This window comes from Python bivittatus, unplaced genomic scaffold (genome assembly GCF_059951505.1).
Source record: "Python bivittatus isolate LINGU-HERP-01145 unplaced genomic scaffold, Pbiv_v1 ctg000980_np1212, whole genome shotgun sequence".
Taxonomy (NCBI): domain Eukaryota; kingdom Metazoa; phylum Chordata; class Lepidosauria; order Squamata; family Pythonidae; genus Python; species Python bivittatus.
Window position 1 is genome coordinate 62,789,014 of NW_028277125.1, and position 144,179 is coordinate 62,933,192.

General features: G+C 37.3%; 2 long non-coding RNA genes across 2 annotated transcripts; one reads left to right on the forward strand and one right to left on the reverse strand.

Moving 5' to 3' along the window:
• Positions 1-19,238: 19,238 nt before the first annotated feature.
• On the forward strand, positions 19,239-80,425 carry LOC112541088 (uncharacterized). Its single transcript, XR_003085123.2, has 5 exons — positions 19,239-19,694; positions 69,214-69,273; positions 74,951-75,122; positions 79,958-80,010; positions 80,136-80,425. It is a non-coding gene; the product is annotated as an uncharacterized LOC112541088 (long non-coding RNA).
• On the reverse strand, positions 33,114-45,148 carry LOC112541089 (uncharacterized). The gene is made up of 3 exons (XR_003085124.2): positions 45,015-45,148; positions 41,543-41,660; positions 33,114-38,393 (listed from the first exon to the last, which is right to left on the reverse strand). It is a non-coding gene; the product is annotated as an uncharacterized LOC112541089 (long non-coding RNA).
• Positions 80,426-144,179: the final 63,754 nt, after the last annotated feature.

Sequence of the window (144,179 nt, forward strand, 5' to 3'; positions counted from 1 at the left end):
TGCCTGCCTGCCTGCAATGGATAATTTCCACAAACCTTTGCCAATGTACATGCCTCACCGCAAATACTCAATTAGCCTTGGAGTATTGAAATGCAACACACTGAAGCAGATTTTTCCTCCAAACAAAAGAAATTCAGGGCCTATATTTATTTAATCTCAGGCATAAACACACAACTGAGGTACAATCCATTGCCATATTGTTTTGGTACTAAAACATATTTTCAAGTCAAAAACCTGAATGACAACTGGAAGCCCTCTAGGTTTCCAGGGCCTCTTATTTGTAGAAATTTGCTTGCCTAAAATAATGAATAATGAACCCATTACCTCCCTGACTATGGCCTGCAGTGTACAAAGAGATATTAGGAGCAATTTGTACTCAACATGCAGGTCTGTTCCATCTAAAATGTTATCAATGAGCTTGTCAAGCCAAGGCCTAGCCTTCTTTGTTATTTTCATCTGCTCTCCCTCTCAGATCTCTCTGCTTGTGCCTGTAACCTCTGAAGACTAGCAACAGGATGTCTTACACCTGTTTTGCCTAATGCTGGGACTTGGAGTCCTGCGCAATATTCTGTAGGCATTGGCTGGCTTGCTGCTTTGCTCAACATATATGTCAGAATGTCAGATGATTGTTGTTGCATCTGCAGCTGTTGCATAAGAACAGTGCCAGGGGCACAACTTTCCTGCGGTGAGCTTTAATTTGCTCTACCCTCCCGGAAGAATTCCCTTACTTCACCTTGCTGAGGCTGTGACAGCTGTATAGGAATGGAGCCCATGTACAGCGGAAGCCAATTGTACAAGGAAAGAAAGCCAGGCTAAAACCTAGGCTTTAGGTCATATAAACATAGCCATCATAAATAAAAGGTCAGTTTCCATATATATAGACATGACTGGGGATAGGTTCTTATCCTCTCCCCACTCCATAAACTGGTCTGAAATTGGGGTAGAAAATGATAAAGGATTCATATCTGCAAGTAGGTCAATTGCTGATTCATTTGGAAACTATGCCAGAAGAATTCCTTGAAGTCTAAATAAGATATAACCTGTCAAGATATTCATGGGGGACATAAGTAAGTTTTATGACTGGTTCCAGAATTAGGTTGACAATCAAAACAGATGTAGAGTGTGATGGCAACTGGACTGCCAAAGGCAAAACAACAGCACAACATTCTCTTGTCATCTTTCACATAGGAGGGTGCTTGTAACTCATGAATAGAAGTAGACAATAGCAGAACTATTCATTTTAAGCTTTATTAGCATAGAACATACACGTGTGATTTATATTTTTCACGGAAATGAATGGGAATCCTGCATTCACAAATGATCCAAATATGCTTCTGAGCATATTCAGATTCCTGGATCAGGCATCAGATTAGCAAATGCTTGAAAGATGTAAGGTAAGAGGTATTTTCTCCAATGGAAAAGAAGACCGAAAGGAAATTTTAGAAGTACAGCTTGACTGCATATATTGCTTAATGGTGCTTTTCCTCATCATTGGAAGGACAATCCTTTGCAAAGGGACATTGAGAGATAACTTATTTACTTATTGTGTTTTTATACTGCTGGATTCAACAAAATGGGTCCTGGCACTTCACTGCATAAACACCTAAAAACAGAGTAAAAACATAAAAATCAACAGAGATATAAACAGTTGTAAAATGGTAAGTGTAATCGGGACCATTCGTTCCCCAAAGGCCCACCAGAACAACTCTGTCTTTAACAGTTTGCAGAAGGCCAAGAAGGAGGGAGTGAATCTAAAGAAGGAAAGTATTCATAATATGGAAGCTACCTCATAGAAACATTGAAGGGAGCCCTGGCCTCCTTCATCTCTCCTACGTGGGAGACTATTAAGAGATGTCAGTGAAAGATCCCGTAGAGAGTAAGGAAGATGAACTTGACAGAAATATGCAGAAACTATTATCTAGGCAAAAGAGGCTAAAACCTTTTTGAAGTCCAGAACAATGAGATAATATTCAGAAGCAGCTCAAGCAGATGCCTCCCTAATTCACTGAACTATAAGGAGGAGGAGGAAGTACAGCAGGATTCTGTTATTAAAGCTAATCTCAATAAAAGTAATTTTAGCCTTCCTGTGGAGTTGATTTCCTAGTCTGATCTACTTAGTGGGGCTGACAGTTTGCACTGAATGAATTTAATGGACTGCCTCTGTAGAGGAGGTGATCCTCTGTGTACTTCAGGAGCAAGCCATATAGGGCTTTATAGGTCAAGATCAGTACTTTGAACTGTACCTAGCAGCTTATTAGTAACCAATGCAGTGGCCATAAATTAAGTGTTACTTGACAATAGCAGCTTTGATTCGCTAATATAATGGACGTATTTTACACCAATTTAAGTTTCTGGCTGGTCTTGAGAGAAATCCCCATGTAGAACACATTGCAGTAATCTAAATGGGTGGTGATAAGAACATGAGTTACTTTGGCAAGGCCCCCATCCCACTCAGATAGGGCCACAATAGGCATGTCAGCAGAAGCTGGGTGAAAGCCCCTCAACCACAATCTCCACCTGCCTATCAAGGTCCTCCATGAGACTAGGAAGAGCCCAGGTTCCCTCAGGTTTTGGAATCAGGATGTTAGTGAAGCCTGATATGTGCATTATATTTTTATGCTGTTATAGAAATTTTAAGTGAGCCTCAACTATTTTTTTAATTGTGAACTTTTTGCTTTTGTTGTTTTATATTGTGTTTATTTGTGTTTATGTTACCCACCAAAGGATATTTGTTTAAGATGGGCAGCTGTACTTCCTGCATCCAAGGCTTTCCATCTTTAGCTCTGAATGGGGTAACGCTCCCTCACACAGAGTTGATGTGCAATTTGGTGGTCACTTTGGACTGTAATGGATAAAAAGGATGGTCTTGAAGGACAGAAGGAAGAGCCACTACCAAGGCATAATCAGATAAACAAAACCAAAGCCCAGGCCAAGAAAGTAATTGGTGAAACATCTCAGACAGCACCCTCCAATTGTCATGGAGGTAAAGGAGGGAGGAAAGATAGCATGTTCAGACTTTCAAGGTTCTGTTACTATAGCTATTCTAATAAAAGTAGCTTAGATCTGCACAGTGTCTGTTTCAGTGTGGTTCACCTGATATGGCTGACATGGATTCATGGCTCCGGCTTGAAAAGCAGATGACAGCTGTGGCCAGGAGGTTTGCATAGGTTCATCTTGGGCACCAGTTGTGCCTGTTTCTGGATTGGGAAAACCTATTCACAGTAACTCATACCTTAGTCACCTCCTGTTTGGAATGCATTCCAAACAGGACTGTTCCTGAAGAGCATCCAGAAGCTGTAACTTGTCCAGAATACAGCAGCCGGGGCAGTTTTGAATGTTTCACAATATGTTTATCCTATGTGAGCTGCACTGGCTTCTAATGAGCTTCTGAGTGCTGCTTATCACTCATAAAGTTCTGCATGGCACAGGGACAGGTTGCTTGCGGGACTGCCTTTTCCAGTTGTTTCTGCTTGACCTACACAAATGACAGGGTGGGCATGTTCCAGGTCCCTTCTATCAAGCAATGCCATCCGTGGGACCCAGGAGTCATCCCTTCTCTGTCACAGCCCTTGCCCTGTGGAACAGCACTTCCCTGAAGAGCTAGATGGCCCTGACCTTGCTGGTGTTTTGCAGGGCATTAAAAATCTGGTTGTTCCCTGAGGCATTTGAATCAGGATGTTAAGCAAGCCCTGCCAGTTGGTTTGTCTGGCTATTGTCTTGTTACTGATCATAAATATGGATTTTTATTAATGGTTTTCTGTTGCTTATTTTTTTATTAATTGAGTTGTTGTGTCTTCTTGGTTTTAATTTATTAACTGCCTGGAATCAGTGTTGTGAGATGGGTGGCCACATACATTGCTTAAATACATACATACGTACATAAAAAATAAAATAATAAATGTCTCACTTCTTCTTCAGGAGGCATCTGGGGAATTGGTTTGTAGCTTAGATGAGTTAAAAGAGAATTATCTGATGTGACTATATTCAGATGCCTCTAGTTTTATATTTTATACCTAAAATGTGAAAATATATACTGAGTCCAAGAGTAACTAAATAAGTCCACCACTTTCTTTCAAAACTGTATGCAAAGCTGAAACTATCAACAATATTTAATGAAAAAGTAAATGGAGGCTAGGCCTGATTAAGTCCTTTAAAACAATATACCATTTGAGATTCTGAGTACCTGTAACAATCTCATATACTGTAGCAGTATCTGAGACTTAATGTTATCCAGATGCTATTGGAGTAATTCCTATTCCTTTTGGCCATCTCTAACTCATGATTGTGGAGTCTAGTAACAACTTTAGAGTCTGATGTTTACCATGCATGCATTAAATAAGGTGAGGTCTTACTATATTTCCAGACTGAGAAGTATCACTCTATCCTAGGAGATCATAAGAATGCCATAACTGATGTCCCCATGACTGACGGCATAACTGTTCACTAGTGTGACCCTATTTCCTGTTAAATCTGTTGGGTGCATTGCTTCCTGCTAGGATTTGCATTGTTACATTCAAATAGCAATCTTTAATCTATACTATATCTCAAAAAGTACTAGGACACAACTTTCCAAGTTTAAAAGCAATCTAACTTGTGGCAAATGGCATACTTTGAAAAAGGAGATACTTCACCTACAGGATATTTACACTGTTCTCTGGAATTGGGATTATACGCCGAGAACAAACTGTGACTGTATCACTAGAAATGCTACTATGGATTCCTCTGCATTTGCCCCAGGAACAGCTAAATTGCTCCCTAGGAGAAAGTAAAATGCTTCTAATGGTATTTAATTTTTAGCTATGTTTTGACATGAATGTAATGGAAGAAAGCAAAAGTCTTGCTGATAATTTGTTTTGTCTGCATATTCCATTCTGAAACGTTGCACATAGATTGGTGTATCATGTAAAAGACATACACTGTAATACAGTTACTCTGTGGATGACAGAGCTCATACGATGAAAGCCATTGCTCTAAATCCCCAATGATACAGGGCAAAATGAGCAACTTTAATGCTTTCTAACTGCAATACACATAAGTGCATTTTGGGATAGTATGTTTTTAAGCTCTGTCTTAAAAAAATAGTTAGTAGAAGTGCCAGAATGATTCTTATTTTGTCCCTGCACCTTTCCATGGAGTCTACACACAGTTAAGAATTTTGCCCATCAAGAAGAATGGAATATCTGATATTCTTTACATTGATACAATTTAGACATGGCTTTTATTTGAAGGGATGATTTTTTTTTTATTGAAAGGGTGCAGATCCCTTAGTGAATAGATGTATTAATGCCTCTTGCTTCTGGTGTTTATATGTGCCACTTCTAATAATTGTCACTATTGACCTACATGAGAAAATCTTGACATGTTTATGGACAATACTATAAGGCTAAAGTGTATGTTGTTTTTCTTTGAAATGGGAGACCCTGTAGAATACTGTTATTTACTAAGCATCTTGGCTCCTCACTCGTGAATACTTAGGACCAACAAATAAATGAATAAGAGTAAAAAAAGAAATGACATGAAAAAATGTGCATGTGTGCACATTCCAAAATGTGTACGATCTGGCCCTTCTGAAGGAATATCAAGTCAGTGGCTTCTGCTATTGTCCAACTTCACTAGAGAAAGGAACTCCCATTACAGTAGGCTCTTTTGTTCATGAAATGGCATTTTGTTCTGCAGGGTAGACCCATTTACCCTGCCTTGCAACGGTTCACCTAAAAGGGGTTGTTAATGATGGACTGCTGAATGCAAGAGATGACGGGAACTCCATATGCTTATTATCACAATATGAAGTTTATGGATAACAAATGTTTCCTTCTATCCACTCTTAATTGTAAAATAATGAACTAGTTATTTCACACATTTAAAGATTGTCACTGTGGGAGTGCTGTATTTCAGGAAGAACCATTTATAGTGAAAAGCCATCTTGTTCCAACATGGAAGCTAAATGGAATGCATATGTAATATAAACCAAATCTAAATAATGTCATGTGTAACTATGTGCAACTAAGCAACCTATCATATATACTTTAACAGTCTCCAACATACAGGTTAAAGAGTGTCAAACCCCCATACTGTAGCAGAGTCTGATAACAACAAAGTTCAATATCATTTTGCATAATTATTTAAGCATAAAGAAGAATCTCATTACATTTACAGACCAAAGCATAGGAAATACAGATTTTAAGGTGACTAGTTTAAAACGAGATGTTTACTTTGTAGTATAAATATAAGGTGAACACTCCCCTTGATGCATCCTCTTCGCAGAATAAACTGCAGTAAGCCTTATCCACCTATTGTCCCAATATATTTTCTATTTTTTTTTTTAACTTTCACATCACACAACCTAAATGTTGACCACATAGAGTAATATTTAGCAATATTTGCATTGCAATGTTAGAGTGTCATTTCACAAATGAAAAGTGAGCACATGCTTATAATCCAAGCGTGTAGGTCCAGAGCTGCTCTATTTTTCCAACATCAAACAATTATAGTTATTGCTACTGCTATACATGATCTTTGGTGTTATTTGAGAATGTCAATAATAATGCTGATTGGGCTGATCTAACAGACACTGTTTATTTGATTTGTCAGAAAAACTTCTGTTAAAAGTCTTTCAGCAAAAGAATGGAATAGAAGAGGTCCTGTTATGATCAATACATAACAGAAAGCACAAACAGGAGTAAATAATAAATTCTTGCAAGGGAAGGATGTTCACAATGAAATCCTCTAAAACTCTGTGTCGGGATTAGTGTCTTTTAACCTGTTTATATTTTATCTAACATTATGGACAGAGGCATCTGTAGGGGGAGGCAAGAAGGGCAAATAACAAAACAAGCCTCCTTTTGTACATACATTGAAAACTTGTGTCAAAGCAACAGAGTTTGTGTTGCAATGGTATGACACTTGTTTTGTCCTGTTGATGAAAGCAGGTATCCACAGTCACTCAAAGGCTTGATGCAGTTGCTTCAACACCCTCTTCAGATCTTCTATGTATTGCCACTTTGCTTTACCAGCTGTCCGGGTGGAAGTGTCTTCTGGAAATGCATGCTCATGTCAGAATACTCAGGAAGGCCTTGAAACTTATGCATTCAGAGGGGTACTTCATTTGCTAGTGGAACACCTGAAAGGAACTGCAGCTCTTACAAATTGTCAAGATGTATTTAAAAAAAAGAATATACTGAAGTACTTTAAAACTGGAGAATGGCATTAAATGGAACATCTGCTTAGCAAGGTTAGAGACCAGTTTGGTGCAGTGGTTAAAGGCATGAGGCTAAAAACCAGGACACTGTGCGTTATAGTCCTGCCTTAGATGTGACTTAGACATGATATTCTGATTGTTACTGACATTTTGATATTAATAGTTTTATTTATTGTATCTCTTAAGATGTTTTTCAGCGTTGGGTCTTTCAGCTGAGAAAAAGATGCAGTGCATAAGAAAACATTTATAAAATTATGTATGGTGCACAGAATATGGGCAAGGAGACTCCCCCCCCCCCAATAGTACTGCAGTCAGGTTCATTCTTTGAAGCGGATGGCAAGAAATTAAGAAAAGTAGAATTTGCTGCAAGAAAATATAATAACAATCATGAAGTTGAGCAACTTTAAAAAGGGGTTTTAAAAATTCATGGAAAATAAGGCTAGCAATGCAATGTATATTCAAGTATTGGAGTCAGGAAACCTTTCAGAATTGAATGCTGAGGTATACAAGGGGAAAGTGCTTTGTGCTAGCATCCATTCTGTTGGTTTCCCACTGAAACCTGGCTTGCCACTATGGGCCTTTATTCTAATTCAGTGGACTCCTCTTGCATTCTTGGAAAAGTTCTCCAGGGTAACAACCACCCCCAATTTCCCAGCATTTGACTGCCACCTGGATTGCCTCAAATGCTGATTCTAGAAAGCCACTAGGTGCAGGGAAGATGTGCTGAGTAGAAGCTGGCTTTCAAGCCCTCCAACTAGGGGGCTTATTGGGGGAAATCCTATCTAGAACATCTTGCTTGGCACCTCTGACAAGCAGCCACAGGCCGAACCCGGGCCATTGCTATTCCTTGTTTCCTTTTTTCTTTTTGGACCATCTCCCAGTTTTAAGTCAGGGAGTATGTTAAGAGTAGCAACAACTGTTAAGGACATTTAAGTGTCTTTATTGTTTTTGTCCATTACTATCATTTTTCTCAGATCTGACCATTTTGTAGCAAAAATTTCTGTCAAGTCAAGAGTAATTGTCCTAAGTGCCCTACTTAACCAAAGATATGCCAAGCTGTTGCCAATAACTAATAGTATATCAGGACTACTTGATAAGGGTTATCTGCTTTTGAGATTCTCTAAGCTGTCTGCATAGCATGTTCTCCCTCACCATTCCCTAGAGGGTAATGTGGGCTAACAGTAATGTGTTTGAATCATGTGTCACCTTGAATGATGATATATTAAAATCAGTACCTCTGGAAGGAGAAACATTGTCACCAGATGTTGAAGAATTCCAATATGTGATATCTATAATACATATATAACATGTATTATACTTGTATTATTGTATATTTGCAAAGTGTTATATTATACTTTTCAAGAAGAGTGCTTCTATATAAGTTGAACAATCATCAATTCTACCAGGTTCTATATTCACCAGGATCTATCTGTGAAAGGTATTGCAGTCTAGTACCATTGGTGACCCCCAAAATGCTGCCCTTTTATTTTCTATGAATTGTCATACAATTTAGTGAAAGAAATTGTTTTAGACATTCTTTCAAAGGAGAAGAGAATTTTGGTGATATTGTCATGGATGAAGACCAACACTTACATAGTTGCAAGAAAGATGTCCTGTCTTTCTCAGCAGTATCATGCCAGCAGTCAGCTCTTCGCAGTGTGCAGCTTTCCTGGCTTCTCATGCATTAGCTAAATCCTGAGAGAAGACAAAAGGGAACTTCTCCCCTTTTTTTCCAGTTCAGGAAGTATGAGCAACCATGGATTAATGAAAAGATGTTTGAACAAAAACAACAACACAAAAACACAAAACAAAAGAGAAAGAAAGAAAGAAAGAAAGAAAGAAAGAAAGAAAGAAAGAAAGAAAGAAAGAAAGAAAGAAAGAAAGAAAGAAAGCTTATCAAAGCACACTCTAAGCCAGCATCTATCACTTTCAACAGGTAACTTAAAAATACCCCAAGGAAATCTCAGTTAACAGTTAACTTAAAAATGCCCTGAAGAAATTTGAAAGAATCCCTCATGCACCCTGAAAAGATGATGGGTAAACAGAAGCTTGTTCCATAGGGAAGGATGTTTGAGAAGTAACGAATTAGTACCTGTGCAGCATTATTGTGAGCAGAGACTTTTGTATTCTACTAGACAACTTGTGACCCATTGGGTCATTGTTTCAGAGATATTTTCTTACCTAAACAGAGAAACAGAATGACCAAGGCAAAAAAGCAATGGGAGTGTGAACGACTTATGACTTGCTGCTGACTTCCCCACTGACTTTGCTTGTGGGAAGCTGGCAGGAGTGTTGGAAAATTTCCTCCCTCCCTCCATTTCCACATGTAATATAGGTTTGTGCCATTTGCCCTCCCTTCACAACCCTCAGAAGACCCCAGTAAAGCCTCGTCCTCCTCAGCTGACCTGCAGAATTGCCTGCCTCTTTGCTAGGGGGAGGTGAAACAAAGGGAGCCACAGACTGTGAGGAAAACTGCACCCCCGCTCCCCATTCTGGTGTGTCCCCAAAGGCCCCCTCCCCCTCTGTTGACCACCAGCTCCCCCCAGCTAGCCCTACCTCACCAGCAGTCATCCAAGTCACTCCCTCATGCTTCCCTCAATGCCCACCATCTTTAAGAGATTTCAAATTTCTGCCGCTCCAAAGTAGCCAACCGCTGCTCGCCCGTTGGGCCTTGCCACCAGCTAATTAGGCACAGGGGACAGAAGGAGGTGGGGAAAAAGGTCATGGATACACCCATGACGATCATGTGACCTAGGTTGACTGTGGTGGCATAGCAGCACAGCAGTGCTGAAGTGGCCACAGATTTCCCAAGTTTCAATCCCATGGGAGTAATGGGTCCTGGATTTTGAACGCATTCCGTAAGTTAGCCCATTTGAAGTACCTTGGTTCAAAAATTGTTGCCCTGCAATGCACCATTTCACCCAGTTGAAGGTTACGGATGCAAGAGTTTTAATAGTATATAGATAACCAAACAATTGTCCTGTACAGATCAGAAGGATTCAAGGTACCCTCATGGAATTTCAGCATAGGAGTTGAAGTTCAGCATAGGAAAAAATATGTTCATTGTGCTACTATTCTCATCTCAGCATCTATATCAATTAAAAACTGTATGGACTTGACACCAGTTTACTTTCTTCCTCTCTTCTGGATCCATCACATCAAGCACTAGATTCCAGAAAATTATGGATCCAAGACTGTCATTGTGCAAACCACTGTGACTTAAAACATTGGACTCCTCTAGCTAAACAGTTCTATGCGACCTTTTCCATATCCTGCACATTTAGTTCCAGATGGCCTTTCAGACTTTGCTGAACTACAGCTCCCAGCTTTCTTCACTACTGGCCATGCAAATTTGGAGTTACAGATAAACAATATCTCACAGGTTTCAGATATTCCATGCATCTTCTTTACTGAAAAGTTGGAAAATTTCCTAGCTAAAGTTTTGATAGATGGTGGATTTTTCCCTTTAAATTTTTTGTTTACTAGGGACCGCTTTCATACTGATTTTTTGCAGTTACTGTGCTATATTATGGGCTTGACCATTTCAGAATGCCTTGCTGTTTTGACTACAGAGTGATAGGTTACATTTTTCTACATCTACTGTTCTGTTCTTCAGCCAAGGTATTTATTTACTCTAGCTCTTATACAGTTTTCCTTTAGGTCCCTAAATGCTTTTTGCCACCTCACGCATAGCTCTTACAGAAATAAAAAATAAACCCATTCAGTTCCCCAGAACTTTGAACTTTAACATGAAAACAGATTTTCTTGTAATATATATTGTTTTGGGGAATAAAATACTCATCAAAATTGACCAGTAACATGACAAAATCATCTTTATGATTTTCATCTATAAAAGCAAAGGTCTGTAGAAGTGGCCAGCTTTATTTACCATAGCAAAGATAAGAATTCTAACCTATACTTTTCTAGTCTGCTTATGGAGCTTAATTGAAATGCATAAATGAAGGAACCATCTTTCTAATTTAGGCATTCAGAAGGTTGGTTGAAACTTTCTGGAGTTAGACATTGAGCTATAGAAAGCAAGTGTTTGATGGATTATGGCTTAGCCATCAACCACCATGTCAAAATGACTCTAACCAAAAAGAAAAGAAGTCCAGTTGCCATGACACAATCTCCAGACAATTCTACCCGGATGACTGAGAATCTTCATAAACATATTTCAGAGAAAAAATGAAAATGGATGTTCTCTAGAACCGTTTTTGCAAAGCATAGCCTCAAAGAGTTAGCTGAACTGCCTCAACTTGGTCATAGTGTCATTCGTGGTTGGAATAACATTATAATCATTGACTCTCCATGACATACTTACAAACTATGAAATATTTTCACAGATCATCACTTCTTAGGTGGGGTGGCTGAGTATTAGCTGTTTCTTGTGTGTGTTCTGTGGAACAAGATTTAAGGTTTGACTTAATCCATTTGCTGTCCAATTTGTGGATCAAGAAAAAAGGAATGTCCATTTTCCATCTACATTGGACAGCCTTTCTTGGAATTACTTTTTGTTAGAAAGATGAGATATAAATTAAAAAAACAAATTAATAAATTGGAATATATATTTAGGCACACCTCAGATTTCTCACACCATAGCTTGGAGGCCAGCTTTGAAAGCTGCCTCTTCTATTTCACAAGTTTGAACTCCTCTGTTAATTGATGATTTACAAAATGTGACTTAAAAAGACACAAACACTAACACACCTCAGCCTGGTTGACAACACAGGTTCAAATCTTCATGAGTTTTTAAAGTTGCCAAAATGTGTAGAAAGATAATTGCCACTCTACAGCTGCCTTTCCAATGTCTAATTTGTATGCCTAAGACATTCTTGATAGTGCAGTTAATGCACCCATTTAGAAACATAAATTATCTATGATACTAAAGGAAATACATGGTAGAGTGTTATGATGATGTGCATAATGCCTGTGCCCTTGAGACTGGGAATACTTGTGAGAACAGTACTTACTGCCACCATAACATATAGCAAAACTCTCTTGATTACATCAAAGTATATTCAGTTACTGCCATCATTCTTTGGGTGGCCAAACATTTTGATAAATATGTATGGGGGAAAAAAGAACCATGTATCTGAACTTACCTGGCCTTTTCATTAATATTTAGTTTTGTGAACCTCCTATCAGAAGGTACCAGATTGTTGTCTATTAAATGATATTATGAAACACTAAAGCTTGGACTTCTATCATCCTTTATTGACAAACATGACTCTCAATACTTCAACAACTTAATTAGTGACACTAGAAGACTGCATAGTACTAAATATTATGGCTATTTCCTTTGCAACTCTTTAAATATAACTGGCAGCTCTATAAATCTACCATGAGAGATAGAGTCAAAATTTAGCTATTCTTCAGTTTATTACAAGGAGATTGCAACTGAGATAAACAAAAGCATTATCTTCTAATCCCATAAAGAATGTTTTATGCAACGGGAAACACAAATTGTAAAAATGACAGTTGTGATAAACAGGGATTCTCCACAGAGATATTCACCCTCCTTGCCAAAACAATTCAGAAATCAACAAGTTAGAGTGAGCCAGCAAGACTGATTTGTATCCCAAATACCTAATACTGCATCTGTAAAGATCCAGGCAGTTATCCTGGATTTTAGTGAAGTAGGTCTAGAATAATTTGTTCTGTTTTTGGTTTGCTTTATATGAAACTGTCCCAGCTCAACCTTTATGCAAAGTAGAGTTCATTTTGTATGTTCTAGGTTTTAAGTATAACAGCTACATCCAAAATGACATTGTGTCCAATCAATCAATCAATCAATCAATCAATCAATCAATCAGATGCATCAACTTCATGAAAAAGTGTGGACCAAAATGTCCCTCGTTAGAGAAATGTGTATGAAAATGTACACAAAATTTTGAGCAGGCTTTTAAAAAACATTAATATGAGGACAGAGATATTCTGTCCCTCACTTAAAAAAAAAAAAAAAGACTCAACAGAGGTCTGTAGACACAGCTTTTCTGTTTGCCTAATCACCTTTCTGAGTATAATTACAAGAGGAGGAGACACATATTTGGGACATGATCATACAAAATTCTTCACCAAAACAAAGATTGCTTCAAATAATGCCGTAAGGTTGGCAGTTCCAATTGAGCCCTACCAAAATACTGTAGGTGTGCTTGTATGTTTAAGAATTTTTCAAGTTCTGCTGTCTTCAATTATAGTAGGTATTTCTGTGTATGGGGGAAAAAAATCAGGTGAACCAATTTACAAGAAGTTACTATTCGCTTGAGCAAGAATGCTTTTACAAAACTCAGCTGTGGAATATCACATGAATGAATGGTTCTCTGCAAAAGACAAAACTTAGTTTTTAAAATTAATACCATGATTCTTGGAGCTGTCTACAAACATGTTCATTCTTCACTACATTTCATTTTACTTAGCTTAAGCCAAGGTTATATCTAGGGCTTCAGTTGCTTATCATGTATTCAGATGAACAAGGAGAACCATGGCTGGTGTAGAGTCACCTGTTCCAGAAGGAAATATTTTGAAATAGGTGGAATCTAGGCCAATCAATTAACCATGTCAGTTTGTGTGCAACTTTGGGATTCAGTGTAGTCCATGATGTCAGACTAAAAAAAAATAACAATACAAGTTTTTTATGTGTCTCAAATCTTATCCGTTATAAAAAAAGATAGAAATCTTGTTTTATGCCAGGAGACCAGCCTTTCTTTTCTCAATGACTTTAGCTTTGGATGATGAGAAGTGGGTAGAGGAGAGAGAATGTAAAAACTAAGGATGTGTGAGGCCTTATGTTATCCCAAGGTATGAGTCGAGGGCCCACGATATAACCACATTAATGAAACTACAGGTAGTCCTTGAGTTACGACCATTCATTCAGTGACTGTTCAAAGTTATGACAGTGCAGAAAAAGAAGACTTACAATGTCTTTGAAGTTGTGGCTGTCCCAGCACCCCTGGGATCATGTGATTGCAATCTGGATGCTTGACAACCTATTTCCCACATGCATGCATGTACCCTAAGCCCTCTTCCCTTGGCTTCCTTGCACTTGCACACATGCACCCCGCACCCTCTTTCCGTGGCCTCCCTGTGATTGCATGCAACTCATGCCCTCATTCCCTGGCCTTTCTGAGCTCATGTTGCACTGAGCTGCCTTCCCCAACTTGTGTGCAGCCTGTGCTGGGCCTCCCATGGCCTTCCCCACCCCCCTTGTGGCACCCTTGCACACCTTACCTGGGAGTCCCTCCACTTCCCACTTAACAACTCATGCTTCTTCGGTTACAACGACAGCTAGGACTGCCTGGATTGCCATCACTAAATGATGCAGTCACGTGATGTCATGCTTCACAATTGCATCACTTAGCAATGGCAATCCTGGTCCCAATTGCAGTCATAACTCGAAAATTACCTGTAAGCAGGTTTGCCAGTTTTATGATGACAGAAAAGCAATGGTACAGTTGTCTAATTTTAGACTCTAGACTTAATGCATTTATGAAGGAGCTAGGCTTTTGGACATAGGTTCAAAGGTCCCAAAATTCAGCATGACTCAAGTCTTTAAAAAAACCCAGAAAATCTGTCTTGTTGTGTCCTGCTCCTTTCTTCCCTTACAGGTCAAATAAAGAAAAGGTGTAGTTTTGCCTTGTAACACATCCAGATTACTTTAAAAGTTAAATGAAAGAGGGAAGAAGAGGAGCAATTAAATTGGCTGCTAAAGAAATGGAGGTGGTATGGGGACAGAAAGCATGGTGACAGAAATAATGTTCAGTTTGGAAAAGGCTTGCTGCTACTTTCCTTCATGTATTCTCTGAATTCTACAGTGCTGAATGGTGTATCTCAAGGCTGACCTTGTTGTTCTTGTAAACTGTAATTTGCCACCAGAGAGGCTTTTGGTATGAGGCTGGTCCACACTTCCAGGTCAAGGCAACCCTGCAAGACAGAGACAGGGACTTTTGTCCCAAGTGCCTGCCAGATGTGAAAAAGACTGGGATTAAGGGACACACCAATTGGTCTTCTTGTTTTCCTTGCTTTTTACATCCAATACACTATTATATGTCTTATCCTTGCTAGTATTCCAGAAAGCCATGAAGACCTGCTCTTTAGAGGATCTATGGAGGGGGAGTGGCAGATTGATTATTCTCCCAAAGAAGGGCTTTATGGATTAGTGGGGGTGAGTAACTGATATTATTATGTTATATTTTATGTTTGTGCTTTTAACCATGATTACCATATTGAGGTTTTGTAGGCTGCTCAGAGTTGATGGAATGGGGCAGTGTAGAAGACTGTGTAAGTAAATAAGTAAATAAAGGACATTATATGCTTCTAGCATCACTCTTGCAAATACCCAATCATGCATATTCATATAAACAATGGAGTGTTCTTTCTCATCCTTTCTATGTCCTTTCCTTGTGGCAGAATGGTGAAATTAGGCAACAGGCATGTCCAAAGCTCTTTCAACATTTTATTATACTTTTACATACATTTATACATTTTCTACTTAAGCAAGCAAAATTACATAAGTGATAATATCACTTCACAAGCAGTGTAAAGATTAAGAATACAGGTAATCTGCAGGTTAAGAACTCCGGGTTTAAGGATGACTCATAGTTAATAATGGAGTCTATTGTAGCAAAATTCAAGTTAAATACACAATGATTTGAATTAAATACACAATACTACTTATACAGTGTTATACAATAATACTATTCCTGCTTACATACAAATTCGACTTAAGGACAGATCTTGAGAATGGAACTCATTCTTAAATTGAGGACTACCTGTATAACATACAAGTCATACTAAAGTAGAAGTGTTGAAATATTATCAAGATACCAGCAAATATTTTAAAGCCAGTCCAATTTTTCACCCTTTGAGGTGGGATATCATGGAACAGCAAATAGAAAAAAAAATTGAGAAGTTGGACGTTTGGATAACACAGGAAAAATGGAGAATCCTCTCGACTACAGTCCAAACTATGTTTACACCCCTTTAGGCCCAGGTTGTGGGTGGTACTCTTTGGTTCTTGTGCATTGACTGATCCTTTTCAGTTTGGCCTCCCCCTCAGAGTTGGGGTATTTGTCCCAGCCATCCAATTCTCAATGTAGGGCTTGGTTCAGACCTTTGTGTATCTTTTACCCACTCCCTGTATTCCAAGAACAAGCTGTATTCCTAGATGTCATCTCCACATCCACTTCCAGGACATCTTCAGCCATTATTTCAGGAAAGAGTATAAGCAACCAGCTTACAACCCTTGTTTCCCAGAGTGATGATGGATCAGAGTGATGGTTCAAGGAGTTATAAAAACAGATTACACTAGTTTCTCTTTGCACCAAACTAATTTTTCTACAAAAGAACATGTTAAAACAGTACAGGCTTTTAAAGGCACTTGTTTTTAAATCCATGGGACATCATAACACACATACACCCATACTCAACCCTTCAATGAAGCAAAGAATACAGGCTCTCATGAAGTGTTCAGAAAAACCTTTCTGCTATTCTTCACTAAAGTTCACAGGAAATGGGCTAATAGAAGCACTGCCAAAGACCATTTCTTTCTTTAATGGGTTGATATTTGGGTTTGAGAAAAGGGTATGTAATGAGCCGTACTCCTCCATTCTCAGTTCACTACAGGGGATTTGGTAAGAAAATATTCTAAAAACTGGCAATCGCTACTGTATATGTGAACACAGTGTGCTGTTAAATGGTTTCATATTTACAGAAGATCTTTTCAACAAAATGATTCAGAAGAAAATTATCACTAGGAAAGATAAACCAAGGAAAACTAATTCAGAAGAATGAAGATTTGGAAGGAAGTTGTACTGTATTATTCCTAAATTGGGGGGGGGGGGGAATGGACAATTTAGGTCAGACACGTTTCTTGGTCATATGCCAGGATTTGCTGCACTAAGCTTGAGAAGGTAGACTGAATTGCACTATATATTGGTTAGAATGAAAATCTGATGCTTTAATTTTAATCCCAAATCTGAAAAAGATCCAAGTGATTTTTAATTCTTTTCAAGAAAAAGCAGCAGGGGACGAAATAGAGATATTGGGGCAAAGGGGTAGTATGGTTTGCAAGTTCTCAGAGGGCAGGCCTGAAGAACAATTTCACATTATTTATTTCATACTTTTTCAGATAATTAGATATGGAAAGAGAATGGTAGAAGGGAAAAGGAGGCATGATATAGCATGAAACTGCTTACCCAATTGTGATAAAGCTTGCATATGCCTTCTATACTGATATAGCACCTGGTAATATGCTGCAGATATGAAATAGCTGCTTCATTTTAATGACCTCAAATAGGAGTTTCTTTGTACTGAATTCATAGATTGGGCTTTGATTCAGCAAGTACTAACTGGGCAAGTAAGCAAGACCTAGAAGCACATGTTAAAAGTCCTCTCCAAAGTAGCAGTTTTCTATGGCTGGATGGTAGCACCCATACATTGGTAAGGAGATCTGACTAAACAATATGGAGTTTTAAAATTTTGGCTTGAGAACTTAGGATCCTCCAGATATCACTGAATCCAGAAGCCCTAGCCAGCATGGTCAATATTAAGGTATGGGAGTTATAATACAACAATACCTGGATGATGCAGGTTTACCGTCCCTCTTGTATATATTGGATCTTAGAATTTAGTGCTTCTGTAACCTCAAACAAATAACACAATGAGAAAGGGGAGGTTTAGATGCCTCTTCCCTAATCATCTTCAAAAATGAACTCAGAATACAAAAGCACTTTATTCAGAGATGAACATACAGCCTCTAAGTTATACTTCTACATCATAATACTGTATGTATGTTAGAAACTCAAACACTGGCTATGTAGCACCACATGTCTAGAAAACAGTATTTTCTAGGTTGTCTAGCACATAGATACTAATATTCAAGGCAGAAGACTGAGACAATGAAACACATGGTAAAAGGCGACAATCCTTGGCTTTCTGATTTTTCTGATGCTACTGTGCTGTTATCAAGCCAAGTTCATGGAAGGTAACATTTGGAGTAGTAAAGATCTTTAAAATAGCCAGAAATTCCAATGCACTTTTAATAATGTCAAGAGTAATGCTGGTGGGTGTTTAAATATTTGATTCAGAATTAGCCTTAGTGAAACCCACCCATTTTAAAAAAATATCTTTGGGAAAATGTAACGATTTTTACAGAGCACAGTTCCAAACTGAATCTGGGGGAGGGGGAGGCAGAAAGGGGATTTCCATCACTAATCTCCCATTGTGGGGAGATGGGCGGTTGAAAAATGTAATAAATGAAATAAATAAATAAATAAATAATTTTAAACCAAGAAAATGAGAAATTAGACTGTTTTTTCCCCTTCTAATTGGTGAAGAAGACTGAATTTGTCCGATACTGGGCTGCTAAAGACCATTGTAAAATCAAACTTAATTGTATTAGTTACACAAAACAATTGATAGAATCAACAGATTACTAAATGCATCTCTTCTGATAAGATTTATTAGGATAAATATCCAGGATTGACCAGAGATATCAGTTTTGGAACAATCTTGAGAGGAGTTGAGACTTTAGGAAGTTGAGAATAATCATGGATTTTTATTATTGACTCTATGATACAACAGCAATTGTTGTATACATATTTCTGCCAATGGGAATGGACTCCAGGTTTACCTCTGTGGTTGATGGTGTTAGAAATATTTTGTCTTGAAGGTTCTAGAAGCACAACTAGGCTAACATCCACCTTGCTCAGGAGGATGTGCGAGAGTTGTTTTCCAAGGACTGGACATACCACAATGTAGCAAATCTGTACAAAATGCTTTATTGCAGCATGCGCATTCTCCAACAACAGACTATTGCTCTCCACCCATCTAGGACTTGCGAGGTGATGTTGCCATGTAAATATGTCTTTAATACTCAGTCCTTTATTACTTAGTTCAAACAAAAGTCTATAACTCTGTAAAGTGGCATACAACCTTTGCCTCCTTCCAAATGTTCTTACTGTAGTTGGGATGAGGAGCTGCTTCAGTGTGGTGGTTCTTCTTCTAGTTGCTACTGAGCTCCTGGCAAAGCTCCAGGCAGGATTCCCACCAGGATATGCTCACCATACCTTGTGGTCCTGGCAGTTGAATGATAGTCCTCTTGCCCGCTTGTAATAGCTGCCAATCTTCAGATGTCACTGCTGCTTCCCCATCTGTATGCTCTTTGCATATCACCTTTCCTCCTACATACAGTATACCCCTCCCCACTCTGTCTTAGTATTTGTTTTTATAAGCTAAGAGCTTGGGCAGGGGAGGCTACCTCTAGACTTTGGCCCGTCCTTGAAAACGCCAGGGTGTGGCTAAATTATTACAGGCCATTGGAACATGGGCTTGGAAGCTTGTGAGTAAAGTTTGAGTTAATGAATGTACAGTATGAGGGAAATGGGGTGAGAAGCGTTTCTGCCTGGCTGCAGCTACTTTTCCCAACTTCACTCCCTCACAGGATGCACCAAGGAGAAAAGTGATACAGCTCTTTGAACCGTGCAAAGTAGAGACGGTAGACAAAACTTAATTAACTTCAGAGTTTGTTTTTAAGAAATAATGAATTATTACTGCATTGAATATATACTTTTTAAAAACTGGCTACAGTGAAGTGGCTTTCTTTGAAGATGCTTGCCAATATTTACCAATTTTATCGACAGTTAGCAATTATAGGGAAAAATTATAACCAAACCCCATATTTTGCCATTATGATGAAATCCTCCTGAATCACTTGAACTGTCTAAATGAAGGAATAGGTTTTTTTGTTTTTGTTTTTGTTTTGCTACCTTACTGGAAACCTACAGACTCTCCTAATCTCAGGGTTGATTTCATGAATATTCAGCTTATAAAAGTTATGTCAGACAGATATGGGTACACAGGAAACAACAGGACTGCAAATGATGTAATGACTAACTTTTTGGTGAAGGATGTTTCTTGAGTACTTCAAAATGTACCTGAATGAGAAATATGCAAGCATGAGACTGCAAGATTCTTACTTAAAAACTCATTTTTTTCAAATGTTAATTCTCTTTAAATAATGTAATGCTTTCTTACAAACATATTGACCCTCAGTAACCTTTTCCGTGGCTTAGTTTAATAAGGCTCCACTCTTGCCTGTGCATAGTAGAGTTTTTCTTTTCATGCCATTGGAAATAATGTATTTCAGAAGGGAAGATAGGATGGCTACTACGTACACTATTGCCAAAAAAGAGGCAATGGATCATTCTAAAAGAGGTCACATGTAACTGCAGTCAAATCACACTATTATCCATTTTCTACATATAAATACATACTGGAAATAATTGCTGTGTCAGAAATAAAGCATAGCAGGGAAGTCTATCAGAAGATGAAGTGTATAATTTCTTAGTCTGAGGTCTAGTTTTCAACTGTTGATAGATAACTGCTAAACCCCTGTTCTCCCTTCATATGACTCTATTTTTGAACTGGATGTGGACTGGCGAACCTCATATATATACTCATTCATTTGAAATATTTTTGTCTCATTTTTCTGCTTAAAAAGCACTTGAAGTAGCTTTTTGATAGCTATTCAAATAGAATACTGCCACCCAAGAAACAGTCTTTTTTAGAAGAAAAGCATGTTCTGTTAGGTCAACTGATCTCATTTTCCTATTGCAATTACTATATTTTACATTACTGATTTTTCTTTGCATCTTTTAGCCTGCAGCATAATCATATGTTTACTTAGAAACAAGTAATGTTCAGTGGGATTTATTGTCACAGAAACAAATAGGTTTGCAGTGTTTGTAGTTTTTTTTTTTTTCAAACCAAAGTAATGTGTGATTTGCATGAAAAAAAAAATTAACTGAACTTTATTAGGTGACATACTTACAGTTTAATTCCACTCCTCAGCATTGCAAAATCTGAAATCTGTGCGTGAGCCATGGTAAGCTTAAAACAAGGATGGAGAAGCTCAGTCTTAGTCTTTGCTTCAGAAACAGAGTATCATTGTTCAACTGCAACTTATGCTTCTTTTACTTTTGCTGCATAAGACAACCTATTGAATGGAACTAGGGTGAGTTTACTGAAAAGATGAATGAGTGAAAATTTTTGTTTCCAAGGAAGGGGATGTTTTGTTTTGTTTTAAGCAAAACCTTACAACACAATCTGTTACCAATGATCCCCCTTTCATTTTATAACACTTTTGCTTGATCCCCCTTTCATTTTATAACACTTTATTTAAAAATAGCACTGTATATTTCAAGTCACATCTCATTCAGATTTTCAACATTCCTGAAAGTTGACCCATAACTCTACTTTGGGTCAAGGTGAAGAGGCAGTGATAATGAGGAATAAAAAGAATCAGGGGAATGAGATTTTAATGAAAGGGAACTGTGGAAAATGAGTTTTGAATCCATAACATCCAAAATTCAAGTGATGAAAGCTGCTGAGAATTCCAGCATAATCAGTTGAGGCATCCTTTCCCCAACCACTCCCTGGCCTATGTTATCTGTCATGGCAACCATGACTGCTTCCATCTCAACATTACCTCTGCAATTCAATTAGAATGGATGCATATAATCTGTACCATCTAAAGAAACCTGGAAGTTGGTGTAGTGGTTGGCACTGGGCTAGAAACTGGGAAACTGTGAGTTCTAGTCCCGCCTTGGGCATAAAGCCAGCTGGGTGACCTTGGGCCAGTCACTTTCTCTAAGCTCTAGGAAGGAGGCGATGTCAAACCACTTCTGAAAAATCTTGCCAAGAAAACTGCAGAGAATAGTCTAGGTAGTAGCCAGGAGTCAACACTGACCTGGAAGAAGAAAAATTGAGTTAAAGTTGCTCTGAACTGATTCAGTTCAATAGTACTTTAGATGATGATATTGAAGTCCATCCATTCAGTTATTTCATATAAATTTCTCTTTACAGGTCTGCTAAATAAATTTGACATACAGGTAGTTCTCACTTAACGACCACAATAGGGACTGTAAAATTGGTCGTTAAGCAGGGTGGTTAATAGAGTCACCATGTGACTAGACTCAATTTTATGACCATTTTTATGATGGTTGTGAAGTGAATCACCATGGTCATTAAGCGAATCACATGATCGTTAAGTGAATCCAGCTTCCCCAATGGAGTTTTTTGCTGGAATTCATTTAACGACCACATGATTCGCTTAACAACCGCAGTTATTTGCTTAAAGACCATCATAAAAAGCTCATAAATTGTGATCATGTGACCATGGGGAGTGGTGCAACAGTTTGTGATGGACGTAAGTGTGAGTACAGGCTGTAAAGCACTTTTTCTGAGGCTGTCATAACTTTGAACCATCCTTAAATGAACGGTCATTAAGCAAGGACTACCTGTACTTCTTTTATAAGAGATTTGGAAATGTGAAACCTTATGGCGTGATGCTACATTTCCTTTTCAGTATAGGCTGTGCATGGTCAGGAGAATACTCAAGTCCAAGGTATCTTCAGTACCTTAATTTCAGCCAAATTATGCCAAAGCATTTCTCTGCCTGTTAGGTATGGTACCTTGACTATGGCCATTAAGTTGGAATTAGTATACCAAGGTTTACTGTTAACCAATCTTTATTTAACATGGTATAGATCATTAAATAAACTCAGTGATAGCTGGAACATGTTTTAAGACTACTTCCTGGATTTGTTGCTAAGATTTCTATTATTCTAAACTGACTGGTTTAAGGGGACTCTAAAAGGAAACTAAATTTCTGTGGTGGTAGAGGTGCTAGCATTATTGATTATATGTTACTATCCCAAAGCCTATTTAACAGGATTACTGAATTTAAGATTGATTTTTCATCCTGATAGTGATCATTCCCCTGAGAGTAAAATTGGACTATAATGCTTCAGTCTGCAGATCATACCCAATTTTATGGATGAAATTATTTCAGATAGGAATTCCCAAATAAGAGGATCTGGTGAGTTTGAGAGAGCTTCTGCCCATTTTTTTAGTCTTCCTATAATCTCTCAACAGTCCATTGAAGATGCAAAGGATGTATGGGGATCACCATGCATTGTCCAACAAATGATCCATATCGTCTGGGTCTCATAACAGATAAATTAACAGTCAAACTTTCTAGATCCACATTTATATGTAAGACATGTTTAAATCATGTTTGTGTTAAAGCTAAGGCCAAATTAAATTCAACAGGCCTTTAGGAATAATACTGGGTATTGTTTATGGGACATTGCATTTGCTTTGAAGAATCAGTGAAAGATGTTGTTAAAACAGGAAACCAGAAGCTCAGATGGGTACCTGGAAGAAGTTTGTGAAAGTTATAAAAGACAGAAACTCCACCGAATGTTGGCATCTTATGTCCCATTCTTTTTCTACAGATCCTTTAGTGGGAAGGATGGCTAATCTCACCAATGAGTGAGTAGAATGGGTAGAACATTTTTGGACTCTTTATAGTGATGCCAACCCCCAGTTAAGTTGTTTGAGCCACCTGATGATTATTTACCTGATTTGTTTCCTGTGTCAATTTCTGAGCTATTTAAACTCATAGCACAGAATAACAGAGCTATAGGGTAAGGAAAGATCCCATTCCCAGCCAAATGTCTAAAAATCAACTTTGATGCATGGAACTGTGCACTAGGCATTTTATTTCCCTATGTGAACCACTCCTTTTAAATGCCAAAAGACTAATCAATAACTGTCCCAAATTTTAAGGAGAGAAAGTGGGTCCAGCTAATTTCTACCCATTTAGCCCTTTGAGCAAGTTATATACAAGACACCTCTGTGGAAAATATTGATTAATCAATCCTAGACAATAACTTGAAAGTAGAGCAAACTTGCTTTAGAACCAGATCATCAAAGTATGGTCCTGTAGTATTCAGGAAGTATTCCGGGTACTTTTTTATGCTAACTTCATTGAGTTGAATATGTCATTTGATTGAATAGCTAGGGAGGGACTACAGGCATAATTGTCACCATAGATTGCTGATTACTTTGATTAATCATTAGGTTACATAAAAATATCTTCATGATCCAATATTTACTCAGAAAGGAGTCAAACAAGGTTGCATACTTGCTTCCCTTCTGTTCAAATTCTATATTAAATCTATTACTCAAGCCTTTTCAAACATTGAATTGCATCCTCCACTGGCTAACAAAGCTATGTCCATTTTTTTGTACCCTAATAATGCAGCTATTTATCTTTGGCTAACTGCCTTAACTAGCAGTTAATTGCAGTAGTGAAAAATTAAGTATTATTAATTCCCAAACCAATGCAATTCTGTTTACTGAAAGGTGCACTAACTACAATCATAATTGGAAGATTAATGACATCCATAATGAAGAAGTGAAGGATTTCCAGTCTCTTGGAATCAACTTCAAGTCATCTGCAGCATGGAAGAAGCAAGCAAAAGATACTACTGTACAAACTCAAAAGTCCTTTTACACTATAACTCAGTGTTTCTCAACCTCAACAACTTTAAGATGTGTGGACTTCAATTCCCAGAATTCCCCAGCCATGTCATCTTAATGGCCATACATCTTAAAGTTGCTGAGGTTGAGAAACACTGCTATAAACTGATTTGCTAGCTGCAGAAGCAATCATTTTGTCCCTGCTTCGGCTAAATTATTTAAGGCCAAGGTGCTAAGTCTTTTACTCCATGGTGCACAGCTTTGTATGGATAAGGATTTAGAAGGAACATAAATTAAATATATAACAGCAATGCTGCATGTTCCCCAGTATATGCTTAATGCCCTTTGGCATCTGAAATCTGGTCTTTCTTCTGTTGAGGCTTGCATGAGAATATGTCGATTAAAGTACTGACTAAAATAAAATGATTTGGAAGATTTAATTCTAATCTCCGGTTGGCTACTGCTTAGATTTTGAAATGTTCAATGTTTTTCTTTTCTTGCTTTCATTTATTTGAAGCTATTATATATTATATATATATATAATTATATTATATATTATATATTGTTTTTGATCTCTGACTATAAATATATAAGCACACCCATGTCCATATGCTGCCATTCATTAGATTTAATATTTTCTGTTTCCTTTTGGACTAGGGGATGTTGAAATCCCCATTGGCTCTCAGATACAATTCCCAGAAAGCATTGTGATGAGCCTCATGTATTTGGCCCCATTGCTATGCAAATATTGGGCATATTAGCAATTGGGCCAGAATTCTCAGATAGCACCTTGTTCCAAGCAATGCCTGTGACAACTTGTAAATCTTGAGCTGCTTCTGAATGGAGCCAAGAAGCATTTGACTATACCTTGTTCCAAGAATTCAATGACTGCCAGATTTTCATGCTTCAAATACATGTTCATATATGAAGCTACTCAGGATATCCACAGAATGGCAGTAGGAAACTATTACCTGGGAGAATGGTATGTTAAGAGTTCAGATCTGAAATTTAACATGGAACAAGAAAAAGGAAAGGATTAAAGGCTCTTCAGCATAAAGGTATGCAGGAATTCTCAGGAATGAACTGAAAATTATTTTAGGAGAGCAAGAAAGAAAATCACCCACTTAGAGGTTGGCAAAACACCAGAAGAAAAGTTCAGACTGACATTGCTTGGTTTTATTAATTCATCCATAATTAGGCCTTAGCTTAGATACAAATCAGCTTGTGCCATATGGGCTAATATACAGCTGAAAGTTACCCCCCATGCAGGTTCCAGTCTGTCACATTGGGAGGAGATTAGCATAAAACAAAAACAACACTCTCTTACAGTGGCATTATTTGTAATATCATTGTTAAAGTATATGTATAAGTACTTCCATATATGTACAGGATAAGTACCTCCAATAGAAAACAATATACATAGCTCAGGGCTGAACTGTGGTTCCCTGAATCTTTGATGCTCTCTGAGCTTGGTTGTTTGCTTGCAGACATTTCATTACCTGGCTGGGTAACATCATCAATGCTATTGTGGGGTTTGCTCCCTGTTTATATACAGTAGCCTGCCCTGCCAGTGTTGGTGGGGGTGTGGTTTTCTCTTTGGTAGTTCCAAAAAGACCAGAACACATCTCCAGCAGCCTACACCTAGATAAACAGGGATTAACACCAGACAAACAAGCAAGCTACTGTATATAAACAGGGAGCAAACCCCACACTCACTAGCATTGATGATGTTACCTAGCCAGGTAATGAAACATCTGTAAGCAAACAACCAAGCTCAGAGAGCACCAAGGACTCCATAAGTACCTCCATTATAATTCATTATCTTTAATATTTTATTAACATAAAATTATGTTAACATTTTATTAACATATTTTAGTAACATAAAAGTCATGGGCACAATGAATTCTTCCATGAATTTAGGAAGAGGGAGAGAGAGAAAGAACCAGACGTATTAAAAGAGACAAATGACACTACAGAATAGACAGAGGAAAGTGGAGGTGAAGAGAATCCAAACTGTTCCTGCTTGGATGAATCTGCAAGCTAATTGGCTACTTGGCTCAACTTTGGTAAAAATAAAAATATGAAAGGATATGAATTATTAACGGTTGTCACTTAGTTTCTATTACATATTACCTTTCATGTAACCTTTTGAAATGGGCCTGTCCATAAGAAAAAGCAGTGGGAAAATAAAAGTGCTAGAGAAAATATGTGGATGACCTGAAAGCAGTAATCTCATAACATCTATGTTATTGACAGTGCGGTAAAAAAAGAAAGTAAGTTGTGCAGAAATTCTTAAATTCTAAGTGCCTGAAGGACACAAACGATGCCAATGACTATTTTTAGTAGAGTTGGTACAGAATTCACCATCTAAGCATGATCATAATTAGACTATGTTTTATTTCAGTGATAGACAGTTTACCATAGTGGTTAAAGTACTAGGCTAGAAACCAGGAGACTGAGTTCTAGTCCCACCTTAGACATGAACCCAGCTGGGTGACCATGAGCCAGTCACTCTCTCTCAGCCCTAGGAAGCAGATAATGGCAAACTACTTCTGAAAAAGTTGCCAAGAAAACCCCAGGGACTAGTCCAGGCAGCTACCGGGAGTCAAAACTGATTCAAAGGTACACACAAACACAAAAATCAAGTTTCAAAGTGATATTCAAATTACACTAAGATACAAAACTTAAACAGGTAGAACTCCGTGTTTGTCAAGCTATTCACATTCTTCTCATCTTATTTTTTTTCTCTCTTTGGAAGAGTTAAAGAAATGAAATGTTTTTTTAAAAACACTGATTAATAAATTTAAATATCTATTTCCTGTTCCTATATATTTCCTATTTAGACTTCTGAACTCCGAGGCATCCACAAGAGGGATCAAAAAGTCAAAATGGTGGGTGCAACTGAGCAGTGAAAGGCCCTCCCGTGTTTTACTTGTGACATATGCATGACACATGTAAAAAGGTTTGGGGCTTTGATGCAGTGGCAGCCTTCATCTTGATTTTTTTGGATGGCCCCTGTGGATGCCTCCATTTCAGATCTTTATGTTAGTTACAAGGAAACATATCAGAGAAGGTACACTTTAACTGAAAATGGCTGGTTCATGAGCTGAATGGGCATCAGCAATATCTTTCATTAATGGCTGGCATACCTTAATTCTGCTATCAATCAATCAATAACTGATCAGTCCTTGAACACTGCAGTAACAAAATAGTTTCCCCCAAGACCTGAACATCTAGTGCTAACTTGAGAACTTCTAGAAAATCTTGATGCCACCAGGAAGCTTTATAGATATGGGAAGAAGGTGCTCATATAGGAAGACCCACGGCAGAGTGGCCTATGCTAAGGGCTGCTCAGATATGCAACTGACCCTGAATTGTACATGTCTGTACTGAGCAGTTTGGGTGCCATCTTGTTTATCTATATGGTATTGTGTTTTGACTCTTTTCTATTTGATTTTGTGAGCCACTCAGAGTCATTCTGGAGTTTGGTGGCACCTAAATCTGAATAATAAATTGGCAGAAAGGATTATTGTTTTTGCTATTTTCATTCTGTAACAGTAGCAAAACTTCCCAGCTGCAAAAATCCACTGAGGTGCCCCCAAAGGACAGCCTTATGATTAATACTGGCCAGTTAAAATGGCTTTAGAGCAGTCAATTGATGAATGCATTTCCTAATAAGAATGACTGACATTTGCTGCCTGAGTTTAAGTTGGTTTGATTTTTGTTTTGGAGCAGAATATTTAGTACTTTTAATATATTTTCCAAATTTCCCTTTGGCATTTTATTTCTTATCTCTCCCCCCCACCCCCAGATGGGATAAATTTTGCAATGCAGAGCACAGATGAATTAAATTTCTCTCTTGCTATCTCCTTGTCATTGATGTGACTCTATGGTTTTTCAAATGCTATCTGGCTAGAAGATGCCAAATGTCCTGCCATTTAATAACTAGTAGCCTACAGAGCTCTTTTCAAATGCCATTGCTCTGAGCATCTGTTGTTATTAAGTAAGACAATCCCATTTTGTGCAGAACTTCAATTCTGCTCTTCACATCACTTATCGAGCAGGAATAATATGCAGTTTGTGTATAACACAATTGCTGCTCAAAACATCAAGCCAATGACTGTTGTTTTAGGATCTTGATTTATTATAGGTTGTAAAAATAAATAAACTTTGGCCTTTATCACCCCCCAATAAATGTTATGGAAGTACCCTGGAAACAGCAGAGTGGTGGCAATTAAAGCCATTTAACGTTATAATAATTAAAAATGCAACACTCTGGTGCACACAGCACTGGCCCACATAAAAAAGCCACATTGACAATCCCTAATAATTACACTGTTCTAAAAGGCAAAATAAATAAGTTAGGAAGGTATTTTGTAAGTTTAACACTAGCAACCTGTTGAATTTTTGGTTAGTTTGTTTTTCATCATTTTATAAGATTTTGTGTTCTGCAAAAGGTTAGTTAATATGTGTGAAGGAATGTCTTGCAATGTTACCATTTTGTGTTCCAACATAAACTTATACCTAATGTTAACAACAAAAGGATCAGCAGGATCTAAGCCTGATATTTCCTTCCCTACATCTGAGAATTAAGGACATTTGAACAATTTGCCACTGCAGAACTTAGAAAATGATTTAGGCTGTCATGAATAAGCAGCATAAAACAAAGTATCTATGCACATAGAGGTAGATGTGAACTCACAAGACATTGAAACACCAATATTTGTATACACAATTTACAAGCCCAAATTCATCAATGAATATGCACAAATTTGGGGAAATATACACAAAAAATCTATAACAAAGACAGATTCAAATATGGCAGATTAAAAGTACTTGCACAAATGATGTACGCAAAGAGAAATGCTGTAATCCAAAATGGGTACAACAGAGAAATGTGCACAAAAATTTATATGAATTTTGCAGTTTATGTTTTGCATTATTTTAAAAGAGAATATTAGTCAATATGAAAAAGACAGAATGTTATTAGGCTACTGTTAGTCATTTCACATAAAATAAAATTCTTGTCAGTCATTCTCTACTGATATAGAAGTGATGTAGCAAGAATAGGGTTTATGTAATTTTATCCTGTTGTCGCATAGATGCCTCCATGACCAAAGATGCATTCTAGTGTAATGTCATTCACTTACACCATTTTTCCAACCTATTAAAGGCTGATGTAGAAAAATGCTGTATTTTTCTACCATTAGCTTCAGCAGAGCCAGAAAGAGGGCTGGAATTAAAATCAAGAACATTTGGAGGGACATCAGTTGTATTCTTGTGTCCTATGGCACCTAGGAAAAGGGGATACTCTGGAAAATGATCGTATTTCTGTAGTTTAGAACATACTTCACTTAAAGAAGTTATAAAGTTCTATATCTATAATCTTGAATGAAGATAGTAAACGACTAATGGTTGTGTCAAATAATTACATTACAACAGACTTAAGGGTCTAACTTTTTAATGAAACAATCCTTCACCAAAATATTAAATTATGGATTGCTGTACTTCAGTCTGATTTATGCCAAGTCAAACTATTGGTCAATTTAGCTCAGCTACATCAACAATAGCATTCCCAGTCAAGACAGTTTTCACCCAATGTCCACAACAGAACCTTCTGTGTCTCACTGGGACAATCTTCTGATAAAACAAACTATATAACCTACTGATTCACTGGAATACTGGAATCATCCAGTATTAACTGGAAGTTTGAATATTTTTCCACAGAGTAAAAATGCTGTTTTGCTCTTTTATGCCTTTGTAACCATTTGCTATTTATCTATAAACCCCTTAAATGTTTCAGAAAATTCACCTCAAGTTTTAATAGTTTGATTTTGTTCCATTGGACATAAGTCAGAAGGTATTCCCTCAAGTCCCGTTTATGAGCTTCCTGAAAGACTTCCGGTTAACCTCTGAAGGAAACAGGATGCTTGAATGGACAACATGGGGTCTGATCCAATATGTCTGATTTTACATTTTTACCTTCAAGTGATCCCTGTCTTATTTCCCAACCGACCATATCCTATTATTTATAGTATTTATTCTTTATTTTACTCATTCACTTGTTGCTAAAAGAAAAAAAAAAGGTAGCAAAACATATTTGGTTTGGTTGCAACACAATTCCTTTATGCTTCAATAGTATTGTTTTAAACAATAGGGTATGGTGGAGAGGGGAACACAATGCTAAGATGAACTTTTTCAGTCCTGCTTTTGATTATCATAATTGGACAGAATGGTTTGCCCTGCAGATCTTCTATAATTTCCCACTGAAATAGGAGTGGCTGTACTTTAGTTCTCTCCTGTCCCTCTCTGTTCTTCTTCACCTCCAAGCATTTTTTTCCCTCATGAATAAACAAAAGCTAGACCAACATAATGATGTTCACGTAGGGGCAGCCATGCCATTAGGCTGCAGAGCAGGGCAAGAGGAGAGACGCAGGATGCTCCCATCGCCTGTTTCTAAAGACCAATTCCCTTTGGCCCTTTCACTTGTCACCTAGCCATTCCGTTAAGTGACCCGAACAGTTTCCATCTCAGTTGGTTATTCAATGCATGGAACTTTTAAAAACTAGTGCCTAATTTTTATAAGCCACTCTGTGAACATTTTTGTCTAAAAGCAAGCAACACGCACACACACACACACACACACACACACACCAGGGAAAGAAATTAGCTTGTAAAATTTTTACCAGCTTTTCTTCAGTCAGATGAAAAAGATTTGTACTTTAGGGTTTTTGTTTTGTTTTTTGTTTTTCCTCAAAGAAGGAGAACATTTTTGCAAACTTCTCATGAGTGCAGTGATCTTTTTTGCAGGTATTTAGTAATGAGGTGGCCCAGGGGAAGGCACGAATGCCCCAACTTTCACTGTACAATCCTCCCTTCGGTGGAGGGTAGCCTCCTTGACTTCCCACATTTCCATTACATTGCAAGGAAATCACGCCTCCTGTTGGACTTTCACACTAGCAGTTCTACTGCGAAGGGGAACCCCTTCTTTGAAAAACGTTTCATCCCATTTCCCAGTCTATAAACTTGATGAGCAACTTTGAAAGGCCATGTGTGTTGAACTCAACTACCTTTTCAGTAGGTTAATTTTTTTCTTTGGTGATTTTGTTTTTTCTGAATTTTATGGGAATGGGCTTGAGACTTCTTACAGCAAAACCTTTTGACAGGGCCATATTTTGCTTTTTTCCACTAACTGTATTCTAAGCAGCTCTTGAATGAATATTTAAAAACAAGATTTAATTTAAGCTCTGGAACCTTTCCATAACCTTTGGAATGAGGTCCCCCCACCAAGATTCAAACAGCCTCTAACTGGTATTTCGAAGGGCTCTGAAGACCTTTGACAATGATGATCGATGCCCCTTTTCTTCCTTTTCCTTGGGAAAACAAATCCAGGTTTGTTTTCCATGCCATCTCTGTTCATTTGTTTGGATGTTTGTGTTTTTGTATTGTTCCTTGTTTTTAAATGTTTTTAACAGTTTGTAAACTGATCAGAATTGCTGGGAGTCAGGTGGCATATACATTTAATGATTATTAAATAAAACAAAACAAAAAAACAACAAAGACAAGAGATCCATAGCAGCAACTTTAAACATATAATATTGACAGAATTAGATCAAAATTCTTCATGAACAGCCATATTTTAGTCAGAAACAGAGCGAAATGAATCAGGGTGAAATGAATACCTCTCAGATGGAAACTCATATAAATCATCAGTGGATTCTGGATCCCACTTAGATGATGGTAAAAAATCTGGTGCTGCATCTGACACATTGTTTGGAGCATCTAAGGAGGAATATATTGAAGAAGACACTACATAAAACATCCAGGTACCAAATTTCCTCACTGTATGATGAACGCATCTCTGTATGTCACAATGGTGCTTTGTAATTACAAGACAGCACCTAAGTAATATAGGGTGACTTGGAGAGATATTAATCTTATACAATGATATTGCCATGTAGCACATTTTGGCCATGTAAGCATTGTTTCAGCATTTTCTGTTAACAGCCTGAAATCTGAAGGACACTGTTGCATTATATTTCATGCATCTTATTGTCCAACAATTATGTCTAACTGTGTCTGGAAAAAACAAACAAACCCAGAAACAAATAGCCAGAGCAGCTGTGGCTGTTCCTCAAAGCAGCGCATATAAGACGAGAGAGTGGCTTTTCATAAGCATCATAATCCTTGGAAGCTATTCATTGTAGCTTATGAGGCAGTATAGCAATGGCAATATGTCCATGAAAGTTACTGAAAAAAATAATTGGGAGCTGAAGAAGTAGCTCTCCAAAAGAGTAGTGATCACGTGGATTGGGCTAGCCATAGTTCCCTCAAGTATCTGGCTTGAATAGAATTTTTATTACAGTCACTGACCAGAATTTACATGGCTTGATGATAAGTGAGGGACCTGATTTGTTCTTCCCTCAGCAGATTAGGGGCAGTGGGGCCAAAGAGAGGGAGGGGGGAGCTGACTAGCAAGTAATGGAAAATAACACTGGACTCTCCAAGAGGTAGAAACCCTGCTGAAGTTTATTCCTCCCAGTCCTTGAGCATTCAGGTACAGGGTTTGAAAGCAAATCCAGACCCTTTAGAGCCCCAGCAGTCCAAACCAAGAACTGAATGTAACACTTATAGTAAAATATCTAACCAAGGAAGTAAATGGGTCTGGTGGCAGCAGCAGCAGCAGCTTGAGGCTTGTTCTCCTGCTCTCTCACCATCAGTCTCATGAAGCCTTCCAGCCTCAGCTGTGAGCATACTGTATTGGCAACTCCTTACTTGAGTAGTCTCCGGCTCCTTCCTTTCCTCTGAGTAAGGCTTTCCAGCATGAGGAATCAGCTCTCTGCCTAGGCAATAAGCTGAGACCCAGCCAGGTAGCATAAAAGGGTGGGAAAGTTGGTTTATACAGGCCTATTAAGGGCATTCCAGCAGATGCTTTCTCTGTAGGTTTCTCTTTGTCATCCTCTAGCATTTCTCTGGACCTTTTTCTCCAGCCCCCCACTCCTGTTCTTTCTTCAGATGAGCTTTTATGCTTAGCAGGCACTGAGTCTGCAGGCACACACAGTCTGGTGCTGTGTCTTACTCACAAGGAGGCTGGTGTTTTCCCTTCATCACATAGAGGAAGTAAGAGCCCACTCTTCTATCCTCTACCCTTTCCAGGACTTAATGGGAATCCTCATGTTTAGTGCTAGATGACAGTTGCTTATTTATATATTTAGCACTTCTACCCTGGAAAATTCTATCTTTCAATGTATCTTCCACATGTCATTAGGGCAATGAATTTCTACATTCATTCACCACACTTGGGTGGTAGATGAATGTAGAAATGAGGGCCAGGTTCCTTCATGCTCTGTCTTGATCCATTGCCCAGAGCAGCTATTTCATTGACTTTAAGGTACACCGTTTAAGTGGTAAGCCACATTTTTCCATCTGTATTACTCTGAAGATTCCTCAGAGTAATGGATTGTGAAATGACTGTGCTGTCTGCCTAAATAGAGAGCCATCACACCCCACCACATGGCTATCATGCCCCAGCCCTGGCTCTGAAGTCCCATCTAGAGGGAGGTTTGTGGGGCAGTGGGAGAATGGCCCAGCAGACATATAGTAAGGGGAGAACTGGAGAATGTGTTTAGAGGGAGTGGTGGTGGTCCTCATCTCTCATCTGGGAGATTGTCTCTGGATATAAGCCTACGAAATGTCAGCATTTTGGCAAATACTTTTCTCTCTGCAGCTCAGTAGGATCTGAATTCACGGAACGTTGACTATGAAAGTGAAAACAAAAAAACAAAACTGATCTTCAATTTCATGGCAGCAATTTCTCTTATAATCCACAACCCTTAACTTCCTTCTCTCCAACTTATGATCGTATATCAACTGCTCCCTGACTAACTCACCAATTTCCCCTCCAGCTCTTGGAAGCCAGCCATTAAACAGCTTGTATCAGACCAGGGCAGTGTTTCTCACTGCTGTAAAGGTTTCTCACAACCTTTGCAGTCTTTCCTCTTTCTAGGCTCTATAAGTGCATGATTCCCCTCCAACCAAAAATATATTATAGCTCAGACAATAATGTGCAGTGGGGAGAGGCATAAAAAAAAAAAGAATTAGTGACATTGGAGTGAAAATGATCCAGGGTTTCATAGTCTGAGTGCAATGTTTCACCTCTGTAGTTACCTTTACTGCAAGAGGACCATGATTAACAGTGTGTGTGCAGGTGAGTGACATTAGGTGGGGAAGGTTATGAAAAGCAGTACATGGACAGGGCCTTGATTTTTAACTTTTTTGGGGTGTGTGTGGAACATTCTTGGCTTTTTAAAATTGTGCTAGTCCCATTTTAGGACTTATGCTGCAGATTTAGTTCCCCCCTTAAAATGATGAGAAGCTCAATGACTTTTTTTTTTTTTTTTGCAAACAGGCTGACAAGATCTGGTGCCACCATTGGAAAGGCCTCTTGAGACTAGGGGAAAAAAAGATTTGGGAGTTTTCATGGAGCCGTAGGACCTCAGGTTGAATCCATTTGCTTTTTTATGGCCCTGTTTCCAAATGATTGGTAGTGGCTCAGAGAGACCATGCTCCATGCTAGAGTCCCTCTTGAACCAAAGATGCTCAATATAATTGATCTTGAGGTCAACTAGGTGCCCTGCATGTTCTCCAATCATATGCAGTGCACAATTGTTCTAACTACAGTACTTGAAAAGAGCATTACTTTTGTTTCCGCGTATGAAAACATGAGCAGCGTTCCTTTTCCTGTCCTGGTGGACGGAAGCTCTTTGTACGGCACAGGATGTAAGAGATGAGATATGTGTTTATGCTACACCAACGAAGAAGTTGTAGTTTTCTTCCAACATTGCTGTAACAGCTGAAGCTGGTTCTGCTTGCATCCTGCTGGAATCTCTGGCTGACATTTGTGTCAAAATAACTTAAGAGATCTGCTGGTTGTCTGGCTTGTTGCTCGAGGGATATAGTTCTCACTTGAGGTCTGAATGATTCTGAATGCAGGTCCCAGTCCAGCCTTGCCTGAAGGGATACTGTAACTGGCTGAGTGGCTGGCTAGGGAGTAAAGACAAATGTATTCACCATTTGAATGTAAATATTGCATTAAATGAACCTACACCCAGGGAGTAGACAATAGGGCTGTGCATGTGTCAAAAACAATTGCAAAGAAGTGCTTCAGACCTTGTGCAAATGCAGCACGCTCTGCTATACATTAAAACCATTTTGTCTTTTTTCAAGCTTCTGCGTGGACTTATAAAAAGGTGTGATGGCTTTAAGAACCACCTTAACTCTTATGAGTTGATTCATTCAAGCAGCCACAACTTTGATCAGGCTTTTAAGTCAGGCTGATTGAATGAATCACAGAGAGGTGCTATGCTCCTATGAGAGCTGAATCATTTCTGAAGCTTGCATAGCTTAATGAGGCTACTTGTGGCCTATAGGCACTACTGTGATCCTGGACAACAGCTTTCCTCCCTTGACTGTATTTTATTAAAGATCATTTTGATATAGAAATAGCAATCGTACACTAACATACTGCACAGTAAGATGCCTAGCATCATCAGGAAGAATAATTCTGGACCCCACATAAACCCAATCAACCTTCTTAGAAAATAAAAATGATGGTATCTGCAGATCAGGGCTTTATTTGGAAGTGTGTCCCCGACCCCCAATAATCCAGGATGGTAGACAGCACTCTATGAATCTAAGACATATGACAGTATTTAACCTCAATAATTTGGCTTCTGATGAATAGATGTTTGGGGACTGACCATGCACTATGGGGTAGCCATTTGTGTTCTGGACCCCCCACTTCATGGAAGAAAGCCATTTTGTGAGAGCACTTGCAACATGCTCTTTAAATTCCAAATATGCTCAGGGTAACCCAAAAGGTCATCTGTCAAAATGCAATTATCCTCTGATTAACACCATTCTTGGAATTTTTGAGAAATGTACTGGGTAAGGATTCATCTCTAGGGATAGTAGAAAATATCTTGTTTCACAGCATGTAGTTCTACAAAGAACTTTTAGTTGTTGCTGTAATAAATGCATTTTTCTCCCAGCCCAGTTTGCAACAGAAAACCTTGGACTGTAAAGGAGAGAAAATACAAGTGAACAAAAGAGGGAGTGCCATGAGAGGAAGGTTGGGGAATCAAAATGTGGTTTCTAATTCTCTGAGACATTTGAATAATATCTCCCATGATCTGCCAGCCCAGCTCAACAGAGTGATTATTTCATCCCTCCACTGCACAGCATGCCAGCCATGCTGTCAGTGGGGCTAAGTAACTGGGAATCAGTGATGGATCCTTATAGGAAGTTCTGCTCTATCAATGTGTGCAAGCATATTCCTCACTATGTATGTAGTACACATTTTAAATGTATGGTTCCTGGTTCACTCAGTAACCATACTGTGTAAGTATGTACTGGTGTTATGGGACCCAGGTAATTTCCCAGTCTGTATAATACTTAATTGAAATTATAAAAACACCAGCCTAGTTCTTTCTTTCTTTCTTTCTTTCTTTCTTTCTTTCTTTCTTTCTTTCTTTCTTTCTTTCTTTCTTTCTTTCTTTCTTTCTTCTCTCTCTCTCTCTCTCTCTTTTTGGGTATCTAATAATTGCACTGGATATTATAATTTAAGCACCAATTTCTGGAGTATTTAAATATTAATAAAGTGGTTGAAGAAGAGACAGAATAGGGCATATATATACTTTAAAAAAGCCTGCCTTCAATTTCACTTTTTTTTTAAACCTCCTTTCTTAATTTTATTTCCTTTGGGATGGTTTGGGTCCTGAACTCATTGTGAGATCTTCAAACACATAATAAGAATTAATCACCATTAGTTCGCTATTTTAACAGCTGCTTGCTACCTCCATAGCCCAGTGCAGCTGCAAACTTCTCTCCCTTTGCTGACATCATAATCCCATTACGGCTGCAAACTTACATACATAAAATGCAGATTTAAGCTTTTCTCCTTCCCTCCCTCCTTCTCTCTGTTTCAAAAACAACTTCTACTTCTTAATTGCTTGAACTGCTATCAGAGACATAAAATCCGTTCTCACTTGGCAGCTCATCTTCTTGCGGCTTGAACTTAGAAGCGTGCTCCTTGGCTGCTTGCTTTATTACTAGACCCAAATGTAAGTCCGTAACTGGCTGCCTGGGATTCAGATGCCCAACTTGCAGACTGAGTTTTCCAGACGTGGCAGCTGGGTCTGTTGATTCCTTCCTCCACCTTCTCCCTGTACCCTTTGCTTGGAAATATTTTATGAGCCTACCAACTGCCATGATATATGCATAAATCTATGGTATCTGTTTTATGGTGAGGGAGTCAAGATACCTCCTTGAGCCCAGAGGGGCAAAACATTTGGCTGCGAAATGCTGATTGTTCCCCAGCCCATGTTCAGAAAAAATTGGGGGGGGCTTACTCAGACTTGGCTAATGAGGGAGGCAGGGCAATCCCAAGACATTCTGTAGCTGAAGGAAAAGGACAAGTCACCTCTCGGTGTATAGACAGTGATTGACAGGGTGCCATCCTCCAGCCTGCAGTGACTCTAGAAGCCAGCCAAATACCTATGAACCTCTTGATGTCAGTGTGAAATCCACTTCTGTTTCAAAAATTTAACATGTGAAACTTAGCTTATTGCCTCTTCCCTTAGCAAAGCTCCTTTTGAGCATATTCTGAACATTTGTTTTCTGGTGCTATCGCTGCTTCCAGCACAATCTTGAGAAGTGCAGAACATGTCATGAAGCATACAATGATTTGATCCCCAACAGAGCACATATGAGGAAAAAATGTCCGTGGTTGATCCTGCTGGCCTCCTCCTTTTAGCATCTTGCCTCCTGAGCTAGACCCAGCTCTGGAGGGAAGCAAATCATTTGGAACCTGTGAATAGATACATGTTTGAAGGAGATCAGTAGTTAGAAGGAGCCTCAAATCATATTTAGCAGCAAAGCAGAAGAGACCTAATGGTATAATTGGGTCATATTTTCTTATTTTGTTGGTTGCTGGTTTGTTTTTTACTTGCATATGTATTATATGATATCTAACTGAATTTATTGTGGCAGTTACAAATTTGCTACTACCACTACTGCTATTAGTAAATGCTTCTGGCTGCAAAGGCCATTTGTATATATAACAGGAGAACTTCCACTGAGCTGGGGAGACCAACACCTACATTAACATGCTTTGGTCTACCATCAGTTGTGCCTGAGAAAGCCTTAGTTCTTGATCTGGAAGTCTACACATCTAACATAGTTTATTAGGCTACATTTGTCCATTTGGTATATACTATTTTCTTCAAACATGGGTTTTCTTTTAATTATTTCTCTGTTAAAAATAGGAGGTTTTGTTTTCCTTGCTTTCTCATAGCTATTTTGGGATCTAGACTATAAGGTCATTTGTTCCACACTTTCAATAGCTGTATCTTGATTCTTTTAACTCCTAAGCACTTAGATTTGAGATAGATAATTACGTTGCTTAATAGTAAATTGCACTGCAACATGCCCAGAGGGATCTGAAATAAAAGGTATTTAAAAATCTACCATGTTAGAAAAGCAAGATAATTTCAACTAATGAGATTATCAAGGATAATCAGTTTACAAAAGCCCATTATGAGCAGATTCATTGATGTCTTAAAACAGAAAAGAAGAATCCTATTTATTTTTTTAAACAAATTGCTTTTTCAAATGGAAATAGGCTGTTTCCCATTACCTTTTATTTGATGATTTTTGTAGCCCCATCTGCTGTCCAGTTTTGGAAATATCTGGTTTAGGATATATGAATATCTAGATATATAACTTACTGATAATGTGCAGGAAATAAAATCTTACAGGGGTTGTATCAGTTTCAGGTGCTAAGCAAACTTGTAACACCAAAGCATTCTGGTATGCAAAGATGTTGCATGTCTCAATTTTCCTTGTAATGTGGAAATCTATAATGGGTAACTATTTCTAATGATTATTTAACAGAAAAACAGTTGTACTTATAGTTGAAGCACTTATGATAAAAATGTAAGTTCTTCTCACTTTTACTTAAACTGGACTGGGTAGATTGTATTTTTCTCCTTTCTGAGTCCAACTTATTTTATACTTGTACAGATATTAAAACTATGTGGGAGAAGTATTGTGTAAGAGAAGCCACATTGCTTGCAAGAAAAGGTAAAAGTCAATGGTATTTTATATTTTGCATTTATATAATTTATAACTGGAACCCATAGAATTGATCAGTGTAACATGGAGGGGGTCATCCATTGGCTTGGTGAGGTATCATTACTATGCCAACAATATACATTACCATCCCAGGCCAGGCTATAGATGCTGTGGAAGTCTTGAACTAGGGACTGGAAGGAGAGAAACAAGTCAGACTAAAGCCCAGTAAGATGGAGATGCTGGTCATCCAGAAACATCTTGGCTATCTGGAAACATTGATCCCAGTGGTTGTTCTAGATAGGGTCAAATTTCTCTTGAAGGAGCAGATCAGATTTGAGAGTCCTCCTGGACTCAATGTTCCCGCTGAACAGCATTTGGAGACTGTGGCCAGAGTGGTCTTTCCACAGCTTCAGTGTGTTAGTTATGGCCCAACCCAGACCAGGGAGACCTGGTAATGGTAACTTACATTATGATATTCACTCAGCTGCACTCTGTGCAGGACTGCCTTTGAAGACAACCCCAAAGCTGAAGCTGGTTCAGAATACAATAGCCAGATTTCTAGCTGGGAACCCACCATAGTCTATAGAGTAACTATACTCTTATTCTGCATTCACTCTAGTAGTTGCCAATAGGTTTCTGAGTCCAATTCAAAGTTTGTTTGTTTATTTATTTATTGAATGTATATAGCTTCCCATCTCACTTGCAAGTTCTGGTTAGAAAGCCCTGGTGACATATCAGAGACTGCCTTACTAAATATGATTCTGCTTATTTTGTTTTGACATATACGGAGGGTCTGTTTAAGGTTCCATCCTGAAGGAAGACAGGTGTGAACCAGAAGGCAGGTCCCTATTGTAATAAAATACATTGAACCCAAGAGATACTCCAGTTCTCTTTAGTATTGACATTTCAAAAAGCACTGACAACTGTTGTGTTCAGTGGGCCTTTGGCCCCCATGACAAATTGTGAGTAACCAGGTAGCTTTATGTAAGGATATAGCATATTTTTGTACGCTGCCCAGAACTCAGGTTGTTCAGGTATGTATGTTATAATTTTGTTATACCATGTTGCCTTGTCTGTTTCAAGTGGAGCAATGAGTCTCACAAACACTGGGGCCCTGATTCAGCCTGACATTAATTCAGCTTCCAATTATGATCAGAACCGCTGCAAAACAGTGCCCTTGTACTGCCCAGACAGATATTATATTGAACATTATTGACAGACCAAGCAGAACAGAATCCCTTCACATCTACTTTCCAATGTAGGCCATGTATTGTAGCTGTTTCTGTCTCAAAATGGCTGAACACAGGATGGAAAGACTCCAGATGACCAGTTTCATCTACTTCCACAGTAATTCCTTTAACAACTACAATTTTGTCCCTCTGCTCCCCCCAAAACACATGCTTACCCTAATTTAAAATACCTCAGAACAAGGTTACCTATAACTCAATCTTAATTCAGCTTTGGTCTTCTGATACAGCTATGCTGTAAGTATTTTATTGTTGTTTTTATTGCTTTAATGATTGTGCTCCCTCTGAGATCCATTGATGGAGGGAGGGTTATAAATATTTTAAGAAATATTAAATACATATGCAGTCAAGATCTCATATAAAGAGTTCGCTACTTCTACAGAAACATGAGTACAATGGCAGAACACTACAAAATACAGCTGCAGAAATAACGAGCAAATTTGAGATAAGTGGGAGAAAAGAGAATGAAATTTAACCTTGAAGCTGCTCTCTTTATTGCAGATAGAAGAAAACAAATTGAGAATGAAGCATGCTATTCTGAGTTTGCCATCTTTAGTTTAGACACTAAAGATAAGAGAACCAGCTATTTTTGGTTGTTACATTTCTGTTCTTTTTTCCAAGAATTCAGAAAACATACCTTAAATTCCTAGGCAGTTCTAGATAGAGCTGTATTTTCAGACTATTTTGGAGAACCTCTTCTATCGGAAGGCACAGTAGGTCAGAGGAAAGCTGTTCCCACTTGTTTTGGAACTCCCCTAAGCACAGGGAAATATAACTAACCATCAGTTACTGAGTTACCTTTCCCAGCTATAAATCCTATTACATGTATTTTGTACAGTAATACAATGCACACAATAAAATAGCTTTGCATTCTTCATTTATATCTAGTCTTTAAGAAAGCTACAATATTAGCATTCTTGGCATACCGAGAGCAAAAGGGAAAGAAGGTGGCACTGTGGTCCAGCAAGAGCCACAAAGCCTCTCAGATATCATTGACAGAACTCAGTCAGTTTAGATAACTCTATTAATCACAATATCCTACAACCGTATTGGCTTATTCAGACACTTATTATTTGTGTAGGAGCTGTTTCACAACGGCACCGCTTTATTTATTTTAGCCCTGAGCAAAAGCATTGCACAAATACCTGCTGCACACCTATTAACCAAGCTCACAGGTAAAGCCTTGTTATAGTTCCTGAACATTTTCCTATCCCTTTATGATGATTTCAGAGATGGCTGTTCTGACCTTCTGCAACCTAAAATGATTTCAGACTTGTCTAAATAATACACATGTTCTGTCTTCTTTTGATTGAATGATGAATAGCACTTAAGAGTGATTGATTGGCTGGTGATAACATGGCCAACGTGTTTAGAATGGGTCATATTTCCCCCCCATCTCCTCTCTGAATCCTATGAATTTGTCCCATGTTTCTTTATTTCTTTGTCTCTGGCCACTGCAGCATGTTAACTTCAGCCAGTTGGCAAGAAAGCAATCCCTCTGGCACCGGTACAAATGCCATTTTGTGGATTGTCCATTAAGGGGGGAAGTACAAGGGAAATGTAGCTGATCCTTCCAAAACAATAAGCACATTCTCAGTATGAAGTGTGCTGTTTTGCTTATTCTAGGGTGTGAGCATGAGATCGTATTTGGCATTAAATGAGGATTTCCAATAGCATTTAAGCAATGATGTAAATGACAACCACCGTACACTTTAATTATATATTTAGTTTACTGTTGCTGAGCTAAGTAATGCTACATCAAACTGATTCATGTAGAATTATATATGCCAGTCTACCTCTGTTAAAAAAAAAAAATCAGAATATTTTCTCCCACTCTTCTTTTCGTAAACCTTGTTCTTAATCTGAATACCAAATGTACTCTCTAACTCTAAATGAAATTAGTAGGAAAGAAAGTCCCCTTGACAGGATATTTATTTCCAATAAATACGTTTACAATCATAATAGGAGAACATCTGTTTATTATGTAAAGAAACCATTGTATTAAATATCTTCAAAGAAGCTTTTTCTTTATCCATTTGGAAACAACTTACTTAACATGGGTTGAACTCTCTGACTCTGCCCTAGCTGTGTTACCCTCCATAACTAAAAGACAAATATATACAGTGGTTTTTACAGAAAAGTTTCTGCATTATAGATTATTGGTTCCAATTCATGGAAGCTAACAAGAATGGTGATGGATAATGGTCAAAGTGAGCTTTCTTATTCTGGCTGTCCGTCATATGAATCATATTAAATGGCTGCATGGGTTAGAAGTGACAAAGTGACTTAAATTACAAAGAGGACACAATTCTGGAATTGTGAAGGTTCTGGAGAAAGGCAAAGTCCAGCACATACCCTTATAAAATATACAGAACAAAATGGATTTTGGTTCTCATAGCTTTTCAAAGGCTTAATAACTATATTAAGTAACCCGCAGAATATACCCTTGAGACTTATATATTAGGGTTAAATAGATCTTATTTCTACCTTTTTAGTTTATTGGTCCAAGCTACCACACCTGCCTGAGAGCAGGCTTTTGAAAAGTTTTGCTTAGTTTAGACAATGTAAATCAAATCCGGTAACTGAACTTCTGAGTGTCGAACATGAAAGCTAATGCCTCACTTCCATGACTTGGTAATTAGATATGGAGAAATGAAAATACATTGACACAAATGATTCTTAAAGATACTTGAACTCCACCTAGTATAATATTCAAATAAACAGTTTGTATAAATCTAAGGCATATATTAGGAGCTTGATTATAAGTGCATGTTATTAGCAAAACTACCATAAATTTTCCAGAAGAAAAGCTAGTCATACCTGAACCAAACCATATGCCACTAAGTTTTTAGAGGCATACTTGTGTTGTAAGAAAGTTGTTTTAAAGTTGCAGAATTATACCCCTATATTAATCCATGATCTTTATACACAGCTTATCTATGAATATTTCAGCCATAACACTAAATTGCAGCTGGTTTTGAATAGGTAACTTAGCACTTTGGGGAATTCCCAGGTGCAGTATAAGTTCAGTGGAACCTTACAAGTGGTACAGCTTATATTTCTAGGCATCAATTATATGGGTTCCTTGATTCATGGACACATAAATAGACATATCAACTACCCCTCAAGGGAATAATGCAATATTCTTTATGATTGGAAAATATTATCAAAGGTCTTAAATTAGGTAAGTGGGCATCAAAGATATGCATTTCAGCTGAAAGCAAAGGGAGGAATCACAAATAATGGCTTCAGTTGCAAAAGGTATTACGAGTTCTGAAAGCAGAAAAGAGAAAGGGAGGGGGGAATTCTGTGGATATAACATTTCTGCCAGCTACACACTTGTTGTTCTACAAACTGCCCCAGATGAACAGGAGCAGGGAGAACAACAGAACGGCTGTTTTCCATAGCGAACGCTTGGAAGATGCAGGTTTTCACCACCCCTTATTTGTGCTCTGGTTTTTTAAAAGAAACCCAGAGTCGGTGCAATGCTTTCCTCTACCCACTCCACTTTTCAGAATTTGGGGTTCCCTATGCTATCATTAGAAGTAGGTATATATTTGGGTTTATCAACTTAGTAGCTATCCTCAGTTATAAGAGAAGAGGGCATTTCCCCTTGGCTGTTTTTGTCATTTGGCAGTTAAAATGCACACAGGAAAACACAGCGCAGAATATGTTCCACCTTTTTCAGCATTTGAAACTCACAGCCATTTAGCAGTTGATTAAGAAGGGTGCAGATATTCAAGATGCCCCCCCCCCCCCACTATTCAGAAAAAGATTCTGTCACATGTACCATGTTTAATCAGCAAGAGTGCCTCTCGAAAGACATACATTTGAGGAAACATTTAGCAAGCAGCAGAGTACATTAGTGTCACAAACACTTTATGCTACCGAACAGGCTAGCCAGTGTGGTTATCCACAGAAGTTACCCAGATGAACTGAGTGAAAACATATAGTAGCAACAGTGCGTGTGTATAAAGGTGTCACGTCTTAGAGAAAAGAAAGGTACGTGAAGCAAAAGAACAAAGATGCAATTGGAATGAAGTCAAACTCTACATTTAATGCTGATGACCAGACAAAGAGAACATTATATGAATCATACGCATTCATACCTTTTGGGCTGATTCTCCATGAATTTAGGAAATTCCTTTCAACCTAAGGGCAGGTCAGCTTTGTAGATTTCTGCAGCAGCAATAACAGATGCATTATAGAACTGAAGTGTGTGGGAGTGGGTGTGAGATTTCCTCCTGAACTACAATCTCTATGCATGTTTATTATTTTTTTTTTTAAGTGCTTCATTTGGGACTGCAGTTACTTAGAGACTGGAGACAATCTTAAGTAAACACTGCTGACATTTAGATAGTTAAGGGATGCTATTCAACTGACAAACAATGGTTTGTTATTATTTCCATAACAATTCACAGCTGCAATGTCATTCTGGAATAAAGTTAGGGGTAGGTTGATTAGAACTGTCCTTTTGTTTTAGGAAATGTGCTTATTCTTATTTATTAGTTCACTCTTAATTTTATTTATATACACACACACACACACACACACTGTTACAGAAATCCTGCTTTTACAGCTGAGTTTTGCGGCAACACTTCGAAATTAAAAATAACAGCAACAACATCGTAACAGAAGCAAGCTAATATAAAATCAACATGGGAGGGATTTTCAACACAGGATATTTATTTTTTAAAAATAGATGCAGATACACTAGAAACCTCTTGCAATTAGGGAAAGTTATCAAATAAGTTTTCAAGACTCTCGAAGACCTCTATTAGCAGAAGCTTAGCTTTCAGAAAGGGTAATATAAAATCATGCCTGCAATCATCAAACTACTCATAAACCAAAAAGTGGTGGGTGGGGGGAATCTCAACCCTCAAATAAATTCTTGTTTGGTTCTCTTCATGTAATATTGTTCCCTGGTGTTAATTACATTTAAATGGGAGAGTCCTATTTTGGTATCATTCATTTGCCTTGAAAAGTACTTCCCAGTTTATCATACCTGTCAACCCCTGTGCATCACAGGCTAATACTTTATTAAGAAAAAAAACCATTGGGGAGCTGCTGATCCCATTTAAGTACATTGGGCAGAATGTACAACTAATTAAAAAGCATATTTTACATTATTAATTTTTGAGTTTCACTTAATGAATGTGAAATGACAAGGCTACTATTTTTATATTCAAGATCTCTGGGCTTTTTAGTCGAGGGAATTAAATTCTACCGATTTTTACAAAGATGTTGCTCCAGAGATTTGTTGTCAAAGAAGCTCCACTTTTTTAGTTACGTCTTTTTTTTTTTTTTTAGGATAGCAGAGAAGAGTTAACTAGATGTTGTTGTTGGGTCGTTGTTGCTTTCAGCCAGAACGATAAAAGTACTTTAGATGAGGTATAAAATATGGTTTTTAAATTATATTATGATTTGCAAACACTAAAATATAATTGCAGTGCAGTTGAGAGAGCACAAAAACATCTAATCTTTATTATGTAAGACAATGTGATAAAATATTTTACAGCCAAAAGCTCATTTTGCATCTGGAAAATTGTATAAACTGATATGTGGGGAGGGGAGGGGGTGGGGGAATCTCATTAAAACTCAAGTTTTTTTTTTTTAATATTCTTAAAATAAAGCAATAGACTATAATTGCAGTTTTTCTCCTACTCAGACTTTATTAAATTGCATAACTGTACAAATATCTAATATTCTCTTTAAAGCAAGGCATAAAATAAGGAGGACTGCATGGTTCGGCAGGTTGATGTGAAATGATGCCAGATTTTTTTTAAAAAATAATATTGTTTGGGTATGGTGTTACATGCTACAAACCTTTGTTGTGTGTGTTGGATTCAAGTGCAGTGGTACAGTTTTTAGTAAGCAGCATTAGATGTTGTGTTATTTAAAACTTTGCCAGGTGGAGGCTGGCACTGTACTGCGTTTGAGCACCACATAATAACACATTTTTATAGGGCTGTGGAGGGGAAGAGACTCAATCTTTTTTTCCAAATGTGCTTACAATTAGCTCTCTGTATTTTTATTGTCTTTTTTTCTCCTAACCACAAAACTCACACTGGAGGCAAAGCTTAACGGCTGAGCTTTCCTCATGTAAATACTAGGAAATTACATTTGTACAAACTGCAGGACTTCGTCAAGGAGGGCTGGAGCGACTCCAAGGCAAATTAATCAGGATAAAGTTGCTCTCTGTTCAACATGACCATAGTTTATTTTCTGAAAGTATTAATTTGTCAACAGTTTTCCTGCTTTGCTGTGACTCATGTGAATGGCATTCAAGGAAGACCCAGATTCAGCCCTTCCTGATCTACCTTGTACTTTCACAGATGCAGTTCCAGCAATTTAAAACACTACATGGCTGAATTCCCAGCATATGACTTTGTGCAAAATGCCTGAATTTTTTGCAAGGATATGAACACTGCTTTTGAAACCAGAAAACAGTGTGTCCTCCTTTTAGAAAAAACATTTCAGACACATGCCTAATTTACTTGCCGTAATGCTATGTATTTTAAACTGACGTTTTAAAATGGTCACAGATACTCTGCCCTAAGTAAACAATTTTCTAAATGAAAAACAACAATTTTAAATCCATTCTCTTACTGCTGTCTTCCAGATGACACCACATTATTTCTAACTGTAACCTGCTCCCCGCAAGCAACGATTACAATTCATTGTTCTGTTTGTAGAATGCAGAAAAATGCATAAGGGGATCAGTTTTTAGACTTGCCAGAGCTCTTTCTCTGCCAAATGTCATAATGACTTGTCCACAAAACAAATCTTACTTATGACTGGTAGATACTACAAGGAAATGCAGAATTCTTTCAAAGGCTATTGCAAGTGCAAATATTCTTTCGGGGTTCTGATCCTCTCTTGGTTTTGATTTCTATTTTTCATGTACATGAACAATTTTATTCAAATTAATTGATACCGTCCAATCCTAATTTATCTTATGATGGTAGCTAACTTTTAATACTTGTATAATTGGGGCTGATTCAGCATGGGGAAGCTCAAAATATTCATTTCACTAAATGATGCTGATTGTTTAATAAAGTCATCTCATTAGGAAGTGAAAATAAATTAGTATTAGATTTCTTCTCCCTCCCCCCCCTTTTTTTTTTTTTGCTGTTTGAACATCTCAGTTGTTCCCTCTTCTTTTAACATAGTTAGTATTAGCATATGGGCCCAAATAGTATTAATGCTGCCCTTCTTTTATTTGCTATGTTCACAGTTTTATTATTTAAGAATTCAGTTGTTGCCAAGTATTAATCAATATATTATGCTGCTCAGTTGGGCAAGCTGTATGAAAACATTGTGCCCCTAGGGTTAATACAGTCAAGAGCCAGAAAAGTGTTTTAGACATGTACACAACATGTGGTTTACTATTATCATTAAATGAGGTGAACTGGGACTTTATACATATGGATTTTGAATTGCATAAATTTTGATTGATATCATTTGAAGACTGAGACCCTGAAAGGGTAGATTTTGTGAAAGACGATATGCAGGCCAGCTATTACCACATACAATAGCACCGGAGAAAATCTCCGAAATGAGCAAGGCAGCTGGCTTTTAAATAGCTAAAACATAACATCAATACTTATTCTGAATAATGGAAAAAAGAGGTAAAAGATGTTGACCCCTGCCTGACAATAACATGTTCCAAAAGGAGAGCTGGCCTCTTGAGACCATTGCTTGCTCAACAGTAGCCCCTGTGATTTCCTCCCCCTTTCTCTCTCTCTGATTGCCCTTTCTCCCTCGCTCAAAAAGATAAATATTTTTTGAGCATTTAAACACTATAGACAACCATCCAGAAAAAGAATTTTCACAAATTCAGGAAACACTTGAGAGGTAAAACCAACATCCTGAGACAGGAGACAGGCCAGCTTTTGACACCAAGGCTGGACCTGGGAGGCCTAGAGAAACCTTTAGCCAGGAAGCTCTTGCCACTGAGGTCAGGACTTGAGGGACCATGCATGACGGCAAAAAGCAAGCAGAACTTTCCGTGCCCCATCAAATCCAACAGGCCTTTTCATGGGAAATTTGCTGAATTTTTGCTGATCTGCATTAAACATGTATGAGATTTAGGAGTAAAGAGCCTTTCCTTAACTTAGTGTGGATTACTAGTTCATGCCGTTTTTAAGTGGTGAATTATAACATATGCAGGAATTTGAAAAGTCTCCAAGGCCTTTAAACCCATTTTTCTCCTAACATGTGATCCATGCGGCAAATTATCAATACATCACTCCATGAGATTCATTCAATTTGCTCAGATTTGTTAAAACTTTATTCTGAGAGAGAGAGCACTGGATAATGCTTCATTCATTATTTATGCCCCATAAATGTATTAAAACATTAACCATATTTCTTTGCAATGGCATACTTCAATTCTCACAGGGGAGGGGGGAGAGAAGTCCAAATGTTTCTCCAACTGCTACTTTAGTTTCCCCAAGGAGTGAACATATTTGTGTTGTGTTACACCTTTAAGTGTTGATTAGGCTTTCATGTTATAGTGACGGAAGTGTCGTGCCGTGCTTCTCTTTAATGGGATAATAAGCAGCTTCAGTCACAAGAAGGAAATGTTCCTTTTCAAGTCAGTGGTGGCAAAAGGGTTTGTAGGTAAACACCAAAGATGCCTTCTTCTTGCAGACCAAGTGCTATGATAGCATTTAAAAGAAGAACAAGAACCCAAACATCAGCCAGGTAACTTAGGGACCTGCTGTAAGAAGAACCAGGCAGCTCTGAAACGTCACCCTCACACAATTTTTTAAAAAACATTTTGGGTGCTGTGACACCCTTGTCATATTGTCCTTTTACTTATCCATTTGCACATGAAAAGAATTCCAGTCATTTAACTGAAACTGTTGCAAAAACAGCAAAAAAGTTTGGTTTCTTAAAAAAATCCAAATAGTTCTAATTTCTGCCTTGTGACAATTCAACACAAGTTACTGAAAACTGCATTCTTCGCCTTTGCTTCTTTTTGAAAGGGTGGGGAAGAACTTAATGGTCAGGAAGCCTTCTATCGCATTCCTCCCCCAACCACCCCAAGTATCATTATTGGATAACAATTGGCACAAATATTATGGTGGGGAAAAGGCCCATAAATCAAGAAATAAAAAAAAATAGTTACTGCACATTTTCAAAAAAACACGTTGTGCTCTCTAAGGTCCTTTTCATTTTAACCAAATCAGGGGGAACTTGTCCTCACAGCGGCAAGGCAGATGGAACAATAAATCACAGGAACCATTGACTGCCTGCAGTGTACTCTCCACAGCTGTCACTTTTGTGTCTCTTTGGTTTTAGCTGACATGGTATGAGGTCCACTGTGAACCAATCTGGACTTTTTTTTACAGTCATATCCATCAAAACGACCAGGACCCATCAACCTACTGCCGCGATCGATTCGTTTGCTTATTCTCACGCATAAGCCAATACTCAGCTCACTAGGTGAGGCTTCGGAGAAGCACCTCATTTGGGTGGGTGGGTGGGGGGCTTGCCTCTAGCTACAGCTGTGATTTTCTGAGCAGTCTTGGCTAACGTTATTAAAGTTGCATCATGATAGATATAAAGCAAAGCAGGAAACAGGCTTTGTAAAGGAGAATATTAAAAGCAAAAGCACTGCTTAATAATTTTTTGCTATTGCAAATGTTTCTTTTCTCTCTTTCTCTCTCTCTCTTTTTTTCCGGTTGCGTCAAGATGCTTACCAAGCATCGAGTTTACAACTCGTTGTTGATTTTACAAAGTAAACAAGCAAATGCTATGTGCATAACCTTAGCTGTCTTTGTAAAGGTCAGAACATAGTTGCTAATTTCTTTTTCTGCCTTTTGGTGGCACTCTGATGCCAGTGATCTCCTCCGGTGTGATATTTTTTGGGGAAAACAAGATGTTCTTTCTTAACAAAAGACTCAATCTACAAAAGGCTGCAAAGCAAAAATTGATTAAATGTGAACTGTTGGAGGAAAGTTTACTTTGGTGTAAAAAAAAAAAAAAGCCTGCCAGCACTAAATAGCAGGTCAACTGTAATTTGGGCTAAAGGTTACATTATGCACACAATGATTGCATATTCATGTTAGCTAAACAAAGATTTTCTTCTTCCAACTCAATACTGAAAGCCTAACTTGAGTATACATATAGGAAATTCAGGTGAGGATGAAGCACCTGATATAGTATTATTTAAAAAACAGAGAAAGAGAGAAAGAACTCTGTCTTTCCTCTGTTTCCTCTAAAAAATAGTTATCTCCTAGACCATTATAAATAGGAAAAAAATCATTGAGCATTGTTTTGGAAGCTATTTTAAAACCCTCCACTTAGGTCAAGTTAAGTTTATTATATTTTATATGCTGAGCTTCATGATTTTAAATCGAGGTGACAGCTGAAAAGCAACAGAAACCTTTGGAATTTTAGAACCGTATGTTACCATACAGGAAAAATGTGCAGGCTTATTAGTGGAAAGCAAATAATTGCATTTTAAAAATATAAACTTAAAAGCAAAACAATAACTAAATCAACTAGCCTCTTTTGCCTTTTAAATTTATTTTACAAATGTATTTTGTATGTATGGCACATCTTGTTTTTAAAATATTTTCATAAATTCTCCCAAATACTTGTATAATATATTACAGTATTTTGATCTTCATTGTAGGAGTTCATTCTAATCTTATTTTGCCTTTTTGCAAGATTTCAAAGAATACTTACTCCAAGGCAATCTTGTCATTATTGACTATGAATATAAAAACAGGTTTATAAATGGGAAGATAATATTTTTCTGTCTATGTACAGAAAGACAGAAGTTGGGATAACTGGAAAAACTGTTTTTCCCCCACATCCCAAAATGATCTCAGCCCAAAAAACTCTTTTAAAATTCATCCAAGTAGTTTTACCTATTGGATGACTCATTCTTAGAAATGTAGATTACAAGGAAAAAGAATCATAGCCCAAACTATGCTCACATTTGAAATTCTAATAATTTAACTTGCAACTTTTAAAAACAGGCAGTCTGAGAGTTACTGAAATCATAATGTAAAATAATAAATTTTAGAAAACCACTATGGCATAGCTGATTGCCAGTCAATAGGTATTTTAGAAAATTGAATGCATTTTCTGTACCATGCAAACAATATGCTAGAACATTAGAACAATAGAACATGAACATTAGTAAATATGAGTTCATCCTGCAGTTTTAGTTTCTGCTGTTACCATTCAGATGACAAAACCAGACACACAGTCCCTTTAACTTGATATTTTGTCTGTATAAAGCCTGTAGAATATAAAACAATGAAATATGGAATTTCAGTGAAGACCATAAGCTACTAATGTATATAAAAACCAGATCTATACATGGAAAAGGTCAACGGTTCTGAAATCTTCCTGTCTGAAATGAGCAAATTTGAGAGTTGAGCTTCTGCTAGAAAGGATGGTTATCATTATTAATAAAGGTTTGTTTCTTGTTAGTGCACTGTACTTTATCCGTAACAGCAGCAGAAAATACTATTTTTCTGTGCTTTTTCTCCTCTATAACCTTTAAAATTTGCATTCCCCCAAAAGTGCAGTTGTAGCCAAAATATGGGGAAAGGCCCTCGGTGGAAAAGACTGACAACAAATTTCTTCACTGACTCACATTATGAATTTGTATTGCTTGCAGATCCTAAGTTAGCATTTGCAGCTGTTTATTTTCTTAAAGAAGCTAATCTTGCTTATATTGTTTTACACACACTTAATTCTGAAATCCCAATCTCACAGTTGATTTGTCATTCATATTCAATGGGCTTAACTAGATATATATGTTGTCTATCAATGAAAAAGTTCCAAAAGTATCCTAGCAAAAATTCAAACTGCTTTCTAATTCTTTTCCAGAGCTTAAGCAACCTTTTATCTTGTTGTTAGGATTATTTTTTAAAAAAGAGATCATTTAGTTATATTTTATATTTATATTATGTTAGTGTTTTTAAATGCCACAATCCTTAAATTATGTACAGATATAGTTTGGAATTAGCATATAAATGCATTCATACAAAAAACCACTGATACTCATTTTCCACATTTTATTTTTATTTTAAAAACCTTCACATATGCACCATTGCCTGGTAATTTCATTTAGGATTTGCAAGCTAATGTAGAAGCAACATTTTGTCTGTTCAGTCTGACACACATCAATAACAAGAAAATTCCTCTCTAAATTAAAGACAATCATATAGTTATAACCTATCTGTATCTGTATTAAGGGTCTTACATCTCACTTTACTGCATTCTTTGATTGGTCAGCTCAACCCTATTTGATTGTATCTAGCCAAAATAAAATTTATTCATATTACAGTTTCTAGCTGGTGCTCTCACTAGGTACTGTGACTCTTGGAATAAATTATAGTAGGAATGGAAGGGCAGATTGGAGAGAATTGATTATGGCCCACAGGCAGTAATATTTGGACCCATGATTACAGTTGCATCAGGTCAAGATATAGGATCTGCCCCCTCTAGTTGGAAGGGAAACCAGAATGCCTATGGATTAATGCTTGGACTGCCAAACCATGTGTGGATCTCTCTTTACTGCATGATCTGATCCTTAGAGTTAAATGATAGAAAACTATAAACTGTTGTGGGAAATATTTAACCCTCCAGATGATGTCACAGCTCCCTGCATCTCCCCATTGATCATACTCAGTGGGACTGCTGGGAATTGTAAGCCAGCAAGAACTAAAGGGCTATATTTTGCCATCCTTGTTGTAAAATATTCAGCCATGAACTTAATGAAGTCCCACATTATAAGGAGAGAGAGAGAAATTATAATATATTAACCCTAAATGCTGCTGACATATTTAGAAAGGTTGAATCTTAGAAAAATCATAAGACTGACATTTATGAATCGTTACTTTGCAGGTCCACAAGATTAAGGAAGAGAAGCTAGATCAAATTAACATTTTAAACTAAAAACTCACTTTTCTTCTGAGTGATCTCAATTAAGCTGTAAAATAAACGATAGAATATTCTATATTTTGGAGACATTTCTGAGTAATTAGTTACAGACTTGTATTGGGTTTTATTTGACTACTGAATAATTGTAGATCATCAATAGGTTATAGCTGATACAAGAGATGTACTTAACCCATGTGAGTGAGGTTCCAGAAAAGAACTAAGTCTTTTGCAAACATGCATGAATCCCTGGGAGAAATTTCAGGCAACTATAATTGCTCTTCTTTTCCAGGGTGACTTTGGGGTAACAAGGGCTACTTTATTTAAATATCAAGAGTGAGTTGCTTTAAGCATAAAACAAAACAACCCCATCCCCCCCCCATGTCAGTTGCCCAGGTGACATTTTGTAGCAAACATGGAAATCACAACTCCAGGAAGTGTTGTATTTTATGCCAACAACAATATGACAGTTTTCTCTGTAAAGAAAACATGACACTTTTCCAAATATCAGAGGATGCTTCCGCTGCTCCAGGGATTCCTATACTGTCACTGAAATGGAAGGTCACAGGCTGGCTTCACGATTTCTATAGTTTCAAAATGTTGTGGTGGAGCGTTTCCACGCTAAATGCTGTAGGCTAAGGGAAATCTCTCCCTTCATCTCTGAAAGGAGTGACAGGAAGAAAAAGGTCCCATTTTGACAGCAGTAACCTCTTGGTCTGGAAGTTCAGCCCTTGCAATTTTGAAGTGAAATTACCTATGTTAATATGTTGTCGCCTTTGTCAGCTATATACATACATACGTATGTGTGTGGCAAAGAAAGAGGGATGGGAGGTAGAAGAGAATGTAAACTACATTGTTTGAGAATGTCATTTGAAACCCAAGGAGGAGAAATATATATTAGAATACTCCATTGTAAGGCACTACCTCCTGAAAGCATGGATTTGGTTGACTGTTAGGTAACATAAAAGATTATTATAGATATGGTCCCTTGCTCTATGCATGTTTTGCTTGTTTGGTTGTTTGGATGAGAGTTTTTTTGCAAATGAAAGAAGGAAGGGGAAAGAGAGCCCTCCGTACACACATGCATAAGATACATCTCAAATATCATGGCTGCAGCGGTCTTTTTCGAAGAAGGGCTCAACATAAACAAGCTAAGAATGTGATTTTGGAAAGAGAATTGCTCCCCATATTTTCAACCACTTGCAAGGCTGTACTGGGACAAATACAGAAATCTCAGTTTAACAATGTAAGATGCATATAAGCTACCCCCCCAAAAAAAATTCTCACCATCCGTTTCTCCAAAGACATGGGTTTTTCATTCCCATTCCTCAAGAGCCAAATTGCCATTTGGCATGTCGAGCTATAGTTGAATGAATAGCCTGCTGGTTAGTTAAAGCCAGAAAAAATATTCGCTTTGAGAATATGGAAAGAATTGAAAGCCATTTGTTTCTGGCCGCCTTTCTTCTCTCTGAAGCACTAGGTTCAAAATACATTTTACCCCATAGTTTACCAACTTCTTGTTGCCCCTTTTAATAAGCAAAAAGAATGTAATAACTGAGGGTGACTCTACAATAATATTTATATCAGTCAGACAGCTTAAAGACTATGCAATAAATGTAACATTATGAACTAAATTGCCCCTTTCTAAGTAATGCAGCTCAAACCAAAATATTTGGGTTCATATTCTGGTTAAAAAAACAAAACAGACCCAAGAAATTAGACTAATACTATAATAAAATCATTGCCTGTTTAATATGGTGTGTTATGTAGAGCTCCAGATCTTAATAGCAGACCACAGCAAGAATGTCCCAGATGATATCAACAAAACCTTCACTTTCTCATTAGCAATCAGCAAATTCTCCTGGTGTCTGCTAGTTTCAAATAAGGGCAAGTGCCTTGATGCCTTGTGTGAAGCCCAATAGGATCATAGAAATAATGTAGTCTAATCAGCAGTGAACACATGAGAGCCAGCATTCATAGCACAATGAAGTGCATTTGGTGACTTCTGTTCAGCATCTTTTCCTAGCTCCCCAAATTTCTGAAAAACAAAACTGGTATTTTAGTGGGTCCGGGAAAAGAAAAACAAACAAATAAACAAACCCTGCGTCTGATTGCTTACAATCGTGAAAATAATCCATTATATATAGTTAGAAGCAATGCATCACAATATAGCATATAGCTATATAGTAAAATAGTTGTATAATAAGTGTGGGCTACTTTGAGGAGAGCTGTGAGCTGCCCGTTTAGTTTTGGAATGGCACACCAGAGTCATACTTCAAAAGGTAATGGGTGGGTGGGGGTGTCAGGTTAAAAGCTACACTGGATTTCATTTCATTCAGATTTACATTTAATTAACATTGAGCATAGTTGCTATAATTAAATTCCTAACTAGAGAACAATATTTCCCCCCTCCCTTTTTTTCAATTAAAAATTACAATTTGAAAAACTTTGTGAATTCTATGCTTAGGACTAGGTACGCAGTGCCATCATACCTGGGCTACAGAAATTCATACAACCACTAGGTGGTTGCAAAGAGATGATAATATCTGTATCTGTTTGCTGCCACCTAGCCATGGTCTGGATTTCTGCGGTTCAGATACAGCCACCCTACAATGGCTGAGTGTATTCTGTATTTCATGTGATAAGAATTATTCATGATGACGGATCTTATGATTTCTAATGGTGGCAGTTTCATATGCTCAGGTTATCAGCAGCCAATGACAGACATAACTTATGTTTTGAACCCCTCCCAACCAACATGTTATTTTTAAGTCATCTATAAATAAGGGAAATAAATGACAAAAAGAAGATTAAACTGAGTTGTCTGACAATGGCAGGGAGCCATAGGGCTTCCAGCAGCTGGAATATATCACTAAACAGTGCTTTTTTGGAAGCAAAATGAGTTGTGGAATCATAGGAAAGGACAAATATATCACTAGGCTCTATTCTGAAGTGTCTCTAGTTGATTACAAGAGGGGTCAGTTCCCAGAAGTAATGTAACCCTTCTGTAATGGGTGCCTATTATTCGCTCCTAAATAAAGACAGATGAAAGAAATAATGAAAAAAGAGAGAAAAGGGGAATCTTCTATCAGGGCTCACAGACATCCTTTTATTATGTCGGTAGTACCAGCATCCTCAGAATTGTATTTATAATTTTGCAAAGATTTACATAGAGACCTGTTGGCTATTCACATTTGCATATTTCTAAGGTATTTAGCTGTTTAAGGACAAAGAACAGCCCATATTATCCAAGTTTTCAAGACATCAAAGAGTTATTCTTAAAGACCAGAATACTCTAAAATGACACTTCTAAGAGCAGAGCCTAAGAAGGATAGTTATAGATTGTAGCTTTCATTCTGCTCTGCACTTAAAAATAGGAAGCCTTTGAGGTGTTCCAGCCTTGTGGACTTTTTTTTAAAGTCCTTTGCAAGCTTAAAAAGGATATCATTAATAACACATTGATATCTCTCTATTTGTTTTACCTCTCACAAGGCACTTTCCTAATTAATTTTGAGAAGAGAGCTATTGAAATCCTTAGTATTTGCTTGATTTTATGCAATGATTTTTTCCCCACAAAATACCTGCTAAGCAAGCAGGATAGAAAACTGTTTACATAAACATGCTTAAATTTAACAAAAGAGCTGGTTTAAAAAGAAAAGGCTAAGAAATCAAGGTACAAACAAAGAAGCAGTGAAAAATGAAAAACAGAAAAACTTTAGTAGTATTTATACTATGAGGTAGCTAGCAGCAATCCCCCCCACCTTTTAATTCAAAAATATGGAGCCTGGTGTGGTTTGGCAACCTATCATGACTTTATCCTGGGTGGTGATCTTGATTAGTACAGAGGACAGACATTCAAATTTCACTGCCTCAGAGAATGCAGTGCAATTCTATTGATACTAATCTTGGAGGAAGTTGCACTGAGTTTAATAATACTGGCTGTGTAGGCACTGGCTAGGAAATAGGCTCTTTTTAATGTAATCAGACTTCTAAGAATTAGACTTATGCTGAGAAGTTTATCTGTGAATTATAAGAAATTGTCTGGGCAACATTTAATAGGGTATTAATGTAAACAAAAACCTAGGAAATGATAGCAAAGTTTTTGCAGAGCAAAAGTGAATCCATGACCTTTTTTAAAAAACAAAACAAAACCAGGGCCACAAGCAAAGGTTGATAATTGGTCACTATATATTAATGAAGTGTTGGATATGTCTAATGGACATTTTTGCAATCTTTATAAATCCAATCATATTTTTTAAAGAAAATTAATGTGCATTCATTACTAGATTTCATTTGCGGCTAATTGATAATACAAAGACATAATGCCCTCAGCAATAATCCTGAAGTGTTTCTTGTAACAGATGCTGCTGGGTTCCAAAACCTATCAGCCCCACCCAATATGACCAACTGTCATACATAATAGGAGCTGAAGTCCACCAGCCTCTGGAGGACACAAGTTCTGCATTACTGGCTTAAGTTTATGAAGCCATAATGAAAAGCATTTCCTTCTGGTTCTTAATGACATCAGAAGAATTGTGTAGATTCAAACCAAGGAATAGAATAAAATACAGCATCCTCTTTTCAGAAGTGTTGCCTACATTGCCTCTAGGAAATGTAAAAACAGGACACAGATATTGCTTTCACTTGGCTAAATCCTAATAGGAAAAAGGAAAGCAAGGTTCAAATCCCTTCTCAGATATAAAGCCCAGCGGATGATTTGGAGCTGTTCACTACCTCTCTGCATAATTCATCTACCTCACAGACAGGTTGTGAGATTAAAAACTGGGAAACAATGAAGTGTATGTATTAGAAAGGCAGGATATAACTATCCGTATTCTGCCTTGAGATCCTTAGAAGATAGGTGAGCTTTGAATGCACTAAAATAGTTTAACTACACTGGCTTATAGCCATTGATAGCCATATTTCCATTAATTTCTAAGCCTGATTTAAAGTCATCCAGCCATCTTGTGTCAGTGTGATGGGAAGGTGCAAGTTTTATATCATTCTTTCTACAAACGTAACGTTCATTTTGCAAAAGCATATGGCAACCAATGGGCACCAAGCATAATATCTAATGTTTTTTGGGGAGGGGAGGGAAGAGGGTCACAGCCAATGTCAAAGAATTGTCCCAGTGCATTTGCTGGCCATTTGGAGCATCCCTGAAACTTGTCCCCTGCAATGATCAGGAGCTCTTATGTTTATCCCTGCTGACACTGTCTGCAGTTGGTTACCCAAGACAGTCAAATCCTTCCTTGAACCACTTTTGAAAAAAATATTAAGTAGCAGGGCTATCATGGGGGGAACTGTCACAAGCACTTATACAAGGTAAAATTAGAGCATATGATGCATGGTGATCTGATTTCCATAGTATCTTTTGGAGAGTAATGCTTCTGAAGCTTATAAACCATAAAACTTTAATCATTAGCAACCTCCTGGGCAATCTAGTGATAATACCTATAGGACAACTTAGCTTTTCTATCAAAAGTTGGCCTTTGAACAGCAAGTCCCGTGTCCCGTGGACCTCTTATTTCCAGCACCTGAGTGGTCAAAGCGGTGCTTCCCTTTATCAAGACACCAATGCTCACAATTAGGCAGCCACATGTTTTGAACGAAGCAACCTTTACCAAATTGATGACGGTTTTAATCACTTTGCTGAGTCACTCCCCCATTGCCTTCCTGGTTGGCTCTGCTTTTCTGGAAAGCTTTTCATCTTGGAAATGGAAATGCTCGAGTTATTAGAGAATTAGTGGAATTGTGAGTGTACGCAGAGAACTGAAAAGCCAGGGAGGGAAGTGAAAATAATAAAAACACTGATAACTAAAACAGCAGCAAAGAGAGAGGCAAGTACTTGTGAATAAATGTTAGCCTTTAAGTGCCAGCTGTCACTCTCTGCCTTCTTACAGCTAACCTTTCCATCACCTCAGCTTGTCTCCCTAACTTGTCCTATTATGCAGGAGTAAGCTGAGTCATTGTTTCAAGCAGGAGGTGACATGTTAATAGCTTAATAATAGTATAATCTCACAAATAATAATATGCTGTCACACTGTCTGAAGCACAATGTTTACAGGAGAAGTGGTAATGTATGATGACAGTAATTTGAATAAAAATGAATTTACTGCTCTTGTCTCATTTGCAGTAAATTCTCGCATCTTTCATGCACAACTGGTGCTCCATGACCTCTTTCGTTATTGTGTTCGCAGTGGCTGCAGCCTCTAAAGGAAAAGGCAGGCACATGAAACAGAAACTTGCAGCTTAAACTGATCTCCAGAAGGCGGAGAGAGAGAGAGAGAGACTGAGAAAGGATTCACACAGTGGTTTTTGGCAAGAAGGAGAGAGAGAGAGAGAGATTTTCACTTCATTTGTTTACTGAGATGATTCAGTGTCAGGCAGGCTGTTTAATTACTTCACTCAGGAGGTGCTGATTGAAAAGCAGGCATGAGTTGATATGATTATATATTGAAAATTTACAAAATTATTGCCATTAAAATGTGTCATAGGGAAAGATTATTCAGCATAGGGAGCAGATCATTTGAGGCAATGGGAAAGTTTGTGCTACTTAAAAAGTAGTTTTCATGCCACTGACATTATTGCACAATTTTAGCCTTCACATTTGGTAGGCTTTAGTCACTCTGTTCCTCTTCGTTTTATTTAAATGAATTATAAAGAATCTCTTGTATAAGAATGGGTTCACTGATCTCTGAAATAAAGTGAAGAATAAAAACAACTTAATTAATTCTCCATCAACTCAGGTTTTGAAATTCTAAATTCAGCAATGTTGGCAAATATTTAAACAGTTCAACCTCATGTTAATATAAAATTTCAGTAGAAACTTCTTTTCCCCCCTCAAATTTTAAATAGTCTTACTAAATGATGTTGAGAATTATATAAAAAGAAAGAACTTTCAAAGTCAGAGACTGATATGCCTGGGCTAAATTTAGTTTGATGGAATGAGAGCAGCTAATTGAAATGTCCTTGGTTTGTTGAGGAGAGGGGGAAACAGTGAAAAGGGTGAATTTTCAGAAAACTGTTACAGTTCAGAACTGTGCAAAGTGAATGATATACAGATCATAAGAAAATATATTTCTGACTGACCTAATTCATTGGCTGAAATAATTAAAACTACAGACAATTTGTACATTTCATCTTTTTTTCCTTTTCACTCTTATTTCTTCTGAATCCATTATGAAAATGCTATACAGTAGTACAGAATTTCTACTCAACAGCATGTTCTATTGAGTTCAGTATGAATTAGTCTCAGGTGTCTGGAATTCTATCTTAACTTTCCCCTCCCCACCGCTCACGATCTGGATGATTCAATTAAATGAAGTTAATTGAAGGATGACTAGGATGCTTGATGACCATTACAATAAATTTTTATGGGAATTTTCATTTCTAGGGTATGATTTTCATTTGTAATGTCAAGGAAGATATAGTTTTGTAGCACTGCTTAGATTGCAGCCAGGGGGTACAAAATGTTCATATATGGCAGCACAGAACATTGGATTAAGGTTGGGGAGAGTACGATTCAATTCGCCACTCAGTGAGTGATTTGGCGCTAAACACTGTTTCTCAACACAGTATACTTCATGAGACTGTTGTGAAAATAAAATGAAAAAAAAAAAAGACTTGTATTCCAGGCATGTGCTCCTGGAAGAAAACAATACAGAAATTGAATGAATTAATGAATTAATGAATTAATGAATGAATATAATAAAATCTTCATATAAATGAGAACTTGAAAGTTATCATTTGAGTTCTAGGAGATCAACCTGATCATTTCTATTTGCACTCTTGCAATGTGAGGCCTTATTATTTTCAACAATTAGAAACAGCAACTTATTTAAACTGTAGAAACCAGAAAGGAGACCTACAGTTGCAGCATTAATCTCATCAGGCAAAACTCATCATTATCAAATGGTTACTTATCTTTACATAAAATAGCTCAAGGTTCAAGAAAACCCTCAAAATTCCATGTTTTAAAGGATCCTATTTGGGACTTCACCACCATCTTCTTCACCACCACCACCACCACTCCATATCAAAGGGATAGAGCTTTTTAATAGCTGTATGGAATACAAATGGAGAGACACTTTCAAAATGGAGAACAGCATGGGAGTGAAGAAGAGAATCTTTAACAAATATCAGTAATTAAGATAAAATCAGTAACTTTGCATTTAACATGTGAAAATATCCCATGGAAATAATTTTTTATGATTCATGCATAAACTGGTGTTTCTTGTGCATTTTTGAGTCTAGTCTTCCCCAGATCTCTAACCTGCTACCCTAAAAATTTGTATGGTGTTATTTATTTGACTATTTATTATATAACTCTGGACAGCTCACAAGTAAAAACATTTTAAAAAATGCCCAGCAAGCATTGCTAATGGACATCATATGCACATGTCCAAATACCACCAACTGTGGAAAACTGTCCTAGAGGTTTCTAAAGCTCCAAGTGAGAAAGAAAAAGACAATAGGCTTTTCTTCACCTATAGAATTCTGTCTTTCCTCAAATTTCTAAAGTTAGATGACTTGTCAGAAAAAAAAAGAGAAGTGGCAATCTTTCTATAGGAGCCCCACATCTCAGGACATCAATTTAATTAGCTCAAGTAACAGAAGAAAATAATGTTTTGTGTATAAACTCAAATCATTTTCAGCAATTCCTTCAACAGCACATGTTCTTATTATCAGCTTAAGCAATATTTATTTATACAAAAACTTTCACGTCTAAAATAAAACCAACCATGGATTACAATATGCTGGTTAAATTAAAGACACACATTTTAAATGAATTATATCTTAGAATTCTATGTTATCTCTAAAACACTGAAACAAATACCAGTAGAAGAGAAAATGCGTAGCTCAGGGTTGAACCGTGGAGTCCTTGGGGTTCTCTGAGCTTGGTTGTTTTCTTGCAAACGTTTCGTTACCCAACTAGGTAACATCTTCAGTCCTAGAACAGAATGGGGTTTGCTCTCTGTTTATATACAGTGGTTTGCCTTGCCTGTGTTGGTGTTTTTGTTTTTGTTTTTTCTGGTAGATCCTTGATTAGGGTGTTGTTTACTGCTCATAAAACAGTTTACTGTTTACTACTCATAGCAGAGATTGTAATGCAACGCCTAGAAACTATAGCGCTTCCACGCATACAACCAAAAGTATGGATCCGGTATGTAGATGACACCTTTGTTATAATAAAAATGGAACATTTAGAGAAGACACATGAAACTATCAACAACATCTTCAAAGGAATAAAATTCACCAGAGAGGAAGAAAACAACAACACACTACCCTATCTGGATATCCACATCACTGGAGGAAACAACAGCAAATTAGAAACTCAAGCCTATCAGAAAACAATCCACATCAATCAAGTACTCCACTACCAAAGTAACAACCCAACCTCCCACAAGAGGAGCTGTGTAAGAACATTATTCAAACAAGCACAAATGCACTGCAGCAACCCAGAACAGCAGAAAAAGGAAACAGACCACCTATACAACATCTTCCAACAAAATGGATATCCATGCAACTTTATCAAAAAGTGCCTGACCTACTACAACAGAACCTACACAGGCTATGAAAAGGATAACACTGCCGTTCATCAGAAATGTCTCAGAAACTACTAACAGACTATTACAACCACACAGCATCACTATAGCCCTCCAAAACATTTTAAGTAAACCAAAAGACCCAGTAGCCCAAGAACAAAAAACAGGAGTCATCTACAGCATACTGTGTAAGGACTGTAACAGCCATTATGTAGGACAGACAGGCAGAAGACTAGCAGAGCACATCCATGAGCACCAACTAGCAGTCAGAAAACTTGATGAAAACTCTTTAATCTCACAACACATGGACAGACATAACCACAGTTTCAACTGGGAAACTCTCAGCATCTTAGACCAAGTTAAATCCACCAAATGCAAGGGAGTTCCTGGAAGCTTGGTATTCAGACAAGGCAGCCATCAACAGGCACATACAGATAAACATCTGCACACTATTCAAAAGAGACAATACAAAGGAAAACCAAAGACCAGAACATCTCCTCACTAGCAATCACCACCCAGATAAGCAGAGATTAATACCAAGATTATCACCAGACATACAATCAAGTAGTAAACAATACACTAATCAAGGATCTACCAGGAAAAAAAAAAACATAGAAACCCCAACACAGGCAGGGCAAGCCACTGTATACAAACAGAGAGCAAACCCCACTCCCTTCTAGCACTGAAGATGTTACCTAGCTGGGTAATGAAACGTTTGCAAGGAAACAACCAAGCTCAGAAAACCCCAAGGACTCCACTGAAACAAATAACCTGGAGCTAATATGAAGAACAATATTTTGCACAACTGAAAAATACCCATTTTAGGGAGGAAAAAGCTAAATTAAATAAACCCATGTTTTAAAAACATATTAGTTTATTGTCTTTTACTGCTTTTTACTGTTATGTTTTACATTCTTACATAAAATAAAACTCAATATTTTTTAACAGGTACCTCAACATTTCTCAACATTTCTGCCCTTTTAAACCAATTATTAGGAATTAAGCCATAGAAAACAGAGGGGTTTTTTTCAACGATACATTTATCTTATCTGTGCTTACCAGCTAAAATATATCAGAAGTCACCTGCAAACCTACTTAAAGAAAGAACAGCTGTTTCAACTTCTAACATTAAAATGGGTTGTTAGGATTTTTGAGGGCTTTAAGAAAAATATTCTGTTCTTATTGGAAAACAAATTTAATATTCTGACTGAACAGAATAATAAGCTTGTAAAAAGAAAAAAATACAGTTTCGGATAATAAATACTTCAGGAAAAAAAATGGGGAGGAAGGAAAGAAAAATGGCAGTCTCCAAAAATCAAATAAATGATAAATATTGAATGTCTTCATTTAATCAATTGGGGATTAAGCTATTCAATGATGACATTCATTTTATTTCTTTCTGTAATAAATGTGTTTTATTATTAATCCTACTTTATTCTATATGGCTATCATAGTTCTGAAATTGGATAACTTTTTCCTTATAAATGTTTTACTAAAGATGCTCCTACCATCTGATTTTTTTATATTTCATAAATGTTTCCCAGTCCTAATATTTAGGTATCTAATAGTCTTGCCCACATTCATTTTGGTGTATGTCCCTCTGTGTATACATACATACATACATACATACATACATACATACATACACAACATTGATACATTTGCAAAAGGTTAATGTCTCTGCCAATCCACTATGGGTCTTGCAATTAAATCTCTTCTAACAAGCATATCCTTCAGATTCTTGGCTCCTCTCTAGGCAGAACATGATTACCTATTGCATCCTGGTATGTGTGTGTATTTGAGTGTGTGTGTGTGTGTGTGTGTATACATACATATATATATGTGTGTGTGTGTGTGTGTGTGTGTGTGTTGCTTTGTCAAACCTTCTGAGGCAGGCAAACTTAGGAACCAAGCACCAGTTAGATTTCTGGAAAAATCTTTATTGCTAGTAGGACATTGGAATAGGCTTTTGAAAGCTTGCCAAAATATTTCCCCAGCTCAACTTATACCTAGCATAATTAAATTGGAGTTACTCTGAGTCCCTTTCTCACATTTCCCCTCTTGCCAGGACTCATAAATCTTTTCTATAAGGGCCAGGCTCCCTCCTTCACATTTTCAGAGTCTGTTAGAGATTTTATCATGGCAGTCCCCAATAGCTCCTAATAATACTGAATTGAAAAACATTTATTGCATGGTCACATGTTACTATACTTATCACTGTGCTTTATAAGGAGTTTTTCACGTGATCTTCTACTTGATTTTTCAAAGCTGGCATTCAGTAATAACTTGTATATTGTCTCTTAATAATTGTTTGCTTTAAAATATTAGATTGCAACTGAAAATCTGCCTTTATGGAACATTTGTGCTGGTTCTTAGGAAATAAACTGTCTCAATGGTAAATTGTTCCTGAGTTGCTTAGTAGGCAAACTATCATACTTGAATAATGAATTGCTATCTGTTTTCTGTATAAAATGGTTTTTAAATAATTGTTTTTCTTCAAGAACTATAAGGCCAAAAAATAATCTCATTCTGATTTTACTGCATATCAAATTATGTATTAGCATCCTCTTTTTTCCACTATATATGCAATCTTTTCAGTTTCATGGTCACTTGACCAAATAGCAAATATCAATGTACCTCCACCACTCTCTAAGATGTGTTCTGTAGACTGGAAGAGGTATGTTCAAATAAACTGGCTAAATGCAGCCCATAGGTAAACCTTCGATTTGCCAATAATTTCAAAACAAAAGTAATTCTTGAGCAGCAGAATGTCAGCTAAATATTGGCAAAAATGAGTGGAGGAAATGTATTCTCTTATATGTTCCAGGTATGAGTTATCACTTCCAAAATCTTATCTTAGATAAGAAAAACAGTAAGGAATGCACTTCAATGATTGCCAGTTTCTATGTGTCCTTAGCATGGACAGCATTTTATGAATGAAATCAGCACAGTCTCTGATATATATATAATATATAAAGTATAAACAACTTTAAAAACCAATACATTGAGATAAAGGCTCCAAGCCAAATTATTCTGTGAGACATTAACATGACTAGATAGAGGATGAACATTTTACAGATTTGGGTAATACATAGAAGATGGATACTCTAGAGTTATAAAAGATGTACTGTATCCCATAAAGATAACCTTCTTCCAAAATTTCTGTAATTTGTGTTTTTATGTGTTGCTATTTTTTTCTGGACTTATTCTGTAAGAACCTCTCCCCCTCCCCCAAGTTCTGCTGTGCTCTGTCATTGGGATAAGGAGGTGTTCCTGGGACAGATGAGTGAAGAGTGCAAGGAATGCATGCCAAGAGTATATAAATAAATAAATGCTACCTGCAGGGTCACCCAAGGCATGAAGCTCATCCCAGCTACAGCAAGGAGGCACCTATATTGAGCATAAATGATATAGGATGATTGGATGTAGATGATCACTTTAGTGACAATGGCAAAAGCTTCAATTTATAGTGCACGGAAAAAGACAATGGTAAACCACTCTATTTTTACCAAGAAAACCACATGGATAGAAAATATAAAAGATTGATGCTGGATGCTGAGCCCTCAGGTCGGATGGCACTCAACATGCTTCTGAGGAAGAACTGAGGATCTTTTGGAGCACTAATAGTGTTTATGACATGGCTAAATTAAATCTAGTTCTGGACATTCAAGGACATCTAGTTCTGATATTGACATACAAGGAAAGAAAAGCATAACCTGCAAAGACAGAATTACAGTGGAAACATGGAATATAAGAAGCATGAACACAGGGAAGCTCAACATAGTGAAAGATGAAATTAAACAACTACAGATTGACATCTTAGGCATCAGTGAATTGAGATGGACTGGGATGGGACACTTTCAGTCAGAAAATCACACTGCTTATTTACCCAGGGCAAGAAAAAACAAAAATGGAATTGGTCATTGATTTCATTGTAGTCAAATAGTGTTCTTGCTGTACACTTCCTAACCATAAAAGCAACAGTACTTAGCTACAATGCAGTTAACAACCAATTAATACAAATTAGACTTTGTGGACAACCTTTTAATATGATGATCATCCAAATTTATGCTCCAACCACTGATTCAGAAGAAAGAGAGGTTGATGCGTTTTATGAACAAATTCAATTTGAAAATGACAAAACATGCAAGCAAGTTGTGCTGCTTGTGATTGGAGACTGGAATGCCAATGTTAGAAATTTTAAGAAGAAAAATGTAGTTAGATTGTTCAGCTTCAAACTGAAATGAAGCAGGAGAACAATTTATCAATCTCTGCCACTCCAATAATTTCTTCATAGCTAACACTGTCTTCAAAACAACCAAAATGATGCCTGTATACATGGACATCACCAAATGGTTCATAGAAATCAGATTGACTATATTATTGCTAAAAGGAGGTAGAGGTGCTCAGTTATAGAATCAAAGACATGGCTGAGTGCTGACTGTGGAACAGATCATGAACTGCTTTGTGCAAGTTCCAAGTTAAACTAAAGAAGAACAAAGCCAGTTAGTTTCTACAATATCATATTGAGCATATACCCACCATTTTCAAGGAGAATACCAGGAATCACTTTTAAGTCCTGAACCTCACTGATAGAGAACCAGAGGAACTTAGAAGTCATTAAGAAAGAAGTGAAAAGAGGCTGCCAGAAATGAAGAAACAGAAGAAAGTTAACCATGTCAGAACAAACCATGGAAATTGCCAAGAAGAGAAGCCAAAGTCAAGAAAGACAAAAATCTCAGGAGCTGACACAGAACCACATTGCTATATTTTTTCCATTAATGATAGTAGAGGACCTTTTAGTTGGGCAACGGTAAGTGCAATATCATCAGCATATAATTCTAATTTGTGTTTTTGAGTTGTTAATTTTACTCCTGAAATTTTATTTTCTTGTATATTGCCAGTAGCTCGAGGGCTAATAAAAATAAAGGGAGAGGGTAAAATTTTGTCTTGTCCCTTTCAGTATGTGGCATTTTTGTTATAAAGAGTCATTTACTATTACTTTGGTTTCTTGCTCTTTATAAATACTCTGTGAAAAAAAAAGGACCCCAAGTTAACTTTTCAAAACTGCAAGCAGAAAAGACCATTCTAGATTGTCAAAGGCTTTTTCTACATCAAGAAAGACCATAGCCACTACTTTTTTTTATTTTTTGAATGTCAATAATATTCACAGTATAGCTGATGTTGTCTCTCATGCATCTCTTTGAAACAAATTCAGTCCAATTAATGTGTATCATTTCAGTTAATTAAAAAAATGTGTCTGTGAGTAGGCCATAAAAAGTTTATAATTTATGTTCAATAAAAAAATAGGTCTATGTGATTCTAGGTGGTTTGAGTCATTTCCTTCTTTTTAAATTAAAGAAATAAAGGTTCTTTCCATGACAAAGGAAGTTCTTTATGCTACTGAATTTCATTCATTACTTGAGTTAAAAGGTTTAACCAAAATTGCTTAGAAAGTCTTATAACATATTAAAGAAATACCATCAGATCCTGGAGCTTTATTCAATTCTGTTTTCTTTTATTGCTTTGTTAGTTTTGTCTTCAGTTACAGGTTGATTAAGGACTTATTTTTGTTGATTTCTATATTTTGTAATTAATGTTTTGTTCAGATAGTCTTTTCTGGATCAGAAATCTGTTTACTATACAATTTGGAATAGTAATTAACAAAATGCTCTATCCTATCTTTCATTGTAGAAACACACTTGGTTTTATCCCAAATCAAAGTAACAATTTTATCCTTGAGCCATTTATAGATCAACTTCTTGTTAAATCTAGTTCATATTGTGCTTATCTTTTGTTCTAAATCCAAAACTGCATTAAGTTTATGCCTTGATTCTTATTATTTCAGATCATTCAGCAATGCATCTCCTGCTTCTGCATGGCTTTCTGTCTGCTTGATGCCACAGAGGTAAGCAAAACTCTCACAAATGTTTGCTAGTACCCCATACTGTAGATAAAGAAGCATCAAAGATTAAGTTGATTTGAAAGATACTCTTTAATTTGTGATGACACGATTAAATTCTCTTGTAATAATAAAAGTTCATTATGTCTCCACCATTTCAGTCTGGAAGTTCCTCTATTTAGTCTTACAGTTACTGGATTATGATTTGCATAAGTAGCAGCTACCACATCCAGTTATAAGGTTGGTTAACAATGAATCAAACACATTTTATTTTTGAGTAGATTTTATGAACTAAACAATGATTACTATACCTTCTGTCTGTGGGAAACTTTTCTTTTTAGGGGTGGGACTTATATTAGCAGAATATAAGGGAGGATTGTTTCCACCTGTCGCTTGGTATCAGCAATATCAAAATTCCATTATTGGAGGACCAGAAGTGGGCAAGATGGAGGAAGTGGGATCATGATGAAATCTCTGCCCTTCTCCTATGTGTGATAAGATTGGCCATCCCCCCAATTAATATAATGGCATTATGTGTATTATTTTAATGTAAGACTCTTTCCTAAACTGCACATTCATTCTTGAATATGCTTTTTTTATTGAGCTTCCTAGTAGGATTTTAGATTGGGCTGTTCCTGCTAATATAAGTCCCTTCCCCCCTTTTTTTTTGCATTCACAGAGACCTGAATAAGCAGATTGAATTATGTGAATTTAGAATTCAGGAAACTTTACTTGGTTCAGCAATTAAATAGTCTAGTGCAGAAGTCCCCAAACTCTTCAGCTCATTAACCCTTCATGAAATTTCATATTGTTCATTGATTCCCCAAACATTTATTATATGAAAATAATCTAATAATTACAACTTTAACTAATTGTACTACTACTACTACTACTACTACTACTACTAATCCCTTCCAAAGGTACACGGTACCTTGTTGTGGTGGAGAGCCCTGCATGCTCTAGGGATGCTAAGGCTATGCTCAATAGGTGCAACCATATCAGAAAGGTCTTAGCTGAAGATCCAGACTAAAATCTGTTCCAAAAAACCCCCATTCAACATGGTGAGAATACACAATTCAAATTCCATGCCGGATCAACTGTTGCTATTGCTCCTCAGCATTCATAAAAAAATGTGTTATGGAGCTCAGCTTCCTCTGCTAGGCAACCAGGGCATGGAGATGACAGGCTACCGGAAGGCAATCAAAAGTGGAAAATTTGGTCAAAGAAAGAAAACTACTCAATTATGGAATGTTTCTACCAATTGGAACCATCAAAATGTGGATTTCAGAAGTGAATGTACCAACTTTGGAAAGAAAGGCATCCAGGCTTAGAGGTTAATGAACAGAGACTTACGAACCAAAGGCATGTAATTTTTGAAACACAAGTTCTTTACCAATGGTGAATTGGAAGCCATTGAAAAACAAACTACTCAAAATTCAGGTGTATCCAGAACTGGTAATAATAATACCAATCTGCAGAGTGAGCAACAAACAGTAGAAAGTGAAGAGACTATTGATGAAGAACAACAGGGAGAAGAAACTGGAATTGCTAAAGAACTGCAATCACTATCAGTTAACAAATAATTAGTTGGGAAAATCAAGGATCGAATGAAAGAAACTGAAAGAATGCATTTGCCAAAATTGAATCAAATTACAAGAAGACTTTGGCTCAAAATGTGAAGGATATAAATGAAGCTGTCAAAATTATTCCAACTGAAACATTGAGCCAAATGAACCAGCCGATGTATGCTGCAGCCTGTCTAACTATTGAAGGATTGTGACTTGGAAATTCACTTGGAATTGAAGATAAAGAAAATTCTCATAGATTTGAGCAATTTGAAGAATGTGAGGCAAGGGAATTTGAAGAATAAGAAAATCAAAACTAGCCTGTATAATTTGGAGAATAAAGAATTGCAGAGATTGTAGAACAATTGAAACAGAGAGTTGTGGCTATTGCAGAGAAGTTCAAACGATATGACAATCGAATAATCCAATTCCAGCAGAATTCACAGTTTAAAGCAAATCAGCATCAATTCTACAAAACCCTTGAAAATGGAAAGAACTGACCACAAATAATGAAAATCCTGACAAAGAAAAGACCCTAAAAGTTTAGACAAGTTTGTGGGAAAACAACAGGAGTCACAATAGGAATGCAAAATGGATCAAACAAGTTGAAAACACAGTGAAAATATCCAGCATGGAAGATATTAGGATAGTCGGGGAAATGGTACAAAAGCAATTTCAAAAACTGGAGTACTCCTGGACCAGATGAAGCTCCAGGGATTCCAGTAAAATCATTGACAAGTTTATACTCATAACTTGAATCAGAAAACAAGAAAACTAATGACAATACCATGCTCTACACCCGAAAAGTGATATTGATCAGCTATATTTGCCAAGAGCTGAAGGGGCAGAGGACTCCTACAGGTGAAACAAACTGTGGAGGATGAAAAGCATGATTTCAATGGCTACATCAAGAAAAGCAAAGAACCCTTATTGAAGGAAGTTAATCAAGGAAAGCTCTTGAAAACAACAAAGGTGAAGGCTGATTATAGAAAAGAAACAATCAAAAACCATTTTGTTAACTGGAAGAATAAGCCAATGCATGGTCAATATTGAAAGATATAGAAGGAAAAGCTGATAAAACCCTCACATGGAGTTGGTTAAGATCAGGAGTGTTAAAGAAAGAAACTGAAGGCCTTATTTTAGCGGCTGAAGAACAAGCTTTGCCAACTAACTGCATGAAAGTGAAAATTCAGCATGTAACAAACAATAGCAAATGTTGCCTTTGAAGTGAAAAGAATGAAACAATTGACCATTTGATCAGTGGCTGCACCAACATTACACAAACTGACTATAAGCAGCATCATGACTGAGTTGTCAAAATTATCAATTGGAAACCTTGCCAGAGGTTTGGATTTGAATGTAGCAAGAACTACTGGGACCATCACGTTGAGAAGGTTTTGAAAAATGAGCGGGCTAAGTTTTTATGGGACTTTAAGATCCAGATAGGCAACTTGTTCATAACATGCCTGACAGAGCTATTGAAAAGAAGAAAGTCTGGTTCATTGATGTTGCTGTACTAGGTGATGCTGGGATTGAGGAAAGATAATTGGAAAAAAATTATAAAATATCAGGACCTGCAGATTGAAGTTGAACACCTCTGGAAAAAGAAATCCACTGTTATACCAATTGTGATTGGAGCCCTTGGAGCAAAACCTAAAGGACTCCCTCAACATTTGGAAACTTTGAATTTATCGGACCTGAACACCCTAATTTTACCAAAAAACACCCTGCTAGGAACTGCCTATATTCTCAGATGCTACCTTAATAATTCTCAGGTCCTTAGTTAGGACTTGAATTATTAGGCTTTCATCAGTCTTAGACTAAGAATGTAATTGTAGATTAATAGTAGTAGTAGTAGTAGTAGTAGTAGTAATAATAATAATAATAATAATAATAATATCAACAATAACAATAATGGATAGTCCCATCAACCCTTGGGGGTTGATATTGATCACTGTGGGGAACCCTGGCGTGGTAATTATAGTGAATGGGTAAGTCCCCTCTCATTCAAGTATATGACTCACTTAGGCCGGGTAGGTAAGCTCATCTCTCTCTCACAATCACATGCTCACCCCTGATGGCCAATACACAAATCTGTTAGAGAGGAAATCAACAGCTTTGTTTCAAGAATAGAACACGCTCCTCCCTTTTGGCTAGAGAGAACAAAAGTTGAATTGTTCCAGAATCCTAGCATCAGAAATGGAGGGGGAAGGGAGCCTTGCCCAAGCAAGCCCCAGAGGAGTTTTTCCCAGCCTTATCCTTTCTGTTTGAAAGCCTTGTCATGAGATGCATAAGAGGCGGATGGACAAAGAATAGAGAGTGATTGCTGGAAGATGTAATGGAAAAGAGAGAATGGAGAGGAGGTGAGGGACAGACCCCTAGAACGGGACTTTAGAAGCTCGGAAGAAATCAGTGGGGCACTGGTACTGCTGTCTGGATCTGGGTATGCTAAGCTTGTTTCTTTAGAGTACAGTGAGGGAGAGATTAGACTGGGACCTCAATGCTTCTTGGAACCCAAAGGAATATGTATAAAAAGCCTCTAATTCAAACCTGGAAATCTGAAAGAAGCAAAGTTCATATGAGTAACCATTGAATCACAAGTAATAGAATCGTTAAGCCAAAGTGCAATATCAAGATTTTAGGCTTCATTATCTGGGTGCTGGTTTGTTTTACTCCTCTGATATCTTGATTGTTTTTGCCAATCGTCTCTAATAAAGTTTGTCTTGTGACTACAGTATTATCTTTTGACTTTATATACACTGCACATGCTCAAAAACTACATGTGTGTTTATGCAGCTTGGAACCTTGTTCCGTCGGAGTGCTTCCAAACAAAAGCAAGCTGGTAAAGCCTCACGTGGTCTATATATTTTATACTTTCGATGTTTTGTATTCCAATTTTATAAGTTTGGAGTCTTTAAATGGTTTCAGGGGGGTTATTTCTTGATTTAATTTTATTTTGTTGCTTATGGTTTTTAGTATTACGTGGACTTTTTCCATTGGTTATATTTTGGGTTCTGGTACTCTGTTTATTTTTGATAATCTTATAATAAAAAATAAAGAATTAAAAAAAATAAAAATCTGATCTGTTCAAAGTCAACAACAAAATATTTTCATAATTGATCAACCTTATGCCACATGAAACATGAAAAGAAAATAAGATAAAATATTTTTTAAAAAGGTAAATTGAACATAGCCAGCACAGGCAAAACTTTCTTAGTTCAGGTAAACCGTTTTGAACATTGAGACCATTAACACTAAGGCTTCAATAAAAAGACAATCATAAATATCGCTAGGGACTGGTAAACCATTATTGTTATTAGTAAACTTGGAGCAAGTTTAATCAAGTCAACTTATTCCTAGTGAGGTCCTGCCAAATCTTGAGGGTTTTTAAAACAAAACTATGATGGTTATTAAACATTACAAGAGAGTCCATCACTCTGATCAGCTAAAAGTTAATGAAAATAAGGAGTCAGTATGGCTTGGGTATTGAGATAATGAAATGTGATAAATTTGTGTTGCGGTAGGATTGACAGTAAAGCAGCATGTGGGCTGTTGTTTCAATGGCTCCTGACTTTGATGACAAAGGCATTCGTTACGTGGAGTTTTCCAGAATCTCCTGTCCAGGACTGCAGTTTGCAAGGCATTACAGAGTGTGAATATTAGAGCTCTTTGGAATTTTGGTATGGTGATCAGGGTAAGATATCTAGCAGACTTACTGTATAACTGGTAACTTGATTACTGAAAATGACATCAGTAAAAATTAGGCTGTGCTCAGTTTGATGCTCCATATCAATATTCATTATCTGAGGTTCTTCCTGGAGAAGTCATACCCTACTGTTGTTAGTGCACGAGGAGGGAAGCCATAATGGTGCAGCTTCTCTTTCAACCTTTCCCTGGTCTGCTTGCTTCTTATTTCTCCCTTGTACCATTCTTGGGAGAGTGTTTCTAATATGCTCTTTGTGATTTTATCAAAATTAACTGTCTTATTTGATCCATTGGTATATGTGGTTCTTTTGTTCCAACTCCTCAAAATTGTTCTCTGGCCACATGCCTCAAAGTTACAAGGGTCAGGAGTGATTCTACAGAATTGAATTTTTTTTTTTCACCATTATTATCAGAGTATTGGTGATACCAGATCCCAAACTGGTGGATGACCTCACCCATGGATTTCATGTAGATGTTGAATAGGAGAGGAAAGAGGATTGATCCCTGTGGAACACCCCAGAGGAGGAGCCTAGAGAGTGACCTCTCCTTCCCAACCAACATTGACTGGAACCAGCCCTGAAGAAAGTAAGAAAAACACATAAAATGGTGCCCCCAATCCCAACCCCTAGAGCTGGTCCAGAAGGATACCATGGTTAATGCTATGGAAAGCCAGTGAGATATCAAGGAGCACAAGGATTTTTTAACTGCCATCGAGCTCCTTGCCAGATTTTTCCAGCCCAGATATGGTAATTTCAGACCAGATCAAAAAGTCAACATCCTTGTTTACACTTCCTGACTGGTCAATGTATATGCCAAGTAGATAATATTGTCTGCATTCTAAATGACTGCTGCTACTAAATTTACATCTTAGTGCAATTGTAATAGAGTTTTATTAAACTCTTAGAAATCTTTTTAGGAAGATGTTATGGTGCAAAATGTATGCTTTAACTCTATCCACCACCCAGACTGTTTCCTGTTTGAAGGTTTTTAAAGGCAAGTCTTGAGGAATCAATTTAATCTGTTTAAAACCTCAAAAATCTATCCAAAAATGGGGAGGGCAGAGGGTCTCATTCACTCCAGTGATGTTACAATAGTGCCAGCTAAGTTCCTTGCAGCGGCAAGTAGAAGTATGAAAAAATGTTTACCTTGCTTGTCCACTTTCCATCAGCTTTAGTTCCAGCCTTTCCAAAATCTTTTTAGGGAGAGGATCCAACAGGATCAGGCCCATGATGTGATAGTAGAGGGATTTAACTCTTTGTTGTCTGCTTTCTGTTAACAGCAGAAGGAAACTTATACATAGTTATATAGCTATGTATCCACCTGTCTGCATCTATGCATTTATGTATCTGTGTGTGTGTTGGGGAAGGGATATATTTCTGAATACCACTGGATGGATATCAGCAGTGTACAGATTAACACATGTAAACATCATTCCTAGTTATTCAAACTTTGGCTACAGTTTGAAGGAAAGGTAACTTATTTAGGACTCTTGAGAGCAGGATCAGACACTTCCAATGTTTTCATGTTCAGTTTCAAGTTAGTGCTGATCCCTAATCACCTTGTTTTCCAAAGGAAATAGATACTGAGTAGAAACCATCTGGTAACACATTCTGTATCTCTTAATTACAATGTTTTGAGTGGCATCTAAAGAAATTTTATTTACAAGCACATGACTGCTTGTCAAAGGCTTTGTTGATAATTGTATTATTGTAATATACTTCTCTGCTTAATGATTCAGGGACCCTAAGGTTAGGGATTTTTGAACTGACACAGAGAGAAATGGATTTTAAAGAAAAATAAACTGCAAATGTACATGGTGTATTTTATTTTTAATTACATTTTGAAATAGAATATTGTGGAGATCTGATGGATATCTAAAGCTGTAGTATAACAAATTAACTTCCAAAATTGTAACACAGAAGAGGGTTTATATTCCAATTCTTGCTCTGGTGTGTGTGTGTGTGTGTGTGTGTGTGTGTGTGTCATACACATCACATATACCCAAATTAGAGCAAAATCTTGTCTAACCCAGTATATTTTCTGCCATCACTGACAGCACTTCTCTGCAGTCTCAGATATGGCTTTCTTTTAGGTTCTGCAACCTGAGAAATTCTCTAATTCAGCCTTTCCCAACCTGGTGCCTTCCAAATTTGTTGGGTTACATCTTCCAGAATTCCAAGCTATCAGGCTAAGGAAGACTGTTCTAATTGGAACTTTTTGAATCTGGCTGCTCTTACGCATGCAGTGAGTGTGCTTGTCAGCAGAGCTACAGCAATGACTTAGTGATGCCACCAAAATTCAAAAGTAGTTGATACATAAGTTGAATCTGGCTCAAATTCTTGGAAGTATAATGAGCTCTGACGTAGATCGAAGATATTTTGCATAACTTAGAGGGAAGAGTTCTTAGAAAAGTTACAGTAAAATGAGGTGGTTTGAAGGCTTAACCATTTCATTCTTTAATTCCTTTAAAAATAAAGCTCTTCTCCTAAAACTGCTAGAGGTGGTATTTTATGAAAAAGGGGAGAGGGGAGAATGATGTAAATCACCAAAAATCAATTAGAATTCAAGATACAAAAGTAACAACATTCAATTCAAGCTGGTATGATTTCAGATTGATTTTGATAACATACCACTCATAAGATGTAAGAGGGAATCAATTAAAAAAACCCTGCATTTTCTGCCAGAATGAAATGAATGTAAAAGAGTAGACTTTTTAGATCAAGAATGGGCAATGTTGGTGGGGCTGAACCAGCCTTCCATCTTTCTGGAGGGCTTTGGGGGCCTTCAGGTGATGTGGTTCTTTCACAGGAAGGTCTGGACCATCGTTCTGTTCACTTTGGGGATGTTTTAAAGTGGAAAGGGGAATGGGAATGGGAGTCTTTGGGAGGCAAATAGTTCCCATTTCTATCCTTTTCTTCCTTCATCACCACCTCAAAATAGCCTGAAATTGCTGTATTTTGGGCCTTGAAATCAAATGCTTAGATTATGTGGAGTAACATACTGAGTTCTTTCTCAAATCAGCCCTCTGAAGCTTCTCACAAGTGGTATTTTGATATGGGGTCAAAATTATCTCTAGCATTGTGATAGATATAACCTAATGCAGTTTCCAGGAGTTGCAAGGAAAATGTATGAAATGGCTGCCCCATCCACGTGGTCATCCCCCGGAAACAATATAGTACCATTTCCAGAGACAATTCCAGCCCGTTTTGAAAAGAGTATCTACTTTTCCTAGTCCCTCAGGAAGGCTTTTACCTTAAAAGAAGTTAAAGTCCATAAAACAGAATGGTTTAAAAGCCTTCATGCCACCTCAAGTTACTGTAAGCTTAAATTCATTGTTACTTCAACATCTTTTTTCCAAACTTAACAACTTGGATTTGTATCTTATTGAACAAAATGTGAATTATGAGAAAGTCATTTTATCCATCTCTAGCTGCAAATCCTACTATTCAGAGTAGAGAACTTCTGAACAGTAACTTATGTTGACAGTGTCACCCTGATGTTGAAAACAGTCTGGGCAGAATAATATACAGAAAATATCTCATCTACTAGACTCGACACCCATCCCTTTCTTACACTTGCATCTTATAGGTTCCCACAGTTTAATGGCTCTTTTCCATTTGGCCTTCTAAATAAAGGCAGGGCAATTTGCCAGCATTATTCTCAAAATGATGCTCCTTGGCACTCTAAAGAGGACATTCCAATATGGAATAAATGCTTTTTTAATTATTTATTTTTCATATCATATTTCTGCTTCATAGAGTACTTTCTATACGTTCGTCTTTTGTTTATGGGATTGCTTCATACTGCTGTCTCCCAATACAGTGGACAGTCTCCCAATATGGTGGACAGTTTTGGTTGATATCAAAATATCTTTGATCTATGTCAGAGCTCATTATACTTCCAAGAATTTGAGCCAGATTCAACTTATGTATCAACTACTTTTGAATTTTGGTGGCATCACTAAGTCATTGCTTACCTTTAGAGGTAAGACTACTTTGTTATTTTCATAGGCATGTTTATTTACATTTATGTTTGAGAGCATGTGCGCATGTGTGTGAGAGAGATTGCACTCATGTTCAGCTCTTTGTGATAATTAGTGTACAAGCCATAGGCTCCTATAAAGATGAATCCAGCATGTAGGCAATGTTCTGCTGGCTAATTGCAGCAATCTATCAATATTTTAAAGAGGTCAGGTGACTCAGGAATTAGTCTACTGGCTTTTCACCTCTGGATCTAAAGCATGCCATTAGCTATAAGAAGAGATGGGAGATGTGTTTGTTTCCAAATCTAGATTGGAACTTCTTCTATGATCAGAAATAGAGGAGTCTACTCATGTGTTTGTGTAAGAGAGAGAGAGGGAGAGAGAGAGATTTTAGCTGCCGAGTTTCAGTTCCCAGCTGATTTGAAGTCAGAAGTTTTGGGGAGTTTTGTCCTATTCTCTGGTGGAAATTAGTCTGTGTTACAAAATCAACACTTAATTTGGCACAATTCAGCTGGATTGGCAGCATCTTCCAAAGAAAAGCCTAGAAATGAAATAGCTGGGACATTTTAGGTTCAGGAATCTGAGCTGCTACTCTGTGAGCAGACATGGGGATAAGCAAATTTACAGTGCCTCTACTGAGACCAAGGTTTCAAGCTTTCCACCATCATAAACATGCATATAAATATAAGAAGTTTAGTTGTATTCTGATGAATATAGGAACCTTTTTGGAATGTAAGGTAACCCTTACCCCCACTGTATATATCTATCCTATGTATATCACATAATAGATCTTGATGGTGTTGCTCCCAGGAGAGGAATGATAATGTTGCTGAAATATGGCTTATTGTAAAAGAATATGTGCTTTACGATAGCTTGGCAGGCCTTTCAAGGGCAGCCTGGAACAACTCAGGAGTTAAGTTACATATGCACATATGGAAATGAGATAACCTGTTTAACACCCTGCCTAGCAGGTGCTCATGAAAATGTATTTGTTTGATAAACCCTGAAAAGAATTCCACTCCTTTATATAAACTAACTTTGTTGTCAGGTTATAGGGCAGCCTTCAAAGCACTTTCCCAGCAGAATTCCCTATAGAATTGTTGGTCCATACATAGAATATGAGGTACTAGAGGTCTTCTAACCCCTTTATGAAACAGATAATGGTAGTCACTTTTCAGTTTTGTTCTACCTTTCCCATGTTGCACTGTTATTTTTAAGGAGGCAAGTGATAGATAGATAGATAGATAGATAGATAGATAGATAGATAGATAGATGGACGGATGGACAGATATCCTTTGAGTTCTATTTCATAGAACATAATATGCTGGCCAACACTATTTTATATTCCTTCTTTTTCAGTTTCAATAATATGCTAGTTAATGAACAGCCGCCCTACTGGGAAAAAAAGAAAAATATTAATTTTGTTGCTAAATTTCAGGTGACATCCTACAACCGAACAATGACCTGACAATGACAATGAGAAGGGAGAAGGTAAGTGATCATCAATACCAAGCCCATTGGCTGGATTCTTTCAACATCAGGACTACCAACTGAGTGACCTCTGAAAGCAGCAGGAAGGAACCTTCTTAGAAGAACTTTTCCCTCTGTCTCCCCAGGGCCATCACAACCATGGTTCTGTGGAAAAGGTGCCTGAAGGTAGAAGGAGGAAGACCTATAATGGCCACTATGAAGCTGTTCGGCAGAACTTTTCCTCACTACTCCTGGACTATCACCTCCAAGTGCCCGTTTCAAAGACAACAGCCAGCCCCAGAAAACTGTTCAGCTTAGCTCAGGACTGTCCTGAGGGAAGTATGTTCTTTCTTTCTAAGAATATGTATTGTATTTATATGACATTTGTTTCTTTCTTTCTTTACGCTGCTTCAGGAACATGTTTGTCTTGAAAATGAGGAGAGAAATAATTAAAATAAATAATAATGCTGAGGATTCTGGACTAGAATTGGAATCCAATTCAAATCCCCGCTCAGCTACACCACCATGTCTCAACTTTGTCCATAAGTTTGTTGTGATGATAAAATATGGAGGGAGAATTTTGATAACAACAGAAGAGAATATATGGAATATATGTAGCTCAGGGTTGAACTGTGGACTCCTTGGTGCTCTTTGAGCTTGGTTGTTTGCTTACAGATGTTTCATTACCCAACTAGGTAACATCATTAGCACTGATGATGTTATCTAGTTGGTTAATGAAACTTCTGCAAGCAAACAACTAAGCTCAGAGAGCACCAAGGACTCCACAGATATAAGTTCCTTGGAGAAAGCAAAGGATGTATGCATGTATGCATCTGGATAGCATAGTGGTTAGAGTGGTGCCCTTTGATGCAGAAGACTGGGGTTTGAATCCGAATCCCAGCTGGCACCTACCTTACCAGTAGGGATCCTTGGGCAAACACCCCCTAACGCTTCACCTGCCTACATCAGATATGAGAGTGACACAAACTAAGAGAGTAATGCTAGCTCAGATATTGCCTGGATTGACAAGGTCTGCACCAGATGTTTGGGAACCAGGACAATCTGATTATAGGTGAGCTACTGGAACAAACCATACGCAGATGAGACAAGAGAACCTGAAAGTGATGGATTGATGGATTGCTACTACAACAGTAGACCTAATGAATGAGGATATATGAGATGTACAAGGGAACTATGAATGGACAGAAGACTTACATCCACACTAACTGAGAAACAGTTACTCAACATCTCAACATCTCATTGTTTTCAATTGATGTAAACCGCCCAGAGTCCCCCATTGGGGGGAGATGGGCGGGGATAAGTCTACTAAATAAATAAATAAATAAAAAATAAATCACAGTAGCAGACATCTAACAGTGGGTCAAGAACATGAAAATCTGGACAGCACCTGGCCTGGACATGATCCACACCTACTGGCTAAAGAAACTATCAGAAGTGCATGAATGCCTAGCAGCACAGTTACGCCAGCTGCTAGCAGCAGGCTCCCACCCAGACTCACTAACACAAAGAACGACAATGCTGATCATGAAAGACTCTCACAAGGGAACAGCACCGTCCAACTACCGGCCAGTAATCTGCCTCCCACAACATGGAAAGTCCTATCAGGCATCATAGCCACCAAGCTACAAGACCATATGGGACAGTACATGGGCACAGCTCAGAAGGGCATTGGGAACAACACTAGAGGCTCAAAACACCAGTTGCTCATAGACAGAGCAATCACCCAAGACTCAAAGTCTAGGCAAACCAATCTGAGCATAGCCTGGATTGACTACAAGAAAGCCCATGACTTGATCCCACACACATGGATCTGTGAATGCCTGGTGCTATACAAAGTCAACAGGACTCTAAAGACCTTCCTGAAGAACTCAATAGGACTGTGGAAGGCAACACTGAAAGTCAACTTAAGATAGCTTGCACAAGTGGTCATCAAGTGCGGCATATACCAAGGTGATATACCGTCCATGTTGCTGTTCTGCATAAGCTTGAACTCCCTCAGCCAGATAATCACAAGGACTGGATACAGATACAAGTTCAAGTGTGGAACTACCATCAGCCGCCTCCTCTACATGGATGACATCAAGCTGTATGCTAAGAATGAACAAGACATCGACTCACTGATCTACTTGACATGGATCTATACTGAGGATATTGGGATGTCATTCAGACTGGAGACGTGTGGCCAGATAATAGCAAAGAGAGGGAAGGTAGTTAAGACTGATGGGGTGGAATTATCACCGGCCATATAGCAGACATACAGACCAGCTACAAATACCTTGGTATCCTACAGCCTCGTGGGAATCGCAATGATGAGGCAAGGAAGAAAGCAACATCCAAGTATGTGATGGAATGGAATTATGGCCAGGCTCAGGGAGAAAAATATTTTCTTACATCTCCTGAGGAGCGTGGGAAATACAAGAGGATGCGACTGGCACCTCCCTGAGGAATTCACAATATTGTGGCTGCCATTACTTGGGAGCTGGGGTTTCAGTCTGGGAAGATTCTTGCTAGAGGTTGTAGCTAATAAACATAGCTGGACTGAATTTACATGGTCCCTTGGAGTTCCTTGGGCTAGGCCTGACAAAGTACCACCAAAGGGTAAGATAGTTCCTGAAGAGTCAATGTAAAGAACAAAATCCATGCCATCAACATGTACACCCTGCCAGTCATTAGATACCCTGCCAGTAAAATGAGCTGGCCAAAGGAGGGCATGGAGGCTGCCGATGTGAAGACCCAGAAGCTCCTCACAGTGTATGGAGGTTTCCACCCCAACTTCAACATTCAGGGACTGTACACCAGCCAGAAAGAGGGCGGGCAGGGTCCGGAGGGTGTCAAAGCCACTGTCCAGGATAAAACCCAGAGCATCCAGGAGTACATCAGTAAGATGGCACCCAAAGATGAGCTGCTGAGAGAATGCCTGAGGTGGCAGCAGACAAGGGAGAAGGTTCAAGCAGAAGAAGTGCCATGGCAAGATAAGACCCTGCATGGGATGTACCATTGATAGATATCTGAAGTGGCTGACACTGGGAAATCCTACCAGTGGCTGGAAAGGGCTGGACTAAAAGACAGCACTAAGGTACTGATCATAGCAGCACAAGAACAGGCCCTAAGCACCAGATCCATAGAAGTAGGGGTCTACCACACTAGACAGGACCCAAGGTGCAGATTGTGCAAAGAGGCCCCAGAGACAGTCCAACACATAGTGGCAGGGTGTAAGATGCAGGCAGGAACAGCATACACTGAACGGCACAACCAAGTAGCTGGCATTATGTACAGGAACTTCTGCACAGTGTATGGGTAGACCCTCCCAAGTCACAGAAGATTGTGGAAAATAACAGGGCTAAGATCCTGTGGGACTTTTAGATTCAGACAGAGAAGCAGGTACTGGACAATCAACCAGAGACTGTAGTAGTAGACAAGGACCATAAGACAAGGACCATAAGACAGCAGTGGTGATAGATGTTGCTGTCACTTGGCACTGCTACATCAGGAAGAAGGAGCTGGAGAAGTACCAGGGCCTGAAGGAGGAACTAGAAAGGATGTGGAAAGTAAAGGCCAAAGTGGTCCCAGTGGTGGTAGGAGCACTTGGGGCTGTGACTCCTAAGCTGGGAGAGTGGTTCCAACAGATCCCAGGAACAACATCAGAGCTCTCTGTCCAGAAGAGTGCAGTGCTAGGAACGGCTAAGATACTGCACAGAACCCTCAAACTCCCAGGCCTCTGGTAGAGGACGCGAGATTGAGGAAGACAGAGACCACCCATAGGGGTGAGAGGGGAATTTTAAAAATTTAAATATACTTATTCCAAAGCACTAAATTTGAGTTGAATCATTTCCAGGTAAGTAATGCTTGGACCCTTTCCTTAAACAGCCTATAAACTAATAGTATTTTTTTTCAAAAATATGGGACGTAATATGAGAGTGGCAAAATTCCAGGTGTATGTTCAGATTCCTGTCTTTTTGCTATCTCGTCAGGCTGCAAGGAATCCCCAGTGAATAAAGCACCGTGTAATTGCTGCTACTGATAGCTAAAGAGGTGACTTGCTTCTACTTATGAGATTAAAGGAACACTCCTTTTTAAAACTGAACTCATGCTGTTTTTGCACCTTTTCACACATATTAACTTAGGTCATTAAAAAGGGGCTAATTATAGGGGGGAAATTAAACCAAAGAGCCATTTGTCTATTCCAGAGTATGGTTCTTCATTTGTCTGACTGGAGGCAATCTGCATTTAAACCAAAAGCAGTGGAGGCCACCAGGGCAGGCTTGAAGCTTGTGGTGGCTTTTGGTGAGAGTGCAAGTCTGTCTCATTATGCACCTCATAAAAAAGAGAAGTCTTCTTATCAGAATTAGCTGAGATTAGTATTTACATGCCTGAAAATCTTACTTACCCATCATCCTCTGGGGCTGGGGAAATCAAAGAATCCTTTTATCATCTACAGTTAACATCAGAGAGGTTTAGGAAATGCTACTGTGCCATTGGAGCATTTAAAATTTAGCTGAAATTTCAGAGTCCGTGAGAATACTAAACACATTGCATATTCCTGAGGAAATAAAATGCTTGGAATTGTGTAGAAATAGTTCTTTACTGAAAAACAATTCTATCTATTTCTCCTTTGGAGAAGAAATAATATTTTGTGCAGAAAAAAAATTTATTTTAACCCCAGACTTTTTCAGAATAATTTCTTATCTCTCACTTATAGCAAACTCTCTGTAGATGTAAAGATTGGTGTTTTTGTTTTTATTGTTTTTTGTTAAGAGCATTATGATAAAGTTTATTAGAAATCCTAAACTCCAAAACAACAACAAAATGTTCATAACATATTATAGCAAATTTATTGAAGGGCATCTAATCAAACCCACATAATGCAGATTATGCAAAATTTTCAAATCAGTCTTGTCAATCAATGGTTTCTGTCTGCCAAAAAGCTCTTTAAAAAAAACAAAACCCTCTTTATTCCAGGAGAGGCAAAGTTGGGATGGCTTGGGGTTGCAACCAAGCCACAGGAGATGATCTGCTAACGCCAGGATGTCACTAGTCACTATCATGAGGTAGGGACACAGCCTACTTGTTGAAGCATTTGGGGACTGTTTAGTGCAGTGTTCAACCTTAGCGGCTTGAAGTTGTATGGACTTCAATTCCCAGAATTTCACAAACAGCACGCTGGCTGGAGAATTCTGGGAGTTGAAGTCCACACACCTTCAAGCCACCAAGGTTGAGAAATGCTGGTTTAGTGTGATGATGGGAATAAAAAGGCTCTAGAAGGCAAACTCCTCACATCCCCACTTTAGTGACTCGGCAGCCTTAGAAATGGAATTGATAGATAGAGAGAAAGAAAGAAAGAAAGAAAGAAAGAAAGAAAGAAAGAAAGAAAGAAAGAAAGAAAGAAAGAGAAAAATAAATACCCTCCCAACTAAACATAGAATCAAAGGTTGGAAGGGACCTTGGAGGTCTTCTAGTTCAACCCATGGCAGGAATCCTCACACCATTTTGGATAAATGACTATCCAGTCTTCCAAATGGCCTGGGATTGTGCCACCAAAATAGAGCCATTTTGCTACTGAATTTTAGGCAGGAGTTATGGGGGTGCTTGAGAGGATTTATATGTCCCAGGGCCACAGATTGATCATCCCAAATTCATCTGATATGAAAAGGAAAGAGAGATGGAAAATATATACCTGCAGTAGGGGTATATAGTCACAACTATATGTGTTGCATTTATTTGCCTGTGCTTGAAGGAATGAATGTTAATATTTTAATGCTGGCTTAGGGTTCTATTTGTTATCCCTGATGAAGGACCCTTTGTTGCTTTCCTTGGGGCATCTGTCATTTCTTGTAAACAAATTCATAGAATTCAACTTATCCATGGCTACTAATCATGATGGCTCTCTGCAAAATTCAGATTGCTGCCAAATACTACCTTGCTGCCAAATACTACCTAAAAAAAGGACCTTGCCCTTAAGTTTCATTTGTGAACTGTCTGTAGAGGATCTTGGATAAGGTTGGTTTTTGATCTGACCCAGAAACCATTTTCTTACATTCTTATCTAAAAATGTATTTTTATCAGCCTCCTGTAAAGATGAACTATTCCAGAAGCAATAGGTGGAATTTGCCTGTGGGACATGCCATAAGAAATGAGCTGATACTTACACTTTTTTCTTGCTCGGGATAGTTATGATGTGATGTACAGAGGAGCTCTGTGCACTGCCTTCTGAGTTATGGTGAGTCATAATAATGTCTACATTTCTTCAGCATCTTTGGGCCTCATACACTGATTAAGAGTTTCTTAGCTGTTCTTGCAAACCCAGGTTCATTTTCAGGATCTGTGAGAACTTGTGATTTGATGGTGAAATATTCCAAAATCACAGTACCTAGTGTATAAGGTCATAATATAACTCAAGCACTGGGGAGAGGGGTTATTCATAGCAATATTTACAAGTGAAATTCTGATGAGTTCTACCTAGGCCAGTAGCAATGTGCAGTGTGACTCAATATGCATGAAATATGAAGAGAAATTGAAGGGTTGGGAGAGAGGTCTTGGAGGACATAAGCCTTCAGGACTGGGCATTCTTTCTGTCAAGGTTCTGGATTTACCAATTTATAGGTACTCTTGTGAATTTGATAGCTGTATATGTCAACGGTTCTGGAAATCTTACCCTTGAAATCAATGGAGACAACACATGACTTCTTTTAACACAGTCAACCATATACCATAAACAAACAGGTTTGGTTTCTTCTGTGATATTCTACAGCAGTGTTTCTCAACCTTGGCAAATTTAAGATGTGTGGACTTCAATTCCTAGAATTTCCCAGCCAGCTTGCTGGCTGGGGAATTCTGGGAGTTGAAGTCCATACATCTTAAAGTTGTGAACATTGAGAAACACTGTTCTAGAGCACTACAAGAAACTAGTTTTTCAAGTTTCTGGATCTCCTGCTCTTTCTGGAGCAGAATTTGTTATGAGCTGAGGTATTACTGACTGTCAGTTGGAACATGCAAATTGCACTTATATGCAATTACAGAATCAGCACATCAGAGCTCCTTCCGAACAGCAATGCTAGCTTTGCACCTATCAATCAAACTACTATCATTTAGGGATAATTCATATCTTAGGGACCTGGCATTCTTTGGCAGCTGCTGAGCCCAATGCCCCAACCAGGTCCCCTGAATTGAATTATTCTTTTGGCTATGAAGAAGCATTCCCATTTTTTCCACGAGGTCTTGAAGGTTCCAAGAGATCAGTTGGATAGGATTTTAGGATACTACTACTGGAAACTAAAGTACAGTCATTTCAATTTATTGAGATTGTTGTTGTTGTTCAGTCGTTAAGTCGTGTCCGACTCTTCGTGACCCCATGAACCATATTGCGCCAGGCCTTCCTGTTCTTCACTGCCTCCCTGAGTTTGCTCAATTTCATGCTCATTGCTTCAGTGATGCTATCTAACCATCTCATCCTCTGCCGTCCTCTTCTCCTTTTGCCTTCAATCTTTCCCAGCATCAGGGTCTTCTCCAAAGAGATCTCTCAGCTGAAATTAGAGTTCAAAAAGAAGCAAACAGTGCTTTAGCTTTAAAATCATCATCTAGCATTATCAACTGACAAACATCCATTTGCACTATTTTGTTTGTTTTTTTCAAATCTTGACAGCACTATCATTACCTGAATGGCAAACCAATTTTTCTCCCAAAAGTTCTCCCTTCAAAACAGGAGGGATGTTTTAAACTCAGTGAAAATACGATGATGATAATGGCACATGAGGTCTTTTCCCCCCTCAGATCTGTAAATTAATTAATGGCATTAAAAAAATGTGCTTGGGTCAGTTGGGGTTTTAGGAGCACTTCAGAATGTTTTGGAGATAAGCTGTTGGATATGCCAGTAAACATTATTGAATGATGCTAAAATGTTCATTATTATTTTCTTTTCATTACTATAATCACCTCATTAATTTGGGTAGAAACTTGTGAGATTCTAAGCACTCTGGACAAATTTAGGGGGAATAAATATATCAAGCTAGGTTGGCTTACATGCATTTTCTTCAACAACAATTAACCTTGTGGACTTTGGTGGCTGTATCAAATGTCAGATTGATTTAGATGGATTTTGGCAGTCATATTAACATTATGAGTTATTTTTCATATATATATATATATATATGATTTATTATGATTTATTTTTCATACACACATATATATATATATCACATACTTTGACTCACACATCTTAAGAAACTGAGTTTTTTTTTTTAAGTCTCCAGATAATCTTTAGAGTGCTTTTAGATAACCGTGGTCCCCAATTTACCATCAATGTGCCTTATTTACAGAAGGGACTCATTTTAATTCCTGGGCATTAGAAGTCCAATCTAGCTAAGCCAAGCCATCCAGCCAAGTGCTGGCAAAAGCTTTCTCATACAACTTACATTTCCTTTCCAGCCAAAGAAAAATCCTGAGGAAGAGCCAACAAAGAAGGGGCAATTCATAGGTGGCAGAGGAAAAAAAAAAAAGACAAGTATAACAGGCATTGATCCATTCATTGCTTTTGAAGGAAACCTCTCTTTAAAAAAAAAGAGAGGAGGGAGGGCAAATAATGCTCACAGAAAGCATTTAGCCCAGAAAACTTGGTTTATCTGCAAGAGGGAATAGACCTGTTTCCAACGGAATCCAGCTGGAACCAGAATATCCTGCAGGAAGTAGTTATTTTAAATTTTACAGGGATTTTGTTGTTGCTGTTCCTGTTCTGCAATGTCATTAATACATCGGTCATGCTGTGTACTGCCAGTGGCATGTTTATCATTTTATTATCTCACCACTATATTTTAGCTGTATTCCAGGAGTTAGGAGTTGCCTGCCTTCTCATAGAACTATTCTGCTTAAGCAGGCTAGATTTATACCTAGCTGTGTGAATATTTGTGTTGCCTGAAAACAGTAACAGTATTATTGTTGTTGAAAAGGAAAGGGAAGCTAGTTGAGAGTGACAGATTATTTAAAAGTCTTTCCTCCACCTCTGCCCAATGGAGGCAATAAAACAATCTTTTAGATGAAAATTTGGTTTCCACCCCTCCTTTCCTTTCCTTTCCTTTCCTTTCCTTTCCTTTCCTTTCCTTTCCTTTCCTTTCCTTTCCTTTCCTTTCCTTTCCTTTCCTTTCCTTTCCTTTCCTTTCCTTTCCTTTCCTTTCCTCTATGCTGCCAAGAATAAAGCCCTACTTTTGAAGATGCTTATTCTGTGTTTGCCCCTTAAGCTGCCAAGATGACACCATTGCTTACAGGTAGAAGCAAAAATGGAAGAAAAAGTACCAACCCCCTGAAGTCTCAAGTCACTGCAATCATCTTCAGCTCCCAAATTGTCCTGGAAAGAGAATAGCATTGGATTTGTCTTCGGCTGTTTGGCCAAACTGGGGCACAGATGGGATAATGACTTTTACAAACAGCATTTTGATGAGAGGAGGGGAGAAGGAATCATATGTAAAATGCACAAAGGCTGCATAAACACACTGATGCCTGCAGCTGGAACAAACTAAAAAGATGTTTAATAATTTAGAACCAAGCAGGCAGGGCCTGTGCAGCTGTTGTGTGCAGGGGACCATGAAAGTCTTCCATTTGACAGCTGGCTCCATCTTTCCCCAGTTGCTACGTGAAGAAGAGAATGCAGATTTGGGATTAGCCAATCCCTGTTACCCTTGCCCATCTGCCACCAAGACCCCCAGCTCTGACTTCTCTCAGTAGAAAAGCGCACACATTAAAAAGTCCACACTCTCCCAAACATATGTATGCATCAGTATCAGCCGTCAGCCATTCTGAGGATCTGTTGACATGCCGCCAATACATGGCTGCTGTCGTTTTTGCTGCAGGGCACATTTTGCATTTCACACATTTGCAGAAATACAAAATGCTGTTGGATGCAAACAATTCAGGGCCTAATTGGCTGAATTACTTCAATGTTACCTTGTGTCCCCCACCTGATTAACATAGCTCAGCTGGGAGGGCTGGAAAAGAAGGAGGGAAGAGGGATTTGGAGGGCAGGTGAAGCTATGTTTGCCCATGAAAGCAAGATCCTTTGCGAAATCCCAGCTGAGCTCCAGCAGGCCTGTGCCAGGCAGATAGCTGTTAGCAGGAGGGGAACTTCATAGATGCTCGCATTCTTTTACAATATAGGTTTTTCTTGGGCTTGGCAAAAAGAAAGGGGGAGAAAAAAAAAGGAATTCAGAGCATGGCTGTGGCATGATGTATGTGCTTCTGCTTAAATGTTCCTTTTGTAAGAAAGAAAGAAATCGCTGGATGGAATACATCCACCTTGTTTCTCCCTGCCTGGATTTAGAGGAGCTGTACAAGTGGAAAGGAGCAAAGAGGCTGGGAGTTCCTTGTCAATGCAAGCCAGCTAACACCGCTTTGCTAAGTATAATAGTACATTTTAACAATGGCTTAGATCATGTGGAACCGTCTTTTAGCCAGTCTTAGCATTGTGCTTATCCCAGCCCAAAGGATTTGGGGGTGGGGGTGGTGTGGAGAAGACTTTTTTTTCCTCTCACTGCCACTCATTTTATTTTTAATTTTGAGGCTGCTATTTTAAATTGCATTTTTTTTTAATTTAAAGGTTTACTAATCCCAATCTCATGCTAATACCTGCCCTGCAAAACCCATAAAGCAACTAAGAATCATTATTAGAGCCAATCCCAAAATGTTCTGCTATTCGTATTCATGAGACAGATTAGCATTTCCCCCTTCGTTCAAAGTATAAAGCTTGGAAGAAAGTACCACAATTATGAAATTAGAGAATTGTAGATCTACTGGCAAAATAGTTTCCAGTTGATGGTGGGGGAGGGAGGATTAATTCTGCTTCTGATAAGTAGTTTTATTCATGTTAAATTCTTCCTATTTGCATTAATTTTCATATAAGCTTCTCAACATGGGGATCTGTTTGGGGAGTTTATTTATACATGCATAAACACACAAATACCTAATAAGCTAATATAAAGTGATTAAGAAATTGCCTATCCTACAAAACCAGCCAGAGAAAAAAGACAAGTAATTTTGCAAACACATTTCACAATTTGTCCTGTTGTGGGATAAACATTGTTTTTAAATATCTATTTTATGCATATCACATGTTTTGTATTGATTTCCTGTTAACGTAAACCTTTTCCACTATTTTATTTTAGTTGAAGTAGGACCCAAAAGATTTTTACTGATAGCAGTGTCTGGCTTTCTAACTTAAGTCCTATTACTTCATCTCGGACTTTATGATGCTATACTTTATGATGCTATAAGAACAGTTTTTCCCTTCTCCTCTAATGATTAAGCCTTGAGTCAACACTCTCAATGATGCCAATGAAGTCATCACTTTTGAAAGATCTAACAATATCTTAGAATTTAAATTCCCTCTTCCTCACCTTAAATGAAACTACTATGAAGCTATTGGGACAATCCTCAAGATGGCGCAGATAACGGTCATAACTCTGCAGGAAGTTTGCCTGGACAAATTCCACTGAAATGAATGGGGACTGTGTGAAAACTCAACAATGTCACCTAAATGCTCTTTAGCTGTTTCTAAATGTGTTCCATAATGGGCTTCATGACAAGATTGTTTAATGTCAGAGGTGTCATCCCTTGGGCTTCTTTTATTTATGTATCAGACTGGCTCCTTTGCTTAAAAGTGTGCACTTGTAAAATCCATTTTCTTTCACATACTCTTTGATTGCGCCATAATTTTTATTCTTGCTTCATCAGCAGTCATTAGATTTACAACTAAGTACAACTATCCCCCCCGTTTAAGGTTACGACAGGTACAATGGCAAGAAAATTCAAAGTTAAGGTGAAAAATCATCCCTGTTTCATTGATAGTGAATTCTATATGTTATATTTTTGTATGGGAAAGAAAAATAACGATATAACTGCCTAAAAAACAGTTGGATAGAGTATATGCAGATATACTGCATATTGACATTATAGAGCTTCAAGTTCTGCCAAATTCCAGTGCAGTCAGAAGCTGTTCTCAACAGCCCTATTTCACCGGTGGGCGTTTCTTCAGACAAGGCTGCCAATGAAAGGAAATGGTGCCAAATTATTTGGCAGATTTGTGTTATGCACCAACCAGTTCCAGAATTTTATCAGTGGCCTTAATTATAATGACAATAATACTTTCTTGAGGGAAACACATATACTGTATACATGAACTACTGTATATCATAAAGCTAGCAATAGTTAGAAATTTTTAAAATGTTTAAATTTTTATGGGCATTGCATTAGTCTGAGACAATTTATTTCATTTTGTGGTAAAATAGAAAGGTACAACTAATTTTCCTATTGCAAATTCTCAATGCTTATTTATCCACAGTCATTTTTTTACCTCATTACCATTTCATGCAACCAACCTTCTGCAGTAGTACCAGGTACAAGATAAAATACAGTAGGGCTTAAGATTAATTAAACGAAGGGCCAAATGTTGCAAAATGAGACTTTCCAATGATTTGTAATTTTCTTATTAACCTTTTCTTCTGTTTACAAAATATTCACTGTTCAGGACTCAGGAAGCTTCATGATAGGATTATCTTCATCTTGATGGCAGAATTGTCAAATGGCTCTTAGGGTGCTTTACAATATTGTTTAAGATTATAGGTTCAACCCTTACTGAACCCTTCCCTAAAGTCTATCAGGTCTGCTTCTCCAGATCTTGATGTGGATTTGAATCTTGAGAAATGTATGCTAATCATCTTGAAATCCATAATGTGCCTTCTATGTTTGGCTGGCTTTTGCCATTTAGAACTACAGTAGCAACAAATGTGATTTCCATTTGTACATAGAATTGGGAATCATTCTTATGTCAAACCTATACTGATAATTGTTATCAAGCAATTATAAATGCTCCTTATTGTGCTGGAGTTTTAGTCTGTATACGGGAGTAAAAACCAAGACTAATATAAACTTTTTCTGACCAAAAAAATGCCTTTGTTGTCTTTTTGGAGCCAAGCTTCCTTCTTACCTATCTCATATGAATTCATATCCTCAGCTCATGTGGTGACTATTTTTAGGTAATTTGGCTTACAGTATTTGATTTATTAAGTAAAATGATTCAACTAAATGATGTTTAAAAAGTAAAAATTTAAAGATTTCTTTGAATGGTTCTTATAAAAAGTTTAAATGAGAAGCATCTGTCTGAGAGGCATTTTTATTTCTTTCTTTTTCAGATTTTATGGGATGCCTACTCTAAGATGTTTTCAACACACACACACACACACACACACAGAATTATTGAGAAATGAAGAAAGCATTTGCTTTACATATATGCACATTTGAATACATTTAACTAATGAACCTGTGTGATTTTAAATGCTACATTGGGAAAGCTCTGTCTTAAAGAGCTGTGTATCTTTTTAAAGAAAAAATAATAATTAATACGCACAGACCCAGAAGCTGAACTCAACAGACTTACATCTGATTGGACATTGTTAGAATGTCTGTTAACTTTCTGAGCCTTGTCCTATCTTTAAAAAAGTATTGCTAGCCTATGGTGGACTGATTGTCATGATAAAAGAAATGTAGCTATTATCAATTAGAAACACATTTAATTTTTCACATACTTATGTTAATACGTTCTTTCTCAGCTTGAATCAGACCTTCCTAGTACTTCCACACCTTGCTTCTCTGGGCTACTGTACTTTTATTTCCTTTTTTCTAAGTAATGCTTGTAACAGTTGTTTTCACCATGACTGTCTCCCAAAACAGAACGTATGGTCTTTGACAGAAAAACTTTGACAAGTTTGATGGCTGGAGGCTTCCTCCAAGGGCCTCTGGCCATGTGGATGCCTATTGCAGCCTACGGCAAATCATTCAACAGGCTGCTGAGTGAGGCAATTTTAGAATCCATCCACCTTGTAAAGTGGATTGATCAGCCATAGTGATACAAGAAGAAATATATCTCAGGTTGGCAGACAGAACTCCACAGGACACAATACCCAAATTGCAACTTTAAAAGAGATAGGGACAAATGTGACTAGGGTTTTACTCTAGCCTGGCATGGCTATGTTAAGGCCTTGTTGACCTAATGTGAACCACTAGGTTCACTCTTTGGATTTGGAAAGGAGAAATGCAGCACCCATGAGTGGCAGCAATGCCTTAGAGCTCCATCTTTTCCCAGGATTGTGTGGCTACCTCCTCCAACAGCAATGAAATCCTGGGAAAAAACACCCTTTCTTTAAAGAGTTGCCCTCAAGTGCTAGATGTCCATCTGCTGAGTGTGCATTTCAAAGTACTTTCCTCTTTTCAAACTCTGCACAGGCCTTCTGTAGACAGCCGTAGAGATGACCTTGAAGAAACAATGCAGAGACGGGTATGACATGCAGAAATACATGTGTTAAACCTACAGAACAAAACATTAGGAAGAAACTCAGTTTGGCTTTGCTCTAATAATCTAGGTTATAAGAAGGAGGGAAGGGAAAACATAGCTAGGCTTTCAAGATTCTGTTACTATATTCTATATCAATAAATACAGTTCTAGTTAAACTGGTGAAGTTGGTTTCTTGGTCTGTCCTACCTTGAAGGACTGACATCAGACTTGAAAGCCTCTCTAAGTGTTCCCTTCTCTCCCTTTTATGTCCCAGGGAATTAGAGCGGAGCCAGTCTGAGTTTCTTCCTAATGGTTTTGTTTGTTTGTTTCCTAGGCTTACAGCATGTTATTGTATATATTATTATAACCATCTCTGTATAGTTTCTTCACGGTCATAGCTGTGGCTTTCTGCGCCTATTCATCATTGCATGCTTTCTGAGTGTAAAAAACAAGAAATAGTAAGTGGGCTCACTGGGCAGGTTTAAGGTTGTAGAGACTATTCTGTCTGTCTTTCTATTCTATTCTATTCTATTCTATTCTATTCTATTCTATTCTATTCTATTCTATTCTATTCTGTTCTGTTCTGTTCTGTTCTGTTCTGTTCTGTTCTGTTCTGTTCTGTTCTGTTCTGTTCTGTTCTGTTCTGTCAATCATCTCTCTATCCCTTCAAATCAGTGGTTTGCCAGTGCCTTTTTCCTAGGGCCAAAAAAGAGAGACTGGGCCATGTCACCCAACTGGCTTTGTGCTTAAGACAGGACTAGAACTTATAGTCTCCTTATAGCATCATGCCCACTTAACACATACACACACACACGTACACAGACACATTTTAAATGGGCATGATGTTGTAGGGAGAATGTAAGTTCTAGTCCTGTCTTAAGCACAAAGCCAGCTGGGTGACATGGGCCAGTCCCTCTTTTTCGGCCCTAGGAAAAAGCCAGTGGCAATGTGTGTGTGTACTTGTGTGTGTATATGTTAAATGGGCATGATGTTGCTAAGATTTGTTTAAAGTTGAAATTTTAATTTTTAAAAAATAAGTAACTTTTTTTTAAAAAATCACTTTTGGAAAATAGCAGTTTTCATTTCTTTGTTTTGCATTGTTTAGAGTTTTTTTTCTTTTTACACATTAGTTATAAAGCATGCAGTGATTGTCTACTTTACAACATGATCTTCTGGATTTGCCCCTGCTTGTGTCCCATAAATGCTAAGCAATGGTAGCAACATCCATATTTTTTCTGCCAGACTTAAATTTATAGCATGATAAATAATTAACCTCCCTTTCATCTACTCTTCTTCATTAAAGGTACATAAAGTAAAACTAAATATAATTCATTTTTCCTTAAAGCTTCTTCACAGCAGAACTTGCTGGAAAGATAACAATTTTGAAGCAATTGTTATCTTCTGAACTAGCATATTAAATAATACGTCTCTAGGGACCAGTTTTTTAATTTTCTATGGCTTCTCTTGTAATTTCACTCTTATAGAAGTGTCAGTATAAAGGCAGATGGAAGATCGGAATTAATGAATTACACAAAAAGGTTACTTTATATGGAAAATGTGTACCCTTAGATAGTTTGATTTAAAGAACTTGATGTTAATGTAGAAACTGAAGCTTTTGAGCAGCAAATTAATGTCAGAATCAGTAAACTTGACATCATCTACAATTATTTTAATTGTACATTTAACTGACAACTAGGCCTTACCACCATCACCCCCTTGATAATACAGGTCTTCCACCCATCCTTTCTGCTAAAATATAGTTTGTAAAACTCCAGAATCAAAATTCAGTAGAAGAAATGCTTGAAATATTAACAAGCACGCTGTTGAGTTGAAACAGAACTTTATTACTGTTTTCTACTCAGAACATAATCAAAATATTAAGATCTTGTGCAATATTTTTCTAGTGTTTGGTGGGGGAAGAGGGAATTGTTTTTAGAAGACTATTTTGATATGCTATTATTTTATATTAAAGCAGAGGAATTCTTTAAAAATCCTCATGTGTATTTTGTAACTCAAGTGCTCTTTTTTATATATTTTTAAGAATAGTTCCTTTACGACGTATGAAACAGTAATATTTTTCTCATGGTTTGGGGGAGAAAATGAAACCCAGATTTGTAATTCCTAAAAGGAGAAATTTAATCCTGTCCAACATTTAAGTAATATTTCCTGTAAAACATATGAGGCCATCTGCAGAGCTGTTTCCAGACACATTTTGAAGTAGCAAGGGCAACTGAAACAGAGGAGAATGGTGCCGGGCATCTCACCTTTGGGAAACAGAACATTAAAAGGTTTCTAAAAAGCCAGCTCTACAATTTTACATTGTATTCAAGCCTAGCGTAGTTCATAATTTCTTTAATCTGTTCACCTTTTTATAGAGAGGGAAGGGAAAGAAAAGAGAAAAAAAATCTGTCTGGGAGAGGTGGCATGCTAACTCTGATTAGCAGTAAATGGGCCACCTTGTATGTGTCTCTTGGATGCTGATCGTGTTTTATTTTTAGTGCAATGGAGACGTTACAGGCAAATCGTCCCTTGTAAAGATTCAACAAATTTAACTGATTTGGGGAGACAACACAGAAATGTAGTATTTTCTATTATAGAGTGGTGTTTTATTGTTAATCTCCAGAGTCTCTTTATGAATTCATGTTAGTAAAATGTTACGACCTCACTATAATATTAACTCTGTGGAAAGACCTGCATTTACCATGTCTTGGTCCTGGAAGAATATGAAGAACTGGCGTATTTTCTGAGGAGATTTAACACAGTTATATTTTCCCTTCTAACCACGACCTTACCACAGACACATTTTAAAACTGAATGTCTGTTCAAAAGAAAAAGCCTATATTCTTGCTATTTAATTTGACGTTAACATTTTCTGTCTTACTGTGTAAGAAACCAAAATATTATAGAACAGGAATAATAGTGAAGGACAGGCTGCCTCCCCCCCCCCTTACATTTTTTGTGGAGTTACTACCTCCGATAAAAGTAAAAATAGGGTTTTAAGTGAGGGGGATTTTTTGGGAGGGGAATCGCTTTAGTGAAATCTAATCTGATTTACGGATGTGGCTTACTATCACTGCCAAGGTAAATATGAGTTCCTGTATTTCCTCATAATAAAAATATTTTATCATGACAGTGCATCATTTCCATTGAAGTGGTTTTTTTTTTTTTTTCCAAATAAAAGGGAACGTTCACTGGCTGTTTTGATGCCACTAACAATACTAAGTATTTCATTTGGGGAAGCAAGAGAGAGAAAAATCATTTGAAAAATCATTTCAAGCACTGAAAATAAGAGCAAGACTTCCAATAAATGAATTAATTGCGAAGCAAAGCAAAGCAAAACAAACCAATTTATCTCTTTTGAATAGGCAGCTCAAATAATCTTTTCACATAACTGCAGGAATTAAATGGATACAAGCTGATCTAGTTTCTTAACCCATTCTTATAAACCATGGTTATCAACCCAGATGGAACTACGTGACTACTGCTCCTGATTTTTCTGCCCTTAAACTCATGTTTTAATGAACCAGAAACATGTAGTTTAGAGACCCCTTCAATACCGGATTTGAAGCCAGGAAAAGGAGCAGGAAATAGTGTCATATCCTTGGTTACTAACAATTACGTCTGATTGTGTGTTTTGACTCTTACATTCTGGTTGATATTATAGACTCAAGGACATTGTCTGACTTTTACCTGTTAAGTCGTATTTTTGCTCTTGTTCAACGTCCACAGCCATAATAGTTTGCTTCTTCTCACAGCACAGGTTGGGTACAGTGTTCCCCCAGTATCAATTCATTAGGTAACAGAATCTGGCACTTTTCATCCAATTTTATTTGCATTAGGGTGAGATTATGACTGTAACATTCCATCCGGTATGAAATCAGTAAGAACCTTCAAAACTGTCACTTATATTTATAAGAAAAGAAACACAACAACAGCAGCAACAACAACTGAATTATAAATGAGAGCTGGCATTTTTATTCTGAGGTAGAAGTCAAATACTTTCTCCATATTGTTAGAATACCAATTTTCTTTCACTGTAGTGGTAACCCACTACAATATTCAGTCCCCTGAGAGGCGTCTATATCTCATGAGATTACTTCAGCAGCACATTATCGTGATCACGTATCCATTATATATACACTTTCAGACAAGTGGAAGTGTTTTCTCAAAAAACAATCTGGAATCTTGGCTTAAAACACAAGTTTTCTGTCAGAGCAAAGAGAGTAGTCTAAAGAGAGCTTATTTTGTTTTATTTGTACAAATATGTTGCTTTTAAAAAAACTGTGAGGGAAAACATGGCAGTAGTAGGCCATCAGATACATTCAAGGCAGCAGTCTCAACCGTTGCATTCAGTTGCAGCAGTTACATCTGAGTATCAGGGATCTGGCTATTATGCCTTGCAATGCTTTGGATTTGAAAACCAGTTGGCATTTTGGAGTGGTCTTTTCTGCAATTCTTTAAATCAGCTGCTGGGAAAACACACATTTGGTGTTAGGACTTGTATGCAGGTGTTATGTTCATGCCCATGTGTGCTCTGAAGCACCTTTTTGCATTCAGATTGGCCTAATCTTGACATATTAAGTAAACTACAGTTGGTTGAACTCTGCTGCCCACTAAACCATAAATCACAGTGTACAAGCAAATTATCTGGCTTTGCAAAATTGGCTAAGCCAAGACCAAATGACATTATGGACAAGCATATGAATACAGCCTATATATTCTTCATTTTGCAATATGATATGACAGATCTTGTGTTACCACTTCACAATATAATTGCATTGACTTTCCCATCTGATGTCCAGACTTTTAAGGAATTCTCTCCAATGATGTATAGTATCTTTAATAAAATTACTGCATGGTGTCATTAAGGTTATGCTGAACTTCTGAACATAATATGTTTGGGCTAAATCTGGAGGATTAGTTGAAAAAACAACAACAGCCCTGTACTTCTATATTTTGAGTGAGTGAGTGAGTGAGCGAGGGAGGGAGGGAGGGAGGGAGTGTCTATGCATTGCATATTTATATGATAGCTACCAACAGTCCATTTCCAGAATAAGCTTTTGTGTATGCATATATGTATGTATATATGTCTGTATAAATGCATTTGTGTGTGTGTGTGTGTATAGATATGTATGTACAGTATATGTATGTGTGTGTGTTGAGAGAGAGAGAGAGAGAGAGAGAGAGACAGACAGACAGACAGACAGACAGACAGACAGACAGATAGATAGATAGATAGATAGATAGATAGATAGATAGATAGATAGATAGATAGATAGATAATCTTCCCATTTCCACTTACTGGTGAAAATATTGAAATAATGTAAACGTTTTCCGTCCAGTGTTGAGGCTTATAAATTAAACCCAGTAGTTGTGAGAACCCCAAAGTTGTGCATGGATAGCAATTAGAACATAATATTGCTATTCTCTAATGTTGAACTTCACATATAACTTATAAAGACGTACTTTTTCTGAATTAAAATTAAAGATAAGCTTCACTTTTACATTTCTAAAGTGTCCAAGGAAGCACTGGCTGCTTTCAGAGACTTCCTCTGGGGCTTATGCCTGAAAGTTAAGCCAATCAATGATAACAAGTGCAGAGCAGTGACTGATGTATAGATGCCACAGAATGTCTCCACCGTATTGTGCAAAGACTAATAACTAAATGAATGTGGGGATGCTTCTGAATTATCCCAGCTCTTTGCTGCACGGCCAAATCTGTTTTAAAGCAGACGCTCTATGCAGCAATCTACCCACAATGACAAAATATGCAATCCACATTTCACTGAAATCAGTGACAAATTTTAAGGTCTGCACAGTTAATCAAAAAAACTTACCAGCGTGTTCCACGGGTTCATGATATATAGGATAAGAATGTAAGCTACATTGATCTAATAGTGTTCTTGGGATCTCAAACAGATTTGTTATAGATACAGGCCAGTTTTCAGTGATCAGAAATAACATTATTGTTTTGGCTTTTCTACACTTTCCAGCATTTAGAAAAGGGCAACTCAAAGTTGCTTTTCAGTAATTTTCTCTATTTGTATTTATCTATCAAGCTCATATCTTGTCAAAGACTACAAAGGTTTTTCTTCTCTTTTCTTTTCCTTTTCTTTCTGCCTCCCTGTAAATGTGTCTTTAAGGCATGATGATTAAGGAAAGAAAATGTCCACAGAAGCCCTTGGTTAAATACAGAGATGGAAGGGGCTATTCCATTCCCCCTGACAACGATATCTCTATATTCTGATAACCATCTGCTAGAATCAGATGGTATATGTCTTGGAACATCTGGATAATGGGGTTTCAACTGTAATCTCATTAATTTAATATTTCTGTTTAGGAGATAAGGCTCTTTTATATGAGCTTTCCAAGATGGATAAAGCTTTTGTTGTTCACATAAGGCACAATTCAAAGAAAGTTAAGTATACCAAGTCGCAGTCAATGATCCTGCTCCTGACTTTTAAGGCCACTGCTGATTACAGTTAAAGAAAAGGGAAGCCCTTGTATCTTGGTTTGGATGTTTTTTTCCTTAACCTTTTCACTGAGTATCTAGGAGAAAGCTTTGAACAGCTTTGAAAGCTCTCTAGCATTCTAGGAAGGTTTTTCTTATTCCATTTATTCATCTTTCAGATCTCAACTATCTTCAGCTTTCCTGTGCCCTTCTTTCCTCCTTACCTCTTCCCCCAAATTTATACTTTGCTGAAGCTCCTAAGTCTTAGAAAAAAGGACAAAGGATCCTCTACAAAAATTGAACAATTAATTTCAGGGAAAATTAAGACTTGCGGTGCAGCCTCTCTTCTGCTAGCTGCTGCTCTTAGTAGAAAATAAGTTTGGGGAAGAGGAATAAGGCTGAACTGTTTTATAAACTGACATGAAGTTCCAAGGGTTGGTGGATGGTAGGCTTGCAAACTGCTTGTTGTTGTTTTCCCCTAATCTGAAAGGGACATTCATTCCTTTTTCAGTCTTTTGAGCAGAATTTCAAGAAGTCTAAAACTGTCTGGATTTTATTTCAACCCTTATTTAAAACACAAGTAAAATATACTGTTTATCTTTTGCCATCAAACTAGGGCAATGAATTGTGTAACCTTTTCGATAAACAGAAGTAAATTCGAGATAAAATTATTTTTACCAGCAACTTCCTTAGGAAGCCAGTTTGTTTACTGCTCATTGCCATGTGTAAGATACGAGTCTACAGGGTAGTAAGGCAGACTTTTCTGCATCATTTTTTACATTTTATAGGGGGGAAAAAAGCATTTTGAGAGTTTCATATTTAACTAAGGTAAAAATATTTGAATGTTCTTAAAAAAGGATACTTTTACACAATGAACCACATATGGTATGGCTTCCTCCCTCCCTCCCTCCCTCCCTCCCTCCCTCCTTCCTTCCTTCCTTCCTTCCTTCCTTCCTTCCTTCCTTCCTTCCTTCCTTCCTTCCTTCCTTCCTTCCTTCCTTCCTTCCTTCCCTTCCTCCCTCCCCAGTGCACATTCTCTGTCTGAAGCCCTAAAAAGAATGCATGACACAGAAGAAGACATTAATGACACAGGCTAAAGCAATATTTGAGTCTTCCCTTAAATATGTAACTAGAACAATATCTCATTTTTAATTTTTTTTATTATCACATAAGTAAAGATAACAATGATGAAATAATGAGAACAAGCCAATTGCAGCTGAAACAGAGCTTGGAATTGTAGAAACAGTCTTTCCTTAAGACCTAAAAAATAATATGTTTAAATAATAAGTGAGAGCTTATGATAACAGTATTTCAGGAATTCAGCAAATTTTTATGTTTGCTTGTTTGTTTATGCATTCAATTTGTATGGTTGCCCGACACACAAAATGATAGCTTACAAGAAATTTAAAAAGAATACAGAATTAAAAGAATTAAAAGAATACATATCAGAAAGAAATATAACACTTTGGAAACCAAGGACAACAACCAATATACTACAACATTCTTTAGAGGGTGACTCATCCAACATTTCGGCCCATTGCCTCCAGGAATAGCCAGGTCTTCAGTGCTTTTATGAAAGACCAATATGCTTGGAGACATCTGAATTTTGGGAGGCAAACTGTTCCACAGAGGATGTGCTGCAACAGTGAAGGCATATTTCCTGGGTCCCATCAGATGGCATTGCTTAACAGAAGGGGCAAGAACGTGCCAACTCTTTCAACTCTTTCAGGTGGGATGAGCAGAACAAATAGGAGACAGGCAGTTCTGCAAATAACTTGTCCCGATGCCATGAAGGCCTTTACGTGATAGTCAGCACCTTGAATTGTAGCACTTGCAGTGATATAACATGGGTGTACTGAGGGACATCCATAACTATCTACATTACTGCATTTTGGACACTCACAACTTCCAAGTGGTCTTCAAGGGCAGCCCCACATAGAGCACACTGCAGTAATCCAAGCAGAAGGTGACTAAGGCATGCGTGACCATGAGCTGGGCCTCCCAATTCAGGAATGGGCACAGTTAAGTTGTGCTAAGGACCTCCTGTCCATGACTGCCACCTGCTCTTCTAGCAGGAGCCATGAGCCCAGGAGGGCCATCAAATTTCCAAACACTTCTGCCTGGTGGAATGCCAACCCATCCAAAAGTAAAGATGGAAAGTCCTCAGTATTGATGGGAGCTACATAGATCCCACAGCCACTTGGTCTTATCAGAGTTGAACCTTGATGGCATTACTTGGTCAACCAACATATACAACACCAGTAGAGATGTATAACAAGCTGGTGGGTGACTTTACCCATAGGTTTCACATGTTAAATAAGAGCAGGATACCTTCGTCATAATAAAAAAAGGAAAAACTAGAGAAGACACCTGAAAAAATCAACAACATCTTCAAAGGAATAAAATTCACAAGGGGAGAAGAAAACAACACACTACCCTTCCTGGATATCCTCATCAGTAGAGGAAATGATGGCAAATTAGAAATGTAAGTCTATCAAAAAATAACCCTCACTAACCCAATGCTTAACCCAAAGTAACAACCCAACCTCCCACAAGAGGAGCTGTGTAAGAACATTATTCAGATGAGTACAAATGCACTGCGGCAACCCAGAACAACAGAAAAAGGAAACAGACTGTCTATAGAACATCTTCCAACAAATTGGATACCCACATAACTTTATCAAAAAGTTCCTGACCACTCAACCCACTACAGCACAACCAATACAAGGTATGAAAACGATGACACTACCATACATCAAAAACATCTTAGAAACAACCAACAGACTATAACAACCACATGGCATCACTATAACACACAAACCAACTAAATCCCTCAAAAACATCTTAAACCAAAAGACCCAGTAGCCCAAGAAGCGGGGGGGGGGGAGGAACAGGAGTCATATAGTGTAAGGACTGTAACAGGCACTATGTAAGATAGACAGGCAAAAGACTAGCAGAGCACTTCCATGCACATCAACTAGCAGTCAGAACACATGATGAAACTCCTTAATTTTACCATACGTGGACAGACTCATCCACAGTTTCAACTGGGAAACTGTGAGCATCCTAGACCAAGCCAAATCCAAAAACGCTAGGGAATTCCTCGAAGCTTGGCATTCAGACAAATCAGCCATTAGTAGACCCATAGAAATAAACCATATTTACAAACCTTTCAAAAGAGACAACAAAAAGCTAAGAAAGCAACAAAAAAGACCAGAACACATCCCCTCCAGCAGCCAATACCCAGGTAAGCAGGGATTAACACCACACAAACAACCAAGCAGAAAACAATACCCCAATCAAGGAACTACCAAGGAGAAAACCACACCCCCATTAACACTGGCAGAGCAAGCTACTGTATATAAACAGGGGGCAAACCTCACACTTACTAGCACTGATGATGTTACCTAGCTGGGTAATGAAATGTCTGCAAGCAAACAACCAATTCAGAGAACACCAAAAACTCCACAAAACACAAGAAAGCAAACTAGATGTCAGGACAAATGGTGGAAATTGCCAAGAAAAGAAGACAATTTAATGCAAAGAAAGAGAAAGATCTAAAAAAGGAACTTTACAAAGAATTTCAGAAGAAAAATTTTTGTTAGAAGAGACAAGTACCAGTATTTCAACAATATCTGTAAAGACATTGAAGATGGAAAAAGTTGGAAAAACAAGGAAAGTCTTCCAAAAGATCTCTGAAATTAGAAGGATGATCCAAGCTTGAATTGATGTGTTAAATGAGACCAATGAAAAACTAGCAACTGATTCAAAGAAGATCAAAGTTGGAAGAATTATACAGGTAGTTCTCACTTATACTGACCATAATTGGGACCAGTAACTCCATTGCTAAGTGCCACGGTCACTAAATGAAAAATCATGTGACTATGCCAGAGTTACAACATCACTTCCCTTCCGTTGTTAAGTGAATCACCACAGTTGTTTGAGACATCACATGACTGCACTTGTGACTTCACTTCCACATTCTCCATTAATTCTGCTTGATAGAAGTTGGTTGTGAAGCTTGCAAATGGTGATCATATGACCACAGGATGCTGCACTGGCTGTAAATGCAAGGATTGACCGCAACACTTTTTTTCAACCATCATAACTTTGACAGTTGCTAATTTTGAACAGTACCCAAGGCAGTGAGTAAGTGAAGACTACCTGTACTGAAATTCTTTACATTAGAGACAGCAATATCTAAGATACTACTGTATATCTTAGAAGGTATTCCCTATGTACAAGAACGTCTAGTACTAGAAGATGAAGATAGATCAATGCTATGGTACATTGGAAGGCTACAAGAATTGAAGGAATATCTACAGAAATATGGCAAGCAACAGAAACTAGATAAGGAAATGGCCAACAGTGGCCAACAGATTGGAAGAGGACAGTCTACATACCAATACGAAAGAAAGGAGACTCAATAGAGTGTGCAAACTATTGTATATTATCCTTAATTTCACACAAGAGCAAAATAATGCCTAGGATCATCCAATGCAGATTACAGCCCTACATGGAAAAAGAGATGCCATATTTCCAGACTTTAGAGTAGTCCATGGAACAAGAGGCAGTATTGCTAATACATGCTGGATAATTTAAAAAGCCAAAAAATATAAAAAGAAGTCAATGTGTGCTTCGTTGTTTATAAAAAGGCCCTCAGTTGTGTCAACCATCTCAAGTGGTGGAATGTCCTGAGGAAAACGGGAATCACAAAACTTCTCATCATCCTCATACAAAACCTATACGTAGTTCAGGAAGCCACAGGCTGGATGGAATGTGATGAAACAGGTTACCTCCAGGTTAGCAATGGGGAAATAAAGCTGTATAGTCTCCTTGTATTTATTCAGCCTATATGCTGAATATATACAGTATTGAAGAAGTTGGATTGGAAAAAATATGAGCGTAGTTTTAAAACTAGAAGAAGAAACATCAATAACTTACGCTATGTTATGACACTACTCTGATAACTGGAAATGCAAATGATTTTCAAGCTCTAGAATATCATGGAGCAGTGAAAAAAATAGGACTAAGATTAAATACAAAGAAGACCAAACTAATGAAAATAGGTACAATAACCAGCCTTAGGACTGACAATGAAGATATTAAAGTAGTGGATAGCTTATACCTTTCACAATCAACTATCAACAGTAAAGGAATCCACAGTCAAGAAATAAACTGCAGACTAGCACTTGGTAGGGTAGCAATGAAGGTCTTGGTAAAGGTCCTGGTAAAGATATTCATATACCATTATGTGTCTATACCTACAAAGATCAGAATTATGCAGACAATGGTTGTCCCTGTGACACTCTGTGGAAGTGAAGGTTGGATAGAAAGAGTATTGATACTTTTGAATGTGTTATTTAGAGTAGTAAAATCAATAAGTAATTTGAAAAGCTACAAAAAGATATTTTTACCCTAGGTGAATGAGTTTTAAAGTGGTAAATGCACTTTCATTAAAGCAAGTGGAGAATTATGCATGTTGGAGCAACAAAACCAAAAAATTCCAGCTGTCACATACATATTAATATGATTCAGTGAGATCTTGGAGTTGTGGTGAGCAGATCAAAGACAATACTGACCCTTTTTGAAGTTTCTATTTTTTTTTTTTAAAAAGGGAAACTCTATGCATGGTGTCATGGGCAAATAAAAGAAAAGAACGATGACTATGTTACAATGCTCTGATAATAAATGTGGAGCTGCATTTAGAATAGTTTTAGTCATTACATCTCAAAAATGTTTCCAAAAAAGCTGGAAGACACACAGAAAAGAGCAACAAAATGGTTAGGGGACTAGAGCAGATTGATTGCATTTGGGACTTTTTCTGTTTCTGTTAGACAATATATAAGGAGGTGATCACATATAAAATAATGCATGGTATGAAAAAAAATATGGGCATGGAAAAGTACTTCTTCCTCTTTCACAATATTAGTTCATGGGGTGAATCCACTGAATATGAAAGCAGGGAAATTCCGCACCAATAAAAGCAACTCTTACATACATGGATAAACTTGAGAAATCATTGTCTCTGAATATGATGATGGCTGCCAGTTTACATATTTTAAAAGAGGATTAGGTACCACAGGTAGTTGTCAGGTTATGTTCATTTGTTCAGTGATCATTCAAAGTCACAACAAATGGTACTTATGATGGGTTCTCTTAATTCTGATGTTGCTGTATCCCCATGGTCACGTGATCACGATCCAGGCACTTGGCACCTGGCTCACAATTATGATGTTGTAGTGAGCTATCATCATGTGATCACGATTTCCATCATTCCCTGCCAGCTTCCCATAAGCAAAGTCAGTGGGGAAGCCGGCAGGAAGTCATAAGTCGCGATCACATGAGGTCCTTGCTTAACGACCCACATCACTTAATGATGGCAACCAGGACTGTGGGAATTGTTGTTGCTAAATGACACAGTCACATGACATCATGCTTTATGACCCCATCACTTAGCAATGGAAATTCCGGTCCCAAATGCCATTGAAATGTGAATGGAAATTCCAGTTCCAATTGCCAATTACCTATAGTCCTTTTTTATATATTTAATTTTTATTGAAATTTTTTCACAGAAATAAAAGATAAATATGAAATAATATAGAGTAAGAATAAAGAAAAGAAAAAGAAAAAAGACAAATGTGGAGTAAGAAAATAAAAAGGGTACAGAAAGAGATACCAATAGTAAAAAAGAAAATAAAAGATATATAAAGAAACACTCCCAATTTTCTTTACCGCAGTTACAAACAATCTTATCATCATTCCTCCCTCATTAAAATTTCATCCTAATTCTATACTTCCCACATTCAACCTTTTTCAACCAGCAAATCCATAAATCACCAGTTCCTTTTTTCCATTTTCAGCAAAAAGTCCATAAGAGGTTTCCAATCTGTGATGAAAGTACTTGTTGTCTTATACCTGATTAAATAGGTCAATTTTGCCATTTCTGCCAATTCCATAATCTTTACAATCCACTCTTCCATTGTGGGCAGAACTACCTGTAGTCCTGATGGCTGCATATCACCTTCTGAATCACAAGCATGATGAGTTGCAGAAGTGGGCTGTTGTCTTTTCATTCATGATTTTATGCTTACCAAATGTATTTTCTGGAGCATCGTGTGATACAGAATAGGGCTTTGGCCTGATCCAGGAGGGCTCTTTCTATATTATTAATAATCAGGGCCCCTTCCCAAGATACGGCTTGCACTCTTGGAACTTTTAATTGTAGGTATGTATAATAAACTCTCCACGTAAGAAATCCTATGAAACTACATTTTGTCTCGCAGATTGTCTATCTTGATATTGATTAGGTAAATTGATTCAAGGCATCAAACAGAGCTGTGATATGGCCAGGGGCACCATATCAGGTTTCATGGTATGGAGGAGGAAATTCTTCACAAGTTATAGCAGTGCTCACAATGCAGACCAAATCATTTATTTTTAAATATAGGGATATCTGCCTTTTATGTGCATATGCAGAATATAACCCCATTTCAATATCTTACAAATAATTAGTTCCTCTGTATGTCAAATCAGTAAATATTTTAAAAGGGGAAGTGTTCCTGAAGAACAATTATATAGTCAGAAGCATTTCACTAAAACGCACCCATGTTCAGTTTTAACTGTATTCATGAATTGTTTTCACCGTCTTTATTATACAATATTCTTGATATTATTACTTATATCTGTAGACTGCTGCTAATATTGTAGTTGCAACTGCAGTATTTTCTGTCACAGGGTAAAATAGAAACAGTGTTCAATTTCCTTTTTCAAAAAATGCATCCCTTGATACTTTGCCATCTTGTGTCTTTCTAATACAGCATTATTTGAGTGTTTTACAGTGCAAATTTACTTCCTTACCATTTTGTTTCCCAAAGGCCATTGACTACATTACCGATACATTGGCTAACAATCACAGTTCTTCTTTTGTAATTCTGTGTGCCTGCATCAAAAGATTAGCATCTTCTAAAAATGCTGCAGAAATCTGACAATCACGGTTACCAAAGAAAGTACTTTTGTCTACAAAGTTTCTGTATTTGTTTTATAAATTGTTACAGTATGTGTGAAAATAAACAAAAATAGAACATAAAATGAAATGTTTGGGGGGGGGGGAATCACATAGATCTCTTTTTGTCCAGACTATTAATGTATAAAATGACATGTGTGTGTGCCTATCTATCTATCTATCTATCTATCTATCTATCTATCTATCTATCTATCTACCTACCTACCTACCTACCTACCTACCTACCTACCTACCTAGGGACTGCAAACAAATTAATTCATGTCAAAGGGTTTTCAGTGTACTCTTGGCCGAATCCAAGTTTTCTAAAACGGCACTCCTAGCCCTCTGGATTTCATACACCTGAAGGCTAAACCCAATGATAAAAACATGACTCTCCCAGATCTGCCTTGTCGCTCATTTATTAATGGGAGATTGAAAGGAAGATTCAACTCAGCTACCTTTCAATTCTTTACCAGCAGCAAAATGCAGAAATCATTAGAGTTGTCTGTCTAAATGGCTCTGTCCCATCTTAATATTCAGCCTACTGGGGAGTAACTTTAAAAAGTATGTGCATCTAATCCTAATTCAACATTACTAGATAGCACATTCATTTAACTGAGATATGTGAAATAAAAGCAGCTATCCAATCATCTGTAAATGTTATTTTAAAACTAACTAAATAAACCCTGTGCAGGGTTAATTTTTGCAGGTAATAATGATAATAAGATTTTCAGAGTGAGATTTTCCAGGTGCTTGGAAGGCCAAACAACATGACCAAAGTATGACCTCCAGTTCTCCTTTAATCACCCGCTACAGCTAGTGTTAAGCTCTCTAGTACCCTATTTCTGTAGTAAAAGTCTGCATTTTCTCAGCCTGCTTGAGACTTCTTCTTTGTTCTGTCCTAACTAATTTGGGGTAAAAAACACTTAATTAGCCCTGGACAACTTCTTTGTGTTGAATATAGCTGGTAGCAACAGCAAACATGGAGATGAGGTAACATTTGATTTCATGTAGTCCTTGTAACTGCCATCATCTTCTGTGAATCAGGTCATCAGTTTCTTGTATATTTACAAAGATCTGTTCTAATGTCTCAAGTTAATTTTGGACATCCTTAGTTTCTTATTCAGGCTAAGGCCAACTAGTCAGCCTATGCTAATTTTAACTTCTATCACATAAAACAGGTATACAACCTGAGAGCTCACGGCTACATGTGACCACTGCAAGCTTAGGTGAGGCCACAGAGACATCCAGAAGTTGTTACCCAACTGTGATTTTTAATGTAACAAAATGCAGATAATTACTGTTGTAATCTAGAGGGTTGTAGTAAAGTTGGGAAACTAGTAAAACTGGTGCCACAAGAAGCAAGGAAATAACTTGGATAGTATGAATCTGGGTTCTAGGGTTTGTAATTAGTAGGATAAGGGAAAAAGGAGAGAGAATATAAAGGTTAATGGGGAGAGGAATAAGATAATTAGATCACAGGATAAGATTAGGAGCTTCTTAGTGAACAAAGGAAGGAAAGGAATAAAGATACAGAGAAGTCACCCCTAGAGAGGTGAGAAGGAGAAAGGAAACTGGAAAAGATAAAAGGTGTAGAGCTGCAGGTGCACAAACATACAAAACAGACAGGGCTCTACTTGATGAACCCAGGCTTGACCCATAGATGTGTCAGATTCAGCCGGCGCGGCACGACTAGGGACTTGCCCAGCTGCGCTTAGTCAGTTTCACCGCCTGAGCACTAGCAGAGGAAAAGGGGAAGTGAGAAACCATGAATTGATTAATGGGCCAGCAGGCGCCACTTAACTAAACCACAAGCGGATATTTTATGTCAACGCCAATTTGCCTCGGATGCTGCAGACAAAGGGGAGAGCAGCGGCTCGGAGGCAAAGCAATCAGCGCGTGATTGAGAACTCCCGGCTTTGTGCGCAACAGAAAGACCCAACGAAGACAACAACCAAGCCAGCTATAAAAAGCAATCAAGAACACAAAAGAACTGGACTGAATCTGCCATTTGAGTGGGGGGGGATTACTGCGGGTAATCTGTAACCAAGCAACGGGCTAAGCGTGGGAACGGGGGAACTATAAATTGTGCTGTAAGATGTGCCAAGCCAATCCTGGCTTTGTCTGTACTTACTACGTTACGCTGAGTAAACTTCTTTGCTGAACACACGTGTCACAAGAGTTTCTCTGAGACGAATGGGGTAAACCTTACAAGATGCAGCTAGAAAAAAGGAAAAATAGTGGTTTATTTAATCAGGCAACCTGAGGAGATAAAAAGGAGTCTGAGATTTAAAGTGAAACAACTCAAGAGTAAGGGAGGAAAGAGACAAAGTTTTCCAGTTAAGCATGTCAGGACTATTCAAGATCAAGAAGAAAAGGGAGAATGCACAAGGGTTTCCTCTGGATGTGCCCTGTTAGGTGGTCTGCTTGCGATTTGGTCCAGGAGAAGTGCTTTGGCCAAAAAGTTCCATCTGTGAAGGGAATCACCCAGTGTGTCAGCTGGTGTGGAAATGCCCCCTTTAAACCCTCTGCTGGGTGGCCCAGTTAAGAAACAGGCTTCATAAAAAATAAATTCTAAAGAAGTTGGAAGAAATTTTTCCAGGGGCAAGCAGCTCTTGAACCCAGGAGCACCTTCAGGATTATAGCTGGAGGTACACTAAATACAGGTGTTACAAATTGGGAGGGGGAGATATTTAAAAACCTCTTTGCCAGACTTCTTTTTCAAGGGTTCTCCAGTAAAATATCCTTATGATGGGCTGCCACCCTTCAGGCCAAGCTTCCTAACACCTCTAGCTTGTGTCACTGGGGAGTCTTCGCCCTTCTACTCTTCTATCCAGATTTCTCCCTTCAGGGCAACTCTGGGTGATAAAAAAAGAAAGTGCTCAAAGTCCAAAAATACAGAACTGAACAAGCCTGAGCCAGTTCTGAAACACACAGTGGTAACTGTGTATCATAGTCTTGTATGTGAGGAAGGAAGTTTTTTAATAAGAAATTTCCTATAAACCCAAATGTATAGTTATAAAAAGGGATATATAGGGAAGGCAACAACCACATATTCAGACTTCCAAATAAAATCAGTGCAATTAGCTTAGTTAAAGTAGTCACTTATCTCACTGAATAAGCTTTTGGTTTCAGCACACATTCACTGCAGAGAGGATGGCTGGAGAGAGATCATTTGAGTCTCCTGTTTAAATGTTTGTAGCAAACCATCTTCATTCTTCATTGCTTTACCTTGCTTGAGCAAAAATAAATAGGGAGATAAATGGAAGCTAGCTTCTTCAGGAAGATTGTTTCTTTGTCCAGACAAGAACAGATGCTGCTCCATGTTCTGGACTTAACCAGTAAGTCAGAAATTCTTGATGACTCTTGATGAAGTTAGACTAATGCAATCTGGTTTTCACAAGTTCTGCTTCTATAGGAATGGGGTGACGTTCTGCCAGCCTTACCAGGTAGACCAGACAGGAAACATGACCAGATGAGCTAATTCTACTTTATTGTAAGACTACATTAACAGAATCTTGCAAGTTTGAAAGTACAATTCTCCTGCTCTCTCCTTTACCCCAGAGAAATTAGGGAGGGTCTCTTCTGAGCCTCTTGCCCTGCCCACTATCCAGCTGCAGACTATGCTGTCTGTTACCTAGGCAGTGTCTCTGGGCCCAGTTTCCCATGGTCATTCCACATACCATTCCATGTTTTTTAAGGAAACAAAAGCTGAATTCTGTCTATTCAGGCATAGGGTCAGTTTGCCAGGTTCTTCTGTACTAAAATTATGGTGTGTCACATGGTGCTTAGAAAATAACATAAATTATTTTTATTTTGATCATAGTTTAAAAATAAATAAATCAAATCACCCAGTATTTTGGTAAGTGTGTCTGACAAGTGCCACTCAAACTTCAGATGGAATGTTTTTCTTTCTGAATTGATATGTCTTCTCAGTTGAGCTTGATAGCTTGCCTGTGTTGAGTCTTTGATGAGGAGGAAGCCAAATTCTATGCAGACAATTTGATATAAAGCAATTCGTGGGTCACAGATGTCTATGGCCGAGACTTTAAAAATAATGGAATTGTTGGTCTACCTGTGACCTGATGGTCAAGGAGAATTATATTTATGCTGAAAAAAACTAGACTAATCCTGGTTTAAGGATCAAATTTTACAGAAATATCTGAAGCTAGCTTTAAGACCTGTTTCCATACAAAATACATTTTGTATTTTTTAGTTATAAATGATACTATAGATTATTAAATCATTAAAAAAAATGGATTTGGATGGATGAAAGAGGAGCACATTATATTGTTTGGTTCCTATCTAATTGTTCACTGTCAAAGGGGAGCACAGAGCAATAGCTTCTCTACTTCATGGCTGAACATAACATTAAATATTGGTTTTCAACAGCTGTGCAACCACTTACAAAAACTAGTTGACAGTTTTAGATGGAATGTCCTCAGCATGCTTCTGATAACACCCAGCCCTATTTTTCATTTCCATCAAAACCAGAGCAGTCCTTTATTCCTTCAGCAGTTCAACAGAGCTATGGGCTAAAGCAGGTTGCATAATCCAACCATTAACAAAGAACAAGATTATGAAAGCAGATAGATCGCAGACAAGAAAGTGTTGTTTAATCTGAATTAGATTCTATTGTTTTTACAACAATGACGTTTATAGCTTAGTGTACTAGGGTAGGGGCAAAAATATTTTGGGGTGCAGAACTGTCTACAGATGAGTAGAATTGTGGCAATATGAATAGACTGCTAATGTTAAAAAGCCTCTCTCGGACAGGATTTGGCCTAACTGCATGTTTCAGCATCTCATATCAAATATGAGTTTGATTCCATTGCATTATATCATATAAGACAAATGCTTCTGAAATTGATATGTCCTACCCACAGCAGTCTCAGAAGACTCTTAGGAAGTGTCATTAGTGTATAATGATGAAAATAATGCCTTTACAGGTTTTTACTGCTTCTACTTTGACTCAGCTTCAATAGCAAGTGATAACCTTTGAAGCCCCACATTTGGTGACTGTATATTTTAGATATTTCATTTCCATATTTATCTTTCCATCTCCTTATTTGAAAAGGAAGACTTTTCAAGGTACATAATTTGAGAACTTGGAAAGTGTAGTTTCATATTTTCTCCACAGTGGCACTGAGAAGGTCAGAAGCTATAACTCTTGTAATCCTCTCTGTAGATTTTCTGCCATCATATTTTTGAGAGTCTTCCATTTATTCTAAAGTACTCTTTGTATGTATGTATGCCTTCAAGTCAGCATTGACCCCTGGCAACTGCCTGGACAACTCCCTGCAGTTTTCTTGGAAAGATTTTGGAAGTAGTTTGCCATTGCCTGTTTCCTAGGGCTGAAAAAGAATGACTGGCCCAAGGTCATTCAGATGAGTTGATGCCTAGGGCAGAACTAGAACTCATGGTCTCCCAGTTTCTAGCTTGATACCTTAACCACTACACCAAACTGGCTCTCTTTATTCTAAAGTAGATCAATGAAATTGTTTGCCCTCTCTAACTTATTTGATTCTATTGCATTATATCATATAAGACAAGAGCTTCTGAAACTAAATGTATGTCCTACAATTGATATTTAATTATTTGAGATATGTTTCATCTAGACACGGTATGCGGATTTTGTAAGAGGCAGTACTAACAGATGAGAAGAGAGAATAAATTAGGCCCCAGCCACATAGTTTAAGGGAGTCATTCTACTAGAATATTTTCATCCAATACATATTACCTGTTCTATTTCTGTCTTTTATTTGGTTGTGAAGCAGGACTTTCATGCATTGTGCTATTTATATGCTGTGTATGACATCACATGACTACTTGATGAAGTTAATGCCCAAAATTTTGGAGAAAGAAGGGAGTCTGACACAAAGTTCTTGTAATGTAACAAATTTAAATAGCAGCATATAATTTTGCTACTTCTGATTTTTTAAAAGTTGTCTTATTTTTAGAATCCTTCAATATGCATAGATTTTTAAAGAGCCTTAAGCTAAGATGTTTTATGACTCCTTTCATAAAATTTATATTTAATCATACCTTTAAAATTTGTTCTCATTCTGCCACTCAGTGTTACCAACCAAGAAGAGCCCTTCAATTCAATTCTACCTTTTAACTTTTTTTTTTTTTTTGGGTATTTCAATCCTTGACAACTTCTTAAATGGTACATGATGTGAATCACAATGAAACATCCATGAGGAATATGTGAGCAGCACTTAAACAAATGTTTTCTGTTTGAAATTATCTTCACAATTCACTGTCAAAATGTTTTTACATTTTCAACATTGTGATTTGGCTTTTGCTGCTAAAATTCTTAGCATAAAATGGAAATTTCTTTTTTATATGCCATGCACTTGACAGTGGATTTTATATTTAGCCACATAACTTGATATCAACCATTTCCACTAAGTTAACTTTGCAAAATATGAATCTAAACAGATATGTTTATAAAATCTCAGTCAACTCCAGTTTCAGCCAAAATTCAGTAGCCTTGAGCTCAGTTGAGATGATGACTAACCAAAATGCAGAATTATCCCAATTGATAAATTGGACCAGGTTCCTGATATGGAATCTGATTGGTGATACTGAAGGTCAGGCTAGTATTCAGTACTTCATCCCTGTACTACTTCATTTAATATAACAAAGGAATCTCCAAGATCTTTCCCCCCCACCCTAATTGTTTGAATTTTATTTTAATCAGTGACCAGCTCAACCATCCGCCAAGCCTTCAATTGTTCTCCAGAGTCATCTAAAAGTTATACAGAATTGCTACTTTGAATGTGTTGGAAGTATAAAATTATTAACTAAATTATTAACTCCCTATGACTGGGAAATAATAATACATTTAGCAATCTGGCCAGTATGGTATGGTCCTTTGCTTATAAGTTTCAGAAGCAAGAAAAGGGATATTCAGGGAGTCTGGTGGAGTAGTGGTCTTCTGTAGGCTTCTGTATGGTATCAACATCTTTTGTACAGCTCTACGTTGTACAGTAGTCTATGTATATAAAGAAGGCTTTATTTATGAATTAAAAAAAAAAACACCTTTCTTCCGTAATTTGTGGTGCTGTGGAAAGCTATTAGAACAGCAATATGGAAGAGGGACAACGCCTATGGATTTGTTCATATTTTTTGCATTTCTAATACATGGATAATGAACTACTGAACAGAGCTAGACCATAATGTATATTCAAATGAGAATTAGACTATACTGTAGGAAAAAAAAGAGGCTGCTTTATGAATTCACTCACTATTTCGTCTGAAGGACTGCAACCGGTGCGCAACTTGGAAATTCACTGACATATGCTTTTCTTATAAAGAGTACTTGCAGTGATATGAATGAGTTAAAATATAATTCTGTTCTTCAGAATTAATACAGACTTAACTAAGCTGGTGGTCTCCCCAGTAAATTTCAACTCTGCTGACCAAGTGAAAAAGCACATGTACCTGTGCCAGGAGGATACATAATCTTAGTTAAATCAGTGTCATTGACAATTCCATTCAGTTAAATCTTCACTTAGCTCTTATCTCTTAGGAATTGTATAAGTCTATAACTAACAAAAAGTCCTTTAAAATACCAGCAGAATTGACTTATGTTTCCTCTATCTGGTGCCATTTCTTTTTCAGTAATAAGGAAATATTTATTCACATAGAAAACAGCAAATATAATAATAGAGGTAATAATTTTAATTTTGATTTGCATGTCCTTGTCAGTGGAAGGGCAAGCACAAGTTACCTCTCCTTTACTGGTGTGAGATACAGATGATACAGATATAGATATAGATGATATATAGATTTTCCCAGTCTGTAATATCCTGATGCATTTTTTCATCTGCATGGATACATATCTATGAGTCAAAATTTCTTCAACATAGTGCAGTATTCTGAAGGACTAACAGAGCTATTGAAGTACACTCTGTTGCTTACTTGAATGTTTTTCAATCTGGGAGCTTTAATAGGAAATTCAACATCAAGTCATCTGAACACAGAACAACTACAGTCAGCATTTAACTGTGCTGAATTTTACAAAATGGTCCTCCTGTGGGTGGTATTGATATATTTTAAGTGAATGGAAAAATGCAGGAATGATTCTTGAAGTTATTGACAGGTGTCAGAGAGGAGATATGGAAGAAACATTTGATCCTTGAGAATCACGTTGTAATGGATTGGGATAATCTCCTGGCTTTTCAGATCTGTTGTTCATGTTTAAGACATATCTAAGGTCACATTGTAACTACACACTAATAAGGCTGCTCATTTTGGCTTGCAAGATGCCAGTCTAAAGCATTTCCCAGGCACTGCCACAATCTTTGTGTTTCAAAGATTAGAGATGAAGGGATATAGGGAGAACCCTGGATTTCCTATACACAGCTAGGTAGTCAAAAATATTTTCCAATTTAATTTCTAGGATTCAGCCAAGTGAAATCCATATTTGATATTCTATACCAAGGGTAATAAATTAATGGCCCATGGGCCACTGAATATTTTGGATTGCTCCTAAAGGGCTTCTCGAGTTGCTGTTGATTTTTGGCAGCAATGTATTTTTTAAAAAATATTTTGAATATGCATTTATCCATTTTCATTTATAGCTTCAACATATTACCAGTAGTAGTAGTAATATTTTAGTACTATTGGCAACAAACCAGTTTCAAAAATAAACTTCAAGCTCTTGATCCAGCTCTACTCTTACCAGCAATAGTCATATTTTATTAGTCTTGGCAGTAAACCACTTGATCCAGCTCTAATCATGCACATCTAGTCTTTTATAATAACTAGTTCTCATAAATATAAATGCATTTTCTCCTGCTCCAGAAGCAACGTGAGTGCGGCCTGCAAATTCACTGGGTCCCAGATGAATCCTGGAACACTGTCAATGTTAATGACAAACCTGCACCTATGTTCTTTACATCCATAATTGCATATACACATTCATCTACTTTATTTGAATGGAGTGTTCGATTTTGACTAAAATTCCAGCCATTTTTTTCTTAGTTTCATTTGCCTTTCCTCTACTCTTTGGATAAAATAGCAATGGATCGAATAACTACCAACAGCTTGATTACTGCAGCTCTTCTGATTCCATGCTCATTTCTTTTCCATTCAGAATTCTCTTTCTACAATTTTGAGTTGACACTAGCATATATCCATAAAATACTTATAATAAATCCAATAAAGCTGTGGGGTTTTTTATTCATGTATAATAATACTCTGGATAAATCTTAAGCTTTCTGGTCTTATGTGACACTAAATTAAAATCTGGTCTTGTATGGCATGTTCATTCCCTCCCTTGTCCCCACTGTCTTTCATTTGATATCAGAAAATTACCAGGGGAATATCAACCTATATTTCTGTCTTTGAAAAAATTCATACACACCAATGCTGCTGGGCAGTCTTCAAGGTCGTTATTATAATGCTTGAAAATTACCCCTCCAAAGTCTAATCAGTATTTTCATTTGTGGTCCTCTATGTCTGATTTCTGAAGTTTTCTTGCATAGATCAGCTTTTAATCAATCAATCATTCTACACTTGTATGGCACTTTCATGCTATGGATCTGAAGAACATTTCCAGACAATATGATAATGTAGACAATCACATAAAAGCCATACCAGGCTAAATTCTGAACCTAGAATGCAAATTGTACTTCAATTACAAATCTTTCCATTGCCAAAACCTTTTTTTTTAAATTCAGGGATCACCTTTAACAGAGTAAACACATAACTGACAGCAGTAATTAGGCTTGTATAATTGACTTCAGTACAAAAATTATAAACAATATTTTACAAGTGCAAAACTAGATTTACATTTATTAGAAAGCCAGTAAGTTTGAACCATAAATATACCTTCCAGAATTTGAAATAGCTGCATTTGACTGATAATAAGGAAACCAGTATCTTCCACTGTTGTAGTGAAGAAAGAAAGTAAATGCAGCATTGTGAGATTATAGATTGTTAAACACAATGCCACAGACTAAAATTTCAGAATTGCCTTGGATATTAGAGTCAGTTGTGATCTGTGCCTTCTGTGGAGTTGCAGGGGGGTTAAAAAACGGCAGCTGTGATTGCACACTTGAAGGTCCACCTCTTTTTTTACATGTTTTGCCTGTAAAAAGGTGTGGTGCTTTGATCACACAGTCATGTTGCCATTTTGATGTTTTTTTTTACTTCCCCCTGTTGATACTCCTCATTAAATGAAAACTGAATTCTTCCTCAGCCAAATCCACTAAACCATTTCTTTATGGGCAAAAGTTCCAGCTTCTCAGTTTATGCTGCTAACTAATCTTATTAATCCTTTGCACCTCCAAGCTATTCTCTCCATAAGGAGTGGGATTCAGGCAGAAACATCCATAGAATGCAATGTCTTTTTAAGAATGAAATGAACATTGCAATGTCACAACACAAACTGTGTCCCTCCCTGATTCTCATGTCATAATTTGCCTTGCTTATAGATGTCCATGGCCGCAGGAAAAAAAGCCTGGTTGTATTTCATTGGCTAGTAATGCAACCAAATCTGCTTTCTTCCCAGAATGTTTTTTTAAAGATCTACTTGCATGCAAGATGGCTATAAACATGATCTTTGAAAGCAGTACTAATTTGAAAATTAATTCCATATTCTATCTTTAGTAATATCACTTGGACTGAGATTTTTGTTAAGAATAAAAAGAAATAAATCCTATCATTGTAATTCTTCTCTCCCCTCTCTCCAAATGACTTCATAAATTGTAATAATAAATACATATAGATAATCTAACCCATTAAAATGTGCTTCGGATTGATTGGGTCATTGATTGATTATGTACCATCAGTGCCGTCTCTTAGTGACTAGATAGATTTTTCTCCATGATGATTTCTCCCTAACCTGGTCTTTCAGGTCTTCCAAAGGTGCACCCCTCAGCACTGTAGTCCATCCACCTTGCTGCTGGTCATCCTTTTTTTCTCTTCTCCTCTACCTTTCCCAGCATGAAAGCCTTCTTCAGAGAGCTAGGTCTTTGAATAATATGTCTGAAGTGGCATAATTTGAGCCTGGTCATTTGTGCCTCAAATGAGAACTCTAGGATGATTTGTTCAATGATCCATTTGTTTGTCCTATTGGCTCTCCACATCAGTGTTCAAAAGCATCAATACTCTTTCTATCTTGCTTCTTCAAAATCCAACTCTGGCTTCCATAGAATGTCACAGGAGAAATCATTGCCTTCATGATTTTGATCTTTGTAGATACAGACACATCCTGGCATCTTAACATCTTTTCTAAGCCTTTCATCACCACTCGACCAAGTGCTAGTCTGCAGTGTATTTCTTGACTGCTGGTTCCTTTACTGTCAATAGTCAATCCTAAAAGGAACAAGCCATCCACCCCTTCAGTGTTTTTATTGTCTGTTCTAGGGCTGGTTAGTGTACCTATTGTCAATAATTTGGGCTTCTTTATATTTAATTGTAGTCCCTTTTTTTACTGTATTTCTTGATTTATATTATTACAGTTGGCAAATCCTTTGCATTTTCAGCTATTAGAATAGTGTCATCAACAAAGCACAGGATTGGTTACTTAGTTAATTTTACTTTATAGTGTAGTGGTAGACTTCAAGATGGTTCTAGGAAAGTGTTGAAACTTATAGCTCCAAAGTGGAAATTCCACAGCAGTGGCAGCACCTGTTTGAATTTATCTGGGCTTGGGAACTCGGTAGTTAGTACTTTGATGGGACATCTCCAGAGAATAATAGCACAATTGGCTGATTGGGAAGTCAACATGTATCCTGAAGGAGGCAATTACAAGCCACTTCCATATTGTTGCCAAGAAAGCATATCCATAAACTCAACAGGAAACAAACTTAACCCAAAAGAGATTTTACTTTATATAGTATTAAAAATAAGGATAAAGGTTCATAATGTTCAAACTGGAAGCAAGCTGGGAACCAGTACATCTTACAAAGCAGTTCCATGGGCATATCAAGGCATGACCATCATTGTCTGTGCTACTGCATTCTGGACCAATTGAAACTTCCATGTGGTTTTCAAAGGCAACCCCATGTAGAGTAAGTTGCAGCAGTCAATCTGCCAGGTGACCAGGGTGTGAGTGACTGTCTGAAAGGTCTCCTGATCTAGGAAAGGGCACAGCTGACATACCAGATGGAGCCGTGCAAAGGCCTTCCTGGCCACAGCTGCCACCTGTTCATCAAGCAGGAGCTGTGAGTCCAGGAAAACCACCAGATAGTGTATCACTCTTGAATGGGGAAGTGCTACCCCCTCTAAGGTTAAAAATGGATAATTCCCAGATCTAGATGGCCCAAACACCCACAGCCACTCAGTCTTGGTAGGATTGAGTTGGAGACTGTTCTTACTCAGTATGGCAAAAGTGAGTACATAGGCAAAATGTACTTTTGCATTTATTTCCTCAAAGTTTAATATAAAATAATGTTATTATATTTATATGTTTAGTAATTTAACCATTAATCAACTAATTGATCTTTGATCTAATTGACTAATTAATCAACTATTGTCAGTTTTTGAATAGTTTGAAAATAAAACATATGGCTTTCAAACAACTTTGAAATGTATAAAGCAGGTTTTTCAATTCAGCTATATAATGGGACATAGTAGTGGTCATTTCTATAACTGTCAACCAACAGGCTAATGAAAAAAATTGTTTGGAAGTAGATCATGATGGTTAGTATACTTCTAAAAGGATATTTTTTAATAATTTTCAAAAGAATATTATTTCCCAAAGGGATAACTGTGTTAGTTTTTGCAGCAAGAACAGCAAAGTATCTTCTGACACTGTAAGGACTAACCATATATCATTACACAAGACTTCATGACTCACAATCTACTCCATGTATTCCATAGATATACAACTATTGTAGGGTGAGGAAAGGGAAAGAAGAAATTGTGACAGGAGGAGGAGATAAGTGCTTTAGAAGTGAGCAAACGAAAAGTAGCAATTTGGTATGATGCTTGTACTGAATAGCCAAGTAAGACATGTAGTATCATCAGGAGTCTTATGGGTTAAAGGTATTAGCAAATGATGGTCTGTACAACTGTTCATAATCATAGTTGGCATATGTGATATATTAGTTCTTACTTGGGTTTCAGGGAACCTGTAGCAAGCACATGGCATGGCAGTTCTAAGGTTACAAATGGCTAATACACTCAATCCAAAAATCATCCCAATATTTTGGAAGCCCTGAGAGTTACTTATCTTGTTTTCAAAGCTTAAAATCAGCAGTGGGTTCTCAAGTTTTGCCCTTGAGCAATTGCAGAGTGCAAATCCATATTGTTGGTCATCACATGCACACTTTGGGAATACATAAGGGCCAAAAAGGAGGTGCCACAATCATGCAAAGTGTTGAAACATAAACACAGAGATCTTATCCTTTTCAAACAACACCTCCATATGAGCATTGTTTGGACATGGGCCAGAGATGGCCCTACTGTACTCCTGTCATGTTCACAGAAAAGCTGTCATAAGAATTAATTGGGTCATAATGCTACCCATATAATGGTCTGAAATGCAATTTACAGTTTCATCCTGTAAAATATCGTTTGGTGGGAATCATAATTTATAATGCTTACATCTATCCTGAAATCCTGTGATTACATCAGTAATTTAAAAATTTCTTAATCACACTTCACACATCCCACAGTCAAACTGCTCTTTCCATTTGGTGGGGCAGAGAAAAGGATGCACATCTAAATTGCCAAAGCACGGATTCTGTTTTATTTCCTCTTCAAAGAAATAACAATTAGATAATTTAAAGGGGCTCAAACTTTTATTCAAGAACACTAACCAATAATAATTCAGGAGTCTTCATGTTTTTTTTTTTTTAATTTTTAAAACTCATTTTTGTCCATTTTCAAGTGCCCTTAATTTTGTTTTGTTTTTACTTGTTGGGTACTGGCACTCAGTCAGGGCCAGCTATTGGCAGTTGCCTACTTCTGACTGGCCCTTGGCAAAACATTTGGTATGATCTCTTCTCTGAAACTCACTTGCCAGCTGTGCAAACTCTCTTCAGTGCTCATCTGTGCTTTGGAATTGCTTCTGGCCCGAGGGTTACTGTGATTGATCACATTAGTGGATCTTGAAGAAGATGAAGAAGAACCAGATAACTATATGAGCAACAAACAAATCATTGACTTGCTTATCGTAAAGATATGGCACCTTTTATTATCTTGATTATTATACCACTGCAGCTGAATGAATGAACTCTTTATAGCCATAGTGCTTAAAACATTATGGTTATCATGTGGAGGTCAACGTTTGAAAGCTAGCCACCGCAAACATGGCCATGGACACACAAAATCTCCATACGAGTGCCAGTGGTCCCTAAGTATGTATACATTCCAATAGTTAGGCAACTCTTCATATTCTTTCACTTCAATAACATATACAGAAAGCTGTTTTCATAGGAAGATCAGTGTATAAGTTATTTTTTGTACTATTCCAACCTTCCACAACCTGGTGCTATCCAGAAAATTTGGCACTATAACTCCTAGAATTCCCAGCCAGCATGCTGATTGGAAATACTTGGAACTTGAGCTGTAATACATCTGGATATCATCAGCTTGGTCAGGCTGTACTACTTGAACAATGTCACTAGATCAGAACAATTATCTCCATATAACTGTCATGATTGCTACTGCTATGCCTGCTTATCTGTATCATTCTCAAAATATGTCTTTTTGACCACAATATTTTTATTGATAAGGCTGCTTCATGTATTAAACTCTCTGCCCTTGAAACAAAATCCCAGTATCAAGCACAGAGCAAAGATGACAATATGTATTCCCTCCCCACCCCCCACCCCCTATTTTTTGAGTATGATCTGCATGGAAAATCATCCCATTAAATTTTCAACCCAGGTTATGATTAAAATATAATTCTGAAAAGTTTTTTTTCTCCCAAATAAAAATGTAAAACATTTTAACTTCAGTTTTTAAAATATGCATTGTAAAAACTTTCCATATAAATATTATGAACTCTGAAGGGCAGCATAACAACCCTAGAAGAACATTAATGAAAGATATTAATGCAATATTTTAACTTGCAGTTTTGAGGATACATGTCATGACCCCCTCAGTTTTCTTCAACTCATAATAGCATGTAATTCAAATGTAGTTTCTATCTGAGTGGAACATCTGACTTTGTTTTACAAGTAATTCATTAATGAGTCACCTATATGCCTTAGGTGGTTTATATCCATTATCTCCACTTAACAGTTTGGCCTCAGGATGCCTTTCAATATAAATAATCTTCCAAGATGCTTGTATAGCAGAAACATGTTTCTTTTTATAGTAAATCTGAAATTAGCTAATTTTATTTGACTTTCTTGAGATGAGCATGAATTATAAAATACTGTACATCTGGCATGAAATGGACTAATATGGCAGCACTCTGACACATTCCCCACAAATACACTGAACATATGTTCCAGTCATTTTCCCTACATGACTTTCAACTGGTCAGGTAGAGTTTTAAACTAGACCTTGATGGATGAAGAGTCATTGTAAATTGGATCTCACATTTCAGAAGTAGTTCTTTAACACTCCTGGGACTTCCTCTGTCATTTATACACTTCAATGTGTAGGTCCTCTGAGAGGTCAGGAGATTCAGGTTCAGAATTAACTTTGGAGGCATCCCCACAAACAGATCTCTGAAATTTATGTCAAAGTTAACTGGAGAAACTAATGTTAACTTTGTTAAAAAGGAATCTTTGTTCTAAAGGAATCTTTGTTCTAAATATATTACATCAAATTCATAGTGTATTTGCTTTCCAGAGAAAACAATGTGTGTTCTAGTATGGTTAATGTTGTTTAATGTTGAAAGTGGAATAAAATACATAACCAGGCTTTCATGGATGGAGTCAGCTAATGGTTCAAGCTGTTTAATCGTCAGTTATGTGTCATGTTTACCTTATCTCCTGTACCTCTATCCACTATCAAGGATAGTATCTTCCCCAACATATTGGAGATACTGTAATCAGTTCAAATCAGCGGTACATGGTACAATCAGGAGATGTACTGGTCTGGCACAGTGCAATCAGTACTCTAGATTAGTAGCCCAGGATAGGACCACTCCATATAAATGTCTTCTGGAAAACTGATTGCCAATCTGCAAATTTTTCATTCTGATTTTTTTGGAAATTATAAACCCAGAGATGGATGAAAGTTACAGTAACTTTAAGAAGTCTACAAAGTAGCCAAAGGGTTTCTTTAATCGACTTTAAAAGATCGACTGGTTTAAAGCAGTGCCAGGTTCTCTCCTGCTGCTTCCTTCCAGTAATTTTTTTCATATCTTAGATCCACTACAACAAAATATAAAATTTCCAAATTTTGCTTTACTAGTTGGGATTTATATTTTTGCCACAGTATCAACTCAGTAAGAGATGACCAAATGAAGGACAGAGGAGGAGGAATGAAAGGGCTTCAAGAAGAAAAATGGAAGAGGATCCTATGCATTTCCAAGGCAGGCCACTTTCAGAACAGTACAGGGGGACTGGGGTTGCCAACTTTAAGGGGCAGTGCTGGGTGGATAAGCAACCAATCTAGGATAATTGTCAGACAGCAGTGGTATATTATCTGGTGATATCAGTAGAGGACTATCAAGCCCTTCAGGTATTAGAAGGCCAGGCCATGGTCATTCAAGATCTTCTGTAGCACTCACCAGTTCTTAAGTGAGACAGGTTTTGGATGGTGGGCAGTATTGTGTCTTCCCACTTCAGCTGAGTTAATGGAACGATTGGTGTTCTTTCAGCCTTGAAGCGCCCTTCCTGCTCATGCATTTGTGCATGGTAAATGCAGGGCCAGAACACATCTGGTGGCTTCTTGTTCCAGCTGCCTCGACTTTGACAGAAATATGCAGGAACTGTTACCTAGGCAAACAGGTTGAAACAATGAGTGTTTGGAAGTGGCTCAGGTAGAGCCTAATTCACTGAAATATAAGAAGCAGGAGGAGGTGCAACACAATCAGACTTGCAAGATTCTGTTATTATAGCCAATCTTAGTAAAAGACATTCTAGCCTTCCTAGAGAGTTGATTTCCTGGTCTGGTCTACCTAGCGGAGCTGACACTATCTGACTTTAGAGGACAGAACACTTAGCAAATTGCAGTGTAATTGATACAGGTGCTGCCCATTTTATAACTCCAGCAAGTGAAATGGAGGATTATTCAAACATATAGTCTTCCATCTGAAGGCCCAGCAAGAGATGTGCTATGTAAAGATACTCTGTAAATATGTCTTTATTCCTCCAATGTATAAACCATCAGAATTTCTGTTCCTGAAAGGAAAGCATTACTCCCCCTATCACCCACCCCCAATGTTTTTCTGAGCTCAGTCTGTATAAAATTACTAGACATTAAGGCCATTTATAACTTTATAAGATGCTTCATACTGTAACATTTACTATAATAATAGCTTTGTCCTTTCTGTATGAGAAGGAAAGAATGCAGCTGTATTTTGAGCCTGACTATAATACAGCTCTGTTCTCCACTGTTCTTTTGAACGATCTTGTACCCCAATGTAAAATTATATTTTCATATAAATTGTGACTGATTTTCAATACCATTACCTATTATAATATTTATATTTTAGTTCACTATCATAATTGGATTTAATTTTGGTCTCGTTACAGCAGTCCATTGCATTCATGAAGCTAATCCGTAGTGCTTGTAAATAAATCATGATTCAATTCCCTCAATGCCATTAATTCCACATTCTTATTCCAACATTATAGCTACTAGAGATCTTCCAGAAAATGCCATTGCATATGCTCATTAGTTTTCTTTTCAATTTACAACAGTAGACCATCATTATCTCTTAGGAGGCAGACTAGCCACTGTATGCCCCTAATCGCTATTGAATCTAACTATTATATTTTCTATTTTCTGGGTTGCATTTACGATTAAAGAAAAGCACTTGTGTTTTCAGAGTTCCTATGGTAGTAGCTGGCAATCATGATTCCTCATATTTGCCTATAAGAAGGCTGAACTGGGCTTTTGAATCAGATACCTTGTTTTGATTCTAACATAATCCTATCTTATTATCTAATTTAGCAGTATTTTGTAAATCGTCTTCTGCTCAATTTCTAATGGCAGCTTTTAGCATTGCTGCAGTAGGTAACAAAGTTAAATTGAATGCAAGGGAATTATGGATGCCAAAAGACTTCAACCTACGCAAATCCCTATGAGAAACTGAATTTGAAAACTTATTCTCACCTTCATATTAATCAGAACTGAGGGCCAAATTACATGTTTTCAGCTGCAGAGGGTTTTTGGTGGGGGGAATCAGTGCTTATTCATTTGGTCCCTTGCCACAGTGTGACTGAAAAAGGTCCCACGTGTTGCTCATAAGAGGAGGGAGAGGTAGAACTGAATAAATAATAAATAAGTATTCATTTATCTAAGGAACAGAAAACATATAGTTCTAGTGTGTAGTTTGGCCCTCAGTTATCCATGTATATTTTCAGAAACAATATGTTTAGATCAAACATGTATGAATGTGGCAACCTTGTCAAGGGAGGGCAAGGAAATCTGAAGATGGGGAATTGCTTTCTCCAAAGGTCTAATGGCAGGGCAGAAAGGGGGGAGAATTTGTGTTTTTCTCTGTTTCCTCAATTCTGCATTGCTTTTTGCTGATCTCTTTACTTCTCTTATATTGATTCTTTCTCACTGATAACCTCTAATTATTCCCTTATTCTAGTAACATACAGGGAAGGGCATGAATCATATTATTCCACAGCTTTTTCCAGCAAACTCATGGAGCACTGAAAGGCTATTTCTTTTTTATGTTTTCTAATGTCAACATTCCACTGCTGGGAAAGACCCTGTTGTAGCTTTTAAGAAAATTTGAAAGGGCAGATTCCCTTCTCTGAGAATGATTTCACTATTTTCCACTGACACTCCTACACCCCACCCCCAGGAAGATTTGAAAACTTCTAAAACTAATATAAATTGGACTACTGTCATTGACAGTCTGTATTCTGTCTCACTAATGAGGTCAACAAATAGTATTATTCCTATCATTTTAATGCAGAATAAATTAACAAACTGATGGATTCCTCTAGCTTCATATCTGAGGTGATATTTGATCACCAGCCATTGCTCACCTGGAATGGTAGATGGGTGCTTAGAATGAATGAGTGGTTAACTCATATATTCTAAGCACAGTTATGTCTGACTCACCAATTGCAGGTGCTAATCCTGTATCCAAAACCAGCTCAACTGCTAAGTCACAGGTAGAGAGGAGGGGCACAGGGTGAAGCACAAGGAAGCTTTCCTGTTATACTCAAAATAGTAAAAAGTACAACTACATGAAGCCTAATTGTCAGCAGAAGCAGTAGAACACCTGTAATTCATCCATGGTGACAGAACCAGGAGCAACATTTGACACAACCTAACTTTATTTCTCAGTTTATACTGATCTCTCAATATTCTTACTCTTCTCAGAAGAGTGCTAAAACCATGTATATAAGGCCTGACAGTATTTCTTGGGCAGGTGTCTCTGGGAAAGCCAAACTAGAACAATTTAAGACAATTTGCAGCTGTCTCAACTGAGTGCTGGGGATGCACCAAAGGCATTGGCTCCTTGAGGATGGGATCTGTTTTTACCTCCTTAAAGGAACCAGTTAAAAGACCTGGCTTGAAAAACTCTGCCTTGACATAGACAATCTCAGTAACTATAAGCCAGCCTCAAATACTTCATTCCTGGTAAGATTCCATTGGATAGAACTGTTTACATGGATCATTTCAGTCTGGGTTTCACCCATTTCATCTGGGTACCCAGTTATGGTACTGAAGCAGCTTTGATCACCTTAAGCGAATGACTTACATCAGAAATTAAAGGAAGGAACATACTAACTGTCCAAGATGTCTCAACGGATAGCATCATCTATGATGTATTTCTGGGCCATCTAAAGGGACTGGCACTGTTACAGAAGAGAAGGTTTTTCCTATGTGCTTGCAGTGAATGGAAGGCTTCAAGCCCCTACTCTCCTGTGTTTAGGAAAATGGCATCTCTTTCATGAAGTTTTGAAATATTGAACTGATTTTATTTGTCTTTATTTTAATTTTGATTTTAAATGTACTGACTTAATTATAGTATTTCATATTTTGCATTATGAAATGCAAGCTACCTTGAATAATGCCTTTATATGCAGAAAGGCAAGGTGGTATTATTATTATTATTATTATTATTATTATTATTATTATTATTATTGGGTTTAAAGGGCTGGGGATTACATTCAGCTATGTATCAGAAGTTTGCTTCATTTGTATACATTAATCACGTTCATTTTTTTCTGATTCATTATTTATTTATCAACTTTTTAAAATTTACATTTCCATGTTTTTGTTTTGTTTTGATAATACCTGTGGAAGCAACACTACTAAATAGTTGGAAGCTGTTTAATTATGGCTGCCATTTTATTTTCCCAGCATGTCTCAGGTATCATATCATTTAATTTAGCAGGCAGGGTGGGAAAATTGTTATCTTCACTGGTAGTTCTACACTGTCACTATGGGAAAATAAAAAGATGGCTAGCGAGAAGGAGCAGGTGAAAGGACCTCTGTTGTTTCCAGAAATAGTAATGCCCAACCTCAAGGAGTGATAGATGGACACCAGTGGGATAATACAAATGAATCTGGTTCCTATCATTTGTAACCATCACTGTTCATTTTATAATAAATGAACATTTAACCAAAATTGTATTTTTAATTTTAAGTTGTGAAATGAAGGAATGCACACCCTTAAAAGCAGAAGAGAATTAAAAAAGAAATAAAGCAGAAGAATCTTTTTTTTTTTTTGCTTTTCTAAATCTGGACACTTGAGGCTCAATTAGAAGGGGTCAAACAGTTGTGTGAAAACACAGTGAGTGTCTTAAATGTTTGCACTAGCCACAGAGAAAATAAAAGAATGAAACTTTCCCAATGCCATTTTTTTCAATAAAAATCACCTCTCTCCCCAGATGTTATTTGTCCCTAATTCCCTTCCCCTACTTTTCCACCTGTGCTACAGCATATTACCCAGTAGGACCACTTGGCTACTTCAAAGTTCTTGAAAATTAGAAGGAGACAGGAGGGATACTGATACACTTCCAGCATCTCAAATACTTGGCTGAAGAGCCGTATATTCGACACACTGTTAAGACCAATTCAAAGAATTTCCGGGGCTTGTTTTAAAAAGGACAAGTAACTTCATATGCTTGAATCTCTCTCATTACAAATAGCAGATTGTACTGATATTTAATGTTTATCTCTACAAACATTGCCAATATTTTAGAAAAATGAAAAAAGCCACATTTCAGCTGCTGCTCATGGCTGAAAAATGATATTCTGGGACTTAATATAATAAAAAAAATATTAAAGTATATCTACTGCATTGTGATATCTTATATTACATGCACCACAGTCGTAATACATCAAATAATTTCATTAATTAAAAAGAAAATCAATTACTAATGCTTACATTATGCTGAAGCCTTGCTGTGCAACCACCACAAATATTCATTTAAGTAACAAGTGCCAAATGAAAGAATGCAGTTTATGCTACGTTTAGCCCATATATGTCAAACAAAAATATGCATCATTCTTTCATTTGTTCTTCCAACAGACTTTTAAGTAAGAACAAATGAAGTAGTATAAAATCAAGAATTTGAAATAATAACAAAACCTAGTGCTTTCTCAAGTGTTTTTCTGGCAGCTGTAAATGAACCAGTGAAAGAAAGCAAAGGTCATATAAATATTTTTTTTTATGTAAAAAAAAAATCAGTAAATAATACACAAGAACATTAGAGAATTCTTTAAGTTCTAATGATGGCAGCAATTACATCATCCGTTAATCTACCTCTGTGTACAAGTCATTATTAGCCATGGAAGAAGAGTTGTCAGTGACAGTGAGATGGGAAATTCATGGGAAAAAGCTAGAGTGGTGACAATTTTCACCATATTTATTTTCCCCTTAACCCTCTTTATGAGTTATTCACTGAAAATCTTTCAGTAATGACTAGGAACTGGGATCATACCACAAGTTCATCCTCTAGGATTGGCCAGTTGGGCAAGCTGTGCTTCTGGCATGTGTACATTTAATGTGAACATCTGGAGAAGCATTATCTCCCTCTAGATATTCAGAATGCTTACATGGACATTTGGGAGGGGATAACTTAGTAACTCAGCTGTATCCTACACTGAATGCATATGGTTTAAAATATGGATAGGTAACCCTTATCTTCTAGGCCATAAGCTATCACCAGTCCATTTTTCCAATCTTCTCCCTCCATGATCATGCTACTGAAATTTGACAGCAAAATAGCAAATTCCCTGTGGAAAAACTGCACTTTTTTTTTTTAAGTGTCTGAAATAGATGTACTAAATCTTTCTTAAGCTTACCATGCCTAATTGTAAGTCTATCCTTAAAAAAACAACAATTAAAATCAGCTCAGTCTCTTCTGGTAATGTCACATTCCTGGTTGCCCAGATGTGGTTTAAAACACTGGCTTTTTTTTTTTTTTAAGGCAAGGAATTAGGAAACACAGGAAAGAGACATATTGCAGCATTAGAGGCCCTACTAATGGCATTGGAGAACTGCTGCTAATTAGAAGGGGTCCCTCTGAGCCTGATGAACCAATGCTTTGATTCTGTAGAAGGCAACATGGTATATATGTTACCTGTAGAATGCTTGGGTACTTTAATGCTGTTCTTTGCAGCCTTGGTGAGAGTCATCATTCATGGATGAGTAGGAAAAGTTAACAAGGGTAGTCCACCTCATTAGTTAACAAGGGTGGTTGACCTTTTCATTCTTTCTGAAATGACTGAAATCTAGGATTGTGGTCAACAAGCCTAACAGGATGCTACAGTGGAATTTTTATTGTCCCCATATAACTTTGGAGGAGAATTACCAATTATATCACCATTCCTACATCTTCCCTTTTGGGTATAAACGTCTTCTTTTTAATATTTATTTTCATTTTTCTTATAATTTATGTTGGTGTTTTTCCAGTGGATGTTTTAATTTTTATTGTACTGCATACTTTGGAAGCCACCGAGAGTCATTTGACTGCAGCTGAGTATATGTTCAATAAATAAAGAAATAGACAAAATATTATCTTTTGATAGCTAAAATAAGTTCTCATTTGATTTCATGAAACATGAACCACACTTTCATTTTCTTACATGTAATGTTAAGGCGACACTATTACTTTACTGCTAAAATGCTTTCACAAATCTTGTTGGAATATTATGTTTTTTCAAGCTGCTGTTAAGTGAGAAAATCTGAATAGGAATTCCTTAAACTGGCTTACAGTCAAAGCAACATGAGCACAAGTCAGGAGCTTCTTATATAATAAATGTGGATGTGCCCTGAGTAAAAGAAAATTCATAAATGGAATGCATTTATGTAAATGGTATGCATAAATGTAAATTCAGGCAATTATTTAAAGAAGAAAAGAAGCACAGGGGTGGGCATTAAAAGTCAGGGAAGAAGTCAGTTTGGAAAATAATATTTGGGACTGATTTGAATTCAATGCAGTATTTAATATGCTAATTCTGGCCTTATTGATTCAATTCTGGACACCTTTATTTAAATGAACTTTGTATCAAAACACAAACTAAGTACTAATATTGTTTGTAAGGAAGGAGGAGAAATGGTTCCAGGCTGCATCTGATTTCTTAAATGCTTTTTGGTGGCCTTTGGAGAGCCACCCCCCTCCCTCTATCATTGCTGCAATTAGCAGTGCATTTTTTAGTCAGCCTCAGTCAGGATATGCACCAAAAAACCCCACAAAACTTAATTATATCTCACCATAGATTCAATATATTTTAAAATACAAAGATGACTTGCAAACAGTAAAACCATGAAAAACTTGTCAAGAGATGTGAAACTTAGGTAAGACATATTATGATATGTCTATGTTAAGATATATATATATATATCATAACATTCAATATTTTTAACAGATTGCCTCCTGTGAAAGGAATTAATTTAAATTTGGTGCCTTGATTTTTGGGAGGAACTGGCTTAACCTCCCTCTGTTGGAGAATGGAATTTTCCATGTGTGGATTGACCATCAGAGACGGCGAGAAAGTAAGCCTTTGATTCTTCCATGTTATATTCACAGCTTCAGTAAATATCTTGAATCATGTGATGAATGACAGCCTATTTCTTTCCCATGTTACTCTCCCACCCTAATCTCATTAATTTCTACTTCATCATATTGAACTGTGCTCCTCTCTAATCCACTTACTTGCATTCCAAACTAACTAATTGAAAATTGCATCACTCCTTGCGTTTAGTATTGACTCCATCTGCATCCTCTCTTCTTCCCGATTTAGTATCACTGGTGGACTCATCATATTCAACCACTCACTTTTGTTCTTAGAGGCCATTGATATTTAAAGTGAATAATGTTGTTCTAATATTGATCTTGTTGCACTTCACTAACTGTAAAAAATAAACAATATAAGTTTATGGCATTGATTTCATGGATTTCAATTTCCCCCCCAATCATGTTCTTGTTAAGCACCTTGTAAAATACTTCATGTCACATATTCATCTGTTTTCTTCCATGGAGATCTAAATTCAGTGTACCCTCTGGGCTTCACTGTGGAGTTTTTTCTTCTTTCATGTAGTGGCCTACATAATTAATTATGACATTGTTCAGGTTGGCTAATGCAAATGCAAATGGGAATAACAGTAACAACATAGAAGCAGCATTCACACAACAGTCTTAATCCATTTTCCAGGTTGGCATAATATACCAAATTATAAACTAACAAAGCCCATACAATCCATGCAACATATTGAATGACTTGTACTAAATTAATTCGCTAAATTAAACTGATTTAGCATGTTGTGTGAACACAATAATTGCATTCACCTAGTGAAGTATGTTGTCTCAAAGTCTGGAAATCATTCCTGGAACTCTGCCTCCTATTTTTCTCATTTTACTCCTATCCTATCATTCCTAATCATAGTTCTTTGTAGAGATTAAGGAAGATGACCTTGATGTAGAAATGCAAGAGCCATTGCCTAGGTAAAAGCACTGTTAAGTTCAGAATGGGGAAATAGCATTTGGAAGTGGGTCAGGCAGACACCTCCCTAATTCACTGAATTATAAGAAGGAGAACAAAGTACAGAATAATCAGACTTGCAAGATTCTGTTATTTATAGCCAATCTCAATAAAAGCAGTTTTAGTCTTACTGTGGAGTTGATCCATCCAGTGGGGCTGACATTTTTCTACTGGACATTTTTTTTAAAATTTTTTGAAAGATCCTAAACAAAAACAATTTCTTTCAAAAGGTAATTATCAAAGAGTCCAGCTATTCATGATATTGAAACTCTGTGATTAGTTATTCCTGAAGTTCTATGGGGATAAAAGAGATGTTGATATCTCCCACATCTCATTCAATTTTGTTTCTTAGTGAGAGGACTCAACTCTAGGTTGTGCAATCATCAACAAATTATCCTTTGCTTGCAAAATCATGAACTCTAAAGTTCTCTGAGAACTGGCCATAAAGTATTAAACTTTGTAGATGTCCCTTCTTAATTCCCCTCCCCCTCAATGTTACATTTCCCCCCATATTATCTGATGCCAAATTCCATTTTCATCACAAACTTGCTACCATCTTTTCCTTTGATATCTCCTTTGTGGGCTGACATAAAGAAACTGACAGCCTGGGGGGGGGGGGGGGGAGGAGCCTCAGAAACCCCATCATTCAAGCAGGATTGGCCAAGTCTTAGGTAGGAAAATAGGAAGATCTTCTCCAAATGGAAAGATTTTAGCCTGAAAAGATTTATGAGGAACAGGACAGTGTTCTTCCTCTTCTTCTTATTACCTCTTGTCTTTGTGTTTTTAACTGTAGTTTGATTAATTGAATCAAATTAGTGCCACTACTTTCATGCCATGAGAAGTTTCATCTCCTGATTTTTGCAGATCAAATTGCTGGAGGTATTAGAGCAAAGAAATTTTCTCCCCCTCACCAGTTATCATGTATGCTTCTAGACCTTACAACACTAGTTCCTATATATTTATTTGCACAGAGAATATTACTTGCTTCTTTGAAGGGTAGTGAACTGCTTTTACACTGCTGGTTTTCATGTATTTCCTTGTGATACAGGACGTAATTTTCCCCCTTCCCATTTTCATGATTGAACTGGTGCACCTCATCTGGACTGAACTATTAATATTCCAGATAGAAGGTACTTCACCTTGCCAAATGCCACCCAAATTATGCATGACTGAAAACTTATAACAGCAACCTCATTTCCAATACAGATTTCACTGCATGTCACTCAGTTTTGCAAACCAATGGAATTGCAGCTATATATTCAGTTGAGTCCCTTGACTAAGTATGTTTGTTTTTAAGGTTATTAGCTGGAGAGAAACATGGGGCCCTAAACCATAGAAACTATACTGCCACAAATCAATAACAAACTACTGAATTATGGTGGCAAGATTTTCTGTTTTAATCAATGACACAACAGACAAGGCACACCTATTTTTTTTTTTTAATCTGCACTCAGTCGTTACCGACCCTGCAGTGACTGCTTTGGACAAGTCCTTTGCAGTTTTCAAGGCAAGGTGTTTCGGAAGTGGTTTGCCAGTGCCTTCTTCCTAGAGGCCAGCCCAGCTGGAGAGGCGGGGTTTCCGTTGCTAACCCCTCAAACCCATAAAACATGGAAAAACAAGGCCCCAAATTTATATGTCTATATCTTCCAATGTTATCATTGCTACATATACATTTACCACAGCTGGAACTGACATTGTAAGTTGGGCATGGTCATGTGATGTTTCACTTAGCAACAGAGTTGCCATTCGCAATTGAGGTTGGTAAGTGAGGACTACTTGTATTGTGTGACATGTTATTTCCATAGAAAGGAAAAGTGTTCTTCATTTTTAGGGGGGAGAGGGGTATGATATATGAAGCAGAATGTGGATGCAGAAAGGTATGAAGAATTATAGTGACTGGAGTTGGTGTAAACTATATTTACCCATATTTTAGTTTCTTTTTCTTATCTCATGCCTTAATCCCTCTGGTTTACTATTCCTTTCTCCTTTTCTGTGCTTTGCATAATGTTGCTTACCCCAAAAGGGAATAGCATGATTAGTGTGCATGTGTCTATACATATTTATTTTATCTGTAAAGAACATTGTTTTCTTTTCTGCAACAAACAACTTGTATGTCTTGGTCTCCCAATTTCCCATTATAACATTTGAATGAATAAAAATATACAGATTATGAATAGTGAGGAAAATTCAACAGTTGAAGAACTCTACACAGAAATGTGCCTTTAAAATTGTGCTGTATTATCTGTCCTATTATCTATCCTATTTTGTATTGTGGTTGTTTGATAGAGAATGTATACAGTATATTCTACAGACATGAGTTCTATTCTCTGCTTTATTTTTTTCTTGCAGTTTAGTTTTTTTCTTCTTTTGCAATCCGATCTTGAGTAAAATTTGTTACAAATTATGTACACAAACCTGAATGGCTTGCTTGATGACACTGCAGGCAGAAAGGGCATGGAGTACATATGAACGTTAGTAGACCAAACCTGAGTAAATTCATTCCAACCAAAAATGACATACTTTCAGTCAACGATTCATAAAGAGTTGTCTCCTGAAAACTTTTCTTTAATTCCATGGGTTTACAACCATAACAAAAATATACTGAAGACCTTTATATTTATGAGATGAAATTGGACACATGGAGCAGTGGATTTTAAAAGGCTAAAGTTAGGCTTGTTTAGATGCAGGATAAGGAGCTGCTCTAAACATTTAAAAGTTACCATTAGTGCTATAAAATAAGAATTAGAGGAGAAAAGAGTCATGGATGGATAGTCTCTAGAGAGGTAACAGGGTGAGTTCTGACTATGTTTTTTACTGGATTAACAAACTGGTTCAACTTTTCCTCATTCTCTCAATATGCCAAGAGCAATACACATTTTGGAAATTAACTGCAGCGGCATGAGTTGAGAGCCACGTGGGACAACTGATTTAAAACCTTGTGATTTATGCATTTTAATTATATATATTCTAGTGTATTATTTATAGTATTAGGAAGTAGGGTTGTGAAATGCTTTAGGTTTAATTCCAAAGAGGTGCTTCAGAACACGCAGGGATGTGATCATAGGGCCAAAATGCAATTCTTTAAAGCATAGACAGGAAATCATAGGCAGAGATGTGGCTACTTTGAGGAGATCCTGAGAGTTGCTATGATCATACTTCTGCATGAAGCACCTTTTCCAAATTATTGCAAAAGTGATGCACAGCTCTGTTGTGAGGTATTTGGGGACCTTATTCTGTGAAAAGAAAATAACATTTCATTTGCACTTTGAATATTGTCATTAGGGTAACAGAACAGTTCATGCGGTCCACAAAATATTGATTCAGGCAATGGCCATTATTTAATTTAATTTAATTTCTCTGCAGAATGTTCCAATGATTTTAAAAAATATCCACCCTGAACTGTGGAATAGCAGATTGGTTAATATGTACACAAATGGATGCCAAAATGAGGGCTTATGCCTATGCTTTAATAATTGGAGGAAGACCATTTCTAAACTGGAGCATATTTAGTGTAAGTAACCATTCAGAGTCAGTTGCCTCCTCTATTTTTAACAAGCATATGGACACACAGGTAATGAAATGTTTAAAAAATGCTTGATTAGTATCCACATCTTTAATATACGGATGAGTATATTGTTTCTAAAAATCTTTCACAGAGATAAAAAGTATATATATTGGGAAATTTAGCATTTCCCAAAGATAGGGTGAAGAAATCTTGTGGAAATAACAGGAGAAAAGGGTTGCTATATTTTGGAAAAGAAGATAGGTCATGAAAAGTTAGAAAAATCCTATGTTTTGGACTTCCGAGGAGGTATGGCAAACTGAAGATGGATCTTCAAAAACGATGCTGATGACTGAGGAAAAGACCAAGGAACTGGTGACTAGACCAGTTCCTTGAAACCTTTCTGCATAAGGAGAGGATGGGAGATTGCCCACATGTGCTCTGGATGGCTGCTCCTCATGAGTTTTCTGTAGGTTTGAGCACTGGGAGATGATGGGAATAGCCATCTTGCTTGCAACCGTAGTTGGTGCCTTTTAAACGACACTCAGTTCGCAAACATCACTTTCTAATCACTTTCAGAAATTTTTCATTAACTAGTTCTAAGCTATTAGAGACCTTCGGAATGACAAGTTTGAAAAGTCTTAATTGGGTGAGATTATCTTCAATAAAACTTAAAGAATTTGAAATAAACACCAAAAAGCTAAATAAGATTTTGATCTAAGAAAGTTATAAATGGATTAAGGGTCCAGAAAAAATTGGAATATCAATTTTTATTGTAAGATTTTGGAATTAACTATAAAAATTAAACAACTTCTCATAGGAAACAGACTTATTTTGGTTATCCTGGCAATTGCAAATCATAACAAAGGAATAAGTGATGATTTTAGAAACTGGTCTCTAGAGGGGACTAAAGATTTCAAGCAAAAGAAAAAAAAATACAAACCCTTATGTCAGTTAATACTGGGACTTAAAGAATAGTCAAAACATTATAACATTGGAAATATTAAAGGAGATTTTTGAAGAATGGATCCAGAAGTTAGTAACTACAATATCAGCACTGTCAATAATGATGTCTGCTTCTATGGATAGACTATGTCTAAAAGATGTTAATGAAGGAATGACAGATGTGGAACAAATTTTATCTGATAAGATAAATAAAGTACAGAATGTGGAACTACAAAGAGAATGATTTGGAAAAGGATGCTTTACTGGATATACAAAAGAAAGTGGCTGAAGTTTTAATAATTAAAAGGAAAATGCAAATGATAAACCAAGAGAATGAGCTGGAAAATGTTTTCTTGTTGGATTTAATAAAGAACAAGCCTTGAACAAATTTGTGCAATGAGATAAAGAAGAATTGAAGAAAAATCAAATCTTATGACAATATTTGATTGAATGAAAGATTATGACTATTAGAAAGAAAGAATATAGAGTTGGCTTATTTGATCAAGGTTGAAATAAGATATTTTGTTGCATGTTCTGACAACCCTTTATAGACTTTTTGCTGGCACCAAGATTGAAAAGTTAACGTTTTATGGATTTGCTTATAGATAAGGGATGGGATGTGGGATGAAGAGATATCTGTTTAACTATAGGGGATGAAGAGTTATTAAATTTATTTATACTTCTTGTGATGAAGGTTGGAAATCACTTCCTTATATATTTCTTTCCTTATTTTTTTCTTATTTTCTCTCTTTTCTTTTTCTTCTTTCTTTTTCTCTTTTCTTGCAATTTTTATTATTTCCATTCTCTTCTCTTTCTCTTAGTTTGTATTAGTTTTTACTATTGTAATTAAAGTCCTTAATAAAAATTATATTTGAGAAGAAAAATCCTAAGGTTCTTGTACTGCTGCTTTTTGTAGAAGAAAAACGATTCTTGATTCAGAGTCTTAAGGGGAAGGCCATGTCAGCAAAAAGTCAGCACGCCCAACTTCTGAAACACTGAGACTGTTGATATTCTTGTCATAAAAACCTCATAATTTACAACACAGTAATGAAAATGTAGATAAACAGATTTTATGTTTTAAAGAAGGATGTCTTTATATCATGCCTATCCAGAACAATGGCCTACCTACCTGTAGTTAGCATGAGCCTCCAATTCAGACAATAGGGATACTTTCCTACAAGTTTATTTATTAGCATACAGTATGAGCAGTTGATATGGCCTTGATGTAGCAGACTAGCTTATCTTGTCACACACAGAAAACATGTTTGATATGTTTATGGATGACCCTGTCCTTCCTAGCATCATTACAAGATGATGACGATGATGACGATGATGATGATGACATGATACATTTGGGGATGGCAAAACCCACTTGCATAAATAAATCCTTATCCTAAAGCTTTCCTCTATTTTTCATTATCTTTGAAACAAATGCAAGCTCTCAGTTTTATTCATTTCAGTGATTAAATCTTTCACTGATATTGTATCTTCAGCTATTAAGGAAAGTCCTTGTTCAGGTACTGTTAAACAATTGAGTAATGGGGTCCTTATTGCAAACCATGAGTATCTTGTTTCTCCACAAAAGAATTATGAAACATTCTTTAACTTATCCATTTTCCTCAATAAATAACACTTCTCAGGGTTAGTTTGACCAGAGACCAAGGGAGACCAGTTTGTTCTTTTTCTTTTTTTTTCCAGAATGAAGAGACATTAATCTATTTTCCCTCCAGCTGAGATATTCTCCCAAATTGTGGTTGTTGGCTGGTGGGCCAAAAAATTAAGCTGACAAAAAAGAAATATAAGTTTATATGAGCATTGCAGCTCATTCATCTGCAGAATACATAATAAAACAGCTGTTTAATGTAGGATGAGAAAAAGTCAAGTTATCTGAGGAGTCAGAAAAACTACTTTTGTTGAGAATGTGTGTGATAAAGTTCCTGCCATTGTGATTAGTTTGTTATCCCATTTGATTATATTCCAAAGATTGTGGCTCATACTGTAATCTATGTCCTCTACCTTTGTCTATTGGCTTAAGATACTTTATTTTATTAGTAGCATTATACATGAAACAGAGACAATTGAAAGTTTTGGTTATACTGATGAGATTTTCCTCATTTTCAAAAGTACATTAGCCATTTCTCACTACATTAGAACAGTAAATTTTAAATGTAGGATAATATATAGATTCTCAAAACAAGTTTTATTCCCCCTCGTGGGAGTGCTTCTCCTAATCATGATATATATTTCTCAAACAATGTTACATACATGTTATTTGATCCTAAATCCACTGATGACTAATGTCTCCTTCAGTGAAGAATCTTGAATCTGACATATGGAGCCTTAAATTGTGTGACAGATCTGTCACAGTTTGGGATTACTATAGCCGATTTTTTGAAACTTGATTATTTTATAAAGACTCAACCTATACTGGGTGCTTCATGATTCAGGTCCATGTTGGATTTACTGTTAAACGAGTAAGTTAAAATTGCCCTGCAGTAAAAGAAAAGTGGATGTGCAAATATGTTCCTATATCTATGACTTTCAAACGTTGAAAATTATTTTTATGAGCTACCATAGCAAGCATTTGTTGAAAAGAAAATTATCAAAATCTAACGTAAGATTCCATATAACATAGGGGTGGGGGGCAAATGTTCTATTTTCCAATTTGAGCATAATGAGTTCTCCTGTTATTTTAACCAAAAAAAAAAAAAAAACAATGACTGTGATTATAACTAGGCACTGTCTATGTAGAGAGTAAGGAAGATGACCTTGACAGAGATATGCAGAAGCTGTTGCTTAGGCAAAAGGGGCTGAAACATTTTTTTTTAAGTCCAGAATGTCCAGATAACGTTCAGAAATAACTGAGGCACCTTCCTAATTCACTGAACTATAAGAAAGAAGAGGAGGTACAGCACAGGCTTGCAAGATTCTGATACTATATCCAATCTCAGTAAAAGTAGTTTTAGCATTCCTGTGGAGTTGATTTCATAGTATAGTCTGTCTAGTGGGGCTGACAGTCTGCAAAAAAGCACTACTGGGAACATCACTTCACTATTTAGTCTAATTATTATTTAGGAAATAGAAAATGTTTGTTCAGTAAGGACAGCCTGTTTAAACTATTTGTAGGCTAACAAAGGGAAGGTCCATCAGACAGTTTAGGTCAATTAATTTGTAACATAATCTGTAAACTAAGGGTTCCCCATGTCTGAGCTAGAGGAAGTACGATGCAGCAGTATATTCAAAAGAGCTATTTTCATGGTAGAACTGCCAATTGTATAGTACTTTTTCCAGGCTAAAACAGATTCAAGCATAAATGGCCTGGAAAAAAACAACAACCTTCTTCTGGTATCAGAATAATAACAAATGTTTTGTTTGGAGAAGATCTTCTATAAACACATCACCATGGTTGAAAATGCCATTTCATCAGTATCTAATTACCACCTTTCAAGAGCGGTCAGGAAAAGGCTAGTAAAAGTGAAGGCAAGGTCAAGATAAGTATCTGCGGGAAGAGTTCCATATGAAAATAAACATATGATTGACCTCCATGTTGATAATGCTCCTTTTTAGTGGTGTGCAAAAATATTTTAAATTCAAAATGGCCCTGGCATGAACAGCCCTGATTCAAGCTGAATGTGTTCCCTTCCAAGTTCAAAAGGCATTCTGACCTAACTGTCCTCTAACATTGCTGTAACTATTCCAGAAGAGTTCAGGCCAAACCACATTCAGGATAATTAGCTGGAATACTTCCACTAAGGTCAGAACACTCCCCTTTCATCTTCCTGATTCTTTACGCATGGGCCAAATTCTTTCCTTCTTTTCTCTTGCTCTTGATGTCCCTAAGCTTACTGATATAAGAGTAAATCTACTCAAACTGCTACTATTAGTTCCACACTTCTGATAGCTTTGTTATGCAAGTTTGACCTGAACTTTTCTTTATATTTTTACTCCTTATATTTATTTATTCTAAACTTAGCCTGTATGTCTTCAGTACTTAGTGAGGCAAGGCATATAGAGGATATAATTAAAAATTAGTATATTACATGTGTGTGTGTGTGTGTGTGTGTGTGTGTGTAAAAGAGCAAATGTGGTGGTCTTGGTGCTGGACCAAGAGAAGGGAGAATCGAGTTTTAGTCCTCCTTCAGGCATGGAAATCAACTGGATGACTTTGGGCCAGTCACACATGCTCAGTTCTAGACTGGACAGTTTCAAAACATCTATCTACCAACCCACGCTGGACCAACATGATAGACTATGGTCCATGATCTTGGAATGAAGAGGCCTTCATCATATATGTATCTCAGGAATATCACATATGGGATAATAAAAGTAGACTACTACATGTGCAGTATGTGTATATATGCCCTTGAACTTATTGCCATTAAATCCATCATATGAGCTCCTAGTGAATTAAGGTACAAGGCATATACTGAATAAAGCTTCTTCTGTTTTTTTTAAACATAATTTTGATTTAATTTTGCCACATTTACTTCTTCTCTTAAAATTACTTACTTCATAAATAAACTTTTTTTTTCTTTTTGCCCTGTATAACTTTGCTAATAAAAAGTTTGAGAACTGAAAGCAGTTTCTAAACTTCCTGTCCAGCATTGTCTCTTCTGGCACAAGAGGTGAGGCAAAAGGAATGTGGGTCCTCTTATTGCATTATTTACTTCATAAGGAAATTGTAGAACACTGACGTTTCTGCTTCTATGTTTATTAAGCCATTCAGTACGTTTGGAGTAGCCTTTATACATTACTGAGTATTTAGCAGAGCCTGCAAAGATACATTTAGATTGCAATTGCCAAATAAATCCTGTAGGGGGAGTTTGCTTATTACTCTTCTAGTGGAACCGAAAACTGAAAATGACTGAAAGTGATGTTTCATACCTTATTCTGTGATGAAAGATTTTTATAAGGAAGTTTAGTTATAAAAAGGTATTGCGACAAGATATTGAGCACTAGCAATGTAAAATTCAGCCTTGCAAATGCATATCATCAGTGCCTCTGTATTTCACACTTGCAAAATTGATTTGCAAAGAAGAAAAGGGAGAACAGACCAGAAACTCTGATCCCTGAATGCAACCCCTATTGTGTATTTTTAAAGAAGGTCTGAACTTATGACATTTCGTTTTTATGTAAGACACTGTTACCTTTGTCTGCCTCCCTGCATGCTTGCTTCCCTTCCTAATTACCCACTTATATGTTGTTTGCCCATCTAATTCCGGACTATACAACTTTGCTCAGGCAGACAAGCCGCATTGTCTTTTGAGTACTATGTTCGCTACTTCACTTCAAAACTAGCAGGACCTAAGAGCAAAACAAAGTTAACAGAGCCTAAACAAACGTATTTATTCATTGCTAATTTATATAATTGAATACTGTGAAAAGCATTTAATAACTTTCGTGCTTCTGTCACATCAACATTTACAATTTAGTGTCAACTATTGTTGGGCTTTGCAAACTATAGCTATAGGTTGGGGGGGGGGTTGTATACAGCCCTTTACATACCTTATATCCAAATGTAACTCATACTTATTTCTCTGACTGGCACTGGTTCTCCGGCGAATAGGCAGAGATTTTTCACATACCTGCTTGTAAAGATCTCAAGGACTTTAGCTATAATTGTTGGTTTGTAAAAACTGAATGAACCATGGTTCTTCCCCAGTTATGCAACAATTTGAGCTAGCCTGGAAGATTTGCATCAAGTCAGACACATTCGATGTACAGACTTCCTTGAGAAATATTTCAATCCAAACATTTAGGCTAAAGCTTTTCCTATCATTTCATTTTTACATGATGCCTCGTCTTTTTGAAATCACTTATAACCATGCTACTTTAAAGTTAACCAAGCAATGGCAAGAAGAAATGTAGAATAATGTCCTTAACATGAACTTATGTCATGTTCACTTTT